The sequence below is a fragment of the Netta rufina genome, assembly GCF_964035555.1.
Source record: "Netta rufina genome assembly, chromosome: 3".
NCBI classification, from domain to species: Eukaryota; Metazoa; Chordata; class Aves; order Anseriformes; family Anatidae; genus Netta; species Netta rufina.
The window spans coordinates 24,852,791-24,996,969 of record NC_140125.1 but is presented as its reverse complement, the minus strand read 5'-3'; the positions used below and the strand labels follow the sequence as shown (position 1 = coordinate 24,996,969).

Genomic DNA, 144,179 nt, shown 5'->3' with positions numbered 1-144,179 from the left:
AACAGGGCATCACACTACTCAAAACAGGAACTAATGAAGCATGGCTAGCACAATTCCCACAAAAATATTCTCAGGCTTACAGATCAGAACGCACTCAATCAATAATACTGTACTCGAATATAAATAGAAGCTGATAATGCCACTCTAAAAACCAAAAAAGCAAACAAACAAAAGCAAAAACAAAACCACAGAACATAAAATCCAGAGTACATATCTTTATGTTACTTAGCCATCCTGCTATGTGTGGAACGTGGCCAAGAGATTAAAGCAAATGCCATTTTAGAAGTAGATCTTTGTTCCGTTTGCACATACAATGATGCTTTTAATTAAAAATAATGTGTTCAGAGGAAGAATCTGGGAATTTTTCAGTAGTCGCTCTCAGAAGGGGAAAAAAGTATTTTCAGCCTTAATTACAAAGCAGACCAAAACTCTTCAGAGAGAAAGATGCTCTATTTTCCAAGTCACTTTTCTTTAGGGACTTAAGCAGTAATTAGAGCTCTGTTTGCCACATTTGGAACTTGCACATTAAAGAAGACTGCCCTTATTCTGGGATCACGTGTTGTGTGAACAAAGTATTCTTGCAGGCTCAGCAAAGCAATGCACACTACCACAAAGGTTCCTCTGCTTGTCTGGAATTTGAATACAGCAACTATAATGTGAGAAATGAGCACAGGAATACACACAATAATCAATTCATTTTGCCTACAGCAATAAGCTATACTTCATCTTCCATCATGCTTTGCTACTTCTCCACCTACAAATTACCTGACAAACTGTCACTGAAGAAACAAGATTTTCTGGGAGTATTACCATTCAAAAGTTATTATCCCAAACCTTCTCATTCATGTGTTGTAATTAATTAGAACAAATTTGGCCATGCATATGCTATTAAGAAGTCTGAACTTATTTCACAGTGCTTACCATAATAAAGCAGTGTGGTTCTATGTCTAAAAATATTGAATATGTCTGAAAGTTTTGCTGAAATCCTGCACATACAGGCTGAAAACATGGTTTTACCATATATAATGACTACATGAAAGAAGTACCAAGGGTATCAAGAAGATTAAAAAAAAAGTTTTTAAAACACCTGATAATCCAAAACCTATCTTAGACAATTCATAGAGACAAACAGCTACAAAAGTTACTACCAACTGTGCTCTATTTTGAACGAGTTATTTCAACATCACGACTGCCTACATTTACCAACAAAACAAAACAAAAGAACACCAAACTAATAGAATCTAGGAGAAGTAATGAACAAGCAGAGTTTATGTAAGTGTGTACCTACAACTTTTTATATATGAATTCAGATGGGAAAAGATGTCGAATGAACAGTCATAAGCCTGACAGCGTGCCAGATCCTTCTCCACAAAGACTTCAGTTCTGACAATGACCTAATCCTTGTCTTTGGACAACTTCAACTGTGGATTGATTTTCTCTAAGCTGCCTAATTGCTTTTGGTGCCGCTCTTCCATTGATTTTCAAACCGCATGAGCAATTTGTGCACTCAAGTCTCAGTCTTAGCTTACTTCAGAAAGGAGCACTATCCATTTCAGATGAGAAGCGTGACATCTCAGAAGAACAATGTCAATCAAAACATTAACCTTACATTTCTGGACGTACATGTACATTTCAGACAGTGGCTTTTAGGATCAATCCTATCTTACAGGTTCATCTACAGCAACCAGGTAAATTTTCTTATTTTAGCTATAGCCATACTATGAAAGTAAGGGGAAACTGCCTACTTCAACAGGATTGTAAAAGCGGAAAGTTAAGCAACGCACTTGATTAGGAATGGTTTTATCTGCAGGGCAAAGTCAAAACTCCAAGTGAATTGTGACAAGACGAGCCAAACCTCAGGACTGTGAGCTTGTCACTTGCTTTTCCTGCAGATCGCTCAGCGGGGCAACGAAACGCAGCTGTTGGGTTTTGCAGGTTGTCTTCTCATCCCTCGGGCGCCTCTTCAGCAGCAGAACTACGTGCCTGGGACTCGGTCAGAGAGGTTTCAAGCTGGGACATAAAAAAGAAAAAAAAGAGTTCAGTTTATGGGGGGCCTTAAATGGGACAAACAGGGCTGGCGGCACAGAGCTGCTTGGGATGGTGGCTCCCACTCTGATGGAGAAGCGCAGGAGGGACTTCCCCTTCCCGGATCCAGCCCCGAGACCTGCCCCCAGCCCGCTGCCGTTCTTCACCCTCCACTAATGACCGCGGCCGGTCCCACCGGCAGGCAGAAGGGCACCCGCCGGTGTTTAGGGGGGGCAGCCCGCTGCCCAGCGCGACCCAGCCCCGGGGCAGGGCACCCGAACATCGCCTCAGGCTCCCGGCCGGGCTCGGGGCGCCGCGGGAGGCCGCTCCCTCAGCCCCAGCCGCTCCCTCAGCGCCTCTCCTCAGCCCGGGGCCGCTGCCCGCACCCCCCCGGCCCCGTTACCTGCCGCGGCCGGAGCCGGCACCGGGCTCGCCCTGAGGCTCCCCCCGGAGCGAGGCGGCCGGGGCCGGGAGCTGGAGCCGTGCCGCGGGGGCGGGCAGCGCCGGGGCCCTCCCCGGCCGCAGCGGGGCTGGAGGAGGAACAGCCCTGTGACCCCTGGCGGGGCTGCCTCGCTCCCTCACGGCTTTCAGCCTCTTCTGCCCAACCATCCCGGTCTGCTCGGAGTAGTCCCTTGTCCCAGAGAGCATTTAGTGGCGCTTTTCTGCTCTTTCGCCATGAACAGCGATAGTAATCGCTGTTAAAGCGGGTTACTTTTGGAATTTAAAGCAGTCTGTGGCTGGTCTCTTCTGAATGTTAAGGCTTGTCTTGATCGTTTTCTTCATGTACACCAAGCACGCTGGCCTCGAGTTCTGCCCTTTCCAGGGCATCTATCCTCACCAACAGCTCCATGCTACTTCCCTTGAGATGCCAAGCGCAAATTCCTTAACTATTAGTTTTTCTGCACTTGAACGGTATTAAGCACACCGTGCTTCTGGATCATGATCAGGACTCTCAGACCCTGTGGCCATAGCAGTAGTAAACAGCAACGAGCAAATAAGTTCCCTCAGTCACACAGAGGGCAGAGGAAGGTTACACCAGGTCAGCTCTTCACATGCTTTCCTCTTAACTGGAACTGTTTGGGCCGTTTTCTGTGAAATCTGTACAACTTCCACAGACTATCAAAGGAAAATGGAGATGCATATATCACTAAAACCAAACTCCCCGGTCCAGCATTCCTTAAAATTATTTTTGCTTTAGACTCTAGAGCTGAGGCAGAGGAGCATTATAACCACCTTTAAAGAGCTGCTGTTTGTTAACAGCAAACAAAAATTAGGGGAAGGGTATGGCCATGGTAGAAGCTTACAGGACCAGTAGTGGGAGTGAAACTGCAAAGAGCTTTGACTAAGGATGATATAAACACAGAGAAACTGGAAACTGTGCATGTGGTTATAGAACAGCTTTTATCTTACAACATACAGAACTATGTTTTAAAAGACATTAATGAGAATTTACTACAGATAATTGCTAATATCTAAACACCATGAGTTGCAGACTGGGAGACAGTCATCTGCCAAATGAAATAATGTAAAGTAGTATGCAATTTACATTACAGGAAAGTAGATTAATTGCTATAATCTAGGTAGATATGCCAGAACAGGGTTTGAGCTGAAGAAATTTCTCATTTGCTAGAGCCTAAGTGCTCTATTTAATACCCAGAAAAATATTTTCTTTTACTGAATAAGGAGCTTGGTCATGCAGTTTATTATTAATGTCTGACACCTACACATGTAGTCTTCACAAGTGTGACGATGCAGAATCTCCCTCTACTGAGAGAGAAAAAATCTGCTATGAAATCCACAAGCAGAAGGAAGTAAAGATGCAAACGTGTAACATTCCTCTTACAAAGAGAAGTCACCATGGTCAACTACAAAGAGAAAATCAGATGAATATGTCTTAAAGATCTAAAGAGAAAGAAGTTTAAAATAAATGGAAAAGAAGAAAGGAATGAAGAGTCAGAAAATAAGGAAGCTTAATACAGAAGTCAAAAGAATGAAGAAGGAAAACACGTTTCTCTGATTATGAAATCAAAATGGCCCACTTTCACCATCACTGAAATCATATCCAGTAGGTGTTGCAGTGTTTGCAAGTGTTTCTATGAGTGGACATCTGAATATCTTCTGCAAGCACCTTAAGAATTTACTGGTTTGGAGCTATTGCATGTTGGCCAGTTGCTATTGCAGTCATATACGCCTTTCAACATGCTGATCCCTCTTAACACCGCCCACCATTACAAGAATTACAGCAGTTTTATAGAACTGTGAAATACTCCTAACTGTGTGTTCAGTTCTGGTTACTCTGTTTGAGAGGCCACCAGGGAGCTGTAGCCTTTAGAGAGAGAAAATCATCTACAATCTTTGGTTCTACACTGTTGAGTACCATCCAGATGAACAAGAAGAATACTGAAATAAATTCAGGCATAGCCAGTTTTTTAGGTAAATATTGCACAGCATGTACATCATAGAGCATTTAATGGGACAGGCATAAGGTTTTTACAAACAAATTAAGGAAATCACAAAATGCAAGTTATTTAGGCTCTCTAAGCCGTCCTAACTGGTGGCTTTTCACTCCCTTTGTTCTCAGCCCTTCAAGGAGCTCCCACATCCTGTCTTTTACCACCTCAAGCACTCATCTAACCTTCTGTGAAGCCATCTCAGCACACAAATCAGGGACAATGCCAAACCCAGCAGGTCTCCAGACCATTAAATATTCTGAAGCATTGGTAAACTGAAATGGTTCAGCTAAGGCTGTGAGGCACACTAGAGCCAGTGTGATGGAGGTGCCAGGAATCAGCAGCCAGCAGTTATTATGACCTAGCCAGGTATGGAATCCCCATCTTTGCACATTTATTAGGTGAGCATGGAATATTGCTGCAGTGGTTAGGAAGCTATTTGAAAAATAGCTCTCTGAAACACGTTGAAAGCATGGTTGGTTATTAGCATATTTAAAAACAGTCATGTTAAGTGGTCCTGCATGACCACCACACAGATTTTTCCATGGGTGTAAGCCCTGGTGAATCTTTCTTATTTCTTTGGCTACTGCCCTCAACTACCCGGTAGCAGTGCCATAGAAAATTTGTTACAAAACAAAGCAAACTTCCAACAATCAGACACTAACTGAAAGGTCAGCTTCTCCCTTGACTCCAAATTTAAAAGGTATCTTTTATGGCAATTTAAAGACATTGACTTTCACATTCACCAGTCTGAAGCATTAGTTCAGCTGCTGACTCCCTAAAGGAACAGATGTCCTTGGGAGTTAACAGCTTTAAGACATGCTCAGAATTTGCCAGTGTTCATTTGTCAGTGCCCTGAGACAAGCCTTTAATCTTTTAGCCACACAATAACTATATTGTAGATGGCGATATACATGTATATATATGCATCAGCAACCTGCTTAAAATATATCTATAGTCCTTTTATGAAGATATCACTTCTAGACAAAAAATGAACCCAATGTGCTAATACAACTTCAAAGGAAACAAAACAAATAAAAAACCTCTCCCTGACCTCTCAGTATGATTAACGGTTTAAGTTCTAACAGAACGACTAAATCTCCACAAAAAGGGAACAGACGAATGTGAGCACACAATCAAAATTTGCTACAAAAACAAATAAAAATATCTGTAACAGTGGTCTTGATTTAAATAGAAAACACTATTTCATAAAAGCCATCATTACAGTAGTAGAGAAACAGTGTACTCTTTGTTTTATAATATCAAAGTGTCCAAAAACTAGGAACTGTCTTCATGTGGGGTACTAGTGGGTTGAGCATAAGGCTTTTGCTAGAAGCCTGGCCATTTTTTCAAATATGAGCACTCAGGCATGCCACTAATTACCAAAGATGTTTTGAAGAATGACCAAAAATAATTATATTCTCAGTTATGGGACTCCAAGAACAGACACCAGTAACTAATTTAGGCACATCATAAGAAATAAACACGTATATTCACCAGTTCAACCATGATCATCATAGCGCCTGCACTAACATGAAGGCAACTAACTCTGCTGTCACATTGTGACCGTGTTTTTATTGGGTCAGTCCTCAAGACTTTAGTTTTACATGGTCCAGTTTAAGCCCACATTCTCCTGACAGCCTTTAGTGTTACAACACACTTGCAGGGGCTAATGAGAAACTATGTTTTGTATTCTGCTGAGTAACTATTCTGCTCCTAAAACACCATAGTATCGTTCTCACCTCAAAAACACCTCTACAGACTAAAAAGCCCATCTGACTTCCATGCATGGTAATTCAAAAGAGATAATTCAGCCCCATATAAAGCTAGGGAGCTTTATCTGGAAGTCAGTGTGAGGAGTCTACTAACTGTAAAAGTAGCAACAGATGAAAGGTATGTTTTTACGTCATCTCCAGCAACAAAGACAATTCAACTCTTGCCTGTATTTAAATACCAGTCTTTGAGCTTTCAAGGCCTGTGTAAAAGATATAACATCTTTATAAACAAACAGTTGCAGTACCTTGAGTCATGCAGCGTCTACCTTTAAAGCAGTATCAAGTTTTCAGAATAGACACCTCCATGTCTTGGGAATCAAATCACTATTAATGTAAGCAAAGTGTAGATGTGGTTCTTCACAGATTAGACATTTCTTAAAAAAAAAAAAAAAAAAAAGGAAAGAAAAAAAGTTGTTAGTGGTACCATTCTTAAAGGATCTTTACAAGAAGGCTCCTTAGATATGCTTGGCCAAAACAACTTTGTTTCAGTCATTTAAAGGTACCCTAGCACAGGGCATTGTACAAAGAATAATGCTGTCTTCAACTATGATCCCACTCCCTAAGGTCCCCCACTAATGCTCAGAGTCTCTTGAAGAAGTAGGACTGTTGCAGAATCTGGTCTCTAGATGAGAATAATGTACATAGAAAATAAAAGCCACGCGTCAGCTATTTGCTATATATTCTTTGTTCTACTTTAGATATCAAGCATCATTTAAAAGATGGCTATTTCTGTGTTATATCGTTCCCTAAGAAAGGAAAAGGAAAAAAGCACAGATACATTGGAGGACAACACTGTGATATCATCCTCACTTAATAGGAGTGAAGTGAGATTTGTTCTGCCTATAGCAAGAGGGCTAACGTGCTTTCCAGATTATGTATTCCCTTATAAAATCAAACTATTGTAATAAGTAATCATCAAAGTCTTTCTGAGCATGTCAGGCAGAAACCAAGGTTCCTTCACATTTATTACAGCAAAACAGTAATATATACAGTAATATTCAGTAATACTACCCACTTTTTTTACACTGCAGGAAGGAACTTAGAGAGGTAAAATATAATTATTTTGACAAGTTATAGCATTCTTACAAGCACTTGTTTGACTTCAATTCCATTTCCCATTTTCACAGGCTCAAGCACAAAAGCACCTAATTTTCCAGAATAAATCTGATGCTCTTCAAAGTGCTAGCTCAGGACTTTGGTGAAAAGCAAAGCATAAGCATCTCTAAACCCAAACTTTTGTGACCAATTGTCACAACAGATAATTTAAGGATCTTTCCATAATCCAGGATATGCTTATAGAACAAGCTATATATTCAGAAGCTGAGAATTAACCCCCCTAAAGGAAAATATCCATATTGTTTATCAAACTGTGCTCGCACAATGAAACAGTTGCTGAAGATGACTAAAATGCAGCAACAGAACAATAGAGGAAGAGAAACCAACTTTTTTTTTTTTTTTTTTAAATCATTCCACTTCTGCTGCAAAGGTTACATATTACTGCACAAGTTACCTATCCACTCCCATAATTGGTGTAAACTGCCCGCTGGGAAACAGAAGCATTTGGTGGTAATGCTGGGCTGCCAAATTCAGTGCTTCAAACGCAGACAGAATCACTCACTCTTTGGGGGCAGCAGCAGACATTAACCTGATTTTTCATCACACATCAATGGACACCTTCAAGTAGTTGGCAATGCGATGGGCTAACCCATTGATAAAGTTTTATTATGAAACAGTGACTACAGTACAATGCACACATGCATACCGTACTCTCAGCAAGAGCAAAAGCGAGAAAAAAAAAGCTTTGAGTTCACAGCATTTCTGGTATCCTACACAGTACCAAAGTAGATGAAAAGTCCAGGATAAAGTCAAGAAGCATCTGTCTTTCTTTTTCTAAAGGACCTACAAAAAGCTTTTTTGTTTTTAAGCAATAGCTTTATCAATATTCTTGTTCATTATAATTGCATATTACCATCTGCATTTTTTCTGCACATATTTGGAGAACAAGCTGAGTAACCCACATCCTTAAGAAAGTAGCATTAATATTTCCTTATGGTTTTACAGAAATAATTTCTAAATTTAGAAAACTAGACATTTCCTTGCATTTTTTCCTTAAAAACTGCTACTGTAATCCCCCCATAACTAGTCAACAGTGGTCCCCTCTAAAACCTGTTTAAGCCTCTCAGCCCCTTGGTGCATGAAGTCTGCCTGCAGTTCTCTCTTTCTGTTTCATCCTACAAGCACAAGCAAACACCACTCAAGCCTTTCTGTACCTCAGCTTACAGCAGACTTCTACATGATAAACCAACTTGTAAGAGATGGCCAAATATTACTGATGTAACTGCAGCCTTTATACCTGTCAACAGCTTAAAGCGTGACTTCCGTATAGCAACCATACATACTGTAGAACAGTGCTTTAGGTTATTAAATTACAACTGTTTAAATACTTAACATTTAATTGCAATATTTAATTGCATATATTAAGACAATAATTTGGAATACCAATTAAAATCCTCAGCATCACTGTTTAATTATGAACAAAGCTTAGCATTCTCTCCGGATTTATCTGTATTTCAAAAAACAATCCAAAAGAAAAAACATTATACATAGTCATGCCTACATATTAGAATTTGGAGTAACCACCAGCAATTCAGCACTCAATTTTTCAACAGTATGCAGCACTGTATGATCAGCTGAATGGGTGGTGTTCTCATGCAATATTCAGGCCTCAGTTTTGGTTTGAGTCCTTGGAAAATACAGGAATTCCACCGCTTCTGTGTAGCTCAATTATTTTCATGTAAGTGAGAACAGGTAGTTATTTAAGAGGGCTGTTTTATTATATTTAAATGCCAGCACAGACAAGTCTTTGTACAGCTCTGTTTTGATTTCATTGCTTAATAGCATAATTACATTAAAAAAACATCTGGTTTTAGGTATGCAAAGCCTAGTCAAAGCAAGTATCAATTTCAGCTACTGGGTTGTCAAGCAAAAAGCCTTTGCAAAAGACAGCTAAAGTTTCCATCACCCTACCAGAGGCAACAATGGGAAACAAGTCTAAGCCACATGAGCACTCATCTATTTTTGTCAGTAGTATTTAAGTATTTATTAAGCTGTTTTTCATCCCTTTTTTCAGTTGGCTGACATCCATCTGCCACACGTAACACTTGAAAATGCAGTTAGCAAGCTGCTAAAATGACGACTCTGGAGAGTGTTTGGTTGCATTTTCCTATTAACATAATAGGCAACAGTTTCTAGAATTTGTCTTGCTGATATACTTTGCCTAAGGCAAGGATGCAAAAGGTTCCCCCTGCTAGTATAAAATAGTTCAAGTACTGGAAAAAAAGCTTCTGATATTTAATATCAGTATTTGCATAACAAGAAAAACTATCTGCTTGAATATTGCTAGGTAACTGTAAAAATCTATGTGTTACTTTAAGGTTTTAAATAGAGAAGTTTAATTATTCAGCCAATAACAGTTCTACAGACTGCATCACTGATAATGTTACACGACATATGACCAAGATCAATACAAAGATCTAAGATCTGCTAGTGACCGTGTTAGTATACATTGGCAATTTTAACATTTCAATTCAGAAAACACCCATTCTTCTACCCTCCCCCCCAAATATATCATTTACGTAAAGATTTATTAGATCCAGTCATCATGCTACAGTATTCGGTTAATAAACCTCACTGTAAGAATACACCAGCATAACATTTGAACACAATGAAATCTATATGAAATTTTATCATAACTTTGCAGAAATACATGTGTGGGCCATCAAAATCAGGCAATTTTGTACAGTACATTTGTAAAGATCTGTCTTCTTAACATACTTAGTGTGTTAGAATAGTTTCTTGTTCAATTCCCAAAAATAAATATAAGCTTTCGATTGAAAGCATTTATTCTCATAGTTTTCCAAAGTGGAGTCTGGGGAAGAAAATACTTCAGACTTGTCAGCTTGTCCACTTCAGTACATAGAAGCATCTCCTGTCCCACTATTCATTCAATTCAGAGAGATTTTCTTCCAGTGAAATATGACTGGAGCATTCATTTTCTTTTCAGCAATTCAGTCTGTTTCCATGGCAGCACTGCGGGATTCCTTAGACACCATGAGTCGCATTAGCTGGCTGTGGAATTTCTCGATCTTCTTTACGTCTTGTGCTTGGTCTGTTCTATACAGCAGACACTGTAAGAGAAAGTTGCTTAATATTAGATTTCACTTGCACCACTTTTATCCTGCTCATAGTTGCAACAAATTTGTGCCTGAACACAGAAGGTGTTCAGGTAAGTATTTACATGCTCATTTATGGCATTTGGTTACCACAAGGCAGCACCACTACATGCCTACCCTCTTTTAAATTTTAAACACAGATGCATACACACTACATTTTCTCAGAGGTTCTTGCTTTCCATTTTAAAAGTAGTGAAGCTCATCATTTTGAGAGAGTGTCTTCTCTCTCAAAAAAGGTGCTACAACTTGCACTTTAAAACTGTCTTTAAGGACACCCTTGTTTAGGCTTAAAATCTACTATGCTTAAATAACAAAATTAACTATTCTGAAAGTGAATACACACCTCCAGTGACATACATGTAAAATCAGTTCAGTATTTACTACTGAAGAGGATCCCCTACCCCAAGCAAAATCTGTTTGAGATAGTTCTAAATAGTGCAAATATCTGATAAAGAGAAATTACTTCACATGACAAGCCTGTAAATGCAAAAGGAACAAGAGTAGTATCAGTGACTGATCAAAAAAGGCCGCTTAGGGGTTTTTTTGCATGATGATAATTTCTTATGCTTGTACACCATAAGCATGACTGTTCAGGCCTATTTAATAATAAAACCAATGGTCCATCCTTCAGTGCTCTCAACACAGCACCTTTTGCCAGCAATAAACCATTTTAATTCAGAGCCAAAGAACAGAAAAAAAAAAAAGTTTAATTTTTTCCTTAGTTCTGCAGTTAGCTGCAAAGAAACCCTCTCCCTTTATATAAAACAAAGGAACAATTCAAACAGTGTAACAGCCTCTCACAACAGGCAGCACATAAGAAGGTCTGTAACTGAGAACAGCTGAAGTTCACAAGTCAACTATCTCCAATCTTCCACTATGGAAGATTTCAACCGACCTGCCCTTCACTCCCCTGTTATCAGTGCGCCATTTTCGTCACCTCACCCACTGTCAGCCCTATTATCCCATCAAGAAGCGTCGTTACTGAAGTTTTGCATCTTTCCCAGATGTCTGAAATACCAATGCCAGACTTTTTCCCAGAAAGGAGAAATCTGATCTTTCCAAATCTGAACCCAACAGAAGGGCATACTACTTGCTGATGGTTACTCCGACTGCAGAACAAGTTGGCTTTAACATCACCAGCACCAGGAACATGTTGCTAGTGTGCACACACAAATCCATTTCTACCTGCTGTCTACCATCTCATATCCTAACTTCAAATATTTCTAAGCACTGTTTAGAACAAGAGCAATGCAGCTGCTCCATTGCCTTCTACAGCAACCACTGAAAGCATGCTGCAAAATTCTGTGTTACATATGCTGGAAAAATTCTGCGTATAGTAGCACAAGCTCTGCTGAATGCTTAACAAATGGTTCTGGCACCATAGCATTATTTCAGAAGATGGGATTTCTGAAGTGCAAGCGAATCTTGCAGTTTAGTCTGATGCCAGTCCAGCATCTCCTACTCACAAAGAAACAGACAGCCCTACAGTTTCAAGTTATTACCACTCTGAGCAAGTTGAAAGGACCAAAATCTTACTAGCAAACAGCTGTTTGAAGATGATCCTTATGCACTTCAGTGGAAGCTACCAGCATAGTTCCATGAAGAACTTTCAAATGGAGAGAGGGTCTAAGATTTTTGTAATGCTTGTTTCCTTGTTTTCATAGAATCCTAACAAGACCTCTAAAAAACAATGAAATGTTCAAACTTCCACCGGATTATGCAGAGTTGAACACAGGTCAGCATGTCACAGACAGAAACTAAGAAAGTCTGAACAAAGTTAGTGTGTTTTTTTTTTTTAATTATTATTTTATTTTAGAAAACCCTCAGGTGCTCAAGACAATGGTTCATAAGCTGACTGACAGCAAAGTGCCAGTCCTCGAGAGGTACAGTACGCCTTCTAAAGGGGACTGTGTTCTTTACTTACAGCTACGTCATCCGTTACTTTGATACAGAGGTTCCCATCACAGTGTCGGTATTTGAGAACAACCCGCACCTGAAATGACAAACATTTAAAAAGTTAACACCTATAGCTATTAACATTTATTAATTCACATCTATTACCATCACAACATACCTGAGGGAAGACTGCCCCAATTCAGACTGCCTGTTATTGAAGTTACATACTGCTTCACGGTTTTACTACCTCTTGGTGGTCCTCAGCTCTGCTGTCCACAAACCTTACAGCCAGGGTGGTTCAGAAGTTGCATCACCACATTTCCTTGCCTAACGTATTAAATCGGTATTCCAGTAATGTCAGTGAGCTTTATGTGGGGCATGTTAAAAACCTCTGCAAGTACAGCAATGGCAGTTGCAGGGGCCTCAGGAACAGGTATTGGCATGACTCCTGCCATTTCCTTACAAGACACCCACTCGCCACGTATCACACTTAGAAAAAGTGAAAGAAAAGTTGTGTTTATAGACAAGAATCACTTAAGACAATAGTTCTATGTGAAAACTTGGAAAGGATAAATTGAGTGGGGTACACTCACCATTAGGTACTGCAGAAGCAAAGTAGTAAAATATTGTGTAAATGCTGTATTTCCAGTCACTACAGTTAATAGCAACATTAAAGCCTATAGGCAAGCTTGAAGCATTATAACACTTTTAAAAGTGGAAAAGGGAAGATACAAGTATAACATTTTTAGAGTAATGAAAACCAGAGCACTGAAAAGAGTTCTTTGAAATTAAACTGCTTTCAAGACTCAACAAGGCTACATGTGAAGAAGTCAGAAAGCAAACACTCAGCTTGTCACTAAAAATAATTCTTACTGTAGTAACCTGCCCTGAGATTCAGTCTACCCATAGCCCTTCTGGACTCTCAAATTACACAAGTTCTCCAAACCACTGTGATAAACGTCAACACTCAGCATTTGACTGAGCATTAAATGCTTCCTACTTAATGCAGGATTGGCCAAGGAGATTTCTTATCTACTGTTTCTAGTGTCAGCTAGCATCAGCACAGTATCTAGAAGGAAAGCAATTTGTGCTTTTGAGAACATTCAGAATTAGGACAACTGATGCTATAAAGAGATTTTTGTCATACAGTGACCTGCTGTATCATCAGCCACCTTGACTACAAAATACGTTTTGAGATTCCTGCTCTGCAATGGATCTCTTCGCAAGTTCATCCTTCTTGCTTAAGAAATGGTCTTCTTCTAGCCACAACAGCTGTGTAACTACATTTCTCAACTGAGCAAGCCTGGAAGCATGACAGGGGCTGTTACAAACAGACATGGATTAATTATGTTGCTCCCACAAAAGGCAAGACCAAGCTTAATTGGCCCCAAAAGAACACAGACACATCTCCCACAGGTCTTCCTCTTCTTTCAGTTTCTTGAAAAGTGCACTTGTATGTGAAAGCTTCTCAAGCTAGCTCCCCTGCACGTTAGGAGTCCTCATATTGTGACTCTAGGGCCTACACAATCTTTTTCGTAAGGGGGAAAGCAACTCCTGGCTGCACTGACATCCTTTGCAAACTCTTCACTTAATTATACTGCAGAGCATAAGCAGGTACAACACACAATTTATTACCAGGGTGGTGACTGCACATGAAGGGGCATTTATGCTAGCTAAGGGCAGACACACTACTTCTGGAGGTTCCTCCGTGCACCCTATTTTTGGTGAACGAAACCAAGTCTGTTTTGCTGATGTCTTCTCAGGTTTATGACTCCTACTTTACCCTTTGCACTAGTTTTTGGCCAAAACGTTTGTAAGACTGAAGTCTGCTCAAAATGCACACCTGAGAAAAGCTACCAAAACCCGAGGGCGGTCACAGAGCAAGAAGTTAACCCCTAGAGCAACTGCTCTTTAGGAAACACCCCCCTGAAGCAACACCGCAGGTAATAATACAACACATGACCTAACAAACGCTTCCTTTTACTTTTCAGCGAGACAAATTCACAGGGACGCGGCTTCACAGCCGAAGGACACCACAGCGAGAGCTCCAGAGCCACCGGGCCGCCCCCGTCGCCAGCCGGGGCCTCACCCGAGACCCACCAACACCCCCCCCCCGGGGCCCTCCTGGGTCTGGGTCTCGGCGTGGGGCGTCCCCCGCTCACCTTCATGGGGTCGGCGAGGTAGAGCTTCTCGGCGGCGCGGGTGAACTCCTCCCAGGCCTGGTAGTGCGGCATGGCGCGGCGCGGCGCGGCGCCCTGCTCCCTCCCGTGCCACAGCCGGCGGCAAGATGGCGCCCGCGGCGGGCGGCGCGGCGGCGCAAGAGGCCGCCTCCCATTGGCCGGCGGCGAGCGGGCAACCAATCAGGAAACGCGTGACTCAGCGATGGCAGCCCCGCCAGAGCGGCGCGAGGCTGCCACAGCGACCCCTGCAGGCGCGGCGGGGCGGGGAGAGAGGGGGAGAGGGGGAGAGGGGGAGAGGCCGCCCGCGAGCTGCCCGCGGGGTTGCGGGTTCGAATCCCGCCCCTCCCCGGGCACCGTGAGGGTGGCTCCGCAGGAACCAGGCGGCTGAACCCGATCCAAGTCCTCCCGCTGGAAGGCCCTTTGTGGCTCCAGGCTGAACAAAAGCGTGCTGGGGAAAAAAAAAAAAAAAATCAACACGGGTGGCTCCGGGCCGCCGGGCTTCCAAAGGGCTCCGCCGGCGGCTGTGAGGGCGGCCGGGTCCGGCCCCAGGCTGGGAACCGCGGCGTTATGCGGGGGAATCCCGCTTTTCATGCATTTCGCGTGTGAATAAAGCATTTACACAACGCTGACTCAACGTAATCTCAGAAAAGAGAGGCAAATAAATCCAGGGTTTCTCCTGTGGCAATTCCCAGTCCCATTTCGTTAGGTGCCAGCTGGCTTCCCACAGAGCCAGCGCGCTGCTGCCCGCCACAAACCTGAAGTAAGGGCCAACACAAAACATCGCAGCCCGCTGTTACCTGTTACCAGAAGCTCCAGATAATCACCCACCATTTCATGTTACTGTTACCGAACTGAGGAAACTGTGGCCAAACAAGCTGGAAAGTTTAGGGCAGATCTGCTGGTGAGAGGACAAATTGCCCAGACCATCCCAGTCTCTGCTAGCGACATGGGGAAATCCCAGCTGCGGTTATTTCAAGGCACAATAGATGTAGGGGAGAATGAGGAAACGTGGCACAGAAATAAAAGGGTGGATGGGAGGTAAGGGGAGAAAAACTAGAATGAATTTCCCTGAGTCAGGAAAGCAGAAAATAATTGTTACTGTGGAGATCAACCTTGGAAAAGTCTTTTGTCTGCGGTGATCTGACAGCCAAACTTTAATAAATTGCAACTTGTGGGTGTTATGTGGTCTAAGCAATTCTGCTTAAAGGGGTTTGCACCAATGTGTGAAGACTGAGCAGTGGAAAGGCTCAAGGCTTTTCTTTCCAGAACTGCTCGCAGAGTTTTGATGCAACACGGAGAACCCAGCTTCAGAAACTTTGGAGTTGTCTTTCAGATAATCAACAGCTCTAATCAGAGGTGATGTATCAATAGAGTCTAAAGCAATTAAGCCAAACACAGAAGCTAACCCAGAGGGAGTATTTCTCTACCATCTTACATTTTGCTCAGCCATTTGTAACTGCACAGTAGGAATTGCTTTTGGTGGTGTTTTACAGACGCACAGAGTTGTAAATATGTGCAAATGAAAAATGTGGAGAGTGCACAACTTGTAACACACCTAGTTCATAGAACCATTGCTCACCAAATTTGGATCCAGGTTTTCAAGTGGGATGCGGATATTTTCTTCCTGAAGGACGAGTCCCAGTTTTGGGCTGTGTAGTCAGCAGCACCTTGGGGTTGATTTTCAGAGGATTTTCATTTTGACTCAAATGGTCAGGATCCTTTATGTGTCCTGTGATGCAAGAACTGGCTTAAGAGTTTGCCAATGCCCAGTTAATAGCCCCAGAATTCATGCAATATAACAGAGCTAATGTAATTAGCAATTTAAGCTAATGTAAGAGAGCAAGATTAGGGGGAAAAAAAAAATGCATTTTTCTTTTTCCTTAACCCAGATGACTTTTAAGATCCATTTTAGGATGTAACTTCTCAAACTATTACATGTACAAAACTCTGAGGGTGACAAGCTGAAGCAGCCAGGGCAAGGAACAGAGAGGGATCTCTTATTTGACCTTATCTCTGAAGAAAATGTGGAGTGTCAATATGACAGTTGTAAACAGTCCTATGTACAGTTCCACATAGTCTGTTCTTGGCTGCAGACCTCAAGGATTTCCTATTCCCTTCCACCACCACCACCACCACCTGTGGATCCACAGTTGTGCTGCCCCAGCTGCTTGTAACTCTGAGCTGGGGATCAAACCAGTGACCTGATTTGGATTAAAAGTAGCCCTGTTTTAGTTACACTTTTAAAAATTGAGATCAGTTTATTTTTCCAGTTTATGGCATGGCCATAAGGACTGTTGTGCTGACACAGCTGTTGAAAACACACCTTTTTTGGTGGCAAGACAGGATTTAGGAATTCCTACTGTTTTTGCTGGCTTGCCACCAAAAATGGCGGGTTGTACGTGAAACCCACAGCTTCCCTGAAAGCAAGGCTGCCTACTGAAATCTTGACAATTTAAAAGAGAGGCTATTTCTGAAAGCCAGTGAATGTCTGATACTTAGAGCTAATGTGCTGCTTCACTATATTGTTCTCATCTTGCTTGGAGAAGAGAACATTTTCTTGACATGTTTGAAAAATAAGTTAGACCATTGAGTTATTCATCTGTACACTGTATTTTATGTGTGCTCAAAACTGTATTTTTCAAGTAGGTTTCAGTGAAACTAGTAATAGTAAAAATCTTTAAATAAGCTCTTTATTTAGCGAAATAAAATGCTTGTTTTTCACTGTGTAAAGTGTTTGGTATTTAGCCAATAAAAAATTAGTAGTTAGAAAGAATTCTGCTAAAACATACATACTTATCTTGCTTGCTTTTCTAGGGCTCCTTCAGTCTTCCATGAAAGAAGTCATTCCTGCAGTCTTACAGCTATTTTATCACTAGTAAGTGAAATTTGGAGTGCTACAAAACCTTTTCTCATTCTCACCAGGTATATCCTTGCTATATTCCCTAGACCACCTTAGATAATGTGTTTTTAGCTTGGATTTAAGGCCATAAAAAGCTATGAAGCAATCCTATAAGTACTCGTGTGATGAAGATTTTTCATGTGTTTTTTTCCTCAGGCCTTTCCCCTTCATCTAACCTGTGTGTACATGATTAATGATCTCTCTTTGATCAAGCTTCTACATGCATTGCCACTGCAAGTCCTGCTCTGTATAGTTATGTTCAGGCATCTGGATTCCACATCATAATTTCTTTAGGTTTTTATCTACTGTCTTCCTTTGCGCAAATGACAAACTGAAAGAAAACAGTGGAAAAAGGCTTTGTATGATGTCTTAAAATATTATCTACTGAGATCTCAAGTTTTTGCAACTCCTGCAAAGTTCATGGAAACTGCAGCTGCTCAGCATCGCTCAGGGTTAGATATTTAATTTCTTGTTCTTTACATTAATGCTTGTGTTCAATCTAAATCAGGCGTCATATTCCTATTTGCAAGTGTTTTTTTCTGTCCTGGATAAGGAATTCAGATAAGAGTATTAAATTCATTAAAATAGTTATATGTCACCATGACACACTGCTGGCAGGTAAAATAGGCTGGTCTTTCTAGCTAAAAGTAGCTTTTTATAAAAATCTCTGCATTATCATGTTAAATTATGGATGTGATGGGAAACAGTAGGACATACTCTGTTCTCAGTTATTTTTTTATATCGGTAACAGTTTAATAAAGAAGAAAATTTTGTGCTGAGATGATAATCCTCTTCTTGGACCAGGAGCAACATAAAGTCAATGCAGTTATGCAGGTCTAAAAGAGTGTTAATGAGGAGTCAGTTATAAGGCAATTATTACTGCCAGGAATGCTTAATGCTTTAAGAAGGAGATAGAGGCTCTTCTTTCAAAATAGCTTCAACCCATCCCTCAGTGAAGTTAAGGGGAAAGCATGAGCACGGTGATTATACATTCCATTCTTGTGTGTCTATGTTCTAAAACAGCTTGGGATTTGTACTGCTGCAAACTTTAGTTATGTGGGGTTATTTTATGAAAGGGTTATTTTATTTATTTGCATAAGGATGCAGATAGATCTTGAGGACAGGAAGCTGAGCAGTCGTTGACATCTCACTAGGTTCTGAACCTCAGTACCCCTGAGACACAAGTCTGCAGTCAGAAGTAGTTCACGCTCCTGGATGGGTTACAACATGCCAAACCGAGCCACGGTTTCTTCACTCCACAGCTCTTGAAGGAACACAAAACATACTGCTGCTTTCTATGGGTTTTACATGTTAAACAACTTGGTTAATGGTTTTGCCAGACTGAACCAGGTATGATTAATTACATCAGTGCTAATTTCCTGCTTCTTTTGCACTCTTATCAAGTGATTCAGACTCATCCTGTCCTAAATGAGTAATTAAATATTAGTGTAGCTGAGCTAAAGCTGTTAAAGTGTAGTTCGTGATGCTTAAGGCTGTATGTGGACAGCAGGATTCTGGGGCTCTGTCCAGTTCATGAATCTATGTGCCCGTCCCAGCCAAGTCACAACTTCAAGTCAGGGTGAAACCTAAGTGTCTGTTAATCTCCTTCCTTTTCCCCTTGCTCATATGAAAGGAAACACTCCAAAAACATCCCTGGGTTGTGGGTAACCTGAAGCCTTGGGCACACCGTCATCCACACTTGCCATACCTTCCCCAAGGCATCACTGTTTTCTAGCTTGCTTTAACCACTTGAAAAAAGATACCTGTGATTTAATATGTTCTAATCTTACTGTATCACAGGGTGTTTATGTATGCACATGTCAATAGGCATTGCACTAGCCAGAGGGCTGTCCCTGCACATGGCCATGTTGCCAGCCTGGCCTTAATAGCAACTGCTGTTTCATTTTTGGATACTGTTCTGGCACCATTCTTGCCAAGCTCTTTGCTTTTGGTGGCTAGAAATATGTGTCCCTTTCTGTTAACTGGCCGGTTTACTGCCTTCAGCCTTCAGCATGTATTCAAATTATGTGTTGTCATGCAGGAGATGTATGTTGGAAAGCTGACTCTGTGTTGTCATGAGAGCAAAATAGCAGTCCTTTTCCTTCAGGGAGAAGAGGAGCACATCTCTTAGCCAGCTCCTGAACCAGTATTTCAATCACTTTGGAAGCAAACAGACACTTAGCATTAACTACTCATAAATTTCCAATCATCACTACATGAAGTTTCTGTGCATGCTTAGCACTGGGTTAGATCACCAATTGGCACGAACTGGAGGTGCATTGATTTCTTGCATTAATCTTTAAATAGGAAAGCTCTGTACTTGATAGGCATGAATTGGGGCTGGTTTACCTGTGATGTTCCTGCTGTCACGGCTGACATAATTGAATAGCACAAACCACGGGGATGGACAAAGTATATTAGAAGCTTATAGTGGTACCTTCCAAAGTCCTCTGGACCAGCGTAACTGCATCTGTGGCAAAAGGGCTGTTGGTACTTTTAATTCTTTGATTTCTAACACTAAGCTACGTGTCTCAGCCCATCAGATGGAAATGATCTCTTTCTTCCTAGTCTGCTGCAATGCTACAGCTTGGACATTCCAGGCAGGCCTTCCTGCTGAAAAGGGAGCAATACTCTTCCCACTTCCCCAGTCCTGTTCTGAGGGCAGCAACATGCAGCTGGTGGGCAACAGTAACATCCTCTGCTGTTTGTAAGGTACACTCAAGCCTATCCGTAATGTTTTGCATCCTCATTCAAGTGGACTCGTGATTTAGCTGTGTCAGTAAAAGAGATTGGTAGGCCCAGCCACTTTGCGTTGCCTTTCCCTAGGAATTAATGCCCTTTCATGATCTGTTTGCAGAGATGTTTTTTGAGTGCCCCTTAACCCACTTCAATCAATCTGGGTTAGCAAAACCCTCCTGCTTAATCCATATAAGCTATGCCTGGCTCAGGTTGACCAAAAGTAGGTTAGGGGGTGCCCACATGAGCCACTCCGCAGTCAGATCTGAAGAGGTGGTAATTTCCACAAAAAGAAGTAGGACGGGCGGAGCAGGGGAAGTGGATCTGAATCAGCAATTCCTTCCCTCCCCTCAGCTGCAGGCAGAAAGAGGATGCCAGCTGGGGCCCCGAGCTCCACACGTGGCACTGCTGGGCAGCTCAGCTGACAGCACAACTTCTGAAGCCGCAGTAGTGCAGCTGCTTTCCCATACACCCATTCTCATCATCACAGCATTGAGAAAAGCTTAGTGTGGACCAGCTGTTGCCTAGAGTGCACAGCATACCAAGGCCTTTGCAGACTCCTCACATACTTCCACTGGGATGTTTGTGCACGGTCAAGAGTTGACGCAGGTAGAATTCAAAAGCAGGTTTGAAAAGTAAGTGTCAAAATGCTTGGCGTTGGCATTGCTAATTCCTGAAACAACTGCAGGCACACACATTGGTCCTCTGGTGCCTTGTCTATGGCAGTTTTCTATAAAATATATCTGATACGGAGCTTGTGTGGCTGTTGGGCTTGCAAACCCACATAGAGCATACATAAAAGCTGGGATATGTGCTGGGAAGTGCTTCCTTACTTCCCGCATGTGGTGTTGCTGTTATGATCCCTGTCAAGGAGATAGCAAGTATTTGCCTGGCTGTTTGGTTGGCCTTAGCCTGCAGAGAAATTTTACCCTCAAAACTGTAAGTTTAGCATTTTCATAAGATTTGGAATATGTTAAAAATATCAAAGGAGATCTAGGTAGTGTGTAGGAGTGGGGACAGGGAGAATAACTCGTATAAATGACATGCGACTTTATACTGAAGGGGTGTGACTTTATACTGAAGGGCTAGTTGCTAACGAGATTTGAGATGTCCTAACAACTGCATTCTTGCTGAAGTTGTTTTTTTGCTCTACATTAGCAACTTTTACTGTTCTCTTCATCATCATCATTATTATTATTATTATTATTATTATTATTATTATTATTATTATTATTATTACATGAATGAAATAAGTCAAATGTTCAAATGATCTTGCTGCTTTAGAAACAAATGACAAAGTTCCTGTTTCTTTCAAGAGGACCAGAAAAACCTATGCAAAGGGTTGTGAATGTATGAGGGAAATATTTACCACTGTCTCTGGTTTAGGACATGGAGGAGAGGATGAGGGGCCTTTGGGAAATTCGCAGTCTGATGTTGACAGTCCTTCCTTGTCTCCCTGCCTGTTACCTACTTCTGGGTAGGAAAGAAAGGGGCTGGGAATGTTAGCTGCTTGTTTTCTGAGAAATCTGTACTCTACAAGGCCACAGCCAATCTGTTTCCCCTTTATGCAGCAGGAAGAGATGAGGCAAAGCAGTGTGTGTGCTCATACATATTTCAAATCCTTTATTTTTTTCTTAGGGTTATTTTCACTTTTCTTTTAAAATAGGGCAAATCTTGGTTCCCTAAAGCTAACTCCTCTTCTATATAGTTTACTCTTGTTGATTTAAAGAACAGGAATCCTGAGGAAGATTTGTCAGTGTAGCGTTTGCTATGCAAAATTTACATGCAGCTGCTTTGAACTGAATTCCTGGCAGAAGTGAAAGGATTTTGAGGTTTCCAAATCTTAGCTGACTGCTGTTTTGTGCAGACGGAAACCCATCCGATACGTCCTTCTCTAAAGATCCTTCCTAGCCAGTAAGTGCTGTACAATCCTTCTCCAACCTGACTGAGACACATTATTGGTGTATGGAGGGGATGGGTCTGGACCAAGAAGTTAATTAGCTGTGCCTGGGAATGCCAGCTACTAAAGTAACTGGTTATTTTTTGAAGGGGGAGGAAAACTCTTATCTTCAGAGTTGAAAGCAGCAAAAACATGCAAATGTGTGCAAATATTTGTGCTTATTTCTCTTCTGCTGGTCAGCACTCTTCCTCACATGTGGGGCAGCACTTTTCCTCAACATGTGGGGCAAATTTTCCAGCAGTTCTGCTTTGTAAGTTGTATCTAGTCCTACCGAATGAGGAGCATTTGAAGGCTACTTGCAAATCAGGTGTTGGTAACGTCTCACTAGTTTCACAGTAGCTGAGAAGCCGTTGACACTGATAGTTTTTTTTGGTAATGAAACCATGATCTAATCCAGGACCAGCGGTAAACAAGTGGTTTGCTGTTTAGACATGTAGGGTAACTAATGCAATTAAGGTAATGCAGTCCTCTTACAGGTGAAGACTTTCCTGCGTTGACACAGCAGCCTCCTCACTCTTTGGCAGCAATGCCAACTTCAGTGTGGAAACTCTTCTCCTTAGGAGCAGGATCAATTCAATGCCCCATAAATCTTATTATGTATTCCGTTCGTTCCTCAGAGAAGTATCATGAGGGTTAATTATTTCTCTGCTCTGACTCAGACAGTGATTTCGTGCCAGAGGATTCTGGCAGTAAGTATAATCCTAGTGATACCCTCAGTGAGGAAACCATTGTTAACGATGTTGATGAGGAAGCGCTAATGGAAGCTGAACCAGAGCCTGATATAGAAATTGAGAGACCTAAGGCAAACAAAGGAAAGAGGTTGGAAACCTTGCTGTTTGCTGCCTTCTGCAGTAGATCTTAGGAAAAATAACTCTTTGTCTTCTTTCCCCTTCCCCCAAGCCCAAACACAGACTGCAGAATGCCTCTCCTGAGGCTGAGCTGTGCTGGAGGGAGGGAGGAGATATGCTGCTTAAGTGCTGGTGCTGAGCATCATTCCCTCGGGAAGCCATGCAGTGAGGAGCAGTTTTCAAATACAGCAAGTGTCTCTTCAGCAAAGCTGGGCTGCCAGATGGGGGCTGAGGCCCCTGTTCTGCCCATGTTCCACCAAGGCATCGCTCCAGAGCCAGTTGGCATGGAGAATTATAAGCACGTTGGCCATGTTACTCTGTTTAGGACCAGTGCTCTGGTGCATGAATAAAATATATTTTCAGCTCTGTTCTTCTCTTACCAGTATTTTACAAACTCATGATGAGAGACCAGTGACATCTACCTGCTGTACAACTGTTCTGTGAGGTGCAGAAAGGCTCCCTGTGCAAGTACACAGAGGTAAGCACAGCCTAGTCTGTAAAAAAATTATTTCCCATGTCCCAAAGAGATTATTTTCCTCTCCTACTCCCATGTGGTTTCTAAGGCCCAGTTTAAACGCATACAATGACATAAGATACATAACTATTTTCCATACATGGCACTGGTTGTTCAGCAGGAAGCATTCATTGCTTTAAGACAGTACTGAAAGGGATTCTGTTCTGCACTCCAAAAGAGAAGCAGACAGGATTATCTTGTGTCACATCCTTCTTCTATTAGTCAAATGGTGAGATCAGACATCTGAGTTGTTTCAGCCTATGACCTTACCCCATGCTTCCTGACAGATCTCACAGCTTTTCTTTTGTCTCTAGTATATATGCAGGATCCTCCAGTCCCTGTAACACACTGCATTCTTTCCTGATCTTTTTTCCTAGTATCTTGGACCTCTGGGAGATCACAACCTTGCCTTGATTTCTGTGTGGCTGCACTGCCTTAGTTTGGATCCCTCCACTAAAGGTGCTTAAAGGTATTCATGGCATTCTCCAATGTTTCTTGCTGCTATTCGACTATACAGTGTTCTTTTAACTTGCATTCTTCCTGTATGACTCCAGAAGCAGAACAGCAGTCCCTAATGTGACACTGACACTATGGCCCTTTATAGCAACCAGCGGTTTATGCATTTGTCATTCAACTCACAATCAGCTTTGCTATCTCTGTCATCTTACCGTTGCTCTCTCATTCTCTAACATGCTTAATTTTCTTTAGGCTCAGCAGCTGCTCCCAGAATTTTCACTGAAAACAGTTTTCAGATTCTCCCTCACGTTCTCTAGCAAGGAATGTCAGTTGCTCTTTTTTTTTTTTTTTTTTTTTTTGGTCTCCTGTTTCATGGTCTAATATAGTTTTCTTCCTAATTTCCTTTCTAATTGCTTCTGCATTTTCCTTTAACAGTCTGTGATCTACAGCAGCATGCGTTATGCCCCATGAAATCTGGACACTGTGACTTTATTATTTCAAGCATCCTTGTAAGCCATACCCAGCAGTTGTAGCCTTTCTTTTTGTGATTGCATTCAGAAACATTCTCTTGTGTTAGCTGACTGACATGTATCCCCAGCAGTTCTCAGCCTTCTCTGTTTTTTATCATTATCCTGAGGCCCAACACTTGCATTTTGTAGTGTTGTGAGGCTTTCTTAGACAGCTCTGTCATGGTGACATCTCATCTGTTTTTCTGTATTACCATAAGACCTTTCTTGACGCAGATATCTTGTTCAACTTCCCTGATGTCCCACAGCACTACACAGCTTTTTTCTACAACCTCAGCAACTTTTGTGGTTCTCTGATATCCCCTGACTGTTATCTGTCTCTCTTTGATCTTCCCAGCTGAATCACAACACCCTCTTACCATCTCTCACCGTATCACCTGTGATCTTCACAGGCACTTCTGTCTCATTAATGGCTATTTCCACAGTTTTCAAAAGATTGACTCAAAACATTTTCACTAATCTAAGAAAGTAAACAATCATGCAGCCAAAAAGGACTTCATTAGTAGCTGTTCAAGCATTCACTTTGTTTCTCGGACAACATTTTTTTAAGAAAATACATATCTGTCTCAGTGAATTTTGAGAATAGGACATCGTCACAGCATTCGCAGAAGTGTATATCAGCAGTCTGAGCCTCTTCAATAAGTGACTGAGCAAGGTGTCAAAGGTTTTATATCATGATTAGCTTGCCCAGGGTGTAAAGACCCTGCAGAGATGAAGACTGGCAACACTGTTGAAAATTTGATCTGTAATAACAGTGCCTTTTCTTCTCTTTAATAAGGTGGATATCACTGTTCAATGCAAATCAACCTAGTAATGTTTGTAAAGTACTTGAAATATTTGGGTGACTGGTACTATAGAAATTTAGACTGTTGCTATTCTTATACGTATATGTTCTTAGACATCTTCACCCATAAAAACTAATAAGACTATCTTGAGTTTGCTATAGTTTGGCAATTTTTACTTGCCTGCTAGTTGGCCTCAAAACCTGTTTGAGGTTCAAAGTTTTAAAACAGAAAAAAGAAACATTCTGAACTTTATGAAGCCATGGAATTGGCTTCATTCTGATATCTTTCCTTTTGAAAATAGATGAGCAAGAAATAATGTTAATTACATTTCTTATTAGATATTCAAGTAGCAGCATCATCATCACCAGACTCATCTCTGTTGGTATTGTGTAAGCTAACTGCATCCATTCTACATGGATATCATTACAGAGTGAATATTCCTTCATAAAAATTCCAACTCTTGGCCATGTTTCTATATTTCAAATCTCTCCCAGTGCTTTGATTCCAGTAGGAATCCTAAAATAAGTTTAAGTAAGTTTGTACCTGTAGCTTGTCATGTGCAAACATGCACGCTTGTTCCTGGTTTCTACTAATAAGGATTATAAAAAATGATACAGTGGTGCGTTAGTTTTATTTAGTTCCTGAGTCAACCATGCTTTTAGTTATTCCCAACGTTAGACAGCATGTTTAACTGTGTAAGGGCTGCATTACTTTATTTCCTTTACTGCTTAAATTCTAAGGCAGTCAACAGTACTTCAAATATGGATTTATTACTACTTACATAACCACTGAACTGCAGGGAAGGGAGGATGAAAATGTTACTGAGTGCTGGGGTCAATTTCTTTTCACATGAAAGCACTGTTTAGCAGAAGAGGAAGAAACTGAACCTGGTGCCAGCTATTTTTGCACTAGCCAAGTCCTGTAATCAGAACTGCATGGGGACTGTGCTAACTTAACTCTGCAGTAGGGTAAGGTTAGCTTAAGCTTGCATATATACATGTATGCTTCCACAGGCCCCTGGTCCATCCTTTCCTTTCCATTCCATTTCCCCTCCTCAGCCTCTTCTGGGGCAAGTGCAGAAGCCATCTCAGCCACGTGGACATCATCAGGTGAGGTCTGTGATGGTCACTGTGTGACTGTTTTGCTGAACCTAATTCAGTGACGGATCCAAATTAAATCATGGCATAGCTGGATATAAATCAGATTTTTATTTATCTATCTATTTATTTAAAAACTGAACTGGATCTGGCATCTTTTCAAACATGGAAGTTTTCAGAGGAAGAGAAAAACAATATATATTGAATATAGTTGATATTACTTTTGCATCAGGTAGATGTTTGGGTTTTATTTTCATTTCTTCCCAGTAGGAATTTCCCTGGAGTGAAGGATTCCCCTGTGAGTGCTGGGAGGACTTGACTGGCTTCTTTCCAGATACAGGCTGTCATTTTAACGTGGAGGCTGGAAAATAACCACGGAATAACTTAGGTTCAAACGGTCCTCCAGAGGTAATTTGGTTCAAATTCTGTTCCATCCAGCACTAATTAGATCAGACGGCTCTCTGATAATGCTTCTCAGGTAGATGGCCCGTGGAGAAAATAAAGCCTTCATTTGAATTAGAAAAACATTTCTTAAACTTCTCATAATCATAAGCCTCTCCTGAATCATTTGTTTCCTCAAGAATTTCCTGAGCACAGCACTTCTTCCCAGACTAGGGAACAACTAACCACCTCTAACTGATAGCAACAGCTCAAATTCTTCTGAGGGGAGGGAGTTAGAACTGATTATAATTTACTTGCTTGAAGTGCGAATATCCATTTCTCCGCCTTGGAAGAACTGCACTGCAGTGAGCAGCTAGATAAGCTTGCATAAGTACTTGCAGCCAGTTCTCACGACCATGTCCTGGAGGAAATGAACATCACCTAGTAAGCAGAATATTTGGTTTTCCCTATCTTGCTTTGATACTACATTTCTTCTTTCTGTGATTTACCTAAGTTTGTGGTTCATACTTCTTAATTGAGATATTTTTTTTCTCTCTCTTAAATGTGACTCTTTTTGGATCTTCTTTCATTGGAAAGTATACTCTGAGCTGTCTTTGATCTAGCACTGGGTAGTTGTCAGAAGCAGAGAACTGCTCTTTAAAGCAGCTTGAACATAGGCATTGCAAAATTAAGGCTTATATTCATCTTGTTCTGTAGTTTGCCACATGGCTGATGTAATGGCATTACCTCTAGCAATGCTCATTCTGCCTTTAGCCTCTGTACTGATACTGCTAACAATAAGTGAGAAATCTGTTTTTGTCAGCATCGTGTGACAACCAGCTCAAGTGATACGAGCCGCTGAACATATCTATGCTAGGCTCAGAATAATAATTTAAAGCAGGAAGTCTCCACATTCAAATAGCAGGAACATGTTAATCTGGACTAAATTTTTGTCCTTCAGCTTCAACTTTGTATGACATCTGTCCACTCTAAATAGCATTCAAATGAAAAAGAAGGGAAGATGTCCCTCATAACTGTACTTTCAGTCACCCTTTGAAAGGTGTTGGTTCACCCATAATGTGCAGCCTCTCTGAAATACGCATATCGTCTGTTCTCAGCATCCGCAGTGTTATGGAGCAGTTGGGAAAAGAAAGTGAAGAATAACTTCTCCAAATGCAGCTAGAGGGGAGGGAGAAGTATTAGAGAGACCTGGATATAATTACCTGAGCTGGAGCTCAGCCAGGAAAGTGCTGATCTAAAGAACAGGGAAGTCCTGACTCTGCACGAGGGATCCAGACAAATCTAAAAAAAAATAAAAATGCAATAACAGAAGTGGGATTTGAGCATCTGGGAAAATGTTTGAGAGAGTGAATGAATACGAACTAAGGCCTCTAGGGAGTGTGGTAGGAAACAAAAGGAGCGAGATCAAGAACAGAGGAATATAATGGTAACATACATGGCATTGGCTGTCTTATAATCAGTCAGTCCTACCTGGTAAAACTATCAGCATCCTGTACGTGATCTAAGAGAACTAAAGTCTTGGAGTTCGTTTAACCCTCTAGCCAAGCCGAACTACATGAACACAGATGAAAGTAAGGCAAGTTATCTCTGTTGTTCTCTTAAATAGCAATGAATAAGAACTGAGTCAGACATGATAAATATGGTAAGTTTTTAACACAGCACCAGGTTAATTAGCCATCATTAAAGGAAAGCTTGTGCAGGAAGAAGGATTTCTCTCTGCTGGGCTGTTCCCCGACTAAGGAGACCCGGTCTCAGACTGAAAGGACTTTACCCTTAATTCCACAGCCCTTGAAGGGTATTTATAGGGGAAGTGGTTCAGAGGACAAATGTTAAAGAAAAACAGGGGGAAGAAAAGGAGGGGGATGGATGAACTTGAGGAAATCCAAGCAGGGTAGCATAAGGGATTTGAAGCTATGCATACTTCTCACTGGCAGTTTTATTTTGTTTTATTTTGTTTGCTTGATTTTGTTTGTTTGTTTTTGTTTTGTTTATTTTTTACTTTCTCTGATTTATTTTTTTTTACTCAGCTCATTTGTTTTATGCCAAGAGGCTTATTTGTCTTTTCTGGCTTATTTGTCGTGCATCTGGATTTAAACATCCTGATAAATCAGTTCCTCCGAAGACTGCAATCTAAAAATTAAAGTTGGGATGGATTTTGACCTAATTTAAACAGTTATACATCTGATGAAGTAAAGCTTAGCAATTGTCTTCTACTGAACATAGTATTTTTGAGAATTGGTAGTTCTTTCATTATTTTTATCTGTTTGAATGTATTTTTTAACTTAATATTTTTTGCTTCTTTAGTATCACGTGTGCTTACTGTGCTTTAGAAGACAAATGTAAACCAGGGTCACTGTGCAAGTTCAGACTCCATTCAGACCACAATGCTGCATTTCTCAGCACCTTGCAGTATTTGGCATTTCATTATTATTATTATTATTATTATTTTTAATTTATTTAATTATTGAACACAGAATGAGAACAGATTCATCTTGGTCACTATTCTAATATGACTGGCTTGGAATCTAAAAAATACATTTTGAAGACAGCTTTGCTTCTGATCTTAGGAAGAACACTGATGGGAATTAGTTAGGCACTGCTACTTGAAAAAAAAAGAGATAGATAATTAGAATCCAAGTTTTAATCATGCTGCCTTTGAAAGCAAAACAAAATCGGTAACAATCTGAAATCAAGTCCCTTGCTACTTTTCGCTTTAGTAAGAGGATGCTCAATTCTCACAAATGCCAAGAGCGTTTCTCAGAACTGAGAGAAGAGCTCCACTGAATGTTACTGCAGCAGCTACAGAAGTTGCTGCACTGGGCTGCCCGCTCTGCTGCTCTGCTGGAGGTGACCACCATCCAAGCAATGCTGGCAGAAAAGACCTCAATTATACCTCAGTTTCTTTACGAAAAGCCAGCTTGTCTACTTAAATTCACCTCAGTGGGATTTCACCTGTGTGTCACTAGCTGCAGTGCTGCCTGGCATGGTTTGGATTGTGAGCTGATACCAGCTAACGCAGTGCAGTATCTTCTGTGGAATGGCTTACTGATTTCAGATGAGCTCCTAGTGACAATCAGAACTGCTTTGCAACTAATTGGGTGCGGTGGTTTCATACTGATGGCTAGCTAAGCTCCACCACACTGTTCTCTCACCCCCCTCCTCAAAAGAACGGGGGAAGAAAATAGGAGGAAAAAAGGCTCATAGGTTGATGCAAGGCATAGTTTATCATAGAATCATGTCATAGAGTGACTTGGATTGAAGGGGACCTTAAAGATCACCTTGTTCCAATCCCCTGCCACGTGCAGGGATGCCACCCACTAGATCAGGTTGCCCAGGGCCCCAACAACCTGACCTTGAACACTTCCAGGGATGGGACATTAAATTTAATTAAAGGGAAAAAACAACAATAGCAAACAAAGAACAACACCCCCCCTGCCAAACAACAACAACAACCAAAAAATAATAATAAATAAATAAATAAATAAATAAATAAATAAAACAAGCAAAGACTGTGGAAGCAATGGCAGGAAATTATTCTTCCTATCAGCGAGTGATGTTCAGCTGCATTTTGGGGAGCATGGTCCCAATACACAGAGCGGTTGCTTGGGAGGACAGGCAGTATAATGAGAGACCCCTTCTTCTTCTTCCTCAGCTTTCATCATTTAATGTGATGCCATATGGCACAGAATATCCCTTTGGTGAGTTTAGGTCAGCGGCCCTGGCAATGTCCCTTCTCTGCACACCTCTTGCCCACCCCCAGCCTTCTGGCTTTAGGGAGGGTGTTGGAGAGACAGACTTGATGCTGTGCCAACACTGCTCAGCAATAGACAAAACATTGGTGGGATATCAATGCTGTCCTAGCGACAAGTGCAGAGCACAGCACTGTGTGGGTGATGTGGGGAAAGTTAACTCCATCCCAGCCAGACCCAGCACGCAGCACAGTAAGAGCAGGAGGGACAGAGGCTGAGCAACCAGTGGACACTCGCTTATAAAATCACTACTGAAATGGCAACGGATTACTCAAGCGGGATGAATAATGGGAGAAAACGAGTTGTGCTTTTATGGTCAGATGTACAAGGCCCAAGTGCCACATAGGTGGTGCTTAGGTCTTTTCTTATCTCTGAAGATATGTGAATTGTACTTGGCCTCAACTCAATCTACCACCTGCCACTAGAGCAAGAAGCTATCATCAGCTTTACACATCTGGAGTTCAACACTGAGCTCCAGGCATGACAGCTCTACCTAACTGATGTTGCTTCTTGTCCTTTACTACAGCTGGAGGCCCAGTGCTTAGACATCTATTTTCGCAATATGTTATTCACCTTCCCTCTGACTACAAGCAAAATACATTTGCCCAGCAAACTGCTTGCAATTGCTCTGGGATATGCTGAGCTCCTGCCTTTCTGGTGTGCTGTTGAAAATCAAATTATATAGGTTTAGCAACATAACTATAATTAGGGTCAATGGAAAACTGCGGGTAGGGTAATACTGTGGATTCTGCAATTTTTGCCATGTTGCTCCATAACAGGGCAAAACCCATTAATTTTATTGCTCCACAGTGCATTAACACTGTCAATAAAACATCCCCTGCTTCCTGCAGTGGAACTGGCCTTTCAGTGAGCACATTGCCAAGGCTGGCCTCAATTTACAGTAATCCGCAAGTGGGGCCCAACTGTGCTCCTCCTGAAGTCAGTGGCAAAGCTCCTATTCGCTTCAGCAGTAGCTGTCTGGGCAGGCCTAGGCAGAGAAAATTGGGATGGATAAGGGAGATGATAGAGCAGAGCTGACAAGAAAAGAAGACAGGTTATCGTGTTTCATTATAATCTCTGCAGTTATCACTTGATCTCATACTGATATTACCAGGAGGTTTATTCACAGATTAAAATTATGTTGTAACTAAAATTTAATCTGTGCTTATTTTCTTTTTCTCCATCACACAAAGAAAATCTGTCCTCTAGGCTACTGCTACTTCTGGGCTCTTGAGTTCCTCCTCTTCCTCCTTCAATTTTCCTCATGTGCCCATGCACATCTTTCATCCATTTCCACTTCTTGCTTCTTGGAGTTCTTCATTCTCTACCCCTCTACTGTTCCAACTCCCAAAATAATTAGATGTCAACCGGCTAATTGCTGACTGTATTGTACCATTGCTGGCCCTTTCAGGCAGGAGAATACAACTCTTGTGATCATTCTTTCAGGATGTCAGCAAACTTGGGTAGATGTCGTAAGACTGATGTCATAGTTGGAAGGCTGCCCAGAATCAGGTTAAAATTAAAAAAAAATCAAGTTTGAGCTCTTGTGACTGTAGAGGTAGTCTGAATACGTAATACAGGTTCAAATAATTACAAAGATAATGCAAGATCCAGGCTTCATTCCTTGTGACACAAGAGGGAAATAAAAATGGAAATGGAAAAGGAAAAAAAAAAAAGTGAGCTAATTGTGGGAAAGAAGTACAGAAACTGAGGTTGAAAGGAAAACAGGGATAGAGAAGGGGGAGAAATATAGAATGCTCCCTTTCCTATGGAAAAAGGCTAAAGGTGAACTTAAACTAAATAAAAGAAATAAAATCCTAAGTAGTGAAGAAAAAACAAAGAAGGATGACTAGTATGATAAGCCGGGGATTGTGGCTGAATTTAATTCTGGCACTGCAGAGAAAAGTTCCAGCTATTGAATTACAGTCTAGATTCTTTAGATTGCAGAGTTGTAAGTGAATAGATTGGCTCTCTTATGTGCTTACACAACACCCACTGACTTAGGGACTATGACCACATGAATGCTTACCAATGCTAAGAATAAAAGGTTGAAGTAATTCCTATGCACCAGATGAGTTGGAGGAACCTCTGCATGAGGTGGCAGAAATAAAGACTGTATTAAAATGCAAGAGGTCAAAACAGATGAGCAATGGCTGCAAGGTCAACATCAAATCTGTTATTAATAATAGTTGTATATTATATATATATTAGGATATCATAGCTTTTTAAGGAAATTAAATTGATATCCTTTCACGTGTTACCAACATGTGTTTGTTTCATTAGATGGGTTGGAGTTCCAGATCCACAGACTGGAGCAGAGGTCCATGGAGGAGGCTGCAGCCCATGGAGAGCCCCCGCAGGAGCAGGCCCCGGGCCGGAGCTGCAGCCTGTGGACAGGAGCCCACGCAGGAGCAGGGGGTCTGGGGGAAGCTGCCGCCCACCCGTGGGGGACCCGTGCTGGAGCAGTTTGATCCTGGGGGATGGATGGACCCCGTGGGACGGAGCCGTGTGGGAGCAGTGCTTGAAAAGCAGCAGCCCACATAGGATCAGTTCGGGAAGGACGGCATCCCATGGGAGGGACCCCATGTGGAGCAGGAGCAGAGGGACCATGAAGGAGCAGCAGAGATGAAGCATCAGGGACTGACTGCAGCCCCCATTCCCCGTTCCTCTGCACACCATGGGAGGCAGAAGAGGGTGGACGGGGAGGAAAGTGGTTTTAGTTTGCTTTTAGTTTCTCACTGCTTTAGTCTGCTAGTGATAGGCAAATTAATTTCCCTATGCTGAGTCTGTTTTGCCCTTGACAATAATTGTTGAGTGACCTCCCCGTCCTTATCTCAACCTGTGAGCCCTTCTTTTTCTTTTCATCTTATTTTCTCCCCCTTTTCCTTTGAGGACAGGGAGTGAGAGACCAGCTGTGATGGGGTTTGGCTTCCCAGCAGGATAAAACCAGCACAGTGTTGGTTCTAGTTTCCCTTACTCCCTGGTACCTTGCCACAGGGATGCCCCCCATTTTTTCCTACACAGCTCTTCATCACATAACACAAGTTTAATCTGAGCATGTCCATTCTTGACTGAACAAATGCAAAACAATTTTCAGAAGTTTCAGAAGGCTTGTTCTACGAACAGCAAAAGGTAACTCCTTGATATCAGCATTCATGATACCGTCTTCATTTTTTTAGCATACAGATATTCTAGGATTTCATAATAATAATAATAAAAAAGGCTGTAAACTTTTTTAAGACAAAATAAAAAGGTATGCTTTTCTCCTGACTGGGTTACTTTGGCTAGAGTTTTCCAAAAGTATTGAGGTGAGATAAATACCCTGAATGGTAAATTTCAGCCATCACAGTTGATACTTGCCAGCGTTCTAAGTAGCTGAAAGCAGCGACTTAAATGGAAAGCATAAAAACCTCAGCTACAGGAAGCCTCATGTTCACTATCCATAATATCACAACATACTTTATAAAAAAACTGCATTTACTTTATAAATCCCAGACGAAGACTTCAGTTCACCTTAAACATGTTTACTTTCTCAGCCTTCTTGTGAGGGTGAAATTACCATCAGGCATGCAGAGGCAGTGGCACGGAGGATTTGGAGAATGCATTCAGAGTCCCCCAGGAGAAATGAGGAGTACCAGGCCCTGCATTATCTTCAATGCAAGTCTTATGCTTAATACCATAATTCTCTCTTTGTGGTGCCAACTGATTTAATGAATTAGCAGTAACTGAAGTATAGTGTGTGCCTTACGGTTGTGCCAGGGAATGCAGTCATCCACCAGTGAGGTTGTCTTGTGATATACATTGCCCATACACACACAGTTCTTTTCCCAAACACTTTCATAATCCAGGATTCTGTTTACTGTTTTATCAGCTATGCTAACAATTAATTCACATACAACAGAGCCCAACCTATTTAAAGATCCTTAAACTTGCAGGATCATGGCTTAAAAGATTAAGTTAAAATTTAACTCATACCAGTTTTTGCTGAATTCACATCACCAACTTATTTATCATTTAACACGTGACTGTGACTGTCTTTGATTTACATATAAACAGAAGACTTTTTTTTTTTTTCCTAGCTATCCTGATGTCCCAAGGCTATGCATGTATACATAGACTGTATGTAAAGGAAAGGAGCTCTGTTTTCCAAGTGCAGAAAGGAAATGATTCTGACTTGAAGCATACGTCATCAGCATTGGCATCCCTTGCCCTTTGTTTCCAAACATGGTAAAGAGCAATAAAGCTGTTTGTGGGTTATAACATGACATCACACAAGAAGACACAGTTCTAATCTTTTTTATGCATATATGTATATAACAATCTCAGTGTGGGCATCCAAAGAATTAGGGGTTATGAAATACCAGGCAACAGCAATGTATAAAAGGTAAATGACACATAGCAAAGGAATCTCCTTTCAAATCACATAGCACATGAAACCGTTCTGGTCTGTGACAAGTACACCACTAGATTTTTTCCATGTTTATCCAAAGTAGCTTAGTAAGCATATCATGCATTCCATTCACTGAGTCTGTGTACAAAAATACAGAGTATGATGACCCCAAGCAATGTCTGTAGTGCCAGTAAGCTTGTCAAAAAGGGGGACTGGCTGTAAACTGTTTATTTTAATTAATTTTTATAACAGAAGTGATAGAAATAGCTCCTATTCAAGTACAGCTATACAACTGTTATTTCAGTGCAGTTATGCCTGTGCAACTTTGTTATAAAAAGAGGTAAGAGCTATGCACATCACGTGTTCTGTGAGCTAACGAGACTTCAGGAAAGGTTGTCAAGAATGGCACAAGGCAGATCTATTATTTTCAATTTAGAACCAATGCATTTATCTTTTCTGTTTGCTAAAAAGGGCAGTTTCAATTTTCTTTTTTCTTTTTCTTTTTCTTTTTTTTTTTTTTCTGGTGACTGAAGGAAAAAAAAAAAAAAAAAAGTAATGCAAGATTCAGGCTTCCTTCTGTCCCATATGTCTTAAGTGTACAAAGCTTTTTTTAGAGAATAGCTTTCTTTCAGGGCAAACTAGTTCTTACTAAAAATAATTCTTATGAGATCAGATAAAATGAGAGGCATGTTGCTGGCAGATACGGGTCCCTTATTTACAAAGAAATAAGGCTAACTCAGCCTAATCCAGGCCTATGATACAAGGAGGGAGCTGAAGAACCTTCCCTGTTGCCCAGGACCTTGGTTGAGAGCCCGAGAGCTATTTTGGTTGCTTTTGTCTACCAGCATTGGAGATGTAAAACAGAAAGAAAAGGGCCAGTACAAACACCTCCCCCAGCCTGCCCTAGCCTGTGGGATTGGCCGCAGAGACAAGCACAGCCACATCCTAGAGATTTCCAAAAGGCACAGGGATGATCTGCATACCCAGTCTGGATTCCTGAGCCTTTTGCAGATTGCTGTGAATTCACTTTAACATGGTATGTCTCTGTACTTCCCTAATGTGATCTACAACAACAAAACACAATATAATCCCTTAGATTAGTTAAACCTACCTGGATGTGCATCTGTTTCATTTTAAAAATTCAGTTGCCACTACAGCAGAGCTGGAAATACAGTAAAGACTGTCTATCTTCATGGAGGTCATTTTCCCTCCAGTAGGTCTTGGGGTTGCATACTGCATGAAAGCCAAATTGAGATGGCTTTCTAATGTTTGTGTCCTCTAGACTTTGGACTTCAAGGTTCTGTCTCCCCTTCCTTCACAGAAATGTCTTCTCTCAAGTCTTTAATATTGAACAGTGCCAGATTCCCTCTAATTTCTGGCCTTGTGTAATATTTTCAATATTTTTAGCCTGTTATTGTGTAGACCTCAAGCCCCTGAGACAAGGCTTGTATCATATATATAACAAAATGCTCAGTAATTATTTATGATTTTTTGTGGGATGGGATTGCAGCATTTATATACATTATTTAATAACAGATATGGACCACAGTTGTTAAGCAAACAGAAAGATCCATCTTGTCAGGAGGACTGAAGGTGATGTCTCAGCTTGCACGTGTTGTCAGATAACTACATCTGCACACAAACATACTGCACATGTACGTTCAAATGAAGTTAAAGCATACTAGTCACCATTTATTTGATTAAATATTTGTTCATGCAAAGCATTCTGGATTGCTTATCCATGTAATTACTGGAATAGCATCAAACTACCTTACTTGTTATTGTGTGGTCTGTTTTTGCATGTAGTATTATTTGCTCTTCATAAAAGAGCGAAACAGAAAGGTTTGAAAATGGTTAGGATCTTTTCCCCCAAATAACGTCTTTCCTTATAAAGAATTCATTGACTTACTGCATTAGAAAACTATCACATGATCAGGTTAATTTTATTTTTGAACTGGAAGATGAATCCCAGAATCCAGTTGTTCATTTGTAATTCAGCACTAAGCTTAAGAAACAAGAGCAGAAAATGCATAGTTGTAAATCATGCTAGCAGCCACAGAACAATATAATGCTGAGCAGCCATTTTAGGTCTTTGGTTTCTTTATACCCTTTCCACATAATGAAGCCTGCTAAATGAATCCTTATGGGAATCATTCATGAACTTTGTGTTTTCTACATGAAATTCCATGTACAAGAGATTAATTTTGCAAAATAAATGGTCTGTATTCTATAAGAATTAGTTCAATGTACTTTTTTATTGTTTGCTAGATGTAACAATAGCATTATCCTCTTAAGAAAATGTAAACTCATTCTCCCTGGGGTGGGGGGAAAGAAAGAGAAAGAGAGAAATATATTTCAGTGTGATTATTTCAGTCAGAAGGAATAAAGGTGGCAAACACAATTCCTGGTGTATCATATTCAGAAGGATTCTGAGGTCATTTATAGCTGGATATGTGGAACATATCCTACCTTCTTCTCTATTACAGAAATTGCTGAAAGAAACAAACTGTTGCTGTTTCATTTCAGTCTTCAAAGTGAAGCTCTAGCAGTAGATTGAGTGGATACTCTGCCTAATAAATGTGTGTAATTCTAGCACACTTCTTTTCTAATGCTCTGTTGATGAAATTACCACTTCCTTTCTTCCCAAAATTTGCTTGTGGATAGATATATTATTTTTCTCAGTGAGAAATAATCCAGGTGTCCAATCAACCCAAAGGTTGTGCATTCATTATTCCTATTTAAGTCAATTAGAACAGAGCAGATGCCTCTTCTATTTGATGACTTGCTTCCAGAGAAAGATTAGAGAATTAATTAAAATATACAATCTAATTGAACTGAAATCACAAGATTTTGTTTCTAGGAAACAACTTACAAGTATAAATGAGTCTAGAGTTGTGCATTTATGTCTAAGTATAGAATGTATCATTTCAACCCGCTACACCAAACTTTGAATCTGATGTTCGTTTTCAGACTGCTAGTCTAATTTAGTTTCAGAATGGAGAGTACAGCTTAAGATTCCAAGCACCCAGAGACCTGGATGGGGGCGTAGAAGGGTGACATGTGATTTTTGTTTCAGTTAATTTTAGATTTATTTCTGTTTGTGAGATCAGTTGTCTATTTCTAAAAGTGTTTTCATTTTGGCAGACTCCTCAACTGAAAGACTTATTTCGAGATATTTCCTGTTGAGTAACTGATGGTGCTGCTGCTGAGAGGTAAGGGAAGACATACAATGCTGAAGGGAACGTATGGTATTGTCGTAGTAATGACAGGCATGAAACAGGAGTGCCAAGATCATAGAATCATAGAATGGTTTGGGTTGGAAGGGACCCTTCAGGATCATCTAGTTCCAACACCCCTGCCATGGGCAGGGACACCTGCCACTAGATCAGGTTGCTCAAAGCCCCATCCAACCTGGTCTTGAACACCTCCAGGGATTGGGCATCCACAGGGCAACCTGTGCCAGTGCCTCACTACACTCATAGTGAAGTATTTCTTCCTTATATCTGATCGAAATCTACCCTCTTTTAGTTTAATGCCATTAACCCCTGTCCTATCACTATACTCCCTCAGAGTATAGAGTCCTTTTCCAGCTTTCTTGTAGGCCCCCTTTAGGTACTGCAAGGCTGTACCTAAAGGCTCTCCCTGGAGCCTTCTCTTCTCTAAATTGAGCATCCTTTCATGTCCTTTTTTATGTTGAAGGCCCCAGAGCTGAATGCCATACTCCAGATGCATCTCATGAGAGCACAGTGGATGGGAGAATCACCTCCCTCAGCCTCTGTCCACACTTCTTTTGATGCAGCCCAGGATATGGTTGGCTTTCTGGGCTGCAAGTGCACATTGCCAGCTCATGCTGAATTTTTCACCAAGCAACACCCCAAGTCCTTCCACTCAGGGCTGCTCTCAATTCATTCTTTGCCCAGCCTGTATTTGTGCTTGGGATTGCCCTGGCCCAGAAATAAGACCTTGCACTTCTTCTTGTTGAACTTTGTAAGATTTGCACAGGCCCGCTCTCAAGCTTGTCAAGGTCTCTCTCTGGATGACATATCTTCCCTCTAGTGTGTTGACTGTACTATACAGCTTGGTGTCATTGGCAAACTTGCTGAGGGTGCACTCATTCTCACTGTCCGTGTTGCCAACAAAGATGTTAAACAGTGTTGGTCCCTGTACCAAGCCCTGTGGACCCCACTCATCACTGGTCTCCACTACGACATCGAACCATTGACCACAAGTCTTTGACTGCAACCACCCAGCCAATTCCTTATACATTGAGTGGCCCACCCATCAAAACCACGTCTCTCCAATTTAGAGATAAGGACGTTGAGCAAGACAGCGTCAAATGCTTTGCACAAGTGCAGGTAGATGATGTCAGTTGCTCTTCCCTTAGCCACCAATGCTGTAACCCTGCCATAGAAGGCCACCAAATATATCAGGCATGGTCTGCCCTTAGTGAAGCCCTGTTGGCTGTCACCAGTCACCTCTTTACTTTCCATGTGCCTTAGCACAGTTTCTAGGAGTATCTGCTTCATGAGCTTGCTGGGTGCAGAAGCGAGAGTGAATGGCCTGTAGTTCCCTAGGTCTTCCTTTTAAAATTAAAAAAAAAAGTGGGGGGGGTGGGATTATGTTTCCCTTCTTCGGAGGTCTGTGTCCTCCATTCCAACACTCCAGTCATGGGAGCCATCTCAACACATCTCGGTAATGCCAGTGAGGTCATGGCCCTGGAGGTGTGTGTACGTCTCTAACTCCTCTTGTTTATTGCCCATGTTACGTGTGTTACCATAGAGGCATTTTAGTTGGGCCCCCAGTGAAGCTGCCTTACTGCCTGCAGTGGCTGGAACTCCTTTGTTCTGCTCTTCAGGTGCTCTCCTGCTGACCTGTGGCCCTCCTCCAGGACTGGGCATCTATTGCTGATACTGGCTTCAAAGTGGGAGGAGTGGGATGCATTGAAGTTCCCCTGGAATCTTTACTGTAAAGCTGTGTCCACCAGCGTGGCAAGCCTATGACCAAAGATGCTCTTCCCCTTCCCTTGCAGATGGACGCCATAAGCCTCCAGCAGACCAGGTTTCTCAATTCGAGTCTCATTGTCTAAGTAATTGAACTCCTGGCTGTGGCACCAGTCTTGTACCCATTTGTTGATTTGCCAGATTCAAACGGCTGTTTCAAACCCCCTTCCTTTGACTGGGAGGACTGTTGAAAAAACTACTTGCACTCCTGAGTCCCTTACTGCTGCTCCTGGAACTGTGTAATCCTTCTTGATACTCCTCAGGCTGCTCCTGGTTGTATCAGCGGTGCCCATGTGAAACAACAGCAGGAGCAGATCTTTCCTCCCATCTCAGAGCAGCCTATCAAGCAGTGCTGGGAGAGAACACAGCATACAGTATTATCAGATCTATCTCTCCAGCTTATTGTGTGAGCTCTGTTGCCATGTATTCTGAATGAGGATTGTAATTTGTATTTATGTGATCATAGGTTCTAATCCTTCCCCTTTTATACATACAAAATTCCCAGTCAAACTTTGCAAATGATCTATGTTTGGTTAGCACAGGGTTTCTTCATCGTTTATTTCCACTGTGCTAAAGACACCAGCAGGATTTTGTATGATACTCCCATTTGGACAAAGCTGTGGCAAAGTGAGATGGTGGCAAAAGTTCTCTCCTTTAAGGTGAATATTCAGAAATCTTGGCATTTTGACAAATTCTGTTGTAGCATCTGGAAGACTACTCCTCCCAACCAAGCATTCTTTTGTCTTCCTTTACTAATAATCACTGCTGTGCAATTACTCTAGTTTCTGCTCCCATCTAAAACTCCTGGCCAATTTCACAGCTGTAATGATAAATTTAATATTAAATAATTTTTTGTTTGTCTGTTTTGTTTGTTTGTTTGTTTGTTTGTTTTTGCATAGTAACTGAATAAGAGACAATGAGATGCAACATTGGACAGTTAAGATGAAACTTCTTTTTATTGTGTTGTGGATGTTCTGCTTTTAAGTCCTTTGAATACATTTACACCAGCCTTTTCCTGGTGCTTACAGGTTCTTCATGTAGTTGCTGCAAAGAATGTGGTAGCTGGATAGAAATCATCAGACAAGTGAGCTCAGAATCTCAGGAGAGTATGCCCACAGAACTTGGAAGGTAAAAACGAGGTTATGGAAAGTTCTTAGCTTTTGAGGTAAACCTCTTGCAAAGTACTTAACGAATGCACGTAGTAGGATATAGGAACAGAAACATGCTTGTGGCTACTTGAGAGCTGTCAGAAACCAGTAAGATGTGTGAAAAATGAAATTTGAGAGAAAAATGTTTGTGAAGTTCAGCAGTTTTGTGAATTGCAGTTAACTTCACAAAATTCTTAGAGGACGGATAAAAACTCCAGGGCAGTCTCTTGTGTGCTTATTTAATGTAATTAATTAATGCATTTTCAAACCACTTTTTTTTTTTTTTTTTTTCCCTGTGCAGAGGGATTTTAATTATAGCATAAGGATCATATGTAATTGATGTAAGAGATGTTCACATAAGTGGAAATCTGAGCTGCTATGTTTGAAACTAAAGGAAAGAAGAAGTGCCCTACTGGAAGATGGGAGCTTATGTGGGTCAATTTAATCTGAGTAGTGTGTGCTAAAGGTCTGGCTCATTCAGAAAACTCAGATACTGCCTATAACATGTAAAAAAGCCTCATGTTGTCATGGGTGAGACCATAAGGTAGAGATAATGAGGTTAATTTCCTTGTTTTTATGAGGTCAGATATCCATTAAGAAAATAACTTGAAAACACTACAAATCAAAGCTTTACAGAGTAAATCACTCAAATGCTCAAGCAAAAGTCCTATGTCTGAGACCTTCCTGCAGTATGTACCCACTTGGTCTTCCAGAAAAAAAACAAAACACTTCAGACTTTCCTCAGGGATCCAGATGCAAGTGGAGGGAAGAACACCTCTTACTTAGTTAACATATGAATGGAACCAGTAATACGTTTTCTAGGTTGAAATATCATAGTCCTCTGTAAAAGTTACTGGCAAGGGTTCCAAAGCATCACTTTTAGTCTCATTTCATGTAGGTTTCAAGGCATCACCTCTAACTTTAATGTGGTATGATCTGATTCATGTATAAAATCCTTGTATAATTCCTTGGGCTAGTAGGTCTTTGCTTTAGCTAGTTCCTGTTCCTTCCCAAGCACAGACTGCAGCAGCTTCCAGCCTGCTCTAAGTTACCACAAGCCACAAGGATCATTTTAGAGCAGCAATCAGACTAAACAATGTTTTTTGTCAAATGAAGCTTGTAACGTGTTTCTTTTTAAACTTCTTCTGAGCTTCCATGGTGAAGTTAAGAGAAGGAGGGATGATGTATAGCAACTATAATGGAATAACTAGCTGGCGAGTACTGTGTTCAGTTTTGGGCCCCTCGCTACAAGAAGGACATGGAGATGCTTGAGCGGGTTCAGAGAAGGGCGACGAAGCTGGTGAGGGGCCTGGAGAACAAGTCCTACGAGGAGCGGCTGAGGGAGCTGGGCTTGTTCAGCCTGGAGAAGAGGAGGCTCAGGGGTGACCTTATTGCTCTCTATGGGTACCTCAAGGGAGGCTGTAGCGAGGTGGGGGTTGGCCTGTTCTCCCACGTGCCTGGTGACAGGACGAGGGGGAATGGGCTTAAGTTGAGCCAGGGGAGTTTTAGGTTAGATGTTAGGAAGAACTTCTTCACTGAAAGGGTTGTGAGGCACTGGAACAGGCTGCCCAGGGAAGTGGTGGAGTCACCATCCCTGGAAGTCTTCAAAAGACGTTTAGATGTAGAGCTTAGGGAAATGGTTTAGTGGGGACTGTTAGCGTTAGGTCAGAGGTTGGGCTCGATGACCTTGAGGTCTCTTCCAACCTAGAAAATTCTGTGATTCTGTGATTCTTTTTATTTTTATTTTTATTTTTATTTTTTTTTTTTTAATTTTAAAAGCTAAATTAAAACAATAAATGCAAAGCTCACCTCTACAAAGACAGACTGACTTTGGTATTATATTTCTTCTAGAATCAAGTTTTGGATAATGGTCTCTGAAACAGTATCATGTTATTTCTTGAAAAGAATACAGCCCATGTGTATGTAGACCTATATCTTGTTCTTTTCATGGCAAAAAGACAGATTAATTCCTACTGGATTTTGTAATTTTTAACATCATAGTCTCATCACCTTTTTCTAAAGTAACCTAAAGTAACATTTCTTTTCCTGATCATGTTCTCAGTCATTACTTCAAGGATCATGCAAGGATTTCCCTTGCTGCTGGGCCCTTGCAAATCTTGCATTGCTTCTCATTCAGTTCTGCACCTCTTCTGAAAAGGCTTCTCACTTTTTTTTTTTTTAAATACCATACCTATCAGATGCTAATGGTTATGGTTGCTACTGACTTAGAGTGGTTCTAAAACATGAACAGGTAAGAGATGGAAGGCTTTTTATTTCTTTGCAGATAAGCCAATATCCTAGTCGTAAAGTTGTTTTAATAATAATAATTTCAAACATTACAAAGCTGGCACTTCCCCTCCACCCACTGGTGTAGTCACAGCAGAATGAATGGTTCATTGTTATAAGAATCATTTCACTGCACAAGGCAACCTCTATTTGCAATTAGAGGGTTAGAAATGTTCAGCCAATCATGACAATTAAATAAAATGATTGTCTGAGCATCCCTTAGAGCTTTGTTATAAATCAGCCTTTCTTCACACAGTTGGTGCTACCTGCATTCTATTATATACCCACAGAGTCTTTTAGAGTAACAACAACCCTAGTAGAAATAGTCAAGTGAAATGTGATTTCTGTTTGCATATTCAGAGCAAGGAGCAGCTGGCTGCACCTTGAGTAGAGATTGGGTTTATGCAACGAGGACTTGGAACACGGGAGGGAGCTTAGAACAAAGCCACAAAATAACAGCGGAGGCTTTCAAGAAACTGAGTTATAAGAACTTTGACAAATCTTATTTAGTGACATGGAGTAGTTGATGTTTTAGGAATAGCTGATGTCTGAAGGATACCAAGATAAAATTTACAACTATTAAGAAAATAATATGGGGAAGGCTGAATTTATCTAAGCATAACAGAGATAAATAAGGAAAGTTTTACAAGGAAGAACTTCCTGACAGTGAAATGTATTACAGATAGCATGAGGTTGGTTTTTAACCAAAACTCTGGAAATAATCTAGTGGGGGAGGTCCCTTTACTGGTAGTTTTCTACCTCAATTTATTTACTTTGATGTTCTCCAGAAGAAGAGTGATGTTTTCCTACCAGGCAGTTAGGAACCCCAGCATTCAGCAAGTGTTTGAAAAAGGCCATATTCCTATGAAAAACATTATTATTTTTTTGAATGTGGACTCTCTACTCTCTACTTTCTAGTGAATGTTATGCTCAGAAAGTGGTGAATTGACCACACTGACTACATTCCTGACTGTACCATGCCAGTCAGTGGCAAACAATCAGTATGAGTGGTTTAGAAAAAAACACTGTGAAATAGGAAAGAGGATAAGATTGTTCTGTTCTCTCTAAGGCTGGAATGAGAAGGAAAACCTCCATCATTGTCTATGTGATTGTATTTCTGAAACATGGAAGCTAAACTAACAGAGGAAGTGCAGAATTAAATACTCAACAGAGACCGTGATTCCTGTTGATACTGATGCACAGTCCTTCGAAGTGTGACTTAGGACCAGTTGCAAGGAATTCCTTCTCACTGATTTCAGAGAGCATATCTTAGTTTTGAAATTGCTGCTTACTAGCTATAGTAATAATAATGGCATGTGTTAGTGTTATAATCTCTTAAGAGCTCATTTCTTCACATCTTTTTATAGAAACATTAATTCATTTGGCAAACATTTTTGCGATGTTCTTTCTAAAATACTGAAGAAGAATATTTTTGCAACTGCTGCTTTGTATATTTTGGGTCTCATGCATGATTTATCACTTACTAAATTTGAAATCCAAATTATGGAGTTGGCTATGGCCATTGCCAGAAAGCAAAATCTGCAGTGCTGGAAAGGAGTTAAAGAGGTTATCATCATCTTACTAAGTTTCTACCTTTCTTGGAACAATATTTGTTCCAGCTTTGCAGTCAACAAATGCTAACTCACAATAGCAAAAGTTGTCATTCGTCTATAATCAGGACATTATATTTGTTTCAAGTTATTCCAACTTCGCAGTCAGTGGAAATCAACAAGCTATAGTAAAAACGTTGTCATTCATCTATAACTGGGACAGTAATTTTATCGTAAGTTATTCCAACTTTGCAGTGAATGGAAACTAACCAGCAATAGTAAGTGTGTTGTCAGTCATCTAAAATAGAAGGGAGGAGAAAGGAGAAAGATGGTTAGAAGACAGAACACATTTGTAACAGAGTCAGAGCAAAATAATTCCAGTGTTGTGATGCATTTTGCAATTGAGCTTTTTTTTGCTTGCTTGTTTGTTTGTTGAAGATAAATTGCAAAGTATTTAACATCGGCAAAATTTGGTCCCGGCTTCCAACTGAAAGTCTGCACCACCTCCTTTGGCTTCTGCCCAACTAAACTTTGACAAAAGGAAGAAGTACAGTGCAGTAAACAATGCCCTGGTAAAGTCAAATCGCTGCTGGTGTTGGGGCCAAGAAGCAAGATAAGCAGCTGTTTGCAGGGCTCAGGGCTGTTTCAGCCATAATGCAGCAGATAACTAATTCAAGGCAACTGAGCCAAGTATTAAAGCTAGCTCGGATACGAAGGGCTGCAGTGTAGGCATCCCTTTAAGAGTAATAGCTCTTTTAAGAAAGAAGTCTTTTTTTTTTTCTTTTTTTTTTTCCAAATGCTACAAGTGCATTGTAGGCACTTAACAATTATTAATAATAGCTAATTAATAATGGCTCAGATCCATGGCTGTAGTTAAGGAACGTAAAGCATAACTCATACAGAGTTGTAAGATGACTCAAAACCATCTTAACCAAATCCTGGGCCAGCTTTGTGCCTGGACTTTACTCCAGCATAAGATACAGCAGCAGAGTACAATTTGTTCTGAGACATTAGCAAGGGAGAGCAAAGAATGTAATGAATAAATTTTATTGGTAATGCATAACAAGAATGCAGACTGGTGGCAAATAAGACCGTTAGGGGATAAGAGCATAAAATTAGATGGAGGAAGATGAGATTGGTCTATCGCAGTGGTCCTAAATCAAAATGTCACCTCAGAAACTACAAAAGTCAGCAGTGGAGTGGAGGTGAGTGAAAGATAAGGGTCAAAACAACACTCACAATTTATCTGAATGTCAGAATGTCAGAAAAGCATTTCTATGCATTGATTTACATTTGATTGTACTTATACAAAAAGAGACTTCAGCCCTCACCGAATTGCCTACAGCACAATACAAATTCTTTTCATAATAATTCGGGGGGGGGTAGCAATCCGGTTTTATTCAAGGAATTTTCGCTTAAGTATTTCAGTCTACTGGGAACAGACTGAAAGAAACATACCATACTCCAGCCTCACATCTACAGAGGTTTATGGTTAGATTTTATGATGCTATTTGACACTACGAGGAACACTTTTAGGAACCTTGGTGGAAAGACACTGTGGAAAGCTTCGGCTGTTATTTTTTTTCCTCTTCAGTCATGCTTGATGGAAGATCTATAAATTGTTTACTTGTATAACGAGGAGCAGGGTCTGCTGGCAGTAAGACTGAGATTCACATTCAGGACTCAGAAGACTATGTTTGATAGTAAAGGATTTACTTCTTTTTCTGGTGATGTTACTTTGCCTTTTTTTTTTTTTTCTTTTTTACAATGAAACAAAAATAGTGTTCCATTATGAAAAGACGTTGCTGACTACTGCTGTAGTTATCTGCTGACTCATCCCAGTAATTATAATTGTTTGTTTTAGCATTCTTAACGAGTTTTTGAGATAGTTTATCCTTCTTCCCCTAGAAGATGGTTGAGAAATACTGCATAATTTCATAAATAAAGCTAAAGAGTCTTTGGTTAAAACACCCTGAATGGTGCACTACGCAACACTTCAGCAGTCAGCTGACTCATGGCAACCTGAAATCGAAAATTACTTGGGAGTGAGGTAAAGAAAGGATGAAAAGAATTACAGTACATTTTAACTATCTTTATAATAGTCTGATCCTCGTCTTGTTCAAATCCATGGAGTTGGTATAGACGTCATCTCTGTGTCTGGTTGAGAGCAAAATATATATTTATAAATTAGATTAACATAATCAGTGATGAAAATAATATATTAAATTACATAACTGACTTCTGTTTTGATAAACTCAGATGTTAGCAGGAGTGTACTGCCAGAGCCATTTTCTTTTGGCCCACCATTTATTTTTGGAAATCCTGCCACTATCACCAAAGAGAAGGTATTAGCTTTCTCTCTGAAAGTGCTTTGTTGTTGCAATTCTCTCACCTCTATTATACCGTAAATTGCATTTTCTTTCTGTATTAGCTGTACAGAGAATAATTCCAATAGAAATAAAAAATCTTTTCCTACATATTAAAAAAAACCCTCTAGACACCTTAACTAAAAAAGAACAATAACGTTCAAAAAACAACAAAACAAACAACGCTCTCCCCCAAAGTAACCCACTCCCCCCCACTGCACAAACCTCTCTGATGCACATCTTACACTATGCTGTTTGCAGAGCATTAAAGAAGACCAAAGTGATCTTGTGTGAATGCTGCTGTCCTAGGACACTAACTATAACGAGACATGTGAAGATCTCAGCTGTTTTTTTGTCTTAAATACAAACAGACTTTCCAGAGAAACAAAGACTGTAAAATGGAAGATTGTTTCAGGGAAAATGGGGGAAACCTCGCTGTGAGAGGATGGATTACTATGCTTTTTGAAGCTTTTGGATTCCCCCAATGACTCCAGAACATTAGTCACACATTCTCCTCATGACCTTGTATTGAGGGTGATCCATGGTGATGATATGAGACCAGACTCAGCTGGGTTTGCTCAGGAGTAGCCTGCCAAACCTCTTGCATCTGGCTGATGCTAAACAGAAACACATTCTCTTCTGGTTTATGCCTTGGTGATCCTTTTCTCTAGCATTCAGAAAGCCTCCACTGGTTTGTTTGGAGCAGAGACGCACCATACCACTCAACCCAAGCTGTCTCATCCATCGGAAACATCTGAATTCCAGTCCTCGGTTTCAGCTGAGCAATGGGAAATGCAAAAGGGATCATTGCAAAGTGGCTTTTGGGTACTCTGAGCTGCTTGGATCCTATGGAAGGAAGGTATGAACACAACTTCAACACAAATTAGAAGAGACATTGTATGCCCCTGCCTCTTAAGTTGTCAGCAGCCCAAGGTTAGCAGCGTGCCCATCAGCTACCAAGGCTTCTGCCACATTCTTTTTGTGGAGAAAGGAGCGAGGTGGGGGGTGATTTGGAGGGCATTAACACCCATGCTATGCTGCGAAAGATTCTGAGAAGGATGATGGTAGAATTGCACAAAGCGACTTGGACACATCTAATGATTGCAGCTTGGGAACACATGGGCCAGTTACAAGAAATTGCAGATTTCTCAATACGTAATTCAGAATCATAAATATATACATGGCCCCAACTCATTTTTCTGCTAGACTGCTTTAATTTCTTGACACTAACATTGCTAAATGGACCTGGAAATAAAAACACACTCAACATTTATAATTGATTTCTGCCCTAATTCATTTTGGCTCCCCTGCTTCTCATAGAACTAAGATGAGTTCCTAAAGATTTAATATTTTGTTACAGATTAATTCAGTGGGATTTAGACTAAGCTAGTGTCCAGCATGACTTTGCACTTGGTGACATCTGTGATACCAGCATGCAAAATGGTTCTTCTGGCATTTTTACAAATTGTGTTGTACCACACAGTATGCCTGGAGAAATCAAGCTATAACCATGTCTGGTTTGGCTAACACCTGGAAATATAATAATGATTTTATTATTATTATTATTCTTTTAAGGAGTAACAGTTTCTGGCTCTTTTCATTCCCTCTCAGGCAGACTTGTTGCTCAGGCATACTTTCAGTGTTTTTATATACATGTCACAGTCAAAATTCCTTTAGATTTGACTAGTATGACCAAACAGTCACATCAGAACTGTCCCATCAGCATCCTGATTTTTTTTCTAGTGTTGAACAAATGGGATCTTAGAACAGAATCCTTTCCCACACATCTTCACATTCCTTCTTCTGGTGTATGTCCTAGTCCCAGTTAAATATCTATCTTGGATATATCTATAAGATGCATGGATGTATATTAGGTATAGACCTTCACAATTATATTCGGCTGCCTCCAAGATATGTTTCACTGCCAGAATGGCTTACTTGTTAAAGCTTTTATTTGGAGGACATTCTGGGGATACAGTAACCCCAGACCTTGGAAAACACCCGATTGATTCTTGAAGGTTCTTAAGGTCCACGGTCAGTCACGAACGTCCTGAATATTTAATGGAAGCAATTAAGATAAGTGTATTAAGATAAGTGTCAGATTCAGTCAAATCCCTTATTTCAGACCGTGTGAACATTGTTGTCAATGGTACCCACTTAATTTTTAAGAGCATGATGCTGCTTTTCTGATTACTCATCTGCATTTTGTGATTCACCTCTACAGATGCGTTTTCATTGACATCATCCCTATGCCAGTAAAAACATGCAAACCTTTCTTATTAAACCGGTATTCCTTCGCTTCCATTTCAGAGCCTATCACTCTGATTTCTGAGCTGGTATTTCCTAACAGCTGCTCTTTTAATTTTTTTTTTTCAGCCTGACGGGCTTTAGGGTGCATTTATTGTGCTCCTCGGGCGGGCCTGGCACCGGGGCAGTGTGCTGACCCTCAGGGGTGCGTGGGGGGCCAGGCAGGTGAGATTTGTGGTAAATGTGTGGATGAAATGGCACCTGGATCAGAAATATGTCAAGGTGTGTGCGTATATATATGTGTGTGTGTGTATATATGTGTGTGTGTGTGTGTATGTGTGTGTGTGTGTGTATATGTGTGTGTGTATATGTGTGTGTGTATATATATCTGTGTGTGTACATGTGTTTATACAACTCTACACCTTTTCACAGCTAAAAATCTAAGGATTCATGAAGTAAACCATCGAGCCACACACGATTATTTCGCTTTTAATCGCTTTTAATGACGGAGGGGCCGCGGCTGCCGAGGACAAAGGGCTGCCTCCGCCGGCGCCGCCGCACCTGAGGCCCAGCCTCCTTCCCCCCCCGCCTCTGCCCGTACCCTGCCGGGGGGCGTGGGCTGTGCCGCCCCGCCCTCCCCGCCGCTCCCCCGGCCCCGGCCGTGCCGCCGGCCTCCCCCGCTCTCCCCTCGCCCTCCCCCTGCCTCTGTTGGCTCTTCCCCGCCCCTTTCCCCCACCTCTCCGGCCCGTCCCGCCCCCGGCGCCCCGCGGTGCTGTGGCCCGGCCCGGTGGCGGCGGAGGGAGGAGGGAGGGAGGCGGGCGGGCGCTGAGGCAGCCGCGGCTCTCGCTGTCCCTTGAGGCGCCGGCCCCTGAGGAGCAGCGCAGCGCGGAGCTGAGCGAGGGAGCGGCAGCGGCTCCGCCACGCCGGGCAGCGCCATGAGGTGAGGCGGTGGCGGCGGTGGCGGCGGTGGCGGAGGTGTCGGGGGGCCCCCGGCTCTAACGGTCCGCGGCAGCCTGAGGCGGGGGGCTCGGGGAGGAGGAGGAGGAGGAGGACGAAGAGGAGGAGGCGGCGGCGGGGGCCGGGCCGGGGGGAGCCCCGCGGTGGGGGGAGGGCTCCATTGTTAGCGCCGCGTGGGGGAAGGGCGGCCACAACGGCACCAACGGCCACAACGGCACCAACGGCCCCGGCCCCCGCGGCGGAGTTGCGGGGAGAGGGAGCGGGCCCGGGGCGGCCCCTCCTGGGCAGGGCAGAGCGGGCTGTGCCGGCGGCTCTCAGCCTTTCCCTTTCTTCCTTTCTTCCCTTCCCCGTTCCCCACACCCCCCCCGGCACCGGCGGGTGTTGCATTGCAGCAGCGGCGGCCGGGCGATCGATCGGCGGGGGCGGGGGGCTGGGGGCTGCCCGCTCCTCTGAGGGGCTCGGGGCGGCCGCCGCCAGCCCCAGCCCCTGCCTCAGCCCCAAGCCCTGCCCTGCCCGGCCCCGCGGGCTCGCTGCGGGCTCATTCATTTGGGGCCGGGCTCCTGCCGCCGCTCCTCGCCCCTTGGCTTTGCCTCCCAGGCTCCGCGCTCCGCCTAGGCCTGGCCCCGCTGCGCGCTGGGCGAGGAGGAGCCGGGCGCTGCCCCCGGGGGTGCAGCGCTGGGAGCGGGCCCTCCTTTGTGCTCCCTGCGGGGCACAGCGGAATCCCAGGGACCTTTTCCAACTTCTTGTGGCCCCCCCCCCCCCCCCCTCCACCGTGTGTCCACACCTTCCGTGCAAAGCCTTGAGGCTGGAAGCGTGGCGAGGTCCCCCTCCCGTTTCAGACCAAACTTTATTCCTGTATTTCCCTCTGGTCTTCTTTGTTAACACCAAGCATTTGTATACTCCATTATTTCAACCCTCATTTTGTGTTAGCATACTTTATTTTCCCTTTCCCATATGACTCTGGAAATGATGCCCTGCAAGTTCAAAGTTACAATGTACAAAACCTTACAGCTCCTTCTAACGCAGCAGTTTTGTTTCGATAATCTTTAACATACTGAGTTGACGCTAACCTCACAAAGGTTGATGCAAACATCTTGAGAAGCCCCGTATAAATTTGGTTTCTATACTGGAAAAAAAAAAAAAATATACTTGGAATGTGTGGTTGATGCTGAGTGAAGTAAGCCCTACCAGCAAGTCTGTGCTCTCGCTGATGTAACTGCGTGTGTCCTAGGGCTCATGCCAGTTCAGAGGCAGCACAATGTTCCTCTTAACCAGCACAACAGGAAAGTGCCTGTGTTGAACCTACCCTTAGGTTGCTTATTTAGGTGATTTGATTCGTTGGCTTCAAGCAGTTAGTAAATGTCGGCAAATGATCTGGTTGTGTGCCTGAAACTTCCTACCTGCTCCGGAGTACGCAACGTGAGGCTGGTAAGAGGGAAGCTCCACTGCGAGGTGAATGGGCTCGCTGAGTGGCCATGGGGTGTTTTAAAGAAAGCTGACTCCAGAGGCTCGATTCCAAACCTTTTGGAAAAAAAAAAAAAGAAAAAAAAAAAAAAAAAAAAGAAGCAAGCTGTACCAATTAAACTACACAAGTTACGAAAACGATGTGGTTAAAGCAGTATTTTCCTCTCTACAGAGGCACCATTAAATTGACTCGGTTTTGTTTAATTGGTCCAGCTCCAGTACAATGGCAAGCTTTCACTGCACGCTCTCCCTTTGGACTTGTTTAGACTAGGATTGACGCTATATTTCTGAAACATGTTTAAACCAATATCTGCACACCCTATTATGTTTGAGCAATGAATTTTAACGTGTATTTGCTGGTTAAGGCAAGTCCTGATGGGGGAGGAGTGAGGAGGTGGATAGGATAAGTGACCAGTGCTTCCTATATAGCTCTTCTACGTGCAGGTATTACTAAAAATATGCTTTTGACATGAATGATGTTGATGGTTTCCTGCAATGCATAAACCGCATTCTGCTATTGCTGTTCCATAGGTACGTATGCAGTTGGTGCTCCAAGTTATATGAAAAGAAATAAATATCAGAAGTCATTCTGAGATGAGGTGGGTGCTCCCCCACCCCCTTCAAGAAAAAAACCCTCAGTTTCTGTAATGCCCTTTGGTGCCTACATGTGTGAGAACCCAATCTTTGGCCATGTCAAACCTGACATGATCATGATAATTTCATGTTAAGGCCTCACCTCTTGTCTAGGCTGCTTAGAGGATCAGTTGCTAAAAAGCAAACTAGTTGTCCTTATGGTAGGTAAAATGAAACATCATCGTAGACAGCATCTTTATATTGTGAAATAAGAACTCAGTAAGATGCTAACATCACAGCACAAGTTGAACACAAGAATTAATTCTTGCAGTAGTCTGTTTTGTATTTGAATCAAATTTAAATGCTCTTTGGGCAGCATCTGTTAGGGTTGCAGGTGGCCGATAACGTTTATTAGACTTAATATTAAGCATCCCAATTAAAAGGTCTAGCCCAAGAATGAAGTGACTCAGTTCAGGACACAACTTGAACAGCCACCCCCCAGCTTTAGATAAACAGTTGGTTTTGATGAACTCCCATTTCTCTTACTGTATTGTGGCTGGCTGACAAAGGACTGCTCTTAATGTAGTTTCCTGAACGGACTTATAATAGGAACCCAGAAATAGGTGTATTCGGTGAGATTTCCATTTGCTAGCCAAATGGAATGTGGTGGTGGGAAAAAGTAGTCAAAGTATAAATAGCAGCACAATTTTGTGCCCTTGTGCTAGGAATAGCGTAGCTTCCCATTGTATTTATACAAGAAGCTCATGTGTAAACAGAATGATAGCGAAGGCTATGTTGAAATCTGTGTTATAGAAGCTGAAAAACATAACTACTGGTGCAGTTGGGACTCTGCAGTGAAGGCTAACTGATTGATCTTAAGTTTTTATTTTTTGGTATCTAGCTTATTTTGTATGCTTACTCTAAAAATAAATGAGCTTCCTGAGATGCTGACTTTTTAAATCAAACTGTGTACTGCTTTCTCTCGGGGTTTCTGCATCCATTTCTTTGTGTGGGAAAGAATTGTTTTTCATTAGTGTGCTAGTGAGAAAGCACACTGCTTAATCTTGTTTTGTTACCCAAGTGTCAGGGTTTCAGGAACTGGGAAAGAAACAGTATTATTTTAGATCTTTTTTTTTTTTTTTTTTTTTAATTCTTAAATTCCATTGTTTGTAGAGCTCACGAAATCACAGAATGGTTGAGGTTGGGAGGGACCGCTGGAGATGATCTGCTCCAGCCCCCTGCCAAGCAGGGTCACCTAGAGCACACTGTGCAGGATGGCATCCAGGCAGGTTTTGAATGTCTCCAGAGAAGGAGACTCCACAGCCTCGCCAGGCAACCTGTGCCAGTGCACTGTCACTCTTAACAGTAAATAAATATTTCCTCATATTCAACTGGGAATTCCTGTGCTTCAGTTTGTGCCTGTTGCCTCTTACCTTCTCACTGGGCACCAATATTCATTTCTTAACTCATATTTGTAGCTCACATTTGTGTTTGATAGGCTTCTATGCGTATTGTATGTGTGAAGGTTTATTGTGTATTTAGATAGGGCAAACAGCTAAATTGCTGCAGATGTTTTTCGTTTTAGGAAATCATGTCATACCCTCACTCGTTTTTTCAAAATAAAAAGTTAAATCTGTGGTCTCATTAAAATTTCTACTCACATTCAGTAGTTTTTCTGCTCAGGTATGTTGCTCTAGAATATATTTGGTTACTTAAGTCTGTATCTTGTGCTGGGGTTAGTAAGCCTTCATTATACTCTAAATTTTGTGCTAATATGTTTGATATTATACTCCCTGTTGTTTTTGTTTTTTTTTAAGGTCTTTAATACAGGAGTGAAAGCCCTTGCAGAAGTAACAAAAACACATCCTTCATTAGGACTAGGAATTCTTGAAGGATCCCATGTATGTTTTGTAGTTTTCCTAGACAAGTAGGTATACAAGACCATTATGTTAGTAGTGACAGTAGTATATAGTTCAGTCTACTGCAATAACTGCAGCTACTCAAGGTAAAATATGAGAGCAGAAGCAGCCATTAATTTCAGTGGCAATGTTAAGTTACTGTGTGCATCCAAATGTAGGGCAATGCTTTGGAATTTTGCCTTTATACATTTTATTAATACATCTAATACATGCATAAATAGTATATTTGAACTAGAAAGCTTAATTCAGTTGAGAGGTATTTGACAAAATATTGGAAGTGTAAGCAGGCCAATAATGTGGACCGGGTCTTCATAATGGGAACCAATACACTTCCTAAAAATTGCTCATGTCTCAAGAGCAACATTGGAGGTGTAGGCAGTTTTTTTCAGGTGGGTACAGGAATTCAGGTTACTTTTCGTCTTCTTAAGTAAACTAACAGATGGACTGAGTCATCTGTCTGATAGAAGTGCAGACTTTAGCTCGTGTTTTATCTGTGACAATTGAAAGTAATTTCTGGACTGCTTGTTTCTGCCCACCTGATAGGGAATCTGACAACTGTTTTGCCCTCAAGGTATCTGGATAGAGATTAGTGATTTTTTTTGATAGTAAAAGTGTAAGTCTTTAAAAGATTACTGTGTGAATGGAGGATGCATGAATCACTTTTTTTTTTTTTTTTTTTTTTTTCAAAAGCTATTTATGACCACCTTACCAATTATGTTGTCAGCCTCTAAAAATTAGAAATAGTCTGGGAGTGTATAAATCAGGAATGCTCTCTGGAATGCTGTATACACATGTTTTCTTGACTGATCCAGGGCTTCATATCGTTTGTTACTGGAGGTCAGAAAACAAGACCAAGTTGGTTGGCTTCCTACTTCAGGCTGCTATTTAACGAAAGCCTTTTTTCTACGCTTGTGTGAAGAGGTTATTCTTTCAGCACCTGTTTCAGTGGATGCCTTCCCCAACACACGCCCTGAGTGACGTATCTGCAGTGCCTCGGGCATATGATTGGAAATACTTAGTAATGAGGACTGCTGCTTGCCGTGCCAGCGCAATTCATGCAGAACTATTGTAGAAGTGGGTTATTGAACTGCTGGATAGAGTCATTTGCTTTCATTACTAGAGAGCAAATGTATTTTGTGAAACAGATATTATTCTCTTCTTTACTGTGACCTTTCATCTGGAATTGCTCTTGACAGTTCATGCCTGCTTCCACTCATCAGTGTAGGAATACATATGCCAGCTCTCCAAACATCTAGACAGGTTTGGGCTTTAGTGCTGAGAGAAAGCAAAAGAGACCATTTTTTCCCGTTTGATTGGGAAAAAAAGAAAAAGTGATTTTTTAGCAGTAGCTAAAAGTAAACATAAGTCATACAAACCTTCTTGAACAGATTCAGTTTTCTTAAGTAATTTTTGATGATCGCTTCACCACCCCACCCTTCCTTTTCCCTGCCAGTCTTTGTGAATTGTATAAAACTGCGCTGTGTTCTTGGGACGTTGGCATCTCCCTTGAGACTAATAAGGGAGCAAAGCCACTTTTCTATCTGACGACACTTAAACCTGCCGTATGGAAAGCCAGTGCTGTGGCCCTAGTGGCTTTAATTTACCCGGTGTTATCACAAATCTGGAAAGTAACTAGTTCTGTGTATAGCTCTTTTTGTTGGACTACATATGTAATCTTTTTTCCCTTTTAGAGATGTCTGCAACACCTAGTTTTAAATTAAAAAATTTCTAACTTTAAGAAGAAAAAATTATATCCAAGTAGCTGAGCTTGTTTTTCCTTGCCATGGTTTAAAATACTGTATGCTGAGACAGGCTTTAGATGAAAATGTGCAATTTTATTTCAGCTACTGCTGTTTAATTGCTCTAATGATTGATAAGCCTCCACCTGCCCAATGTCACTGATTGCACATCTTGCTTTACTGTAGCTATTTCACAATTAATGCTTTAGAAGTTCCTGAAAAAAATGGGGAAATCATTCCTGACACCTTTTGGCAGTGTTACGCACCCGGTGCTCCTTATGTCGTAATTCTGTGGACACGTACAGGCAGCTTATGGGACTGCTCCTCGTGAGAAAATGTGGAGTTTTGGGGTTTGCTGCCCAAATGCTAGTACCAGCCTGGTGAAGAAAAGTTCACTGTGCCATTAGATGAATTGGTAGTTTGCTTGTCTTCTCAGTTGAACTGAGAAGTAGTAAGAACATGGCTTGAGTAATCTTTAGGTGGGGTTAATTTAGACAAAAGAGAAAGTACACACAATAAAACTTCAATGATAAATATTCAGGGAAAATAAAAAATCTGCTCATAGTTTTGCATATTGAAAATTCTCTCGGCAAAGCTTGCTTATATGGAGGAAAAACTGTTGTGTTTTTTTTTCTTTTCTAAAGTTTAGTCCCAAACTAGTATGTTTCTCTGAATTTGTGGGGTGGTAATGTGTTTTTTTATGTTACTGTTTTTCTAAATGTGTTTTTTTTTAAAAAAAAAAAAAAAAAAAGCTGATACCCCCTGAGGTATGGGGGGAAAAAGTGGAAACTGATTGCACTCTGGAGCGTGATACAGAAATGTTGTTTTGTTGGACTGGTGTGCTGCCAGAATAACCCTGAACTCCTAGTTTGCAGCACAAATAAGATTTGAAGGATGTTGTTTCAAACATTCTCTCATTCTTCTTTTATTCACAAATTTGAAACTTGGTTTCAGTTTCCTGAATTAGATCCTAAAGTAATCGATACCTATTGCAGATTCCATAAAGAAGGTGAATTTTGGGTGTTGTATGTTTGAAGTAAATGGGCTATCTAATTAAAAAAAAAAAAAAATTAAAACTTTGAATTTAGCAGAATAATAAAGGAATAAGTAATAATTGGTGTAGGTAAAGCCTCTGTTATACTTGCAGTTTTATAGCAGCTGGAGGAGTATTTTCTTTCTCAAGTCAATTTGTGTTGTTCTTAAAGCAGAATCCTAAAATACGATTTAATGCTTTTTTTTAGGCTACTGACTACTGTCATCCTCCACTTCCTTGGAGATGACACTGATAACAGATTTCTAACTGAAACACTTTGATGGTGTTGTAGTTAAGGGAATGTTTTGCTGTGGTCTCCTCACAGTTGAAGAAGTACTGGTGAATGCTTTATGTTTCAGTTGGGTAAGGCAGTATGCCTTTGGATATGCCAGTAGCAGATATGGTTGTAGATTTTGTGGAGGTTTCCATTTAAGTTGCATTGTTCTTACTGTACGGATTGAAAATTTATATTTTCAATCCGTACAGTAAGTGATTGAGGTTCTGTTGTATTTCATGCATTTCCAAGAAAACTTCCAATACTGCTGTATTAGTGGTATTTTTACTGGCATTGGAGGGAAGAGGTGGCTGGTATTTTTAGGTTACATTCAACTTTCTGTTTGGCTCTTTGCAAATCAAACTTCAGCATATGCTCTGTGTAAATTTGTGCCTTGAACCTAGTAGTGTTGCTTCTTCAAGTTGCTAGCTCTTGAAATAGCTCTTTGGGGCGGGGGGGGGGATTGTTTTTCAGGCACCAAGCTTCCAACTCTAGGCTAGCAAGGATTTGTCTCTTCTAGTTACTGTGGCTGTTCATGTCAGTGATTCATTACAATAAAAAATAAATGCTGCTGCCTCTTGATGACTTGTTTTCTTGCTGTATTGTTTTATTCTATTAAAATCTTTTCCCTTTTTTGCTCTCTTTCAAAAGCTTAGTGTCTTTTATAAACAGTGCATAGTGATGTGTACATTTTATTTCCTCTCCTGTGTTAAACTCCTGCTGATATTTCAGGAAAGCGTACCAGCCTTTTGGCAAACCTCAGTCCATTGAACAATGCTGACTCTTCTATGAAAGTACTTAGCGTAAGGTAACAGCTTGTTGAATTTGGACTTGAAATTGAACACAGTGAAGCTTTACTATAAAACTCGTACTGGTTTGGAATGCAATCACAAAGCATATTTTTAGAAAACTAATTGGCTGCTGTAGATTAAGTTAAATGAATTTTACAACTTCAGACTAAAAATGGTTATCTGTGGCCTAAAATAAAAGGTGTGGCCATACTTTGCAGTGAAACTTAATCCAAATAAACCTGTTTATGACAGAGATGATAAAGTAGTGAACGATGGTACTGTAATGAAAACGATCACTGCTGAACCTCATGCACATGATCTTTGCGTGTAAGTCTAATCAGTAAACATACTACTTCAGAGCATGTGTAGGTTGGCTGTAGTTGTGTACTCTAGCAAAAAATACTGCTTTTTTTAAAGGAAATTAAGTTCAGAGGTATTTTTTTCCCTAGTTCAGAATATTCCTGCTTTGATTAAAAAAGCTTGAAATGTGATCAGAATGCAAGAAGCTGCTATTACATTTTAATTTAGCAGTACATGCTGGTTTATTTAGCCAAATCACTCTGATGTAAGTGGAACATCAGGATGGCACAGGAAGCAGATGATACTTTGTGCCTCCATTCTCTGTGTGCGTGTATGAAATATGCTTTTAACACTGACCTGCCTTGCACGTCAGGAACAAACCATTTGGTCTGAAATGGAGAATAAATGAAGAAGTATATTAAATTTTGCAACTTAAAGATTTTATAGTATAATCTCAAGGATTGTGGTAGTGCTGTTGCTTGTTCTGGTTTCCATAACATTGTGTGATGAATCCAGTAGTCCTTAGTGACCAGCTTAGTTAATTGCACCACATATGAATTGCTTCTAAAATGGTTGCTGCTTGACTTTTCATCCGACTTCACAACGATATTATGAGGTGAGGAAACCTGTACTGCTGTGTTCTGGGGCTTCATTTTGTATTTTTCTGATGTCTTACATTATTCTTCCAACCTGTAAGAAGATGAGTCAATCTTGTACTTCTTGGTTTGCTATACTCTAAAGGCAGCTTTTAAACTGATAGATACTATTGTACATTTCTTATTTGCTGTATATTTCTTATTCAGTGATAGAAAGGTCCTGTGTCCCTGCCACTATTCCCAACAATAGGTAAGTGCACAAATGGATGGCAATAAGATAAACACAAAGGTGGTTTTGTAGGTTATGAGCACTGTTGCTGTAGCTGCGTTGCTCTGAGAATATAAACAAGACAAAGGTTTTATAAGGAGAGGCAGTATCTCTTACTGGATCAGCAACTGTATTGATGGGGAATGGGACACATGCAAGTTTTCAGGCGTTCGAGTGCTCATTTCTTGAGAAAATTACTCAATTCTTTGGAGACACCATGTGGAGGTTTTGTACTGTGTGGATTGTGATAGGCACGCTGCACATACAGGTAGATATTATGCTTTTTCATTTTTTTTATGGATAGCTCGTAATTTTGATTTCTTAGCCAAAAAAGTGAAGAATTAGATGCTTCAAAGCAAGTAAGCAGATGTAGGATCCTATTTAAATTGTCACTTGGTTTTGTACTGCTATGGATCCGTGATGCTTGCATAGAGGAAGTGGAGATGGCACTGCAGAGAAAGATGTCAAAGTGAAAAGGGTGAAAATCCTTTTCAGATGTTACTGTTGCGTGTGAGAGTGTATTTCCTTTGAATTATCTGACTACTGGAAATGAGCAGAGGAGATGTTCATCATGGTTTGTTTGAGGAGCCCATCTGCATTATTTTTACAGAGAGGTGGTCTTGGTCACTAGAATAAATACATAGGCAAATCTCTAGGGTGCGTGGAAGGGGTTGCATCTCAGGCATGACTAATACTTAATAGTAGGATTTTATCTTTGCCCTGTTGAGGTCCCTAGTTAGTCATCGCACGGTAGAGGCGTGTGTATCTAAGCCTTCTCTGGGTGCTGTAAATATCTTACCTTCAGTGCACGTGCATCCCTGTTCTGAGGGACGGTGGATGCAAAACAAGCAACCTCTTCTCCCTCCCTGCTTCCTGTCCCAGTGCTAAAGAAAACTCCCTGTTGCTGATGTGTACTGTTAGCCTCCGCGTGCTGCCTGGGTGTGAACCTGTGCATCCTGTGTTTGGTGGGCAGCCTCCCTCTGTGGGCAGGTAGCAGATTTCCAGCTGGACCCTGCTGCAGCTCCACAGTTTGGAATACAGAAGGAGGCAAGTGACAGTAATGAAGGGGAAATCCTGAGCTATTATGAATTGGGAAATATATGTAACTTTGTTAAGGGCATGATTTCCATTACTTAGGCCTTATACAGTAAGGCTTTGCTTTCCTTAACTTTTGCTTCAAGTAAATTATACTTTGTAAATGATGTTAGGATGAAGACTGAACTGTCCATGTAACTTTCAGGAATCCTTTCAGGTTCGATGATTTATTTATATGCTTCCAGGCATAGTATTCATCACCCATTTATTTGAAGTCTTGCATTTTTCTTTGGGAGCTGAACGAGCTCCTGATGTAGAAGTATGTCTCTAGTTGGGGTGGGTCTGGGGGGGCTGAAACTACCCCCAAAGATCAATCACGAGAGATTTCTTTTGTAACTCTTGGCAAAATACCACTGTCTGTCTTGGGAATGGCTTTGAAAAAGAAGAAAGCAAAATACCAGAGGAGATTGATAGTCCGTATTTTCATATGCTTTGCAATGTATCAATTTCCAAGCCAGTTGAGTGATCCCAATTTCCCCACTTATGGGGGAAGGGGAAGAGATTTTATGCAATTCATATTGGCTTATCAAAAGCTTTCCCTCCAAACAAGAGGAACAGTTTAAATGTCCACACATAGTTTTGCTTCAAAACTCATTACAGATCTTAAATTCAATGTATTCTGAGTTAAAACTTTTCCTCTTTAAAACAAAACCAATCCATGCAGCAAATAAAAAATCCCCAAACAAAATGAAGCAGAACTACTTTGAAACAAAGCCACGGGCTTTTCTTCTAGAATTTGAGAGCTTTTGTTTTGTGTTTAGTGGGACAAAAGTCTGGCATAAAACGATGAAAGCATTCCTCTCTTAAGAACAGAGATTCGGAGCATCTAAAGAAATTCTTCTTGGATGTTACTGTAGAAATGAAGCATTGCTGGCCACGTTCAGTGTAGCTGTGAACTTTGTCTCACCATGTCTTCCAACCACTTAAATACACAGAATTTTTTGAATGTAAAAAGTTAGGTGGTGTGCCTCGGATCCTCGTTTGTTCCGGGGACGTTCTGGTTCTCAGGATGGCTGGGGTTAACGGGAGCTTGGCAAGTGGAAAAAAAAAAAAAAAAAGTTGCATATTGTTTTTCTGCAGTGGGTTCCTGTTGCTATGCGACAAGCAGAATGTCACTTAGTCCAGCGTGTATTCAATCTGTATTCCCCGCACACAGCTCTGCACGTTCGGTTTATGCTCTACCAGGAGGCCACGTTGCTGACTTCCTGCAGGACTGTAGGACGAAGTATGTATCGCAGGTTGTGTTCTGGGGCTTGCTGTGACCGCGCACACGTCGGCACGCTTGCACGGCCTTTCTTTGTTGCTGCATGCATGGGACACCTGTGCGGCACAGGCAGACAAAAAGGGCCGACGGTTGTGTTCCTGGGGGTGGGATGATATTGCCAAGCAACATGCTAAGGCTTCAAAAGGGAGGCATTTCTTCTATGGAAAAACCTCAGGCTATGAATTTTGAAAACATTTGAAACATGATGCAGAGAAAGTTAACGCAGGTGGTATGCTGTATGAATCTTCAAATCAAAAAATCCAGTTAATTTTTAATGTTTAGAATCAACTTTGATATTTGAATATGTTGACATCTCCCTTCCCTGTCTGAAACCAAGGCTCTCCCCCCAAAAAAAACAACCAGTGGCAGCATCCAAACTCTTCAGCCTCCCCCCATTCACTGTAGATGGATGGATTCCGGAATGCTAAAGATGCGTTTGGGGGAAATTAGGTTCTGTGCCTCTCAAACCGGTAATGGACAAACGACAGTGTTGGCAAGGCATTATTTCATAATCACATTAGACTTTCATAGTGGAAAAGAAGTCAGAAATAATATTTGAAGGCTAGGAGGATGTTAATTTGATCTTTGCTTCAAAAAAATGTCATGCTGCATGAATGGCAAATACAGAATTTGAAAGCTGCAGATACTTCTTCCTGTGCTTGTAAGAATAAAATTGCACTGTCTTACCTGATACGACATTTATCCTATACACTAACAGGTCTTATTTTTAAGCGCTTCTCTGAATTTTGTTCTGGATTTTGAAATTTTTGATTTTATGAAATCTAAACTGAAATTAAGTTAGACACTAAAATAAGCAGGTCAAACAGCGTTACTTTTTCTGCTCTTAAAATTGAGATACGCCACTACCTAACATCTCTTTCAGTTGTCAGTCTGAAGCAGGCTCGTAAGCATGTCTTTTTTAATGTTAAGCTTACTTATGTGTGGCTTCTTGATAAAGTAAAAGTGGAAAAGTCAAAATGAAGTTAAGAAACATCAGAAATACCATGAAGAAAAAACAGAAATACCTTGTAGTACTGTTCTCTTCCTTGTTTTACCAAGGATATGCCTCTGATGCATGAAGTATCACTAAAGGAAAGGCAGTATTTAATAATACCATTTTCTTCCATAAGTTTGCTGCTTAATTCAGGGCAAAGCGTTCAAGCATTGCGTGTTCCCAGGTACAAGCAGTAAGTACAATCTCTCAGTGTACGCAACAGAGTCTGATGCAGTGTAAAACACTCATGGCATTCTGTGTTGGGTGAGATCAATATGGAGCTCTGTTACAGAGAAATGATGTCATGATGTGGGTAGGAGATACTTCATTTTTTTTTTTTTTAATCTTCTTATTTGGAAAAGTGAATCCATGCTGTTGTTTCAGAATTATTGTCACAAATTCGAGTACTGCCTGTAGCTTTTAACATTGTAGTGGCTTGTTTTAATGGTATCCTTTGGCACAAGAAATGGTAGGAACTTAAAAAAAAACTGCCTTCTCGAGGATGCTCCGTGTGTGGGGAGGAAGTAGGTCAGTTGTGAAGCTGCTTTATCTGTAACTTGAATGAAACTATCTTATTTTTAACGTGCAGAAGGTCTAGTGTATGCATGGGAAACTTGGAGATTTGAGATGCAAGTTGTAAGTAGTGCTGAGGTAGGTTATTTAAGTACGTCTGAAAGGAGCTCCAAGTAGAAAATGGGTCTTCTAAAACCACTTTGGTTTTATGATAAACAGCACTTACAAGTTAAAAGCTTTAAAATACAAATCCATTTATTTTTGTTTTCAGTTGTCTAACGTACTCCTCTACTGTTACTTAATTAGATCCTAATTCCAACTGTAATGTTGCTAGAAGACTGACTGAGTTTGTGTTGTAATGTAGCCTACCCTTTTCCTTTTTTTTCAAAGTCTGGTAATGGCTGTGATTTTGCTGAGAGCACCCAAGCTTAAAGAAAAATCAAAAGTACAAAGTTGGGGCAGACACATTTGCCCCCCTCCCCTCTCAACAAACACCCCTCCCCAAGCAAACTAACAAAAAAAACTAGGAACAAACACTGTTCAAAATCTTTTGTTCCCTCCAAATGTATTTGTGGTCTGTCATGTTAACCTACCAGCTCTTGTTCATTAATACCGGTATGCAAATGCCAAATTATGTAAACACTTTGCTGAAGTACTTGAACTCACCCCCAGTAGGGGCTGGATTCTGATTTGCAGGAAGAATTAGGTGGTTGTTTCAAGGCTGCTTTTTTTTTTTTTTTTTTCCTTGGTTGTCTTTCTATGTTGCAGAGGTTGGAAAGCCTGTAATGAAAGGGAAACACTTGACGAGAGGATCATTTCATGGTCTCGTGGTTTTCTGTAAGAACTGACTACTTTTGCTATATTAAGGAGTTTCTGTCCTTTGGTATTAGTTGAGTTGTTCAGAGTTGTCAAGATGCTTAATAACTATTTCCTGACTTGTTATCCTATTGACTAACTTTAGACTGTCAGCCTGAACTTAAAAATGTTAATTTTTTTCAGTGTATTCCTTAATCCTTCATACATACATACTTATATACATACATAAAGCATCATACAGCCATTTGAAGGCAAAGGGCCCTAGGTCATCTTGGATTAAATGATTGAGATCAGATTTGGTGCACCAGTTATTGTGCTTCAGCTCTCCATTGGAGAAAACAATTTCCTATCTGTTCATCCCTTAATTTCTAATCCTTACTCACTTTTTTTTTTTAAATGTGTGTGTTCAAGCTTGAGCTTCTCAAATGCAATATTTAGTGAGATTGTGCATAACCTTCAGGTAGATTTTACATTTGGTATTCAGAACAAGGTTTGACTAATGTGTAAAAAGTCACTGAACATTGAAATGATGAAGAAAAATAGTATCTGGTCATCCACTCAGTAGTCCATTTATTGAAGACAGGAAGTCTGTTTAAAGAGGTGGCAAAGGTGAGAGGAGTAAGTATACAACTAAGATTACATGACTTTCTAATTGTGAGTTACTCTTTCCTCTTACTTACAAGCAACCAAAATTTCGGGTAGTTTTTTTTTTTAACTTGGAAAATTACTTTTTAAACTACAGAACAGTAATTTCTCAAGTTCTTTAACAACAGGGGTGGTAAACCAAATACAGTGTGCTGTAATATTTGAAGTGTGCACAGGCTGCCAAGAGACTTGGAACAGCTAGATTCACAACTGTGTGTGCTACCTTAATTCAGCATAATTCTTACAAGTTCCTGTTCTGTTTGTAGACCGTGCGCTTGAAGGAAGCTGAAAACTACGATTGCAGTTGCATGCTTACCAGACAAGAGTACTGAAACCAAGGAATCTACATTCTGCTCATGCTGTGCATTATCAGGCCCTGTGGTGGTTTGATGATGCTTTGCATTTCTGTCTTGATCTCTCCTTTACTGTGTAGCTGGAAGACAGGTGATGTTCATCTGTCTTATGTAGTGGGACACTTAGAAGCTTAGAGATGCAACTGCTCTTTAATTATGGGATAGGTAGCTTTGTATGTGTTTTGGCTATATGGCAGGTGCAGACCTGGTTATTAAGGGAGGGAAGTGTGGTACCCTCCGTGCAGGAACGGCTTTTCAAAATAACTTCATGCTCTCTGATTATATCTTGGGAGACTGGGGAAAAATGATACCAGGGAACAGGCTGGGCAGACAGAATGTGCCAGAAAAATCTATTTAGTCTATAGACTGTTTGGGCACCTTAGTAAAAAACATCTCTGATCTGAGATAGCATCACCTTTTTCAGGAAGCTTACTGTTCTGAATTCTTCAGTGTTTTATCTCCAATTTTTTTGCCAAGTCTCTGCTCAGCTTGGAATAGAATTTGTTCAGCATAAACTGCACAACCGTAGTCTTCTGAAGACTGAGGTATTATGGTCAGGGCTTTCTCACAGGGGAATAAATCAGACACGAAGTATACAAAGAAGTCATTTGTTGATGTAAAGTTGAAGCTTGCAGTTCCTTGTACAGTTGAAAATGTGAGTTTTGTAAGAAGCAATGTGGAGCTATACCTGTGAGTATCACTGATGGCATTGCAGAGAAGAGACATAATGAGTGAGAATAGTGCTAGATTCCCTGGTGCTGTCTGAGGCATCAAATTGAGGAAGAATGCTGCCTTGGGGTCCAAGTAATGTGTAGTTTTTTATGTGGCAAGATGTTGGGTCAGGTTACAGCCTACTGATAATAACCTGAATGAGAGGGAGGTGAGGTTGGTTTTGCAAAAATAACTCCCTTTTTACTTCACCTCTTTGCTTACTGAAGTTACATAGCTACAGTATATTTCAGATTGCTTTCCCTTAGTCACACTTCCCATGTGTTGCATGCTTCTGATTAAAGTCCCTTCAGTTTGATCCAGGCTGTTACCTGCTGCAGTGGATTGTGCCTAAGTAGTGGACTGAATCTAACATGTTCTGACTTTCAGGAGAAACTTCAGGTTTTTATTAGAAGATGGGTATTGTTTTAGCTCTCTACAATGTTTAAAAACCTTGAAGGAAAGTATAGTGCATTGGAGAATGTTTTTGACTTGCCGTCTGTATGTTCTTCTCATAGACTATAAGCTAATTGTTTTTAGAGCAGAATATTTTACTTGAAAATAAATCCGACTGAAGCTCTTTTGTTTTGCATTGTGAGAGCTAATTTAGCGGAGATATAATTAGCAGTAGTCATGGCTTTTGTGTCTAGCAGAAATGCTACCTGAAAAGATAGGTGCAGTTTGCCTTCTTTGTACATGGCTTATTTGCATTTGATAGCAGACGAAGCGTTGGAAATATCACTAGCCAGTGTTACTCATTTTCTGGGTAGCTAGTTGGTAGACGTAGTAGATAAACCCTGAGACTAGTAATCATGGATTACTTATTATTAAAACTTGATGAATTTTCATTAAAAATTGCTGACTGCAAAATTACTTAAAATTGTAGAAACCTTTTAGTTTTAGTGCTTTTCTTCTCTGTTGCGACAGGATACTGTGAGTAGTTGCATTTTTTTGCAGAGTTCCTTTAATCTGCTGATAACTGCTAGGCATCTTTAGATTTATGTGAGTAACTCCATGCTGAAGTTTCTCCCTATCAGATGTTAGACTTGAAACACTTAATAGAAAACATGGAAGAACAGATCAAAAAGTGAATGGGAGTTGGGTGGATGTCCAGTCTTTTCACCAAGTTCTAGGGGAATGCATGTACGGAAAAAAATTCATTTAACATATGGAATAAAATCCAGAGGTGTGAAGTAAATTTTTTTTTTTTTTTTTTTTTTTAGTGGTAGGATTGTTTTCCATTCAAAAACGATCCTTGCTTTTTCACTCTTGTGTATCTATCTTACCTAGTAGGGCCAGCAAAGAGACAAATTAAAATGTGAAATAGATGCTTCGTTTTTAAATCTCTATCAGTGAGTTCTTAACAAAACAAATGCTTTCTTTTCACTTGGCAGTTGACATCTGTGTTAGCTCAACCTGCAGAGCTCGCTTTCTAGATGATTGTTCAGGAATTACAAATATCTGTAGGTGGGGTGATCTGGAGAACGTATCCCAGGCAATCTCTATAACTTGGGTTTGTAGCCCAGAGGTCATGGGGGTGCTAACAAAAAAATTAATGAGATAAAGAGAAATTGATTGTTATATTTTATTTTTTAAGCACCTGTCACTGCAAATAGCTGTTTATAGCATTTTCTGTGTTTTAGTTCAATAGCTGAGCTCAGTTTAGGGTTTTGGAATTTAATTATGTTTGGTCAGAATAAATGTTGTGTATGAAGCTCATTATCTGATGTGTGCTTTGTCTAAATTTCAGAAATGCTGACGAATGATGTTTAGCACTTGCTAAAGCTGTAGTTCAATGCAAGCTTTGTGGAAATTAGAAGTAGAATCTTTTTTTTTTTTGTCTAAAGCTACATATCTGGTTCTCTGCTGTAATTGTCTTAAATCTTGAAGTTAATTGAACATTATTATTGAACAATTGAATGTTATTTCTTGGAATGCCAATTAAAGCTATACAAGAATGATGTTTTATTCTTGTAAAGAAGCTTAATATTTCTTTGTGATTACAATTAACTGGACACATGCCAGCTGAACTGTCAATCCTAAGATTCATTGGCATTTTAAAATTCCTTGATATGTCTTGTCTGCAAAATAGGTTCTTGTCTAAAATGTGAGCTTTTGTTTTCTAATTTTGAAGTGCCTTGATCTACAGTTTAGGTAAGACTTTGTCAAATTGAACCACTTGAGAAGCTCTTTTCTTGAATTCATTTTCAGAGGTTATAATTGAAAATGCCATTTTAAAAAGAGGCTTCAGGAAGCCCCTAGATGAGCATTCCCACAGTTTGGGGGAGACTTGAGTGACACAGGCTGTGTGCTCCATGTGACTGGTGAAAAATGCTAGGATTACTTGCAGCTCTGTTTGAGATGTGGAATGCACTGCATCTATTGTTAGCTCTCCAACTGGAGCAGGATTGTTTTTCTCTTCTGACATCATCTAGCAGCACTGCTGCATGCAATTTTTTGAGCAGTTAAAGGTAATAGCACTGGGAAACTCTTTCAGCAGCCCTGGGGAAACTGAGATGTGGGAGACCATAACATGCCTGTTTTTTGGTTTAAAATTCTTAAGAATATGGCAGGCTGTATATCTCTAAAAGCCTATAAAGTTCACTGTGTTTAGCTTCCCTTTTTGGGGTGGTGTCTCTTGGAAGTCTAAGCACTCTTTTTGGGCAACTCCACACTACTGAGATTATGCACTGTGTGTGTTTGCACCATAGTAGTGAGGACGATTGTTGCCATGTAGCCTGTAAATAAATACAGCAGTCACAAAACCACATAATAATGTTTCTTTGTTGTTTGTAGCAAAAAATATAATATTTTCTTCCTCACTCTACAATTTAAAGACTGAACTCAGAATTTTGTTGTGAAATGTACAGATCTTTGTCTAAAATCTGATCTTAGTCTGCATTGAACGTCAAGGTGTCATCTTTTTGGAATTTCATATATCTGATAACATGCTATTAGAGGGGCATGGAGCTATGGTTTTCTGATACTGTCTTCCATCATCTATCAGCTGTGGGTGCTGAGGGAGCTGGTGGATGTAATTGATGGGCTGGTTTCCATCGTCTGTTAGTGGTCATGGTCATCCAGAGAGGTCCTGGCTGACCAGAGACTTGCTGATGTGATGCCCATCTGTAAGAAGGGCCATAAGGAGGACCTGGGGAACTACAGGGCTGTCAGCCTCACCTCGGTGCCAGGAAAGGTGATGGAACAGCTCATCTTGAGTGCAATCATGCAGCATATGAGGGACCACCAGGGGATCAGGCCCAGCCAGCATGGCTTCATGAAAGGCAAGTCCTGCCTGACAAACCTCATCTCCTTCTATGACCGGGTGACCCGCCTGGTGGGTGAGGGAGAGGCTGCTGACATAGTCTGCCCAGACTGCAGCAAGGCCTTTGGCACGGTCTCCCCCAGTGTTCTCCTGGAGAAGCTGGCAGCCCATGGCATGGGCAGGCACACACTGTGCTGGGTTAAAAACTGGCTGCATGGCCGGGCCCAGAGAGTGGTGGTGAACGGAGTGACATCCAGCTGGTGACCGGTCACCTGTGGGGTTCCCCAGGGGTCGGTGTTGGGGCCCATCCTCTTTAATGTCTTCATTGATGACTTGGGTGAGGGAATTGAGTGCACCCCCAGTAAGATTGCGATGACACCAAGCTGGGGGGAAGCATCGATGTGCCGGAGAGTAGGGAGGCCCTGCAGAGGGACCTGGACAGGATGGGTCGATGGGCAGAGGCCAGTGGGATGAGGTTCAACATGGCCAAGTGCTGGGTCCTGCACTTTGGCCACAACAACCCCACATGGCCCTACAGGCTTGGGGCAGAGTGGCTGGAAAGCTGTGCAGAGGAAAGGATCTGGGGGTGCTGGTTGATGCTCGCCTGAACATGAGCCGGCAGTGTGCTCAGGTGGCCAAGAAGGCCAACGGCATCCTGGCTGTATCAGGAATGGTGCAGCCAGCAGGAGCAGGGAGGTGATTGTCCCCCTGTACTCAGCTCTGGTGAGGCTGCACCTTGAGTGCTGTGTTCAGCTTTGGGCCCCTCACTACAAGAAGGACATCGAGGCCCTGGAGCGTGTCCAGAGCAGGGCTACGAAGCTGGTGAAGGGCCTGGAGCACAAGGCCTGTGAGGAGCGGCTGAGGGAACTGGGGGTGTTTGGTCTGGAGAAGAGGAGGCTCGGGGGAGACCTCATTGCTCTCTGCAACTGCCTGAAAGGAAGCTGTGGGGAGCTGGGGGTTGGCTTCTTCTTGCAGATAACCAATGATAGGACTAGAGGGAATGGCCTCAGGTTTAGGGTGGAAATGAGGAGACATTTCTTCACAGAAAGAGCAGTCGGGCATTGGAAGAGGTGCCCAGGGAGGTGGTGGTGTCACCGTCCCTGAGGGTATTCAAGGAAAAGTTGGATGTGGTGCTTAGGGACATGGTTTAGTGGGTGTTGTTAGTGGTAGGGATATGGTAGGACCAGCTGATCTTGGAGGTCCTTTTTCAAATGTAATGATTCTAGGATGCCTGATAATTAGAGAACATTGCTTCTGGGGACTTGGTTTAGGTTGATTGGGTTGTTATGAAATATTAGATAAGAATGTATCAGAGGTAGTGGAGCGGTTGATTACTTTTAAAAATCATGTAACTAGGTTTGAAAGATCCTTAATCTCATATTAATTTTAGATATTAAAAAAAAAAGAAAGCTTGTTAACGTTTCCCCAGTGTTGATCTCTAGGCAGTGTGGCTGTTTATTTAAAGTGGGGCTTCCTTCTGACTATTTTAAAGAATAGAAGGCTCTTAATGGCTATGTTTCCTGTCTTAGATACAACTCCCTTGATAACAAAACAATGAAACAGGATGTATAATTCAGACAGTGTAAATGTCAGTGCTCTGGGATTCTCTGCCTGTGGGAAGAACTTGGTGGTGTGTGAGGTAGAGCTGTCAGTAACACAGCGCTATCACAAACCAGGAGTAGCCTGAGGCTGACCAGTAGCTCCATACTCTGTCCTGGAAACCAGGACCAGGGAAAGCTGTTGGGAAGGCTCCAGCCCTTAGTGATCACGTGGCATCTTGCTCTCCCAGCAGCCTAGAAGAAATTGTTTCATTTGAGATTTTGAGGAACGTGCCTGTTGATTCCTCTTACTATTCTTTTTAAAGAACTTGTTATCCATGAATTCTTGTAATCCTTTTTTAGCCTTCTGATACTATCTGCCTCCGTAACTTCCTGTAGCGACAAATTCCAGAAATTCCCTGTCTTGGAAAGTAACGCTTTTAGCCATTAGGGTGATAGGAATTGTTATTAAGTCAAGTCGAAAGGTCACAGTTGGCAGCTAACTTCAATTTTTCTTCTCGTGAATTCTTACACTGTTAAGCAGTCTGGTTTATGGTATGTAGTACAATATAGTGAATATACGTCTTTGCTAGTGAAACAAAAAGAGAGCTATCGTGTTGCTTGTCATATACTGCGAGGCCAAAAGACTGTTAACTTTGCTTGGTGTAGACTAAGTGGATATGCAGTTTAAGTAGTTGAGACTATCCAAATAGCACCTTCCAATTTATTCCTTTTAGCAAATAAAGGTCTGCAGTAGTAAGGAAAGATCTTTCTAAACATTTTGACAGTTTTTGACAGGTTACTGTAGTGATCGCTCCACCAGTTTGCAATGTTTTTGTGAAACCATTTCTATAAAAGTATTCTCTACGTATGTAGGAGAGAGGCAGCATGTATTACATAATTTTTATGGCTAGAGGGAAGAGCTCAAATGTTCAAATTTTTCCAGCTCCTGTGCATGATTTATACTATGCAAGAGCAGAGCTTCCTTGTAGCTATTTCTTTGTGTCACTGTGCTGCTGCAGTACCTCATTACGTTTGTTACTCATGTAACAGGTCAATATAGTTTTTCTTTTTTCTTCCCTTTTTAAAGCTGTAACTAGGTAGATACGTTTGGAAAAAAAGAAACAGAAAACCGAAGTGGAAGTTCTGTGATGTAGAGGAATATAAATTTGCAAATTTACTAAGCCAGAAATGGTAGTACTAAGTCTTCTCTAAATTCAGATTCCTTCTAGGTCAGGAAAAAAAGTAGATTATGATGTAGTAGTATCAATTAACTCTCCTATATTTCTTTCTTGCATCTCCTTATTATTAGAGTTGTAAAACTGGAGGAAAAAATGGTGACCTCAGAAGATAGTTACAGTGACAGCACTATGTACAGTGTGATTTTGATTGAAAATCTCAAGTAAAACAATTACTCTGTGCAAGTGCTTAGTGCCCAGAGGAGGAAAAAAGTATTGTTTATAATGTCATGGTCAAAATCTAGTGAAATGCCTGAAGTTACTCCTCCTGCTAGTTGTATAGTGACTATTACATTTTTTTTGTTGTTGTTGTTGCAATATTTTTGGGTTGCCATAGTTTGTATGGAATCTTAAGGAATTTTAATATTAACTTCTGGATATTTTAAGCCTTAATTAGGCATTAATGAAGGTTTTGGACTTTACTCCTTTCCTGTGTTCTTTTGCCATAAAAAGAAGTAGTAATTCAGTGACGGACAGTGGCAATTTTGTTTCTGGGCTGTGGGTATTAGAGAGGTTAAGTCTGATGTTGAAGTACCAACAAGAAATTTAGGAGTAACCTTGCCTATTTCGTTCTGGAGAATCTTAAATATTCTTTAGAAGTTTGTGTCTCATGTACATGCAAGGTGTATTTGCTTACAGCAAAGATCTAATTTTTGTCTTACAATTGGTAGCTGTGAAGAGTAAATGTAACTGTCTGTAACAAAATGTAGTTGTGTACTAGTTCATTCAAAATTCAATTAGGTTTCCATGTCAGGACCAAAAGCTGTCTTTATTTACATTTATAAAGCTCCCACTGAAAGAAGCGGAGGTTACATAATTTAAATTTAGGTCGAACACTGTTCTTTTGAATGTTTCAGAGCACTGAATGATGCAGAAAAGGCCTTTCTTTTCTTATATGTTAAAATAAAGAAGTGGTAGCACATCATGAGAATATATACTGAACACCAGGAGTTATTATAAACAAAAAGTTCTAAAATATGTTATACTTTATATTATGCAATATTTACAATATTTTATAATTACTTTATACTCTGTATTGTAAAATATTGTGTGTATATTATATCACATAATATTGTATATTCAATATTAAAATATTTTATACTTTAATATAAAATATTAAAATATTGTAAGCTTGATGTTTTTAATTTAACTTCTTACATGCTTCTTTTTGTACTGGGGAATCAAATTCCTTGTCTGAAAATGTATTCAATATTTTAGAAAGAAATGGGCTATAAATATTTGTTTTGATGATTGTTTTCATAGATATATATAATACTATAACCTATATTAAAATACAAAAATATTGCAATAAATTGCAGCACCTACTGAAATTGTAGTGACATTGAATTGGAAGTGAAATTCTGTTTATAGCAGCTTGATATTATAATTGAATCATTTGGTTTGTGTTCTGTGACTGGAGTTCCCAACATTAAATGTTTGTGAAGGGTGGACGTGGTTCTGACTGTCAATGCCCCACAAATCTTGCAGGGAACACCATTTCTTAGTTGTTGCACTTGTATGTTGGTGTAGAGAAAAACTGAACGTGAAGTTTTAAAAGCCAAGAAGGGGAAGCATTTTTTCAATAAAAATCAAGCTGGTGGGATTAAATGTGAGTTTAGAGACTTCAAGTAAACTAAATCTATACTACGCTTACTAGACTAAATCTATACTACTAATGGTTACATATTATTTTCATGCTATAGATTTCTTTTTGGAAAAAGTGATGAAACATTGAAATTTGGCTTTGTAAGAGTTCTTAGCTGTTAGCAGACTTGTTATCAGCCAGAGAATGGGTCTGGAGGGAGCTTTCTGTCTCTGCCACACCCATGTTTCTGAACCTGACTGCTGGAAAAACTTTCAGAGGATTCCTTGTCAACTCACTATTGAAAAGACACCTGTTAAAACTGTAAAAAGCACAGGGGAACAATAGAAGTCAGCACTGTGGCTTCTAAACATTAGGAAACCTCAGTGGCATTAGGGACTGAGTGCAGCTCTTTTTTTAAGGTATAGGAGGAGTTTATGGAAAGTTATTCTAAACAGCCTCAAAATCAACACCTCTGGGCTTTGTAATGTAGTTTTGTTCTGCCACACTTGTATAATTTTTAACATTAGAGACTACTTTAGCATAACAAGCAGTGTTATGACACCAGAAGGTGTTTGAAGTACTTCTAAAAGTTTTGGAGGAAGACAATTTTCTTTCTTATTCAAATAAAATAACCATAGCTGCAGTAATATATATTTTTTTTTTTTATGCAAACTTGGGCAATTTATTTACAGGTTCAAATTAAAAGTTGGTATACTGAAACCGAGGACATACTGTTGTATTTCACTTTGTTGTTTGAGTCAAATGGCTTGCACAGGGCAGTAACTTGAGCAGGTACTCTGCAGACAAACAGACCTTGTGTATCTTACCAATTTTTTAAAAATTAAATTTGTTGAAATTGTAACCTCTCCACATGTGCTGTAGTCAAAACTTCTAAAATAAATAAATAAATAAATAAATAAAGTAAATTTTCATTGCATATCCTGATGACTGCAAATGTTGCTGACACATGCAAATTCTGTTTGTCTAAGCTTAGACAGTCTTCCTAAAAAATCGTCTGTATTGCAGAAGGGGAGAATGGGTAGTACCAGCCACATTCTGAGGCAAGGAGCTTCCATACACACTTTCCTACACAATTTTCTTCTGTTTTCTTGCAGACAGATTCAGACTGATCTATTACAAAAAGTAGAAGAAAAGGTTTTGTATTTCCTTTTTGTCCTTTACATACATACCTAGCATGAAATTTCATTCATGGTGGCTGGAGCCCTAGAGAGCAAAAACCAGTCTTGAGAAGCAACACCAAATACCACAAACCCAAAATCATAGAACTTTTTTTTTTTTTTTTTTTTAAAGTTCAACCTTCAGCAGTCAGTTGTTTGAATTTAGTTACTAGTGCTGTCACAAGATGTTTAACATCTCTACAAATACTACATACCTGAAGAGAGCTGATGTCTGGTTTCTTGGGGACAATGGTGAGTTTAATTTGCTTCAGCATTTGTGTTACTGATAACTAGAAATATAAATTCGATGTGAACTGCAGTAGCTGAGAAACTCATGCATGGATGCTTCAGCTGCTCTGCAGAGACAGTGTAACCTCTGGTAAGGTGAACAGGTCCTAAATTGCCAGAGTAGCGATTGCCAGGCACCTACAGATGTTGATTCTGGCTAAGGTCCTTCCTCCTGTATAACAACTCAGAAACAACAGCGTGTTGTGAGGATTTTAGTAGTCAAGTTGGCAGCGCGCTGCATGTGAATAAAAGCTCTGCATGCTCAGGAGTTTTGTATCCATTTATACTCCAGAGCTTTAAAAAAAAAAAGCAGATAAAGGTCCAGACTATTTGAGGCAAAAACATGATCTTTCTTATCAGCTGGATCAAACATCATTTGGGTAACTACAGAAGAATGAGTTCCCTGATGGCCTTTATAATCTGAAACAACTGAAACTTAAATAGAATAATACCAAAACCAAATTTGATCAGTTTTATTATATTGAAAATCATTGAGAATTGCAATTAATTATCCGTTCCTAGACCATTCAGGGATTGGTTGTTTCATTTTAAGAAAAAATCTTTCTGAAAGCTTGTGGGTAAATGATACCCACTATGATAAATGATGATGGTGATAAATGTAATGATAAATTAAAATAATTAAATTTAATAATTAAATAATGATAATGGAAACATCTTGATGTTGATTATTCTTCCTCGCTCTTCTCCTTTCTCAAACTTTCCTCATTTGTTGTATATAAATGCCTCCTAGGAAGATAAAGGAAGGATTTCTGTAGAGCTTATCTCTATATGTATTACACCGTGTCATATTTGAAACTTGGAATGTGCATAGTTATTTCTGATAACTTGCCTGAAATCTTTAGGACTAATGTGTTGGTTTTGACCTTGAAAACACATACTTCAGTGTCTTTAGCATATGGGAAACACTCAGTTGGGAGAATTATGTTGCAAATCATGCCCTCTCTCTTTTATTTATTTATTCTGCTTTGCCAGTAGCCTTGAAAGTCTTCAGTGTACTTTGTGGCAGACATGTGTCTAAGAAGGCAGGATATTCTACTTAACCATAAAGAGCTCATTCTATAATTTGTTATCCTGGGACTTAGAATTAATTAGGTGCCAGCTCAGAATTTACCAGGAACATTTCTAGACATGATTGCATTTGTAGGACTGTTTATCCCAGGCAGATATGCCAAATATCAAATCAGTTGGGTAAGTGCGAGAGAAAACAGTGAGAACACTTCTAAGGTTATAAAGCTGTCTGGTGTTGGTGAGATATTCTGAGTTGTGTGTTTCTTGTGAACGCTTTTTCCCCATTTTCTAGGCAGTGTGAGTGTGAGTGCTTAGGTTCTTGCTCTGCTCGTTTCTTCCGCCTAAGATGTTAAAGGAAGTTGGGATATTCTGGTCATTAAGGCTTTTAATGCCCAGATTGAAGGCTGTGATGGAGAACATGATCAGAGTCGCAGATGGCATAGCACACTGCTTTGGGCCCCCAGCTGGTGCTGTAATTGCGTATTAGTTCGACTGTAACTTCAGGTCCTAATACAGTTGTGCATGCTCTGAGTGTTTCTCAGACGTGGGACTGGAGCTGTGGTCTAGGAACACCTGAGCCAAATCCACAAAATTCGTTTGAAAAATTAAATTCATTTGGCTGGTCGATTCTTGCTCCATACACCATCCTAAATGGCAACCTGCTGATCTGAAAATGAGATGACAGCTGTATAAATGTGCTATATAGATGTTATCTATGCGTGTTATAACCAAAATCACTATCTGTCTATCTAAATAAATGATACAAGGTGCTGACTCGTGTCACTGACCGAGGTAATGTTGCATACAGAAGGGCTCTGTCCACTCCTGGAGAGTTTCCAAAAAGGGGTGCGTGCAACTCTTGGCCGAGGGTACGCTCTGCTGGTTGCACCGCTCAAGGGCTGAGCTGCTTATGCACAGAGACACTCTGAACTACAGAGTGAAGGAGCAAGTGTCAAGTTTATCTTGACAAGCCTAACCTTTTCAGGAACTTGTGTGAGATTTCATTTTTCTAAGTATTTCATTGCATGGTTTACTTTACTTTCTTACCCCCTGTTGCTTTCTTATGTGTGCTGCTGCCTTCGCAAGTGATTTCCTACTTTTTGTCTGCAGGTAATTCCACAGTCTAAAGGGTACTTCTCTGAACTAAGCTCTCCAGAAAGCTAATTGAGGTTAATTTTTCCGTTTAGATTTCATCTACCTCCGTTTTATTATTTATTTACATGTTTTTATTTTAGATGCCAAAAACATAGTGCTTGTTTTTCTTTCCTCATTGTTAGTTGGGTAACGATGAAAGATAGCCCCTATCTCTTCTATGGGATCTCATGTATCTTCCTATCAGGACAGACTTATTTGTGTATATGCTTGTATGGGCCTGCGTCATCTGAGCCAGGTTATTACAGACAGTTCCCATATGACAACCAGCAGTTAAAACTTGTTTATATGCTCTTTTGTGACAGGCTGTTTATTGATAGGCTTGTCACAGAAAAGGGGGTATAATGGCAAATCTTAAATTCACAGTTACCTGCAGAATATAGGTTTTTACAAACATTCCTTTCATATTTTGGGGTAGATTTGCCACTTATTAATTAATAACTTCTTGGTCAGATACTGGTGATGATACTATTTGAATCGTTTTGACGAGGCCAGTATGAATGCTGGTTGGTATGTAAAGGAGTTGAATTTCTGTTCTATGCATCTCTGTTTTTAAGTACTATTTTTGTGTATGTGTTTTTAATTTTGTCTGAAGGCATTCCCTCTTGGTTTATACTGCTACATAAAATAACTGTCTTGTATTTTCACCAGCCTGCTGCTGCATAAACCGAATGTCTTTATCTGAAGCACCATTTTTTGTGGTGTTCAAGGTTCTGCTTCACCTCTGTGAAGGCTCCTCTGTTTCTCACCTGCTGGCTTAAAGGACATACTGATGCTCACGGTGGGTCCCCCTATATGCTGTGTTTTGTAAGGACTTGTGAACGTTCGGTCTATGCTCCGATTTCCAATTGCTACAAATGCTCGCTTTCCACCAAAGCAGCTTACTAATTTTTTTCTGATCCCTGTTAACCAGGAAGAAGTAGGATTCCACGTTGCTACTCGTTATTGCACTAGTTTCATTTTGATATATTCTTTAAAATGACTGCTGAAGTTGGGAAGTTTTTGGGGGGTGTTACGGTGGAGAACACAAGGGTAAGCTGTGCCGTCTCCAGGAGCAGCATTCCTCATCAATAGTCAGGCCTGATTCCACTTCAGCTAAAGTAATACTTAAATATTTGCTTTTAGAGAGAATTCTTGCTGTTGTAGCTTGTCAGGATGTGTGTGTCCCTACTTGCTTTAAGAGATACTAGTTGTTAACACTGACTGATGCCTCTGCTAGCAGGAGGAGCTGTGTTGCCATATCTAGATTTAAATAGACACAGCATCATGCTGTGATGCTGACTACTGTAAGGAAAGCAGCTACTGACATTCAGACTACTGTTTTTAATGAGGCCTGGAACTGATTAGTCTGTCTAGATCACTGGCAGCCTTTGATCAACTAAATAAAAGCTGAAGCAACTAGTTTCTAAACCAAACCAGAAGTTTGACTGGGTTATGCAGAGGATTCTGCTGACAGCATGGCTAGCTGGTTAGCTGGGGCTTCTGTTCTCCTGCTGCCTGAAACAGCCCTTCTGAAGGTTTCCAGCTTGTGATTCACTTCTGGTAATCAGAACCTTGAGTTCCCCCAGCTTTTTTTTTTTTTTCTTGTTACAAATCTGTCAAAATTCTGATTTTTGTAAAAGTGATGAAGCACGTCTGCAGACCCTTGTGTGTGAGTGTGAGAAGGGGAAGAACTGCCTGAGTAGCACGTGCTGCTCCTAGCCTGGCTTTGTGTTATCCTAACCAGCGCGGTGGCAGATGGATTCAGAAGTGTACGGGCTGATAAATATGGTTAGTCATATGATTAATGTGCACTTACTGGCATGTAGTGTCTGAGAAACCCTGTTGGAAGTCTTGAAAGACTTTATCTCAACAGTCTTGCTTGATTATTTTTTTTTTTAGATTTTTTGCTAAATCAAATGACTCATTTCATACAGGCAGTGAATGCTTTTTCTGTATAGGAACAGGGAGAATGAACAGTTTTCCTTTTTGCAATAAGACTGAAACTTTATAAAGACAAAACCAGAAAAAAAATGTTTGTGTGGAAGTTAAAAGAATATAATTTCCTTAAGTCTTTAACAAATTTGTTAGTGTTTTATGGAGTATTGCTGTTTCATTTCATGCATACAGGTGTGTAAACTCCGTTCCGTTGACTTTGTTTCATGTTACATTAACCAGATCTTACTGCTAAACTTCACCCTGTGATTTTGGAGAAGTGCATTTGGACAATTGTTTATGCGTAAATGGAGAATGGATTATAATGTGTGAGGGACCAGCGGAATGAGCTGTGGTTGTAGTGTATACCCACATATGGCATAAAACATAGGAAAAGAAAAATCTCTTATTTCTGTGTCTGCCTGGTTTTGTTTGCTTGCTTTAAGCTAGCAGTGGATGACATGTTGCAGGATGTGAATGTGTAGCTATTCTGAAAGCGCAATGTTGTGTGATTGTGTGAAGGCCCTTGTCTTGCACATTGCTTACCTAAAAGAGGCCTTTTGTAGGGTGGGTAACAACTGCAGATAACCAAATGAAACAGCTCTCTGTAGCTGCTGTTACCAAGCTGTGTGCACATCAGTGTAGTAGTGTATGTAGCCTGAGTTTAAAAAAAGCCAACAAAAAATGACTCCCCCTGCCCTTTGTTGGCAGTCCGAACTTGCCAATGTCAGCAGTAAATACAGCCTGTCTTTGGGAACACCCCAGGTGGAGAGTAGGATTCCCAAAGCTTTTACAGGAGGTGAGATGAAGGACGCACCCTGCGTGGTTTAAAGATTAAACTTCTGAAAGTACGAGTTAGAAAGGTGTCGTGATGCTAGAGAAACACAGCCCAGTAGTAAAGGCTATAAATAGCAGAACTTTGTCCTGTGCCATGGGGTTTAAGGTATCTTAGCACTTAAATGACTATTGCAGAGAACAACAAAATGATGATTAAAAAATAATCCAAGACGGCCTGGAAAAGATGGCTTCTAAATTGAGGATATAGCTGCAGAGGAAAGGTAATACAGTGGCTAAACTGGTTTAGGATTAAGAAAGATGCATTAAATTTCTTGATCCATAGCAGCTACCCTGTATAATGATGAAGGTCTGTGGGATGCCAGCTGGATTGTGCTGCTTTTATACTTTAAAATGTTTTCCAATAGTTACTGCAGTATTAGATGAACTAGTGAAAATCTGTCTACAGATAAAGCTTTTTGGCACTTCCAGTTAATACAAACCTAAACAAGGGGTGTACTGATAAGGAGCCTTGATTTTCTAGCACAATCATTCTTCAGCTCACCTTTGCATTACAGTTACTCGACCAAATACTTTATTAGCACACATAATCAATGAATACGTAATTATGTTTTTAAATATTCATTTTCCAGTTGGAGTTGATGAATGATTTCTTTCCTTTTGCAGTTGGAAAGCAGTCATTAGTATAGGTCTCCAGCTGTTTGTGCTTCTGCTGTATTTTTAATACTAAAACCTCGGAATAAAAGCCTTAATTGGCTACAGCTGCTCTTCTGCTTGGGCTGCTTGTATTGGTGTTCTTTGCACTGAATTTGTACTTCAAATTTAATGAGAGGCGTTTGCTTATATAATAATTCACTGAAGAAACAGAAGTAAAAAAAAAAAAAAAAAAAAGAAAGAAAAAGATTAGCAGAAAAAAACCCTACAAAGTAGTATTAACCTGTGCACTACTTTTGGTTTACACACTGTGCTTTCAATGTGAGCTTAGGTATAGTCAGTTATACTCCCTAAATATGAGAAGATAGAATAACTGGCATCTAATTGTAACTGTGGTACTTAGGGAGGGAGAAGTGTCTAAACAGCCCTTCCAATTTTGACAGTAACATAATAAACACACTCTTATTGGGTCTGGTTTTAGGTCTTACTATAGTGTTCTGAAAATTAAAGTTTCCTTTTTTTTCTCCAGTAAAGGAAGCTGGAAAAAAAAAAAAAAACAACCTTTTTTTCTGTGCCCTAAAAGGAAAAAAAAATACTTTTGTCAGAACTTTAAGGGACTTCCTGAGCTGTGTTGATAGTACTATTGTGTATAAAAATGTGTACACAATGGAATTTGTTATATATTTTATTATGCATATAATAGAACATTAAAAAAACAACTCTGGTCTTTTTTTGAGTAATGTTGTTTCCAGGTTTAGCTTGTTCTCGAGTCCGGTCTTGTGCCCAAATACCCACGGAAATTTACATGCAGAGATTTGGGTTTGTTGAATAATTTTTCATGCCTGTTCGTACAGATGTACTGTGTGCACAGATTGGTGTGTGAAGGTTTTGAATTGCAAGGACTCTTAGGAAGTAGTGTCCTTTTGCCATTATAACCAGCAAATGCGATGCAGTTTGCTTTTAAAACCTGAGGATAGAGGTAGTAATGGAACAGAAGGTCTTCAAATGAACATGAGTATGTCCTTGTATTGCTGTAGTTCTTACTGTTTAACAGATTAAAACGTGAGGTTGATGTTATTGCGAAAATGAGTTAACTTTCCAGTCTTAATTCAGGTTTTGTCTCAACCTGAATGTTTGTAAAGCAGAAAGAACTGAGGAGACAACTGAATACTTGTGAAGCAGGAACAAGAAACCAATGCAAACAGCTTCTTGTTGCTTAACTTGGTAACTATTTTTCTGGTATGAAGGTAGATCTAAGATAATATTTAAGAAGCTAACGCACAAACCTCCTAAAATGGGGGAAACGTTACAGTCTTAAAAAAAATTACACTATGCTGCTTTCTCTGGAAAAGCCGTGGATATTAGCAACACCTTTGGGACCAGTTTTATAAATTGTTGATCAATTTTAACTAATGTGAGTGTGTATCATGTTTTAGTAACTCAGATACATGTGTTTTCTGCTACAGAGTAAGAGTGTTCTTCTTTTCCCTGTAGGGTAACCACTTTTTATAGAGTTTTGGTAATAGACCATCTATTTGAGAGACACAAGATGTGTTGAAAAATAGCCTGTCTTACAGAGATGACAATTCAAGTGTCAGTTTATACTAGCTGCTCTGCACGGATTAAAACCAAAAGGCAACCTTCAAACAAGTGCTGAGAGCACGCTTCTGCATTGATGGACGTGTGGTTCTGCTGCTTCACCTTCATTGTGGTAGGCACGTGATTGAGCAGGTCAAGCTCCTACTTAATGGTTCGTGGTGTGTCTCAATCATCCCTATTTTTAGGACAAAACATTACATGTATCGAATGCACAAATGTTAACGTTAATTATTTACTAGATTGAATTAGTTACTGCCATTGTCTGTTGGTGTTCAAAGCTGAAAGTGGGTCATGGAGACTCAAAATACTTTCACAGTGGATTCTGGCATTGATTTTCATATTTTTGCTTATGCTGTACCTTCTCTAGTAGTTGGAGAAGAGCAGAACACTTCATTTTGCCTGTAGCTTCATAAAAATAGAAGTAACCTCTCTGTGCTGTTAGTTACAATAGCACCGGTATTTCAGGAGAGACTGAATTCCTCCAGCAGCTCCTGAAAAAGGGTTTTCTCTTTAAATCAAGCATGACTGCCAGAAAACAGTGGCTGTGTTTTTAGATCAAAACACCCTTGCCACCTTGTCTTCAAAATGATTCATTGTTGAAGGCAAACTTTCAGACCTGAGGAAACACTGAAATTTTTGCTGTTTGGCAAAAATAACGCTGTATGAAGGGTATTCAGAGGTAAAATGATCACAGGTCTGAATGATTAAGTTAATGATTAGGTTAAGTTGCATTTAAGAGTGTACAAAAGTGTACTTAGATCTAAGGGACTGGGTTTCAGAAAGGCAAACTTTAGTACCTTGATTGAAGTATATTAGGAAAACTTGCTGGAAGATGTGAGGAATCGGGAGGGAGGGTAGTTGGGGCAGGGCTTTCTTCAAGTTAGGATCTTAAACCTTGACTGACTTGAAACCTCACTTGAAGGGCTTCTGGAATTGCTAACTTTTGCTTAACTAACTGCTTCAAGAAGGATATTACTAATAACTAGGCTATAGGAGTGAAAAAAAAATCGCTTGTTTAAAAAGTGATGTTTAGAGACTAAATGGTGTGGGGAAGAAACAGGATTTAACATAATGCTGGATTAAACTTGAAAAAGATTCCAAAAGTGTGTGTGTGTGGCAGGGGAAGAAGGGACTGGTATGGATGTTACAACAGTTTGCTGTGCTGCTGTGATGAAATGCCGGGTTAGGAAAGTTCCTCGTATTAAGTCTTTCAGATAGGGAAAATCATCACCTCTTACACGTCCTTCAGCATACACTTGTCACTTTCTGAAGAAGAGTATGATGAAGTGGGGTAGACAGAGCAAGAGACGAAGCTTTTAGGATTTCAGTTATTTCAGGGAATGGAAGGTATTTCACAATTGACTCCAGAAAATGGATGTGTTACTTTATCTTTGATGCTTTGTTACTGCTGTGAAAAACAGAAAAACCCATTGTGCTAGATAGGGCATACTTTCAGAGAACATTAGCATTATTAACATGATGGATACTTCCCTGGTTTTGCAGTTGTATATACATCTCTTCAGTTTTTAATTCTTCCCTGGATTTCTTGTAAATAAATCCAGTGCCCTATGAGCTGCTGTGTGAAAATGCAGACAACTTCTCAGTGCTTACACTTTTGTTCTAGCAGGCCATGAATCAGGTGGGTGAAAAAATGCTGTGTTTTGAAATGGGGTTTTTCTTATCCATTGTTTCCAAACTGGGGAGAAGCATCTCTCTGGTGAGCGTATTTTCTGTGTAAATGACGTGCGGGTTTCCTTGTGACCTCTCTTCAAGGTCTGCTGCAACTGCGTGGTTTGATTTGGGGCCAGCTTGGAATAAATAGCAGCAGAGAGTGCAGTGCATCCGCTGCTCGTTGGTAGCAGGGATGGCGTGTGATGAGAGATGGGCAATTTCTGGAAGCAGCAGCACTGGTGAGGAAGTGGAGTTAGCCATGGGCTGGGGCTGCAGAGAGATGGCTTCACCCAGAGGTGTGAGAACAGCACCTGTCGGAAAACAGGGAGTTGGAGGAGTTGGTCACCTTAACCAAGGACTGTGGAGTGAGAGGTATTGCTGGGGCAAGAAAGCGTAATTGAGAGGAGGAAGGGAAGAAGGAGAGAGGAGGTGAAAGAATGGAGCAGTTGCAGCAGGTAGCGCAGTAGAAGCGAAAAGGGAAAGCTTTGTGTGAGGGCAAAAGGAAGAGGAAGTGGTTGTGAAGAGCTTTGGCATGCGGAAAAGTTGGACTGATCTAACCAGTTATTCCTTGGAACAAACAGTTGAAGAGTATTGTGATCAGCAGTGTCAGGTATTTGTCCAATTTCTTTTTTGAGAAAGAATTTCCTTTCACTTGTGGTTCTAGCAGCTTCCTTTGTTAACCATCTTGGTGTATAACTGCAGTCCTTACTGATTTCTTTTAGTACTTGACTAAACATCTTAAATTCCTAAAATCTTTTCCTCTGCCTTCCTCCGTTCTCTGGACATCCAGAAACATTATTCATTTGCTTCTTAAAAAACACACTTCACTTTTCCTGCCTTACTCTATTGAGAGTACCAGTTGGATTCCCTTCTGTGTGTTGCTGGGTGCTCCTTTACAAAACAGAAGCATTGGGGAGGAGGAGAGGAAGCACGCTGGGATTGTGTGAATATTGCCTATAAGAGGTTTGGAGTAATCCTTCCACTTCATTCTTGAATAGCAGTGTTTCAGTTCAAATAACGTGCCCAAATTTTTCTGTCTCACTTCGTTATACCTTGAACAGTTCATGGGGTGTGTATTTAATAGTAGAAAGAATTATGGAAAGTTCAGGGAGATCTATAAATTGTTGAAGACTGAAAACTTGGTTCTTTTGATGTAAAAAGGAAAAGTACTGAGAGATTTCCTTCATCTGGATCTTACCAAATCCTTCAGTTCAATGTTTTTTTCTGTTGTATCCAACTATGGAAGGACCGAGTGAGAACACTAGTGTTTTGTTTCCCTTTCGTGTAGAGACTCAATGAGCCACTTTGCTAATCATAACAGCATTTTATGAAGCTATTTTAGACTATTTTAAATACTTACACATTTGTTTTGTAGTACAGGTCAGTGCTATAAATAATTCATGGTTTATTTAAACCTCTCTGTTTCAGACATTAAGCATTAGAACTGCCGGAGCTCTATAAATGAACGTCTTTGTGTCCTACACAAGGAGAGGCTGGTTGAAACCGCAAGTGTGAAATGCGTGATGTTAATCTGTGGGAAGAGCTTCCAGTAAAATGAGGCGCCAAAACAGTAATTGTTATAAATAAGGAACTTCTGATGACACATCTGCAAATCAGTGGGACCTCCTCAAAGAGTGTTGTTTGTTTGTTTTCTTTTCTTTTCTAGAGCTGTGGTGTGATTTAGTCAACATGGGAGTTCTGGGAGTTCACCTGCAGCAGTCCCCTGCTCACACCAGGCCGTTGTCAAAGTTAGGTTGGGTTGCTCAGGGCCTTGTCCAGCTGAATTTTGAAGTCTTTGAGGATGGAGATTCCCCAGCTAGCTTCTCTGGCAGCCTGTTCTAGTTTTTCATAGCTCTACTGGTGCAACTGCTTGTTTCGTGGTTGAAAGCTCTTCTTTTGCAACCTTTGACCATAAGTCTCATCCTTCTCTTGTGCACTTCTGAGAAGAGTCTAACTGTTCTCTATAATGACCTGTTGAGTGGTTGAGATTGGCAATGAAGTGCCTGCCTTTTAGCTTAAGACTAAACAAACACAGCTGTCTCAGCTTCTCATACATACTTTTCTCTAGCCCCTTAATGTTTTTCTGTTTGGCATACTCCAATTTGTCAGTCTTCCATGTACCTGGGAGCTCCAACCTGGACACTGTTCCAGATACAGTATCACAAGTGCTGAATGGAGGGAGATAATCATTTCCTACCAGCTGGTCATTACATAGTCACAGGTGCAGTTTTTTCTCTATTTCTTTGAATTTGTTGAGGCTTCTGTCAACTGGTTTCTTCAGCCTGCTGAAACTCCTCTGAATCACAGCTCTACTGGTCAGCATATCGATCTCTTTGGTTTGGGACCAGCCATCCACGGGCTTGCTGAGATTGCATTCCATCCTGCTTTCCTGGTCATTAACGAAGACATTAAACAGTATTAGTTACTGACCCTGAGACGTTCATTGGCAGTAGCTTACCAGTTGAACTCCTCACTGTAAGCCTCCCCCCCACTTTGTAGCCCGAACAGGACTACAGGTCTGTGGAACGCTGTGCCCAAAGCCTTGCTAAAGTCAAATTAAAAGACATCACTCCCTTTGGCAGAGCAAATCATCTTGCCACATATCCTCTATTGAAAAGGAGCCCCTGACTTAAATTTCCTCTACCACAGGCAGTAAGTACTCAGTTCCTCCAGACTGCAATGAAGCAGGTGCATCTGGGAAGTCTGTGAAGGAAACCTGTTGGTAGAGACTGAGGCAAATACATGTAGTCTCTTCTGTGTCCTTTGCAGCCAGCTAGCCTGTCTTGTTTCTGTCGTGGATCCACATTTTCTTTGATTGGTTTGTATTGATGTCAACGCAGTGAGCACTGGGTGCAAAGAGCACTTGTTTTTAACTAAATAGGCTTTATTTTGTATTTTTTAGGTGACAGTAAGTTTTAGAAAGGCATTTCATACAACAATCTTGCTTGTAATGAGCTGTGAATTGTGTATTTGTATATTAGCACCGGGGCTGTAATGTCTCAAAGATCAGCCACGTTCACTTTACACAGTTCTGTACATAAGAGGCATCAATAATATTAACTAGGTTATGTAAAAATGCTACTATCACACTATTTTGAGAGAAGATGAGCGTTCTTTATCTGGAAGTAAAATGAGTTACGTGATCTACAGCAATGGGAAGGCAATGACGGATTCTATTGCAGTGTTCAAGGACTCGGATTGCCCTGGGAGTCTGGGCTTTGAAAGCTGTGATTTGTACCATGTGGTGAAAGCTTAAGAAACAATGTGTGGTCATTTTTTGTTAAAACACATATAGAAAATTAGGAAATGTATGTTAAATGTCATAAAATTGTCAACAACAGTCTATCTAGCTGCTAAAGATGGTGGTGTTTTTTCATGCCCACTGAAGACCTTACATAATGTGACTAGGCTCAGATTCATAGAATTATAGCAAAGAAAACAATGAATGATCAAATATAGATTATTTATAGGAAGGAAGTATCTGGTTAGCTTTTGTCACTGGTCTTAAGCTAATGGATTTGAACCTACCAAGCTATGATTCTTCCTAAAAAAAACTGCTCTCCAAGCAATATTAGCCAGCCTGTGACACTAACCTTTGGGTTGCAATGCCACTATTGAAAATGCATTGCGGAAACTTAATCTATTTAAATTACTGCGTAGATTCTGCATAACCTTCTACTGTAAGTAAAGTCATAAATGCCTTTCAGAAAAATGTTTGAAGAATGAATGGAAAAATTGATTTGAGTGCAATAGTTTCAGGAAAAATATCTGGATAAATTAATTACCAAGAATGCCATATTGAAGAGAACAACCTGTGTAGGAGGATAAAAGAAAAAAATAATATGGATGAGTGCATGGAAGAAGCGTAACCTGAATTATCCTCTGTCATATTTCTAAGGAGACTAAACATAAGGTTATATTTCAACAGGGTAATAAGAATGTCTAGAAAAATTATTCTTCCACCCTCTCCTCACTTACAAATCCATTGTAATTAAATAGCCAGACCATGTGTTCCCTGCAATTGCGAAGAGCATCTCTGTAGTCTTCCCATGTTGCCTGACCTTGCTTCCAGTGTCCGTATTCTTTCTTTTTCCACCTAAACTCCAGATTCCTGCTTAGCCATGCCAGCCTTCTTCCTCATCTCCTTGACTTCCAACAGTTTGGAATTATCCTTTTAATGTGCTTCCTGGCTGCAAACTTCTGCTTCAAAGATGATGGTATTTCTTTTACTAAAACTTAGCTTTCTGATGCTATTCTCCCTCTGCTCCTGTGCTTTGGATCTGAAACTTTAGTTACTTCTAAACTTTGCTCAACCTGTATTGGATATGGTATTAATTTTTGTGATGTGTATTTGCTTCATGTCTTAATGTCACCTTCAGTTTGAGATGAAAATTGGAACGTTGACTCCACAGATGGTTTATGTAGTTAAGCTTGGGATGGAGATTATAATTACTTATGTGTTTATATACATTAATATAATATTATATACTGTTAAAAATGGTTAATCATATATAGCTAGTTCCATGCTACCCAAAATACCCCAAATCCATGTTTGTGATTCTGCTATTATTAATTCCTGTCATTGCTTTGCTTTTATTAAGGTTCATCTTCGTAACGTGGCTGTTTCTTGCTTTGACTGTCATCATATTGTCTGTTAAGTATCCTTTATTCCCTTTGAGTTTGAATGGGTTAAGAATTAACACATACAACAATTTTTTTCCTGGAATCCACCTCTCTCTTTAAGATAAACCACATAAAACCCTAGTTAATACATAAATCAAAACTTTACTGTGTTCTTCTTCCTATTGAAACTCATCCATGTCACTTCTGTGGCTTTTTTTTTCCACTTCTTGCCCTGCTTGTGTCTGAAACAAGTTCTTTATTCCAGTTTCTCAGATGCCTATTTCAGGCTGTTTTAATGTGTGCTTTCTCTCAATATTGCTCATTAAAAAATAATAATTTGTACAGAAATTTTCAGAAGATTCATATTTCTAATTTATTATGAATTTTGAGCATCTGACTCAGGCATGGGTTTTCAAACTTTGATAACAGTTTTTAATGAAAAAAATGCTGAATTTTATGTTAACTAGCATGAAAAAACCTACAGGTAGAACAAAATTGCCAACTCGAAACGACTGCATGTCCCCTGCATAGTGTACTTTTGTGTTAAATGTGGTAGCGTACAACAATATTAAAAAAAAAAAAAAAAAAAAAAAGAAAAAACATGGGTTTTAAATTGGTAATGTCATGATGAAAAATACTGACTTTCATTTGAGATTAAGCTGTTCAAAATAATACTTTTTTTCTACCTGAGCGTCCTGGCATGATTTCCTCAGTATTTTTGATGGTCACCTGCTGCCAGGGAATGGTTTGCTGCTAAAATTGTGAAACTGGAAGAACAGATTTATTGGAAGAGAAATTTATTCGTAAATTACTTGCTGTAAGAACAGCCTGCTCTTAAATTAACGTGAAGTGATTTTACGCGTGAGTTGAAAAGCAGTTTTCTTTGTGGAAGGTGTTTATTGAGCAAAGGACGTTTAGTTTCAACCAGCTGTATACCAACTAAAATTCTGGAACGTGGTGTTGCAGGATACCGTGCCAAAAGCAAGGCTTCACTTCTTTGCAGGCTTTTAATCCCAATGGTTAGATTCCGCTTCCCTTGCTCCTCGGCAGTAGTGTTTTTTAATTCTAGTTGGGACTTTCCCATGCGGATTTCCCTGTAGTTTCTCGTGTTGCAGCTAATTTGTGTTCTGAGTAATTCATGAGAAGAAGTGGGAGAGATGAATGATTATCCCTATCAGAGAATAAAAAATGGGGGAGAGGAATGAATCTGTTATCAATCAAAAGTTTTTCTAGTCAAAGGCAAGTACTAATTCATGGGAGTTGTTAATGAAGCAATGTGGAGCTACTCCCTCTGCTTTTACCTCCCAGTTGAATGATAACTCTTGCAGGAGTTTGACCTGCTATGAGAAATCAACAACCACTCAGGCTGTAGTGTCAGGAGAAGAATCTGCATGGAAATCGGTCATTAGGTACATACGCTGGTCTCAGATTGCTCTCGCTCTAAAGCCTTGAGTAGCAAGTTCAATACTGTACTGTCTGAGGTCCTGGAGCGGACAAGCCACATCATTTGAAGCTGGATGCAAGCAACAACAGGACTTGGTTCCTTTTGCGGTGCCAAGCACACAGTGCTTCGTGCAACATCTTCAGCCAGGTTTCTGCAGTGCAATACAAAAAAAAAAAAAAAAAAAAAGGAAAAATAAGAACCCGTCTAACTTACCAGTTGGAAGGTATCTTATTTGAGGGCATTGCAAACTTTTTTTTAAAAAAAAAAAAAAAAAAAACAACTTTTAAGGTGCTAGCAAATAACTATTGAGTTAAGCTGAATGAGCCATTTAGAACACATACCAGTTTGGTTGATGGAAAGGAGGGTGCAGTGCCAAGTACGTTTTTTTTTAATAGTGAAGTGGAAAACATACATTTTCATTGTATTATGCCAGTAGGGGTTCAGGAACAAGTGGAGAAAATCATCTTACAAAACACCACCAAGACATAAAACTTGATATTTGGACCAGTGTTCTGTTGCTGTATAAAAATGTGTATTTACAGGTAGCAGTATTAGAAGTGTGTGGAGTTTTTCTACCTTTTGTGCCACAGTTTGAAAATCCTAAGTAGGCACTTGATGAGTCAGCATCTTTCCATTCCTTTCTGCCCTACGAAGACTGCACAGTATAAGAAGGTTGTGTTTCTATGAATTGAGAACATATGAGCCAAAAAAAAAAATAAACACTGAATCACCAGAAGTAGTAAGTAGCGGGATATGATTTTCAAAAAATAAACGAAACTCAACCCTAGTTGTTACATCACTAAGACACTAAAGACTGAAAACCTGAGCAATCTCAGCTTTCCCTTGCTTTGGTTCATACGTTTATTTGAATCACCTTTCCCGTGGCTGCAATTCTGCAGTTTTCCATATGCGTTTGAGCATTGACATCACTTTATCATTTTCTCTACCTCAGTAGAGGGGGAGGAAAAACAAGCGTTGCCTTTTGGGGCAGGTGGGGAAGGCTTAGGTCAGCAGACTTGCTTGGTGTCACTGTGCAGTGAGTTTAAGGATTTGGGATGTGAAAGAAGGACTGCGTTCCATCTGGGCGAAAGAATCGTGTCAGTTAGGGTTCAGTTTGCTGTGTTTTCTGAGCTTTCCATATGATCTCATCACTGGAGGTGGAAAGTATATTCTCCCATAAGAATAATTTTATACTTACGATTCCTTACTACTATGTTGTGTGTTTTTTTTCTGTGAGCTTTTTGAGTGCCAGACCTCCCTTTACTTGCCCCCACACCCAACAAAAGCCAAACACCCTGTCTTTAGCTTTATATAGTATTGCTGTAGGTGGACTTATCCAGAATAATGGTTGGGTTTAACCATCAGTCTTACAGTTTTGTCTATGGAAGAACTGTTCCTAACATATATTTATCTAGCTATTTGTCAAGCTGTAGATTTTAGGAAGAGATTTATGCTTCGCCTTGCTGAGGTTTGGTAAGCACTGTTTGGCGTGAATCCTCCCTTGTCTAGATATAATTTCATACGCTTAGTTTAGTAAATTTACTTGGGAAGAGATAATCGTTTGATTTTACTTAGTTAAGATTTAGATTGTCACTTTGGTTCCCCAGCCCGCTTCTCCAGTAAGTTGGCAGTCAGCTCTTGAGCAGCTGTGTGTCTTGGCAGCAGCATGTAGAGCTGGAGAGAATTGTCTTCCCTTATTCTCCTGCGTACCCCAGTGAACATTTCTGTTGGGGAGGTATAGGCTAGGCCAAGTATAACTGTTACTGCAGTACAACACATAAGAAAACGAAAAAAAATTGTAGAGGCAAGCAAACAAAGGATGTCTTTAAAGGCCTAATGACACGGCGAAGAGATGAAGACCTTTTCCTTTTGTTCTGGAATGTGACCATAGAGAATTTGTTTGTTTCCCTAATCTGTCCATAAAAATAAGTCTTGTAATCACACCAAAATGGTTTTGATGCAGTGAAGGCACATGGGCATTTAAAAAAAAGTATTGTGGAATTCATGTATAAATCCTGAGGTGAGTGAAGACCTGTCATGTGTTGGAAATACAACAGAGAAGCGTAATAAGCTCGGAGTGCAAGAAATATAGCAGGCAGTCTTGTGATTAATTTTGGCTCCTGCACCTTTGAACTGAAGTTTATGTATAGTAGAGGAACACAAAGGGTGTAGGGTCAAGTTTTAGTAACAGCCCTTATGTTAAATTTGGCATTTTCCTAGGAGAGGGTGGATCAGGGACAGCAAACTAAACCTTGTTTTTTTTTAGACTTGTCAGGGATGTAGTAATGAGCTACTTGTATAGGTATTGATTTGGTGTAGTCCCTTCAGTTTAGTGCAGTATGGATCTTATTTTTAAAATGTGAGTTATTTTGGGGGACTTAAATACTTAGTTTATGATGTCTAGTTGCTGCAATGTAATGTGCCGTGCTCAAATGCTGAATTGTCACATAAGCGCTGAAGAGAAGACCTAAGGATTCTTATTTGCTAAAGCTCACGTATTCATGCACTACTTGAAAAGTAAAAAGTAATCGTTTTAGAGTGTAGAACTTTTGCTAAGGGAAAGAAGGGAAAGAAATTGAGTTAATCTCCCCTGCATCTAGTAATGTACAGTTATTGAACCTTGGGAAAAAAGCTAGCACACCGTGGTGGTTTAATTTGTTTCTGATGGTGGTAGTTTCATTTTTCTGTCTTAATTACTGCAGGCTGGTAAACAGAGTGATGGGTGGGGGAACTGCTAGCTGGAGGGGAGTTTCTTATCTGCAGTTTGATACCTGGATATGAAAATTATAGATCAGGAACATTAAAGGATTAGCTTTAGGATTTGCGTGAAATGATGGCAGGGTGCTTATTTTGTAATAATAGAATAGGTCAACTGGAAATCGTTCATATTTGCCATTTTTTTAAAGGATGTGAATCATCTTGCATCTTTATATGGGTAAGAATAACCCACTACTATTAACAAAATTCTTTCAAATGGAGCATGAAATATTTGTGATTGAGACTTTTGTGTGATATTTCCAGTTATAAGGCATAGCCTGGGAAGCGGAACTAAGAATAGTTTGAACAGTTGTTAAAGAAAAGCTAGAAATGGTACTCAAGGTCATCTTATTCGTGCTCATGGATTGTGCTACTTGCATACCAAATAGCTGTAAAAACGAGTAGTATTAAATAAAATTACGTAAAAATAGAGCTTTTGTGAAAACTTGGACTTGTGGAAGGACTGTGACAGCAGAGAAAACGAAGGCTAAATTTGATGGTCTGTGCTACTAATCAAGTCTGCTCATTTACCATTACTTAATCATTCTTTGGTTCTACCTTGATTATTATTGAAACATATTGGCTTATACTCGGTGTCTCCATTTTTTAATAGAATCTAAATGAAGTTTTGTCTGCCACGTGACTGTGAATCTGAGGTGCGTTTGTTTTTGTTTTTGTTTTGATGAACACTGTAAACATAATGGCTCCGCTTACAAATCGGTACCTAGGTCCTGTCATGTCACCTGGGGTTTATCATGCCTGCGTTGAATCGAGATTCAAATGTAGCGAAGCTATGTTTTGGGTTCAGAAATTGTCTCAAGTTTTCTGTAATATTGCTGCTATGTGTTTTAGCAAACCACAATTATTTGTTTTGTGCTTTGTGAACAATGCGGAGTCTTTCTGGATTTGAACATTGGTAAGATAGTGATGTGCCAGAATCCTCTAAATAGAGAAATCCAGTATGTTCTTGAACTGTCCTTGACAATATGTCCAATTGTCCAATGTTCTTGAACTGCACATTTCTATAACTGCGAGCAGATTTCCTCATTTCTTCTTGAATCTTTTGCTACCATAAGAAGCACAATCTCTCTTCGCTTTTCTCCCCTAGACTTGAAAACCATTTAAGCATTTTTCTAGTTGTCGTTGTTGACTGCCATGGCAAATGTGGTAGAAACTGATGTAATGTCAGTGACTGGTGCTTTGTCAAAAACATTATTATTGAAAGCTTACAAAACAGCTGGACGCACTGCAGTATTTTCTTGTTCCAGGAAATGGAAAATGAGATACTGGGAAACGCAGCATTTTTTCTTTAAAAGATAGGTGAGGGGAATTTGTATTTCCCCACCTTCATGTTTTATGAACACACATTTCATTACTGTCCCTCTGTAAGTTATGAAAAATGCATGTCTCTTCAGCCATTTCCATTCTCCGAATGGCAGGCCACATTCCTTGCAAGCCAGACAGCTCGTGTGTTGTGGATAATACTGGGTCTGCAGGAATGCAATGTTCAGAGAACTTGACTTACTGATAAGAAACCATTCTCTTCTATTTTTATTTCTTCTCTGCGCTGGACATTTGCTGTAAAGACAATTTGTGTAGTTCCACCCTCTCCCCTCCTAATTGTGTGCTTATGGTATATTCAGCTTTCTTGTGTTTTTATTATGATGATGCTCATGATATGCTCCCTTCCAACTTTAGACTGCACCTCATCTTCCAGATGACTGTCCACAGCTAACCCTCTTTATGGCAGCAATAAACTCTCCTGATGATAAAATTGCAGCTTTAGGTCTTCAAGAGAACTATTCCTGAGGGAGGAAATAAAACATCTAGATGTTGACTGCTGCAAAATGTCAAAACCAAAAATTACTTCATTTGTGAGCAGATGAACTTTAGTGTGCTGAACTTCATCCTAGTGTGTGTGTGTATATTTTTTGAAATACATGCATACATTTTTGAGTCCTTACGCGTTAACAGGAACTAGGGCCTTCCAAGCCTCCTCTTGTAGAAGTAATCGCCCCTGGAAAACTAATTGTATGGAGCTAGTACAACTACACCTTCTTTGTTCTTCAGTCTCTGTGGACAACTTTGTATATGGTTTCAGCATTTATTTAAAATTCATGGTTGGTGGTGAGGAGAAAGGAAAACATGTATGGAGAAAACTGCTACGAAAAGGTGCAAAAAAGTAAATCGCTTCTTGATCTTTCATTAGTTGTTATGCTTTCTTTGTCATGGCCACAGGTTTTCAGAATGAATGCCTGTAAGCAGAATGTCAAAGTGCTAGCATTTGAATTTATGAAAGAGGACTGTGCGAGAAGCATTACTTTCCTTTTTCAAGTAAAAAGGATTTAACCAAAAAGATAATTTGTCTTAGGTAACTTTTATGTTCTAATTTAAATTACTTGTATTTTTAACAGTGAACAGAGTATCTGCCAAGCACGAGCTGCTGTAATGGTCTATGATGATGCCAATAAGAAATGGGTACCAGCTGGAGGATCAACTGGATTCAGCAGAGTTCATATATATCATCACACAGGCAACAACACATTCAGAGTAGTGGGCAGGAAGATTCAGGATCATCAGGTAAGTGAATCTCTGAAAACTTTGAATAGAAATCGTAAGCTATTTTTGTAATTCTTCTTGACACTAAGAAATAGGTTTTCAGTAATGGGAATTGTAAATAGTAAACTTTTATTTTTAACTCAAGTAATGAAAACTGTATTGCTATTTTTTCCTTCCTCAGTGAAGTGCCTCATACCTTCAAAGCAACATTCCTTGAACGCCCTTTGCCATTCCTTCCTACATGCAGACACAGAGGGTAGGGAGGAAGACTAGTATGCACGTCATCTGGTTCTCCTTTAGCCAAAATGTTAATCTAAGAACTGATGTTCTTCCCTCTTTTATGCAGTTAGCTGCAGTCTACTTTGGTACCAACAGTTCTTTTTTTTTTTTTTTTTTCTAGCTGTTTCTGTATTACAGAAAGTTGGATACCTGGTTTTTCATTTCCCCTGATCAGTTAATTAAAAAACCCTTTAGATATTTGGTAATGCTGATCAACTACCACTTTGAGAAGTAGAGAACAGAGTAGTAATGATTACATCTTAATTCCCTTGATGAAGAATTTAGTAGATCTTGATTAAATTGCAGACTAGTACTGTGTTGTGAAATATGAACAGCCTTGTGATAGTTGAGGTGGAGTTATATCTATTATCTTTTTGTTTGAGTAAAATTTCTCTCACCTTCTTTTCTTGATCTTTTATCAAGAAAACCTGTGACATAGAATGATAATCTCACATGTGATCTGTCACTAAGCACATATTCCAAGGAATAAGTAGCATCTGTGCATTTATCTGAGGACAAATATATATATTTTGCCATTTACCAGTAGATAAAGCTGAGAGGATATGATTATCCAAGTGCAATGCGATGTTCTTAGTGGTTGGCTTGGAGCAAATGGTTGTGCTGCTGGCTAGAATTCACCAGCTTTTATGTGAGCCATAACAATCTTGCAAGATGATACCTTATGATGCATAGAAAAAATCCATGTAAACTGTTACTGAAAGCACTGCAAGTGAAGGGGTTCAGCAGCCAGAGTAGGAAGGTGATAACTTGGTTAGAAAAATTCTCACAAGTACTCTGAAGTTGATGGAAAACCAAGGTGATTTCTAAAATCCAAATGCATGTAAAGAAACTGTTGATGTTCTACATTGCTGTTAGGAAATACTACATCATTTGAAATGTAAATTATCAACTTCAGTAGTTTAAGCAGAAATACCTTACCGAACATTAGCCCACATGGTTAAGGAATAAAAACTAAATGAAGCTGAAACTTGGGATGAAACAGCACTTTAAACTGCTTTAATTTTTCATTATTATAGGTGGTAATAAATTGTGCCATTCCGAAAGGACTGAAGTACAATCAGGCTACACAGACCTTTCACCAATGGCGTGATGCAAGGCAAGTCTACGGTCTGAATTTTGGCAGCAAAGAAGATGCCAATGTCTTTGCAAGTGCCATGATGCATGCCTTAGAAGTATTGAATTCACAGGAAGCTGGTAAGTCTCTTAACTCCACTTTTGGAAGATTGAGAAAATAGAGATGAAAAAAATGAAATGTTTATGCATAAAAGACAGTAAGTCTTAGTAAGTCTAATCATGATTCAGCCTCCAGCCATTTTAATGATTTGGCTGTTTTGTCTGCATAATTGTTGCTGCTTAACAGTGATTCTCAACCTGATTGCCACCCACATAAATGGAATTCTTAAAAACTGAATTGATTTTCATGGTATTTATTACATGTAGAAACTTGCTGACTTTTGTTAAATAAGCACCTGACCAGGAAATTTATAACTCTTAATCACAGTACTTTTCAGTCTTCAGGTGGTGTCTATAATATATTCTAGTTAGACGTTACAGGAGAAGGATCAGTATAGCACTGGGACACACAGAGGGAGTTCTCATTTTATGAGACTTCTAGACTTTTGTGTTCATGTAACCAAAGAGTTCTTTTGTCCTCATTAATCTTTAAAGGTTGTCCATGTAACAAGAGAGAGTATTTCTGTGCCAGGTTTCTTTCTCTTGTGTAGAAGAAAAGTTGTGGATAACCTTAGCAGGGCTGTCTCAACTACAGCAAAAAAAAAAAGGTGACTTTATTAAGTTCCTTTTCATTCTTATAGCTTTTTCAACACTTGCCTTTAGAAACTAAGCTAGCTAGACCAAGCAGTGCTGTTATGCAGTAAATGAGGCCAAAAAATAAAGGATACTTAGAAGTGTAAGGCAGATAAAAATAAAATAGATAAAATAATGCAGTTGTGTATCACATTCTCCTGCCTACTAGTTGGATGTTTGCTCCTCTAAATCCTCCAGTTCTTCTTTCCCTAAGGGCTATTTGATTGTAAATATTTAATGCACTCCAACTGTTCATTATCTTGCAAACTAACATGATTGGTTGTAACCTTTTAAGTTGTCCAAATTGTGAAGAGAATCTTTTTCTCCTTCCTGTGATTTTTGACTTGGTAGTAGTAGGTGTAGGTGGAAATGTGTTAACTGCATCAGAAACTGGTGGTTGATGCTGTCAGTATTGGAGGAAATAACTGTTGTTATATAACTTTTGTGAGCCAAGAAAGAATGTGACTGGTTTATACTGTCTATTACTGACCTGTTTCACAGGCGTATCGGTGCTCTAGCTTCCATCAAGATGAAATAAAAAGCAAAGCTTAACATAACATTTCCTGAAAACGCTTATTCAGATGTCTGAAGATGATTAGCTATGCACTGGTGCTTGTAAAAACATTCAGAAGCACGCATATATAAGCTTTTTGTAAACCCATTATCATTTTCTAACAATGTTGAAAGAGAAGTCTTTATAATTTATCATCAGTTGAGGGGTTTGTTAGTGTATGGTCTGCGTGCTAAATATTTTAACTCTTATCAATGTAAGAAGTAAAAAGAGATGATTGAGCAACCTGCTCTAGTGGAAGGTGTTCATGCCCATGGTGTGGAGGGTTGGAATTAGTGGATCTTCTAAGGTCCCTACCAATCCAAACGTGTCTATGATCCTATCTGTCTGAACATGACCACTAATATAAGGAAAATATGATACTGAATGGCTTGCAGTTCAGAAACAAACTAATTGAACTCCTTGCTCTAAGTTAATGCATTTCTTATATCTGCAGTTGGATGTTACCGCACTCTCTCTTTTGAAATTATATAGTCTCCCTCTCCTGAATATATTTGAAAAATGTCAATGGTCTTTACTGGCATTCTTTGAAATTTTATTGAGGGTTTCCCTCCCTCTAGTGGATCTGCAAAAGCAAAGAAGTGGTGCATGTAGCACAGAGTACAGTGACAGCCTTTTTGTCATTCTAATGAGTTTAGAATGCAGAGTGAAAGTGTTTGAAGTTAGAGTAGAATAAAGCCATAACTGCAACTGGCAATTTTCTTATTAAAAAACAACATGGTACATATGTCTCAAAGGACTATAAAGTGATGGCTGCCTTGTCAGTGGAATTGCTTGAAATATGCTGCACGTCTAGTCTTTTCTCTCCCTGATCTACAGTACCTGAACATGTGATCATTGTATTTTCTTTTAAGTTTGAACTCCAGTTATTTAAATAAATACAAAAGTCAGTGGGTTTCCACTCAGTTCTGCTTTGAGTGGTTGTATTAACTAGCAGCTATGCAACCAGACCCTATTCCTCTGGCTAGTTGAGCAGACTGTAGGCTACCTGCACACCAGAAAAGAAAGACAATATGCAGGAGTGTGTATTAGCCTGGAATATTAAGGTAGGCTACTATAGCTACAAACCCATACCACATACCTTTTAGGAAATGTACTCAAAATCACAGAATCATCTAGGTTGGAAGAGACCTCCAAGATCACTGAGTCCAACCTCTGACCTAACACTGACCAGTGCTCCACTAAACCATATCACTCAGCTCTACATCTAAACATCTTTTAAAAGACCTCCAGGGATGGTGACTCCACCACTTCCCTGGGCAGCCCTTTACCAAAAGGGTTGTTAGACATTGGAACGAAGTTCTTCCTAACATCCAACCTAAGCCTCCCCTGGTGCAACTTTAGGCCATTCCCCCTCGTCTTGTCACCAGGCACGTGGGAGAACAGACCAACCCCCACCTCGCTACAGCCTTCTTTAAGGTACCCGTAGAGAGCAATAAGGTCGCCCCTGAGCCTCCTTTTCTCCAGGCTGAACAAGCCCAGCTCCTTCAGCCGCTCCTCGTAGGACTTGTTCTCCAGGCCCCTCACCAGCTTCTTTGCCCTTCTCTGGACTCACTCAAGCACCTCGATGTCCTTCTTGTAGCGAGGGGCCCAAAACTGAACACAGTACTCGAGGTGCGGCCTCACCAGAGCTGAGTACAGTGGGACGATCACTTCCCTGCTCCTGCTGGCTGCACCATTCCTGACACAACCAGGATGCCGTTGGCCTTCTTGGCCACCTGGGCACACTGCTGGCTCATGTTCAGGTGGGCATCAACCAGCACCCCCAGATCCTTTCCACTGCACAGCTTTCCAGCCACTCAGCTCCCAGCCTGTAGCTCTGCTTGGGGTTGTTGCGCCCCAGGTGCAGGACCCGGCACTTGGCTTTGTTGAACTTCATGCAGTTGGCCTCAGCCCATCGGTGCAGCCTATCCAGATCCTCCTGCAGAGCCGTCCTACCCTCGAGCAGATCGACACACGCACCTAACTTGGTGTCATCTGCAAACTTACTGAGGGTGCACTCGATGCCCTCGTCCAGATCATCGATGAAGATATTAAAGAGGACCGGCCCCAGCACCGAGCCCTGGGGGACGCCACTAGTGACTGGCCTCCAACTGGACTTGACTCCATTTACCACGACTCTTTGGGCCCGGCTATCCAGCCAGTTTTTAACCCAATGAAGCTTACGCCAGTCCAAGCCATGAGCAGCCAGTTTCTTGAGGAGATTGCTGTGGGAAACATAACAAAACAAAAAAAATGAACCAAACTTTCTTCAGTTGATACTCGGGAGAATTTTGAAAGACTTTGTTTCATTAAATAATTGTCTGAGGCAATTACTGCAAATTTACTGCACCTTAATCAAATCACAAATGTGTCAGCAGTTCAAGAGATCATTTAAAGAGGTTTTCTGGCTTTAAGGTTGCATGCTGTTTGTTTGGGTACTCAGTGAATGGTCTTAAATGTCTTGAATAAAGATGACTGGTTTCTGTATAGGTTTTGCATCGCATTACAAAAAAATTCATATCTGCATTAAATAGAGCTCAGTGTTGTTATCAAAGTGACTCTGGAATGAGAGAAGAGCCACAATGAAAGGAAATGACATGAGTGAGAAAATTCTCCAATGTCTGAGAAAATTGATTATTCCTTTGAAGGAATAAGGGCAAATAAGTAAATTATGCTTTGGGAGATGGGAAGATGTATCACAGAATCATAGAGCAGCTTTCATTGGAAGGGACCTAAAAGATTACCTAGTTCCAACCCCCTGCCATGGGCAGGGACACCTCTCACCACACCAGGCTGCCCAAAGCCCCATCCAGCCTGGTCTTGAGCACCTCCAGGCATGGGGCATCCACAACTTCTCTGGGCAACCGGTGCCAGTGCCTCACCACCCTCTGAGTGAAGAATTTCATCTTGACATCTCATCTACATCTCCCTTCTTTTAGTGTAAAACCATTTCCCTATATGCTATCGCAATCTGCCAGTGTAAAAAAGTTGCTCTGTCTTTTCTATAAAAACCCTTTAAGTATTGAAAGGATGCATTGAGGAGCCTTCTCTTCTTCAGGTTGAACACCATCAGCTCTCACCATTTCTTCATAGGAGGGGTGCTCCAGCACTCCGATCATCCTTGTGATCCTCCTGTGGACCTGCTATAACAGCTCCACATCCTTCTTGTGCTGCCCACTCCTCTGGTGATGCAGCCCAGGACACAGTTGGCCTTCTGGGCGGCAAGCACTCACTGCTGGCTCACATCAAGCTTTTCATCCACCAGAACCCCCAAGTCCTTCTCTGCAGGTCTCATCCCAATGAGTTCTTCTCCCAGTCTGTACTCATCTCTGGAATTGCCCTGAGCCAGATGAAGCACTTTGCACCTGGACTTGTTGAACCTCGTTAGGTTCATGGGGGCCCAATTCTCAAGCTTGTCCAGGTCCTCTTGAATGGCATCCCTTCCTTCTGTTGTATCAGCTGTACCACACAGGTTGGTGTCACGTGCAAACTTGCTAAGGGTGCACTCAATCCTATTGTCTTTGTCGTTTCTAAAGATACTAAACAGCACCGGTCCCAAGATGGACGCCCTGAGGGATACTGCTTGTCACTGGCCTCCACCTGGACATAGAGCCAATGACCTCAACTCTCTGAGTATGGCTGTCCAGCCAATTTTTTTTTATCCACCCTCCAAACTCTTAACAATTTTAGAGATAAAGATGTAATATAGGACCCTGTCAAAGGCCTTATAGAAGTCAGTCAGTCTTCCCTTGTCGATTGATGCAGTCGCTCCATCACAGAAGGCCATCAGATTGGTCAGACAGGATTTGCCCTTGGTGAAGCCATGCTGGCTGTCTCAGATCACCTCCTGGTCCTGCATGTGCCTTGACATTGCTTCCTGGAGGATCTGTTTGGTGATCTTGCCAGGCACAGAGGGGAGACTCACCAGTCTGTAGTTCCCTGGGTCCTCCTTTCTACCATTTTTAAAAATGTGAGTGATATTTCCCTTTCTCCAGTTGCTGAAGGAGTGTGATGAGTGACTTCTCCAGTTACTTATCATATTGAGATTTGATGCAAAAAGTACCTTCCAGTTCAGTGGGAAGAGGTATTATTTTGTGGGGCATCAGTCTTCAGCCCCAAAAAGACCTTGTTAAGAAAAAAAGAAAACAAGTATGAGATTGATACGTGTAATTTACATTTGAGGTGGTACTTTGGGTTGTTTGTTTGCAGAAGAAGAAGGGATGCTTGAAAGATGTAACTGTCAACAAGGCTATTTTGATTCTTTCTAATGTAACTCAATGTATCTTACATTCGTTATGTTTTTTTTTTGTTTTGTTTTGTTTTTTTGTATGAATATTTAACAGTTAATTTCATCTTTGTTACAACTTTACATGATTTTAGGGCATTCTAGATAGAAGGACCAGGATAGGAATGTTTTCAGTGAAACTGTTCTAATATTGCCTTAGGAGACGCTTTAATTCATAGGAGGAAGAGAAAGAAATATAGTTCCCCACCCCAATCTCTGTATTTTGCTGGTCTAACAGTAAAAACAAAATTGAGGTTACTTTTCTTTAAAATCTTTAGTAACCATAGAAGTTTAGTTGTTCAATTATTAATGACCAAACTTTTATGGAGAAAAGATGCATGCTTTATCCACAGCTTCGAAAATACACTGATCTGTGATCCTTTCTCTTACAATGAAGATCGTTCATTAAATCACCCCTTATAGGGGAAGGTAGTTACTTATAGAGTGAATAATTTAGTATCTTTGGAAAATGCAAACCGGGATGAAAACTGCAGTTGCCTAATTGGAGTATGTGTAGAGACTATAGAAGGCTGAAATGAGAAATTTATGGGGAGGAATAAGGAAGAGGGGGAGAAGAGCTCAAAATATTTCCCACACTGTTGTTTCACATCATGCTACAGCTTGTTTCAAGAGAAAAAGGATTTTGTAGTGAAGTAATTATGCTGTACCTGTACTCTGGCAGCCTCCTGGAACAGGCTGTCAGCACTGCTTGTCAGAGCAGCTGTAGTGTGATGTGCTATTATTACCTGGGTTGTCAGAAGCAGGAGAAGAGATCTATTTTTGATAGTAATTTTTTCTTTTTATTTTAAGTATGGCATTGATTAAATATTTTTTTTGTAGTTACTAGCTTCTATAATTCTGATTTATTGGCCAAAATACTGATCTAAAATAAGTTTTAACTGTTTATTGGACAAAATACTTCCTTTTTTTTTTTTTTTCCCCAAGTTTTCAGGGTTATGCTCACCTTTAAGCATTGCCGTCGTGGTATCTTTGGTGATTTTTGTCATTCTCAAGGATTAGTGTTGAATCAAGTGAAAGTGTTACAGTATGGGTGGGCAACCAAAAAGAACTTCATTAAAATTTGAGTTGGTCTTGACTGCAGGGCAGCCATAGATAGAAGTATAGTAGTTTTATGAATAATGTTTTGTTTAATAAACATCAGGGAGTGTCAAGAAGGGTTCATGTTCTTGTCTTAAATATTACGAGTAGAAGTTGCAGCTATATTACATCTGACATCTTTTGTAATCAGGGCGTTGTCATACATTCATGAACATAACTGTAGATTATAAAGGCTCAATTTTTTGGTATTAATAAAAAATTGTCAGTTATCACCGATAACATTGTTACTTAAAGAAACTTTTACAGAACTGGGGAAACAAGTAATGAATATCTTACTGATGGTGCTGATAAATTTAACCTTTGATACCTTAAAATAATTTTGTTAAGTTTGTAGGAGTGACCTTAGCACTCTGTTCTAGAAGCTTTGTCTCTGTCTCCCCCTACATAAAAGAGGGAAGCAGAGAGGGAAGCCACAAGCTTGCTGAGGGCCACCAAGCAAGCTTGTTCCCAAGCCAAGTGTAACACCCAACAGCCTTGTTTCCAAGGCTCTGTTGGCATTGATAAGAGGCTCTGCTCCCTTCAATAGAAAGCTTATCTGTACTCAAATTCAAATATGCTTTATTGAATGTTTTTGTTATCCTTGGCCCCTTCTTACTACCTTGTGCAGCTAAAAGTACCTGTGAAGTGAAATGAAAAACATTAATTTCTATACAGGAAAAGCAACATAATCACCATTAGCTAAAATAAATCAAAATGAGTCAATTAAATCAACTGAAAGCACTTATAAAATGGGAGTCACATATGAAGAGGCAGATATTTGAAGGAATGGGAAGTCTTAATTGGAAAGTAATTAGCTTGAATAGAAGTACTAGAGCAGTTTTGTTGCTTGTTAATGCCCTAGTGTTTGACCATTGTAGCCTTGCTTATAATCCATAATACAAATCCAGGTCTAGATGAGAGGTCTAGATGCCACTTTACCTTTGCTAAACACTAGTTAACAACTTTCCCTAAATTCTGTTCTGTAATGCTCTACAATAGGACAGGCTCTGAATAGGAGGAGAAGGAAGTAGAGTGAAGTGAAAGAGGTCATTTCCCCATGATCACTTTTCCTATTACTTCCATGTATCACTCTCTGAAAAAGTCTGCTTTCCATTCACTTAGAAAAATCTTCAAGCATTTATTAAAATACATCACTTGGTTTATTTAAAAACAAAACAAACAAACAAAAAACATTCTTATATTCCACAACAGAAATACATCTTTTAACTCTGCCTTTGAACTTTTGCCTGGGGTGTGCTCTTTGCTTAGTAGGTGTGCTCAAATTGTCCTTTATCGTCTTTTGAAAAGGTTTTCACTGTTACGCGATACTTATCTTTATAGCATATGTCTATACAAATTAACTTGCTGTCTGCTTTCGTGTCATTCGTACTTTGCTTTGACTATCAGACTATACGACTGGTATGTTGCTTAGCTTTGGCACTGATACACTGAGAAATGAACTGGTAGAAATTCTTAATTACTGGGTTGTTTATATAATTGTTTCTCTAAGGCAAAAATGAGATCTTAAACTAAAATTCTCGTGTCATCCAGTTGACTAAGTTTTTATGAAGATACTAGATTAAAAAAAAAAAGATTGTACTCTTAGACTGTCTTTAAATGAACAGTACAGTAATTGCAGGTGTGTGCATGTTGGCTTGGCCTATCCTTATATTGCCACCTCCCAAGGAAGTCTGTCCAGCTAAACGAAAATACACATTATAGGTATATAACCCGCAATACATGTATTATTCCTATCTTGAACAGTAAATATCCTGTTTTTTCTTAGGGTAGGAATGCAATGTCTTCTGGTGCTTTGTCAACACTGCTAACATCAGACAAGTGATTTTAAAAGAAGCGGGGTGGAGAGTTTCAGGTGAAACTCCAAAGTAGACAATATATTCCCAAACACCAGGGAAAAAACCTGGAAAGGCACTGAGAAAAACGTGTTTCTATTGTCAATTTGCCAACTATACTTTCATAGTGTTGTGCAACGGGAATTAATAAATTCAGCTCTTGAAGGGACATAGAGGTAAGAAGTCAATTTGAGGTGAAAAGGAAGTTAAGGAACTTGGTAAACTACAACACTGCTTGTGGTTTAAAAAGGGGATGCTCAGTTTGGCTCAAGCAGTCCCCAGCAGCTGGGTGTCATTCGTTGAGCTATGCCAGCATAGCTGTCTCCATGGCTGTGGGAAGAACCAGATCAGGTCCTGATTTAGCTGGGGAAAACAATTTTTTCATGCTTTCCCCCCGGGATTTTTAATGCATTGGAGTTTCAGTCCATCTCTCACTAGATAGGTGCCCCAACTGTTGTAGAGGAAGGGTGATGCAAACGTGAGAATAAGCTGAAAAGCAGAAAACCTATAAACTGAACTACTGCTGAACAAATTAGTATATGAAATTATATCCTTTGTCAAAGTACACCACAGACTGCACCATCTGTAGTTTCTTTAGAAAAAGAAAGATGTTAGATTTTCCTTAAAACTTGAAATGAGTAGATGATTCAGCCTTTTCTACTTGGCTTGTACTGGTCTTTGAAGATAAAGAGATTCTGTTGATGGAACAGACTTTTTGTCCAGGCAGGATCTGTGAATATTTCTCTGGGCGCTTGATATCGCTGATGTATCCTGAAGCGTTCAGAAACATTAAAGAAAGCTTTTTATCACCTAGCTCCTGCTTGTTTGTTTATAGCATCTGTCCCCCTGTCTGGACAGTGCTGTTTTAGCAAGGAAGTGGTGGTCGTGACTTCTTGGAGTAAATTAATTTTATAGCGTAAAAGATACCTTTCCCCCTGGGTACATACCTTTAACTTGCCAGCGTCCATCAGCATGGTGGCTACTTCAGTAGGGGACTCAGAGGGGATTTCCTTGGTGAACATTCCTAATGGCTTGGTAGCTCACCATTTCTTTCTTGAAAGCCTTTGGTCTACTAAGGTTGCATTTTTTCCTGGTAAAAAGTATATATAAGTAATAAAACCAACTGTGTCAGCTGCTTTGCAGGTGATTGCCTTCAGCTTTCTTGCATGTATAGATTATAAAAAGCACCGGAGCTTACTGGAGTAGGTCGGCTTCCCAGGTCACGTTCTGCAAGGCAAATGGCGACTTTTTGACTGAGAGTGAAAAGCTGGAGGTTGTGAGAACAGATTTTACTATGAAATTCTGCTTGTAGAATAACAAAGCCAAATTACAACAACTGGTCTCTGCCACTTCATTTCCCTTCTGTCCCATCTCAGTCTTCCATAAGCAGTGGATGAGCAGTGAGCACAAACAGTGAGATGATTTGTTTCTGAGGGTGACAGCACAAGAAGGAATGAGGAGGGGGCACCAGCAGAAGGGCTGCAGAGTGACAGTATGAAGTCAGCCACTGCAGCATGGTGTGAATATCTAATAATACTCTGTTCGAGACTAGTTAATGCAGGAGACTAAGCAGGTGGAGGTTCCAAGTTTTTGTTTCTTCTGCGTTTCAGTACCAAATAGTTCCAATTGGTAAGTGGCTGTAGTGTTGTAGTCCTGAGCTGTAGCCTTGAGCTAACAAAACCAAAGGAGATAAGGATGAAAACAACAATAAGGAAGTGGCTGAAGGAACGTTTCAGAGTGACTCATAGTAACCTTTTGCTTATTAAGGGTCACTAGATGAAAGGGTATTAAAATTGGGGAATTGGTTGAGGTGCCCCCCCTGCTGGACATCTGTACCACACGCTCAGTAGGAGGTAAGCTGGGCAAACTAGAAAAAACAATCAGAAGTAGCAAGGGAGATTGTTTCACAAGTTGACTGTGCATAAATAATAGTACCTAAGTCAGACGTGTGTGCTTTGCAGAAGCTTGCTAAGCACCTGGTTGTACAGAATGAATTAAAAGACCTTCATGTCTGTTGCAGCTGCTTATTGGCTAGGTGTACTGGGCGTGAACCTAGGGATAACAGTATGAACAAAAGATGGTTTTTATATTTTTGGTTTTTGCTTGTTTATTTTTAATGCTTAGATTATTGTGACTTGTACTGAGAAATGACAGATCTTAGGGAAGGAAATATATTAGATGTAGCAAGCAGTAATGGTATCTAGCATCTTTACACAGCTGCCACTGGGTTGTCTAATTCCCAAAGTCTGTGAAAGGCTGCAGCATGCAAACATATGGGCTGCTTCCCTGGCTGCTTGGGAGCTGCAGTCATGGCTTAATAGGCATAAAAGCCTAACACCTGTCACAAAGAGGAGATGAGAGTGGAGGGACTTGTAACATTGGAAGTTTTAAAGTCAAGAAGTTTTCCAGGTGAGCAATATGACAGATGTTTCTATTTTATTGATAACTTTATTATTAATTATCATTGCAGTTAGGTGTTTTGCATTAAGAATAATATAAATTCACATCTGTGGATAGCTCTTGGAGATATACTCCAAGCAAAATAGTACATCCATTGCATCATTATACACTTAAACATGAGGACCTAATGATTGCTAAAAAGAAGAACTAAGAAAGACAACCTCTGTAATGCTTTCTGCTTCTGTCTTTTATAAGTCAGTTTGCATTATGTATTAACTATAGAGTAGATTGTAAACAAATTTATCATTTTCTTTATGACCACAGCGAAGGCAATACTGTGCTGTTCTAAGTACGTGAATCTTTTCGTGTAACCTTCAAAGAGGGCGCTTGCTTGCTGAATCTGATGCAGATCAACTGTTCTTGCGGTCTCAATATATCATACATGGTCTCTTTGTGTTTTGGGTGACTTTCACAAGTTCAGATGGCAAACAACTTCAATGTCTTGACATAATGAGATGGATGAGATCTCATTGCAATTTCCCTACTCTAACTAGTTTGGTGGAATCTTTGGAAGAAGTTTGTTTCATTTCGAGACCTCCTCAGAACTGGATAAATGTTGATTGTTCTTAATTCTTGATTCAGAATTCCATAATCTGAAGCGTAGTTATCATTGAAATAATTTCCTGCTTCACTGACCATTTTTACAGACAAATTCACTGTACTGTACACAATTCAAAAATTCTCTATCCTTCACTTCTGTTAATACTTTTTAATTGGTTTCATGCTGTATAGAGATTCATGAGGAATACAAACATCTTTGCCTATAAAGCACGGATCTAATATACAATTTGAAAGCCTTATAACACAGACTTGATCATCAGCAAAAAGTCACAGATGAATGTTGTCTCTCTCTTTTACATTTCTTGCATTTATCAGAATGCACAGTTTGTACATTTGCTGCATGCCTCTGTTCCTTTGGATGCAATACTTGCCTATGCAAAAACGAAGTGCTTCTATCCAAGTTGACAAGCTAAAATCTTGAGTAAATTTTGGTGTGATTTACAGAAACATACTTACTTTCCTTCTCTCAATTTCGTGATAAAGTTCTGATGTTTTTTCTCCTTGTTCTTTCTTTTTTCTTTTTAATTTCCAGTGTTCTATTTAGGTGAGTGCTTTTAATTTTTTGAGCCTTTTCTGTTCCTCCAAGAATATTTGTCCATTGTTTTAAGAAACAGACTTGGAGTGCTTTTCAAAGCTTTTGTTAAGTGCTATCACATATATATATAAATTTATTTTGCATTTCTGTGAAACTTCCATCCATGTGAAATAAAGCCATTCTGCAGATATGTCAGGTAACATTTGTTGCAGCTTTTATTTGCTGTATTACGTTGTTGAGCTTGTTTGGCTTAAGAAGCAGAAGCAGACAGATCCTACGTCATGTGATCGCTGTCCTTTATCCTTGATTTTTTGTGCTCACCCCCTCGCTTTCCCACCCCCCTCCAAAGAAGAAATCCAAATAATGAATGATCTGTCTTCACTTCTAGGTCCTACGTTGCCTCGACAGAATTCACAGCTTCCCTCTCAAGTACAGAATGGTCCATCACAAGAAGAATTGGACATCCAGAGAAGGTATGGTACTGTAAGAGAACAAATTGTTCTATTAAAGAATTCAGTAACTCGTCACTGATGATGAGAAAGTAAATGTCAAGGACTTAAAATTACTAAAAAATTACTTAAAATTGTTGCATTAGGGCAGCGTTTATATGGTTGCAATTTTCAGTAATGCAGCTTTACTGTGTAAAAACTTTGTTGCTTGGTTCCTTCTTCTTAATCTCCACCCGTCCTCAGATTGCAAGGATTGCTCTTACTGGCTTGTCATGAAAGAATTGAAATTCAAATTGGAAATGGAAGACTTCACTGCTGTCATTTTCAGCCAGACTAATTACTTTTCCAGCGACTGTTAGAACTTCAGTTTTTGAGACATGTTTATAAAGAGGAAATCAGTAAGCAAGGAAGGAACTTTTAACCTTTGAAAATAGAAAATAAGTCGTCTAGTGGAACGTCAATTTTTCTTACTGGATGTGGATCGAAATATCTAAATCAAAATACTGTGTGGGATAGCTTGTTCCCCTTTCTTCTATCTTAATTCATTACCCAAAAAAAGAAACAAACAAACAAACAAGAAACACCCCACAATCTTTATTTTCTGCTTCCGGTGTATAAACTTACAGAACCTTTTGTAGTTTAATTTTCGACTATAGCAATATTAGTTATAGCTGTGCTGCCCTCAGGGAGAAGACTGTTCCTCTGGCCAGTTGGCACTCCCCCTAATGTAGCTGTTGTCTGTTCAACTAGAGGCCACTGGGTCCTGTCCCCTGTAGCATTTTTAACATGTTCATTTTTTTCCACAGTTCATTTTAATAATTAGTATGTATCAATCATGTGGCCGAGTTCTGGGAAAAAAACTTCCTAGCTGCCATAGTCCTTTTTTCCTCCTTTTTTTTTTTTTTTTTTTTTTTTTTTTTCCAGGAGTTGGACTTGATGATCCTTATGTGTCCTTTCCAACTCAGGATATTCTATAATTTTTATTGCATTGCAATATGGGTTAGTGCAGTATGTGAAGTGTCTGGGACTAGGGTATGTGAAAAGGCAAAGTCCTCTAGGTTGGTGGTATGAGACTGGGTTGACTGAAAAATAGACCTTGGTCTGCCTTAACCATGCTGTCTGTGAAGCAATCCTGAATTATTTTACCATCAAGTTACTCCCAGGAGATTAGCTGTTCCCTTCCAGAAGGGATGCTGGGAGCAGTTTAGGTCATGTGCAGTACGGATGCAGGGAACAGGGTCCTTGAATAAATAGGAAGTCACCCAGTTTGACACTGCAAATACACATAATGGTTTTCAGTGGTAACTGAAAAAATAAATTAGCATGCTGGATCTAACTGGCAATGGCTCTGAAGATATTTCTATTTAATATTTTTAATTTTGCTTCTTTATGTAGAGGTGAGCAGAAACAGATTCCTAATTTGGAAATGATTCATATTATATATTTGATTAATTAGCTACACACGTGTAACAAAGTATTGACATTAAAATTGGTCATGCTTGTCTTCTTCCTAGAATATACGACACTCGTTTAATGTGAGCAGGGATCACTATCTGAAATTTACCTTGTTCAAAAATGAATATCAAGAAGCCCATTACAAATCTGTGTTTAATGTGTTTACTTTTAAACCTGCTGTCTTGATAAAGGTCTCTTTTTATGTCACTTTAATTTTTGACAGATTGACAGATTTTAAAATGTTGTTTTGATGAGCTTTTTCTGTTCCACAGTAATTTATTTTTTTTAAAATTCCTCTTCTGTTCCTTTAGAAAGCTGTATTAATTGAAATTTATAATGCTGAAATACTCTTACAGAAGCATTGTAGATGGATGTCTCCAGAAAGAAAAGCTGCCCAATATTAAGAGCCCCAAAAGTCTCTTGAAACTTTATGCAAGAAGGCTGTATTATTAGATACATCCTTATGGCTTCACTTCTCATTTTATCAGTGTGCTGTACTTGTTTTCATCTAATATAACGTCCTCTTTGAAGTCTGGTCCTGTTTTTGATTTTTATTTTTTATTTTCCTCAAGAAAACGGATAGGGAACTGGCATTCCAGTAGTTACTCATGCTGATAGCCGCATTGTGGAAAAAATTGTTGTGTCATCAAGTTGAAGACAAACGTACGATTTTGTTAAACCATTTCACGAATGACTCTGCAGTCTCCATGCATTACAGTAAGCATATAGTTATAATACAGTTCAGTTCTAGCTTAGAGCTTGTGCACTCTAGAACTTAAAAGACACTTAATGCATAAGCTCTAAGCTTCCAGACTATAATAGCAATAGCCTTACTACCATAACGGAGAGAGTAGTAAATAGTTGGGAATAAAGAGGTTTATGTATGCCTTACTTTTAGCAGATCTGTAGGTGACATTTCCAGTCTCGGTAAAGATGGTGTGGGCAGAATTAAGTTCTGTAGGAAGTAGGAAGACGAGGTAGTGCAGGAGAAGGGAATGAATAAATGTTATTGTGTAAAAAGGAGCATGGAATTGTGATTTCAAGAGAAATGTAGGCTTTGTGGAGTCTATTGCTTGTGAAATGTGTCTGTTGGTGTGAGGGTTTCTGTTTAAGATGTGGCTTAGTAATAGCTGTCTTAAATGCTGTGGTCTCATATCCCTCCCATTAAGTATACCCGAATTCAGCACTGTTTGACGAACTCCACTGTAAAGGAGTTTATTAAAATATGTTTTCAGTGATTCTAAGTCCACAGACAAAAATCTGCTTAGATGTCAAGTTGGTAATGGGATCCTGTGGAGGTCATCTACTCCAACCTTTTGCTTGAAGTAGGGCTAATTTCAGATTTACAGGGCTTGCAGCTTCAGGGCTTTTGCAGGCACTAATATTTCCTCACAAACATTTTGCCAAAGGAGTGCTCAGTGAAGAATGGCATATTAAAGGGATCTTCAAGTGACCTGATGCTTTTGTAACCATTGTTCAACAATCTTGTGGAAACAGTGAATAGAAGAATTATTTTGATCATTATCAACAAAAGTGTCTCTCTTTTTGTTCAACGTTTTTTCCATTTTAGAAAGCATTTAGATGCTTTATGTTTTGAATAAAAGGGCTAAAGTAGTGCTTTTACTTCATTTTGCTGCACATGAACGTTTGCATTATTTACTGTGCATTGAATAACAGTTTATAAAGCCATTAGATATTGCAGATATGCAATGTAAAACACTGAGGTTTTTATGAGACCAAGATTACAGATTGGGTGGTCGATGAAATCATTTAATTTGGTGAATTGATAAATTCATTACTTTCTTTTTAAAAACCTTAATGCAGGCTGTGTGCTTTCTCTATAAAAATAACTATGGGAGTATTTGAAGATAACTGTTAACTTCCATTAACTTGCTCTGATTTAAATACATCAATATTAAACTTTAAAACACTTCAGCTTTGATTTTGGATCCTCAAAAGTAAAGTCTTTCTATTTTCATAGGAGATATTTTTCATTATGTCAGTGTTAGGCAATGTATAGAAATTCTACTGGTTATTAGGAAGAGAGCTACTTCACTTCACATAGGTATTTGTTAATAACTTCAGAGTTACTTAGCATTTTAAAATATATTATTAGTTCATAGCATGCCTCTGTGCTAGTCATGAATATAAATTTACCTTCTCTTCCAGCCGTGGTAAATATATTGTCAGGAATATGAGTCAGAGAGTCGGTATCTAATATGATACTGAGGAATTTATTGAGTTAATATTTATAAATAACTTCAAAGTCATCACTGCTTCATAAATAAAGAGTCCAAGAACAGCAGAAAGCATAAGTGTATAGATTAGGAGTAATGAAGGTATACAAGCCACCTGTTGTCTTTCAGGGACGTAATGGACCAAAAGTTGACCGATTTCTGTCGTAAGTAATCAAAAATGTTAGAGGTTCTCAAAACTCAGTACCAGAATACTTGTATTTTCTGTCATTATTAAATACTTGCTGTTTGCTTACAGTTTTAGATTATATCATAGATTGGTGCAGTACTATTAAACAAAGAGAACTTGGTGCGTGACTACTAGAAAGTAGTATTGATATGGCTTTGTTTTTGTAACATCTTTTGGGAGGCTTATTAGCAGTGGTTAGTAGAAGTTTGGATACTGACAAGGTTAATGTTATTTTTTTTATCCTTTGTAAAATGTGTTCCTTTATTTCTTCTGATAATTTAAAAGTATTTTTGCTGAGGTTTTGCTAATCTTAATCCTTTTAAGGTGGATACAAATTTATATTTTTTGGGAAAATTAGTATTTATTTCATGTATAATACGCGAGTTTTTTAAAAACGTGTGATTTCTGATTCCTGATTTTTAAAAACACTTGGAAATACTGAAAGGAAAAAAGTGCATCATACAATTAATAGTAATGTGTTTACATTAGTACTAATGTAGTTATAAGGGAAAGAGTTTTTATGCCCATCATATTTTGTCCCTGATAGCCTGGCTTCTACTGTTTTTGGTATAACCCATGACCTTTCCCTAGTTAGTAGCCAGATGTACTACTTCCAATTCTCTTTGCTTTTAAGTCATTTCATCTATCTGACAGGTTATTTTGAGGAAGTAGTATTTCTTCAAAGGCATACAAATTGATTAGATTATGACTAAATTGTTATAAGCTGAGATAGACATGTGAATAAGATATAGTAGTTAGCTTTTGGTTTAGGTTATAAATAATCGGTAGAATACTGCTATTACAAAGTCTATGTGAAGTTTGCATTCCAGAGACATGATCTAGGTGGACTTAAAATTGTTTTTTTTTTTTTTTTTTTTTTTTTTTTTTTTTTTTTTTAAATGCATAAGCTAAGGCTTTCCAGCCATCCAAAGTTATAGTTTAGTTTTCAAGTAGAGCTTGTTGAGATGGTTTCATGGGACAGCCTGAGGCTATTTGGATCTTTCTTACCTATGCATTGCATAGCAGGAAGGGAGAGAAAAAGAGATTGAAACAAAAAGACCCATCAGCATTGTTTATCGCACCCTAAAGACTTGATTTTTCTTGTCCTCGGAGTTTCTGGAAAACAAAGTTCTGGCGTAATGACTATTTTTAGTGCCTGTCTCATTTTTTTTAATTCAGTTTCTTCCTGTTCACAGCAAAGTTTTCCTTAGTTCTGTAAAGTTCAGCTTTCAAAGATTTTACTGATTTTATGTGGAGGTAACGGGTGTAGGCTGGTTACAGTACTGAACAGCTATAGATGTTGGACAACATCGACTTGTTTTGCAGGCTGAGGAGAGATCTCTTGCATTAGGCAGTCTTTTAACTACATTGGCAAAATTACTGCCTTAATCACTGCAATTGAATATGTGTGTTGTTGTAAGGATGATTCTGACAATTACGTTAAAATGTCTCTGAAATCTTTCTGCAAAATCTTGTTCAGTTCTTTTTATAGTGCAAAACATGAAATTGAGATTAGAAAATGGTCTATGTTTTTCCATATTTTTAGTTATTGTGGTTCCCTTTCCTGAAACTTCTATTCTGATTGTACTAATGACAATCTTTAGTAGTGAGCTCTCCCAAGAGATGAAAAAAACTTTGAGAATCAAAAAGCTGTGTTTTAGCTGGCTAGAATCATGCATCTTATCTGACTGTTAAAAAACAAATAGAGAAAATATATATAAAAAAAAGAAAAAAAAAATAGGGTTGTGTATAGCTTTTCCTGATATTTTTTTGTGGGAAATTCCTTTCTTCCAGTCAACCTAGTGGCAACAAATGCTTAAAGAACAACAATAACAACAAACACCCAACTTCTTGACCCTAGGAAATTCTGTTTCATTTGCATGGTTATTTACTTGATTTCTTCCTCTCCACATCTTCCCCTGCTCTGCTTTCCTTCCCAATGACTGCTAAGGGCTGGAAACCCTGCCAGCTCCCAGCAGGGTTTCCATGTCCGCTGCACCCTATTTTTTTATTTTTTTTTATGATCATGTCTAGTTTTCCCCTGAAGTTTTTTCAACTCCCGTTTTAATGAGACTTCAGTGCGTGTAGTCAGCAAGTGTGTAGAGTATGTACATGTATAAAGTATGCACTTTGCTTCTGTAAAATTTGGATAAATACTAGCCGACTAGTTTATGTGAAAGATCTAATGTGTGTTTTTTGATGGGGATTTATGATATTGCCATTTCACTCTTCTGTTATTCACTGCTTCAAGTATAAAATACCATGCAAAGAACAAATGTAACTCCATATCCCAAACTCACAAGATTGCATCAGTGAGAGAATTATCAGCAATAGCTTTCTATTCCTACCTCTTGAAAGCTGTCTTTCCTCCTAACCAATTGAATATTGTGAAACTGGGTATATGAGTCTTTTTACTGTAAATATAATACACCTGTTATCCAGCTCCAAAAAATAAAGTGTATGGTTTAGAATTGTATGTAGGTACAAATGCCATGTTTTTGTTCTTACAGTTGCAAAGAGTGTTCATTGTTTTATCTTTTTGTCCTCTAGCAGTTATTTGATATTCTTGGTTTTAACTTTGCAGCTTAGTCTTTTCTTTTTTTTTCCATGATTGTAGACAGTTGCAAGAGCAACAAAGGCAGAAAGAGCTGGAACGAGAAAGGCTGGATCGTGAACGAATGGAACGGGAGAGACTGGAGAGAGAAAGGCTAGAAAGGGAGAGACTTGAAAGAGAGCGCCTAGAACAGGAACAACTGGAGCGAGAACGGCAAGAAAGGGAACGGCAAGAGCGCCTAGAAAGGGAGAGACAGGAAAAGGAGAGGCAGGATCGAGAAAGACTTGAACGACTTGAACGGGAAAGGCAAGAAAGAGAACGGCAAGAGCAGTTGGAAAGGGAACAATTGGAATGGGAAAGAGAGAGAAGAATTTCAAATGCTGGTAAGAATTTCAAAACCGAGTGTGTTCAAGTACCATACTCTGTATTTGGGTAATGGCATGGGAGGCGACAAACAAGGGCAGGGAGTATAGCTGTGCAAGAGCAGTCAGTATATAACTTGTGGGGTGGAATTTCTTTCTTTCTTATGGCAAGAAGTCCAAGATTACTTTCCTGTCATAATTTTCCACTAACCCTGAAATAAAACATGTAAAAATACGTTTGCTCCATTGCTTTACTTCCTGATTGCATGAAGAACTTGAATCATATTGGGCACCTCCAGCATTGGTTAATGTATGATGAGTTAAAATTTCTAAATATTTTGTTGTTGTATGCTCTATTAAACTTATTCTCATCAGATAATTTGACAAAACTAGCTTGAATATGTTTACATAGAGGGTATGTATCTAAGGTGAAGTCATAGTATGAGAAATGCCTTTCAGTATGAACTTTTGCTTCACTTATGATCGTAGTAAATTACAGTGAAAAGTGTTATATGAATTTGTAGATAAGATAATACACTGCCTTTAGAAGTGTGTCCAGTGATAATTAGAAGCTCTTTCCCTTAGATAATGTAATGGAACATTAATCAAGCACTTTGTCCTTTAGTAACAAACTCAATTTAAATAAGAAGTCATCTTGTGGTAAAAGTCAGAGTATGCTGTGTAACAAACTAGTTACTGTAGAAGAGGATTTTATTTGTAGATTTATTCCAACTACTGTGAAGTTTGTGATGGAGCTTACTCTAGTACTCTAGGGAAAAGAGATAATATTTACATGCTGCCTGCGTTAACAATTCTTCTAATAAAATTTGTACCAAATGTTAAGATCACTACACTTGCTTGCAATTTGCAACAAAACAAGAAGATAAAAGCTGATAAGACTGATTAATCAACCCTGTATCTAACCATCTCACAGATGGGATTTGAGAAAACTTGTCCTAGAACGTATTTGTAAATTCAAATGTTGGCACAAAAATGGTTGGTAAAATTAAGCAGCTGTTGATAATGTATAAAACTTTCCTAACAGTATTTTCACTTGTGCCTAATCCTCTGGTACTAACTGTAGTCTACATTTATACATTTTGTTTGAATGCTGGTTTTGTTGCTTCATTAGCTCCCTTTTTCTCTTTCTCCTTTTTTTATCCTGCCTTTGCTGCTGCTTTCCATCTTCTGTCCAGCTCCATCTTTCGACAACTCCCCGTATAGCACTCCACTTCCTGAATACTCCAGTTGCCAGCCTCCTTCAGCACCTCCTCCATCATATGCAAAAGCAGTCTCAGCACCAATGTCAGAGTCCACATCGGAGTATGCTGTAGTGACTTCTGCACCACCGACTTCCACTCCCCCTACACCGCCTCTAAGGCACTCTGCATCACGTTTTGCTACATCTTTAGGCTCAGCTTTCCACCCTGTTCTTCCCCATTATGCTACGGTTCCTCGTCCACTCAACAAAAGTTCTCGGCCCCCTTCTCCTGTGAATGCCCCAGCGACGTTGCCTCCAAATACAAAGCCTGTTGCTTGGTCTGCGCCCAGTTTCGCTCCCCTTCCCCCATCACCTCCGGTAATGATAAGCAGTCCACCAGGCAAAGCTACTGGTCCAAGACCTGTCCTCCCAGTGTCAGCTTCTAATCCAGTGACCCAAATGCCTACATCTCCCACAGCTCCTAATGGGCTTTCTGAAAATGTGACTTATCCAGCTCCTTCGCCTACCTCAGGTCCAACTCCACCTCCGCCACCTCCTCCCCCCCCACTGCCTTCCTTTCCACCTCTGTCACTCTCTGGACCTCAAGCTTCTCCTTCTCCAAACTCCCCTAATGCCTCGACTCCCTCATCCAAGCCTAGTGTTCTCCCTTCTCCCTCTGCAGCTACCCCTGCCTCTGTTGAGAACTCTCTAAACTCTGTGCTGGGAGACTCCTCTGCTTCTGAGCCAGTCTTGCAGGCAGCCTCTCAGCCGATTGAACCTACGACCCAGCAGGGTAAGGCTTTCTGTTATTGCTACTAATTCACTAATCAGTAATGCAGTCAAAAACAATTTGTATCAAAGCCCTTAACTGCTCCGAAGAATTAACAAAACGCTTCAAAAGTTGCAGTGATCTTAATACCACAACGAAATACCATCTGGAGACTGGTAAGGGAGAAGAGCCAGAGTTCTGTGGTCTGTCATAAATAAAATTCTGGTTTCTTAAGCTCTCATCTGTTGGGAACAGAGCTTGTCAAATACTGACTTGGTAAATCTTGCACTGTTCGTTTATTGGGACCATTGTATTAATAGGCAGCATCGTTAGTTTCCTAATGGCAGGTGAAGCAGGAGTATGAGTATGTGGCTTTAGACATATGACCTTAAGTGAGGAATAATTTGAACCACTTTGATACTCACAATGTAGCTTAAAATTTAGAAGGTGGTGCATAACAATTACAGCATTTCTTTCTGGACAGTGTTCATATTGAGGTGTGTGCTGTATGCGCACGCACCTAAGGTGATTGATTGGTCTTTCTGTGGTATTCTACCAGAATAGATTAAAAAGCTTCATTATTAAAAAAAGACAAAGTTAGTTTAAGCAGATGACAGTCTTAATGGACACTCTACCAATGTGATATAAACGTGTTTTAAATGGATGTAAATGTCTTTGTTAACCTGAATCCTGTTTTATAGTGACTTAATAGATTTAGGTCTTATATACATAAGACTGCAGTAGCTTAGCTAAGGGTTTGGGTAGAGGGGATCCAGGGCGATAAGTAGAATGTAGCTTCATCACACAAACCATGCAGAGTAGATCCTATTTATAGATGTGTTGCATTAAATTGTGAGCTGCTCTGTGATTGAGTAGAAATAGGGTGAGTGGTCTTGTGTTTTTTTATGGAATAAAAGCATGCATTTGGATGGTGAGTAATCACTAGAGAGTTTAAAATGCTTCTGAACTTACTCAAGGGTTAGCATGATAGGAAACCAGGGAGGCTCTCGAATGAAATTCCTGCCTTTAGAGATGGCTTAAGGTGGTTGCTGACTTCCACTAGCTTATGTCAGTTCTGTAGTCAAGCAAGGGAATGGAGTTGATATGTGGGGCTGTTCTCTTAATCGTAATTCCTGAAATTGTTCCCATAATATAAACACTTTGGCAGCTGCATTAAACATCAGGATATTATTTCTTTAAAACAAATTTTGTACTGGATATCTGTACTGTAAAAGGTTAAAGGAATCATAAATAAATGGAAGAGCTTGTCCTCGTCAGGTTGAAATGTCAGTCTTCTAACTCACTAATTACTGTCTGTGTTTAATTATTAAAGTTGATTCCTGGGATGTTTTTTAGAGGAAAGACTTTTATTCAGGCTTAGAAGTCGGTGTTGGAACTAAAACACTTCCAGGTTGCATATGCTTGGGTGGTGTGTTAAATGCTCATCGATACAATGAGTACTTCTTACTTCGCGCCATTTTGATAAGTAATTTTTTTTCTTCTGCAGTTTGATACTTGTACATTACTCTAAAAGCGTTGCTTGCTTCCCTTCTGAAGGTTCTTGGCTGCAGCACAAAACCTAACTGGAGGGTTATTGTATTTAAATGGCTCTGAAATTCTGATCTCTTACAGCGTACTATATAATACTTCTAGTGCATTTAATAAGGATGTTCTCCCCTGCTGAAACTTGGAGTGTTCTCTTGCCTACAAAAAGGATACTTCCCAGTATTAACTTATACACAGAGAAAATGAACCTGTGTTTCGAGAGAATAAGACCTTTCCTTTCAAAATCCTTAATATAGTCTCTTTTTTTCTCTTTGATACTAGGTGTTGTCCAAGGACCACCTGCACCTCCTCCCCCACCCCCGTTGCCCCCTGGCCCAGCTCAGTCTTCGGCAGCAGCCCCACCTCCTCCAGGCCCACCACCACCACCTCCACTTCCACCTTCAGGGCCTCCGCCACCACCGCCACCACCTCCTCTTCCTAGCCAAGTACCTGCTGTTCCCCTCCCACCTCCTGCTCCCCCCCTTCCTGCCTCTGGATTTTCCGTCGGATTTATGTCTGAAGAAAATCGCCCTCTAACTGGACTAGCAGCTGCACTTGCTGGAGCCAAACTTAGGAAAGTGTCACGGGTAAATGCAACTGTTATGTTTTTGTTTTTTTTTTTTTTTCTGATTTCTATTTCTAATTTCTGTGTTCCTGAACTGGCTGTAGTTTTTGTTTCAGATTAATAGCCCTGTAAAATACATCTTGGATAGGTGTAATTCATTATTTAAAAAGTTATAGGTGGTGCTGCAGTCTTTATACAACTGTTTCTTTCTACTATGTGAACTTTGCTTATTTCATTGTCAGCTATAATTGTTTGCATGTACACTGTTACTTTTGTGTATTGCAAAGGGTGAAGACTCCTCCAGTTCAAGTGGAGGAGGAGGGTCTGCTCCATCTAAAACAGACGGTGGCCGTGGAAATGGGCCACTTCCCCTGGGAGGTAGTGGCTTGATGGAAGAAATGAGTGCCCTGCTGGCCAGGAGGTAAGTAGCTGTTGCTGTGCTGTAGCTGCTCTTAGAGGTAAGATTCTCGGTGTCTGTTTTCAGCTGGCTAAGGATCAAACAAACATATGCTTGCTCATGTGGTTGCTCTGTGAAGTTGATAACGTTTTATGAATAGCCGTTTTTACTCGAGTATAATGAAGTACTTTTCTTTTCTGTAAGTCTTTGTGCAGCGGTAGGGAATATAAACTTCAAAAGGATAAGGAAACCCAAAATCACTTGGAAAAGAGGGCTTTGGCCCTGAAAGCATTCTGAAAGTACTTTAACACTAATATTTAGTTATCTAAATAACAAGCTTTATGTATCCTTAATTACAGTGAAGAGCAGTCTTTCATCTTAAAGCCACAATGATCTTGGTAACTTTTGTCTCTGCCTGTAGGAGAAGAATTGCTGAAAAGGGATCAACAGAACAAGACCAGAAAGAAGACAAGACCGTGAGTTGAGAAATCTTATCTATGTCAAGTTACTCAATACTTGAAAAAGATTCTAATGATGTCATGGAAATTATTTATACTTTGCCATACTTACATACATATCTTCTGTTTTGAGAAGGTTTTACTGTTCGTTCACTTTCTGCATAAAATCGAACAGAGCTATTAAATCTCTGTTTAAAAAAAAATAGAATTAAATATTTGAATGGTTGAGATTCATGTACTAAGTTCACAAGAGTCAAAGGTGTGTTTTTTCTCTCTGCCCCTCACCCCTGCCTTTATTCTTCCTTCCTTTCTCTTCCCTGTTAATCAGGAAGAATCAGAGTCTTCAACTTCTAAGGCTTCTTCAACAAGCACACCTGGTAAGTAGCATAGGTTTGTGAACTCTGACTCTAATGCTAAAATATAATGGTGAATCTCAATAAGCTTGTTAAATTTTGGAGTCTGGCTCTTAGCCCTTGATTACAACCTGACATTTTACTGTAGAATGGTTCTGGTTCTGAGATGTTTCAGAAGGCAGCAGATAAAAACATCTACTGAAGCACTCTACCAAATGCAGTATCCTCTGGTGTTGAACCTGTGGGGCTGATTCATGGAAACAGCAGGCAGTGAATGTGAAAGCAAGCTGTCTTTGTCATTACAGGACATGAGCTGGTGCGGTAGTTTGTTTCCCTCAAGTCAGACATAGAAAACTGTCGGTCAGATGTAAACAGTTATCACTTAGCTCAGGAAGGATTCGCTTGTGTCTCTCCTAAATCAACAGGAGTGCCCGGTGCAGAAATTCTTCAAGCATTAATTCCTCTGCTGATGTATGACTGTGGTGGAGTTAGGAGCTGTGCAGTATGCACTTCTGCTGCAGTCAGTAAGGAAAGCTTTTGTATCACCAGTTCTGTAGTTGGTCAGCATGTATTATCAGCATGCATGTGTATTCATACTGTAAATACTTGTATTACAAAATCTGGCTGACACTTGAGACTGTTTTTTTCTTGTACTTGAGTAGTACCTTCCTGCATGTTAGCTTCCTAGGCCCCCTCTCACCTTGTGCATAGCAGGGACAATGTGCAGTTTGTCATCCCAAGAGATGCTGCTTCTCTTCCTGAAGCAGAGGGGAAAAAGGAAAATGGCTGGGTACTGAGCACACCAGTGTTCAGTATGTTTTAGCTTTCTCTGACTGCTTTCCCATATGTGTTTCTTCACTAAATGATTCAGCCACTTGAAGTTTTGCAGGCCTTACTGTTGAAAGACATTGCTGTAGGGTGATCAAGTTCTGGGTAAACACTAGCTGTGGGATAAAAAGAGACAGGGAGCTAGGTGTGTCTTAATGGAAATAATGGAAAACCTGTTACCATTGAGATACAGCAGGTCATTTAAAGAAATAGGATTGCAAGGCAATAAATCTTATCATTTTCCACCCTTTTTTTTCTTCAGAGTTTGCTTTGTCCTGTTAACATGGAGATGATGTGAGCGTTGGGTAAATGTCTGCTTTTTGGGATGCTTCTCTTATTAATATAGGACAAAAAGAGGGAAATCAAGAACAGTGGAAGGAAGTAAAGTAGTTTCTTTGGTGGCTGTGATGAGACGCTTCTTAGAACTTAAATGTCAAATGCACCTGGAGATGAGTCTTTCCTTAGAAGAGAGATTCCACCTCATTTCTTGATGATGTAAAATGTTTTGATAATGCTGTGCATCATCATTGGAGCATGTCATTAAAATGTTTAAGAGGAATATTCGGTATATTAAGTAGAGGCCAGGTCAAAAAATCAACAAATTATTGCAATAATGTACTAGGGTGCAAGTATAATAAGCAGGTGGTTTTCAAATGCGCTATTTTAGGGGCCTAGAAAAAACTTAGGCTATGAAGAGGGAGGTGGTGTTACTAGACAAGGATGAAATGCAAAAACTTTTGGTGAGATTCTCAGGAGTAAGGATCCTAAATATGTAGGGAGAAATACATCTTACCTTTTAGAACAACAGATATATTGTTACTATCCTATATTTAAATTTGAGGACTTTGCCATCTGTCTGTCCCCATTCCTTCGCATCAAAGTATTTGTCATGCTAAAGAAGTATTCTGTTCTCAGGAGAGGAGCCTTTGGAGAAAGGGTTGAACTATGCAGTTGGGGATTGGTGAGGGGATGAGAACCAATTCTCTGAAGTGATGCTATTCCAAGAATGGAAAAGCCTAGCTACATGGCTGCCAAAAGGTAGAGATCTAGTTAGGAGTAATATGTGGAAGGAAGGAAAAGTGTTTTCCTTGCTTGTTTGACTTGAGAAGGACAGGTGGAAACATCAGGGCTTTTAAGCGAGGAGTTGAATTATTACAATTATTATTAAAATACTGAATCTGATGTATAATAATACCAAAATGAAGGTGAATCCTTTCTTAGCCCTTTCAAATGAAGATGAATCCTTTCTTAGCCCTGTATGACACAGTCTGAGTGGTGTTCTTTTTTGAATTCAATGTTGTTGAATGAGAAATGAAGATTTGTGAGCTGTGGTGTTTCTTAGAGGCCCTATGTAGCATTGCTTTCTATAGATAGACATATATATAGATATATATTGCTTTCTATAGATGGACGTCTGGTAGTTGTATCTGAATTATGCTGAGCAATCTGAGTAGTGGATCTGTCGTGTTCTTCTAGTGTTGTTTTGAGCAGGCTGCTAAAATATCAAACAATTAGTCTTTGTTCAGTTACAGGATATCAGTGCTTATTAGTCTAGTTGTGTAATTATATATAATTGCCATTAATATGATTGAAATTGTTATGCAGGGACTTGCTAGCATTTACGTCTTACTTTGATGTTAAGTTTACCTTTGCTATGTACTGTGAACTACCAGTGTTCCAGATTCTTTGTCAGGAGGAGTATGAGGTTGAAAGGGGAGACATTTCTTCTGTCTTAAGCTTGGGTCTCCTTGAGTTTATTTCAGCTCTGTTAAGAAGCTATGTTCTTTCTCTCCTCTTGTGCTTACAGGGAGAGCGATGGCACGATTGTGTAGACCTGCTAGTCCTTCTCTGCAGATTGTGTATTCCTTTTAGAGGAAGAAACACAGTTACATAAAGCTAAATAAAATGTAACTTAAAACATCTTAGGTAATGTAAAAAAAGCAAGCTCAAAAATATAGAATAGAAAACAGACATGTGAAACTTGAATAATTTTGCTGTTTCAGCTATATAGTGATTGTAGTGGTTGAACAAGCTGCAGCCATGGCAAAAAAATTCTCAGATAATTTTGCAAATACAGCTAAAATAATTCCAAGGCTGGACAAATTGTGAAGCCTCATATAGCAAATTAATAAAGCTTGAGACATTACTAGCATCGGCAATGTGTAATTAACTGGGTCACAGACGACTGTGCTAGTAGACTTCTGCAGTTCAGATATTCTTCTAATTTTGCTGAATGCTGGAGAGCTTCCTGATTAGTATGAGATTCAGAAGAACATTTATGCCTTTCAGCTTGCCCAGTGTAGCAGAATTGAACAGTACAAAATAATGGGAACAAAACAGCAATTAAAAACAAAACCAACCCTCAACCAAACCAGAAATAAAGACTTAAAAGATCACTGATACATTTAAAAACTGAAATAACAATAGCAAGCAAGTAATAACAGCTCACAGTATAGAAATAATGTTTTAATTTGTGCAGATTGTAAGGAATGAAAACCTGACCAATACAGAATGAAACCTTTGTGGTGATAGTTATGTCATGAGGAAGGGCTAGGTAAGAGCACTAAAGGAAATGGTCTCATTCACCATACAATAACACACAATAGTCCTTAGCTGAAATGTTCATTTGTTTTTTGTTTTATTTCTGTCTTCTGTTGACAAAAATTGCTGTAATAATCTCAAGATAGTGAGTGGGTCAAAGTTGCTTGGAGAGGAGTATAAACAGAACTAAAAAGAGGCACTGTAATTGAAAATGAAGCATGAGATTATATAAAGATAGGTGGTGTTTTTGTTTTTGTGTTTTTTTTTTGTTTGTTTGTTTTGGGTTTTTTTACATCTTGAATACAAATTACTGTGTCTATGGACTAGGCCCAGAAGTTTTCTTCTGCAACATATAATAAAGTGCTTGACCTGCAGTGTATACGCTGCCTAGGAAATAGCAAAGGTACCCAGTAAAACTTTGTCCTGTATCATGCTGTGGTAAGTAAACTACTACTTTTCTGGACCCAGGTGCAAAATGTACCTTTAGTTTTGAGTTTGTTGTTATGAAAGAGGTAAATATGCATTGCAACTTTACAAGCATCCCAAAAAGGGACACAACTTTGGTGGAAAATAAATATCTTGTTGTAAGGTATACTAGTTGTGTGAAGTTTTTTCATTCCTGCTGTTGCTTCATTGAAATTAACACAATTATTTTTGTGTAATTTGTTAACAGGCTAGGAAAACTCCTTTAGTTTAAAAACATACTCCCCCAGTGTCTGAAGCTGACTGTTTAGTTATGGTTCCAGAATTCCATGTTTCACAACTAAAGCAATAAAATATGTAAAGCAAGGTAGACTTTTTCCCACTTGGTTTAAGACATGCACTAGATGACCCTGCTTGGCAGGGAGGTTGGACCCAGGTGATCTCCAGAGGTCCCTTCTAACCTCAACGGTTCCGTGATTCTGTGAAGAATCAAATGGCATTTGCAATGTCTAGATTTAAAGTGAAGCTCAAAGATGCTATTACAACACAAATGATTGCATGGCTAAAAATAATTTGAATATAAGAGGAGGTAGCTGAATATTAAAGAACTAATGCAATGTAGATTAAAAAAGGAAAATGACTGACTTAAATTGCTAGGTACTTAAGCTTCTTCACATAATTATACAACAAATGAAAGACAATAGTTTTTATTTTTTCTGTGTTTCACAGAACTAACAAGAAAGCCTTGGGAAAGAACAAACACAGTGAATGGAAGCAAGTCGCCTGTTATATCCAGGTACTCCATTTTGTACCAGTAGCTATCTTTTTCTATAAGTTTGCTGTTGTTGCTCATGCTGCTAAAGATATTTGACTAAAATAGCAAAAATAATACAAAGCAAAATTTTGGGGTTTAAAAGTCCTGCTATGAAACTGCTTTTGGCAATTTTAATTAAGAATAAAGTGTTGCTTTTGAAGAATAGTGAAAAGTGAAATTTTCAAGGTAAAAGTAAAGCAAAAAGATTACTTAATAATTGTTGGTATATAACTTCAATAATTGTGGTATATATTTGCTTACAGAAAGGGTTAATTCTTTCTATTTCCTTACATTTTTAAGTCTGAAATTTTCCTGCAGGGGAGACCAAGTTCAGTGCTATCATTCATATATTCAGTCATAAATCTACTGAACAGTTTTCTTCTTTCTATTTCTGTGCTAATTATAGAAAGTATATCTTGATATTTAAACATCTTGGTGAGATTTGATTCAGTGACAGTTTTCAGTAGTTGCTTCATAAGAATCCAAAGAAACATCCTAACGAATTGAGTATTATGCAGCCTTCACTACACTTACTGGTCGTTGGTAACTTGTCAACTGGAATTCCAGTTGGTACTGGGCATTATGGTAGGCATTTCAGTAATAGAATTAAGTAGGCTTGTGGTTCATTTTAGTTTTCCTGTGTGTTCTGGATACAGAGGTTAAAAGGTTCTGACCTGTGATAATCTGAAAAAATTACCTGAATTTCTCAAAAGACAACGGAAGAATGTGTTATACCTGAGAATATTCTGTTTGAAATTACTTCAATTCTCATTAAGATTCTGGCATGTTGGAAACAGCTATACAAGATTTGTTGATTTGTGAAGAAAATAATCCTCTAAGTGGCATTACTTGTTGTTGAGGTTGCCATTGAGGTCTCATCAGTTCTAAAATTGTGTACTAAACACTATCAGACTATCAGTATCCATGTCTTCCAGAAATTACTGAGTCCAGTAACTTAAAATCTCTCCAGCCTTGATTCTGATTGCTTGTATTGTGGGTCTCTTTTCATTTGTTCATTTGTTTTTGTTTTGTTTGGTTTTGCTTTGTCAAAAAAAAAAGGTAACATTGGTGGTGATGTCCTCCCTGTTCTACTGCCAGTGTAACAAAATACTGCTTCACAAACTTTGCCTTGATTTCTTCTTCCTACACTTACCTGATAGATCTTACATGCTTTAACAGAGGTCTCTAGCTTTCAAGCAGATTAAGGTATAAATACATGATATTGAGGGGGAACTCAATAATCACAGAAATAATTTTGTAAGGAATCCTGAAGAGATTTAGAGCATTTTATATTTCATTATTTGAGGTATTTGCTGACCTGACCATTTGGGCATAGATTCTCCTATTCTCAGCATATTTAAAAATGTAGAAAGAATTACAAATGTTTTGAGACTTCTCTTGAGATGTATTAAGAAAATCTCTCCATCGGGCTTTTTCCTTTATCATGTTGAAGATGTTGATAGACTGATAATTCAGACTAATTAGAGCCTCAGTGAGTGTATGCTCTATAAGCACTTAAATAAGGAATTCTTTGTTTAATCAAATATCAATATTCAATTCCAGTGTTGTCATAACCTCCTGGAAGGTTCCATAGCATATATTGTAAAAACTGCAGATAAAGTTTTCCAAGAAAGAAAAGGTATTAATAGAAGGCTCTCTTAAATATCCTTGCATTTTTTCTAAATTCTCTGAAGTTGACAACTCTATCTCTATGAGCAGATTGTTAAGGTTCTTTGAGTGAGTTAGTCAAAGGGTGCTGCTACTTGAAACACTAATACCATGTTTGCCGGCAAGGGGGGATATCTTTCACCTATTAAGCCTAGAAAACCTGCTCCTGACCTATACAGAGTGAACATGGTCATTTATGAGGATTAAATAAAGCGTGCTTACAAAAATGGCAAGTAAGCAATATTTTCTCTTGAGAGCTTCCAAGTAATTAGACAAAGGATTTGTTATTCAGAATGAATGTTATAAATCAATACTATCCTATTAAAAATAAACCCTTTTTTCTAGTGCAGATTTTTAAGTATTGAACTACATGTTTTTCATATTTCCTGATATGTTCAAAATAGAACTCCTGGAACACAATCAGTGAGGCTCCATTGTATTTAAGATTTTAAAACTGAACATAATTAAGGTCTTTTATAGCTTGTTAAGGTAGTGTTTCTCCCCTACTCATAGACGGGAATCTCCATGGAAAAACCTGCTTGTTTCTGAAAACAGGCTCTATGATTCATTAAACAGGTATTATCCTGTTAGGATTTGAGACTTTTTAATGATTAAAATCTTTCTTTCTTACTTTTTAAAAATTTATTTATTTATTTTACCAATCCAAGGGTGGACTTTTTCTACATAGGTTGGTAATCACCACATGCATGATCAGGTTCCTCTTTGTATTTCATTTGTCCAGCTAAGCCCATTTTTGGAACGTTTTTGGATGGTTCTGAAGGCAAATTGAAGTGGTTTAAGAACCAGTTTTGAATTAGAAATAAATACTAGATTTCTGTTAGTCACCACCTGTGAAGGTCCAAATTCTTGTTGGATATGCCATGATTGAACATTCTGTAACATCCTGAGAAATTTTTCAGAAATGTAAGCTTAGATATACAGGAATAGCAGGTAATTTTCCAAGTGAATTTTCATATCTTGCTGCCACAGATTAAGTACAGATAAATAGATTTTGCCTGACACAAGCATATGAAAAAATAAAGAAATGAAAAAAATAAAGGAATCATTAAACATAAATTAATGTTTCAATTGGGAGAGTATTCACAAATTTTAAAATAACTATTTTAAACTGTAGTTCCTGTAGTGGTACAAAAATTTTGCAAAAAATACATTTAAAGCCTTTGGGTTTTAAGAGCTCTCTGCAGCTGAACTTCGTAGAGCTTTGGATTTTTTTTTGAACACTTTGAATTATTGAATCAAATTTCACCTTCGTTTTTCATCAAGCACTCACTGTGGTGAATACTTCATCTTTTGTATAAGAAGTTCCCCTTTGAGATACTTATCTTGGGTGGTGTATTCTGCATGGTGGCATGAATAAAATCTTTATCTTGCATGTTTGTTTTAAGGTGCTTTAGGGATTACAAAGGTTGCCTCACTGTCCTGCTAGGCAATGCTATGAAAAACCACACGGGAGTGCTCTGTAGCCATTTTAGGACTAATGGTTGGGATGTTTCGTTTGCTAATTTTCAGTAGCTAATGTCTGTCTTAATGGCAACTGCATTCACCATGAATCTTTTCTCTGAGCAAACTGGAGAAGGAGAAGGATAATTTGGGTAGAGAGGAAGCTAGATTTGACTGAGATAATTAACTTATCTAGTTTACAAGTTAAAGTCTTTCATATTTGGATGAATGAAGAATTTCTTGCAGGACTTCTTAAAAAAAAAAAAAAAATTGAATACATTCCTACAACTGAGTGGTCAAGTTTTTAAGAAGACTATCCTGTTATACATCTAGACAGGTATTTCACTATAGGAATATATGAAATAAAATTGGCAAAGCTACCTTTTTATTGTAAAGATTTTGAGCAAAGCAAGCAGCAGTCGGTTTGTGGAGATATGTTCTTTAAAGCATAAGTAATTTTATTAAAATACTCAAATATGTTCTTGTTTGAATTCTTTTAATAAAACATTCAGTAGATCCCTGCTATCTCTCGTCAGGAATAGCTTTGGGGAGGAAACTGATTCTTTTTTTTTTTTTTTTTTTTTATTTCAGTCTAGTTGGGTAAATGCTATAATGCCCTAGTATATGGGAACAAAGAGACAGTTAATGATCAGAAACAATATAAGGAGAATCTGAAAAACTCACACTGTTCTGCTTGGAGTCAGTCTGTGTTTGCGCTTTCAGGTATTAACTGCAAAAGTAGCATTCTAAACGTCAGGTATGTGAAGCAGCAGCACTTGCCAAAGTTCCCGTCTTGATTTTTATTTTGAGCAAGGAATTATTTCCTAAGGAACTTAGCACTGTCAGTATCTAAAGATTTTTGTAAAAGATCCCAAACTGTGGTTTATCTTCATAGCATTAGCACACACTGGTGATCTTCTTACAGCTACAAGGTGAATTCTGTTTTCCAGGTGCTTCTACAATAAAGTTACTTAATATTCCTTATTCTATCTTAATCCATGGATTGTGTATTTCATTTCAGTGTGTTTCAAGTCCAGTAATGTTAGCAGTGTCTATTTTGGAACTTGTTTAATAATATTCTGATCCCATGTGAAGAATAGAGCTGGTGGTATAACAATGTTCCTGCACCTACTTTGATGCAAAGTCCATCAGCGAAGGGACAGTTAAACACTGCTTTTGCTGACTCTGTTTTGCATGACTAATTGTGGGCAGTTTTTTTCCTACATGGGTGCAACAGGACTTCACATAAGTAACTTGTCAGTGCACAGAATTAGTCGCAAAGCTTTAAAAACAAGTCTTAAGTTTTCTACTACTTGCACCAGAGTTATTGCCTTCCAAAAAAAAAAAAAAAAAAAGAAAAAAAAGGATGTATAAATTTAAAATGCTGTCACCAGATTACTTGGTAGCTATGAATTTGTATTAGAATGATGCCAGTGTGATAAATGTTACTGTATATAGGTTGCGTGGAAAAAACTCTTGTCACGTGCTGTGTCTTTGTTTTTCACACTGAGAACCAGTAAGAGGTGAAAATATGGAGAGTACAAGCCGGAGGAAGTTTCTGTAGTATCAAAATGACAATTAAGTGTGCATCTCCTTTTCTGTTCAGAGTTGCACTTGGAGTGTTTTTCTTCTGTTAGCAAATAATAGCCTGTCAAATTTTAAGTCATCAAGACCATCAGGAATGAGGCTCATTCTGCTATTATTGAAAAACCAGAGTGTAATCAAACTATTTCTTCATGGATAAACTACTATCTTTTAAGGGAAGATGAGTGAGACCTGAAAGTACTGCTTTTGTTTAAAAAATAAGTATATTATTGGGGTTCTTTTTTTTTTTTCTGAGTGAGAGCACAGCTTGTTTGTGCTAGATAAATAATTTTCCATTTATCTGGGCATTTTTAAAGCAATGGATACATTGCTTTGTGTCCCTCGTACTGAAATGAGATACTGTGCATGGGAAAGAAAGTAAGAAGCATAACTACCTTTCCTGCTGGTTTATTTTTTTCCTGTGCCTGGTCACCTTCCAGCTTAACAAAAAAAAGGTTGTATCTTCAAGTAACAAATCTTGAAAAATGCAGTGTTTAATTAATTCCTCCTATGTAAGAATTTGTAAGTGAGAAACTGAATGTAAGCCAGGCTTTTTGTTCAGTGATACCACGTATATGGGCAGTGAAATAGAACCCAGTTTATTATACCTTCACCCTACCCTTAAATTCTACATCCGATGATAATTCTAACAGTAGGGAAACATCTTGAAATTAACTGTCAGCAATTTTTTACAAGCATTTTTTCTGTATCCTTTTATAGAGTCACAGAGATTGTTAGGATGTAAAAAGCAATTAAGAACAGCAGAACATTCCTTCCTCTTTGTCTGATGCCAGCCAGCCATTCGTGTTTTAGAGAACCATTCTCTGTTTCTGCTGTTAGCATCTAGCTTCTGTCTCTGCTTATAGCTGTGCATATGGAAGGCCCTTTGGAAGTGTAGTTAAGTACGTGAGTCTGAAAGTTGCACATTGTATAAACAGGGGATCAGAAAAAGGGAGATGACATGGTTGAGAATCCTCTTATTTTGGAACACGTTTTAAGAATGCAGGATAATCTCTGTAGGCAAGTTTCAATGTCTTAGGAGAGTAACCAAACATTAGAACCAACACATCAGAACTTCCTCAAACATTATATGATAAAACTTGCTGCCATTACAGTGTCTTTGAGTATTTGTTTTCAGTAGCTTTACAATGCATGGAATAACATAGGAAGGGGCCTCTGGAAGCTATCTATTTCCGATGCATTCTCAAAGCAAGAATTAGATCAGGTTATTCAGTCTTGCCATGCTGAATTCTCAGTCTTCAAGGGTGATGCCACACACCACATGTTTTTAGGTTGCAGTATCAACATGCACTCATTAAGAGGGAGTGCTTCTTTCAGAGAGCCTTTCCTGAGATACGTAGTTTTAAAGGGGAAAATGAAAAGTGTTTGACATTCAAAGGAGATCAGTTTTTCATTAACACCATAAAAACATCGGAAACCACTGACAATGAAATATGTCTGCAAGTTGAATTGTTCTTGTTTTGAACTAATAACTTATTCCTATGGTGATTAATATTTTCAGTGCGTGGAAAATGTTCTTGGTTGTTGGTTTCCATTCTGTGTGGTATTTTGGGTCTATTTTTTTTTGTTTTTCTTTTAATATTAAAAATAATTGTTTTGATAGATGAATATTAGCAAGTTTGATGGAGATGTATTATGTATGTTGTAATAATGAGTGACCAGTAACTTACTGATTTGTTTTTGTACTGCAGACCAAAATCTACACCAACGGGGCAACCCAGTGCCAATGGAGTACAGTCAGAAGGTCTAGATTATGACAGATTGAAGCAGGTACATATATCATGCTTTGTATAGAAAACTTGGGTATTAGGATCTGGAGCTCTCAAATACCAGTTTTGAACTGTTCTATTAACTAGTTCCAAACTTCAGTAATTATTTAATTATTAGTAGTTACTTTTTCCCAAACTTACTTCAGTATTCTTAGGAGCTATAACTGTATGATGCCTGCTTACACAGCCCCATTACTTTCTCCCAGATGCTTGTTCCTGCTTTTGCATTACACGGAATACACAAGATGGTGTTGATAATACAGATAGAACTGGTAAAATTAGTTTGCTTGGAAAACCTTTCTTTCCCCTCTCCTCCCTCACAAAACAAAGACTGCTCTACCTACCGAAGTATAACCTTTTTTAAATATCAGAGTTGAGCACTTGTGGTCATGAGCTTGGTGATGAAATAGCATCCAGTGGTATCGCATTTTCTGTCTGTCTATATACTGGCTATCCGTAGAAATGAGCCTTGTGTGAAGGAAGGCTCCTGTTAGATTAGCAAAACATGTTACAGGATGCTTTGGAAAACTTTTCTAACACTTAACCTGTACGTGACAATTATTTGCCAAGCATACCATAATCTGAGCAACAAAAACCTCAGCGACAGATGTGTCACTTGTGTCAAGGCAGGAGACATCACTTAACAGTATTTCTAATATTTAGACTAAGACCTCCCATGCTAGATGGAAGGCAGTTCCTCATAGGAACCCTCACAGGAGCAAGTGGATTTAATTTACTTTTGTTCCTCCAGCTCCTAAGAAGTCTGCCTTTGAGGCCATATGATCATCTTTGCTGACTGTAGGTGATGTCTTTTCAAGCAAGATTCTCTTTAGAGAGTGGCAGATATCTGGGATGTAGGGATGATGTTGATCTGAGAACATTTCTATGAGGTGCTCCATGTTCTCCACTGAAGACAATAAGATAATACTACTGTATATTTTTTCTCTGTCATGCTTCATAATGCCTCTGCTAATACGTGGGTTGTTCAGGGAACGTACGTTCTTTCTGGCTCAAAAAAAAAAACAAAAAACACCCCACCATTTCTGATGTTAACACAGATAGATTCCCTGTGGGTTATTTTGAGTCTTGTATGAGGAAATGTAGTTTTCTATTTTCTAGGAACTGTTCCAACCAGACGGTTAAAAAAAAAAAAAAAAGGTCTGCACTCTGTGCAAATATGATTTTTTTTTTGCTGTTGTTCTGGAAAGAGACATCTTTCACTTCGTAATCCTTTTTAGCTAAATAAAAGTCTGGGGTTGTAGTGTCTGTTCTGGAGATAAAACAGGTACTCCTCAAATTTTATGGAGGATTTTCAGCACTCATGCTACAACTTGCAGATAGCAGTCTGGATGATTTTATGATGTTGTCAGTGGTTCTTTTGAGTTTGTGTAGATCCTATAATCTCATAAAGTTCAGATGTACCAAATTTCCAGCAGTCTGAGTCTAGATGGCTAGGTTGTTTAGGGTGGATTGTTTTGTCTTCGGACAAAATGGGCAGTTACTATGAAGTATTTGACACATTGCAAGTCCTTTCTTGTGCTTCATAGCAGCTTGTTGGCATATCCATTCTCTAGCGGGAGGAATGCAGCTCTTACCACCTTCTCCAGGAGCTTAAATTGCATGAGGGTACCCCTTAAGCTTTGATGCTGTTACTTGAAGACAGGGTTCGTGCATATATGGTGTGTGTATGTGTTTGAGGAACATCGAAAAAATGTCTAGTATTGCACATTAGTATTCTAATTGTGTTGAAAAGCTGAAAAAGAGCTGAATATTAAAATTGAAATCTTTTGGATGTGTTTAGTGATGATTACTGTTTTGCCTGGGATGAGACTGTACTTTTCAGAAACAGACAGTACTTCCCACTCTGGTTTCAAAAGCATTTTCTTAAAATAATTATCCCAAATCAGATATACAGAAGGCTGCAGAAAAAATTGGTAGCATTTAACTCAGTCATTTTGATTAGGTTAAATTCCAGTTCGTGACTGGGGCTAACTTGATAACTTGATCCCATATTTTTTCCCTTTGAATGTTTTCTTGGCCTTTTTTTTTTTTTTAATTAGATTTCTTTGCATTGCATATGAGCTTTCATCTATGATAAAGCTCCCTTATTTTAAAGGGATGATCCTATTATTATTTAGCAATTATATTAGTGCAATATTCTAACTTAAGTATTTCCCTTCTTTAATAAGTACTACTGAAATCAATTTATAAGACGTACTTTTTAAATGTTTCAGATTTGGGGGATTAATTTCTTATGATAAAGTGTGGAATATAAATTTCAGAATTGTTAAAGGTCGATTGAAGGCTATAATAATTTTGGATTTCTCTCAGTAGAAAGCTAGATGTTCCAAAACTAATCTATTATTCTGACACCACAGGATATTTTAGATGAAATGAGAAAGGAGTTAACGAAATTAAAGGAGGAACTCATTGATGGTAAGTATCAATTTATTTTGTTATTGTTGAGTCTCAGAGCAAGTAATTTTTAAGCTGCACCAAAATGTAAGCTTGGTATGTTTTTATTCTGAGAATCAAATATTGGAAAATATAGACTTGCTGATAGTCTGTTGGCATTCTTTCATTTGTGCCTATGGGGACAAGGGTTCACAGGTCGAGATGAGGACAGTCTAAAGGGAAGAAGAAAAACAGGCAAAGGCTGCATGGAAGCAAAGAAAAAAAAAATATTCCCTGCTTCCTGTTAGCAAACAATATTCGGCCACGTCTTGGGAAGCAGGGCCTTGACAGACATTGTGGTTGTTAGGAGGACAGGTTTTTATAACAAGAGTTCCCCTTCTTCCCCTTCCTCAGCTTTTATTGCTGAGCGTGAATTGATATGGCTTGGAATATCTTTTGGTCAGTTTAGGTCAGCTGCCCTGGCGATGTCTTTTCCCCACCTCTTGCCCACTCGCAGCCTTTTACTTTGTGGTGATTTGGAGGCAGCCTTGATGCTGTGCCAGCACTGCTCAGCAGTAGACAAACCATTGGTGGGATATCAATGGTGTTCCAGCTACAAGTGCAGAGCACAGCACTGTGTGGGCTGATGTGGGGAAAGTTAACTCCATCCCAGCCAGACCCAGTACAGTGCCAGACCTGCTCTTACTGGTATATTGTATGTCTTATTTCCTCTCCTCTGTTTTTTTTTTTTTTTTTTTTTTTTTAAGTGATTTGACACCAAGTGTCATTTTTTGAATATGTGCTCTGAGACATTTTTTATATCGTGGTTGTAAACGGGCTATTTTTATAATTAAAATAATCCAGGGCTGCTGGGATGCATATTTCAAAACTGATAATATTCACTATGGCTATGTTTCCAACTTCCAGTCTTCTAATGTTTGTCTTTAATGTAAGATTCAAGTAAAAATAATTTTCACAGTTTTCATTTTTATTTTAACAGAAGATATTTTATTAAGTAGTCTTCCGTAGTTATGGGAAATTATTTAGGAATAATCATCTTTAAGATCGATGAATCAAGAAGTAAATAAAACTGTGTGGGTGTTAATGTTTTGTTTCATTTTTACTGCTTTGTGGATTGTACCAAAATGAAGTATGGTCATATTGAAACTGGTACCACAACTGGTAAAATAGTAAATGTCATTAACAGATGTGGTAGAAAGAGCTGACTGGTTTTGCACTACAATGCAGTGCTTTTCCCTATACTTAAATCAGTAACTGTTTCATAAAATACTTTTTCTTCATTAATATTTTGGCTATGCTGTGTACCACAGCCTTTTGGATAATACGATGCAAACAGTGTATGGCCCAGAGGCTATTGCTAAACTGAAATAAATAAGCCCACACACATGCTCCTTGATATCTCAGTGGTAGACTTGCTGGAGGTGTAGAACTGAAAAATAAAAAGTTAATGAAAACCTAATAGGAGTGAAAAGCGTTCTGCCTAGCTGAGACTGACACTTGCCTTTAACCATATGAGAGGCATATTACATATAGACTATTCCTTTTCTGAGACGTTTTAGTAGGATGAACTTTCTTTAAGAGGTTAGTTGTGAATTCTGGCTTTCTTCCTTGACTTGAAATGTTTGATTTGTTAATTTCTCTCTCTTTCTCTCCAGCTATCAGGCAGGAACTGAGCAAGTCGAATACTGCATAGAAAGACTAGTACTAAGCCGATGTGACTCTTTAACTTGACATAAAACTGACTACGTTTTGTGAGCTGTTAGAAGAAAATGGAGACAGACACTTGGAAGGAGGGAGAAACAACATATTCTGAAAAGCTTCAGGCACATCACTCTGGTGATACGCTATTTTCCTCCTAGTTTGCAGCTTTTTTCTGACCTTTACAGCAAGGTGGAAAAGAGTCTTAAAGTTACTGTAATGATTGTGCAGAATTTCCTACGCCTATCAGACAAGATCACAGTGCTTTGAAGTATACTCATGACAAGATAAAATTGCACATGTTTCAGAATTTGTTGTTACACAAAACAAACAAACAGGGAAAAGCTTGGGAAGGCTTTTCAGAGAGGTTTTCTTTATTAATGAAGGATTTAGCAAGTTATACTGTTGTACTTCAAATGAATCTCAGGTTTGTCTTCCTATCATATCTGATATTTCCATGAATAATTTAAAAGATCAGATGTGTATAAGTTCAGTTCACAAAATAATGGAATGATTAGAAATATGTGCTTTTTAAGGGCAGTATTTGTAAGTGAATGACCTAGACAGGGATCACATGTTGGGTTTTTGGAATTTTATGATAGGAAGCCTCTCTAGTTAGCCTTCATGCAATTTTATAGGAAAAAAAAAAAAAAGCAAATACAGTCCAGAGTTTAAAGATGTAGATGCCTTCCTACATTGTTACAATGCTTTACCAAATCTAAGACTTCTACATAATGCGAATCAGCAGTCAAATGTAAATCATTAGTATGTTGTAGATTTACAGTAGATTTTTGGGCTTTTTTTAGATTTATGCATGTGGACATTTTTGTAATGTAACACAACACAGCTTTTTAATTAAAAGAAAAATTGCATGTCACAGATATTAAGTAGCCTTTTTATTTTTAAGGCTTAATTTATGCCCAGAAAAATGTGGGATGAGGGAGGGGGAAGGCGACACATTTTTATTACTTTCTACACTTTTTCTTCATCTTACATGCATGTGTAATAATGAGGAAAATGTGACTTTTATCAGTAACCATGTTAATGGAACCAGGTACTTAATCCTTTTTTATATCTTTTTTTCTTTTTTTTTTTAATTTTATATTTGAAATTCAGTAATACTTCCATAATGGTTCTGAAACTCCCATGTGAATCAAACTCATTTCTTGGCAAGAGAACAAACACTTAGACATCTGAATTGCTGAGGATGCACCTGTATAAGTGCATTGTTCTTTATCTTTTTACCATGACCTTCTGCTTCACGGTTTTCTGAGACTAGTTTTTTGATTGCTTAATGAAACAAGACAACAATTAGTTGCATTAGAATAATGGAGCATGAGGTCACAGTAAATGTCCCCTTCTTCTAATTTATCTGCCACTTTCCTTGGGTGCGGGATGGGGGGGGGGGGGCACAACATAAAAACAAATGTAAAAACAGCTGCTCCAATACCCAAACTCTGGAAAACGTAAGTGGTATGTCATTGGTTTCAGTCAATAAATTGGGAATTATTTTTGGGAGAGATGACGCCCTTCTATTTCCCTAGATTTTCAGTTTTTGTTTGTAATTGTTTTAATGTGGTACAGTTCAGTGGCATATAAATTCTGTGAATGGGATCTGTAGTGCTTTTGGAAAAACAATACAGATCAAAATCTTCCCATTTTTTTTGCACTAACAATTTCTCTGAGCCGTACCAGTGCCATGTTTGCTTTGTGTTCTGTGCTGTTCCAAAAGAAAAGTTTACTTTCAACTTTTGGAGAGGTTACTGTACATGCAGCTCCATCCTTAGGACAAATGCTTTCAATAACATACTGTCTTAAGTGCTGAACACCAAAGTAAAGCAGCACTTAGTGCTTTCAAAAGGCTTAAAATGGAATTTTTTCTCCAAACATTTTCTGTTTCTATACCTTCAAAGTCTGAGAGAAGATGAAAGTGGAAATATTGACCAACTGAATTAATGAATCATTAAAAAAAAAGATTTTCCTGCATGCGTTTATTGAAGGCATTAAAAAAAAAGAAATCCATAGTGAGCTTGTAAAGTACTGTTTTACTCAAAATAAGAGGAGGCATTTTCATCTTTGTTAATGTAACTTTATTTTACATGGAGGTTTTCAGCATTAAGGAAGTTTTATCCTTGTCAGAAATCATGTTTGATTTGTTTATAGGAGAGTTCAGGAGTAGCATAGTGGAATAGTGTGAATGGGTATAAGTGGTCCAAAACTAAATGATGAACTACTAGATTTTGCAAGGAACTGGCTTATGCACTAAACGTTTTGTGCCTTGGTCTAAAATTAACATGATTTCTGTTTAAAAGAAAAAGGAACAGATGTCTTCTTTTGTGCTGCTTCTACATACATAATTTCTATAATCCCAAATTGCTGAATTGGTTCTTTCCAGAAAATCTGATTGAGTTAAAGATAACTGTAAACATCTCCTGTCATACTGACAGTTGCAACATTTTCAGAGATTTCAGTATTGAAAATGAACTACAGAAGCTAAGATTATTTTGCTTACTGGTAACTAAGTTCTTTGAAAACCATATTGTGGTGGTTCTGTGCTTTTGTACAATGGATGTCTTAAACTGAGGACAGTTTAGGGGATCCTTTCTAATTCCAGGAAAGCGTTGCTTTTCTCAACACTGTGATCTGATCTGTGATAAATCTGTACTATATACAAGTGGCTAACAAGTCAACCACAAACTGAATGTAAAAATCTTAGTGCTGGTGCTGAAATCTCTTCAGACAGTCATGATGATTTCCAGTTCATTGTTTTAAAAAGTTATCGAGCATCAAGTGTCAATCAAAAACTGAAGATGATCACTAATGAATGTTGAATTTTCATGCATTTAGGTTTACCTTCCTTTTAGTTTCTCAGTTCATTCTCTGCTATTTTTACCATATTGTGTCATTTTAAATTTCTTACATGCTAACGTTTTGTTTGAGCGAATGAAATAAAATTGCAATATATACATGTTGCCACCATTTCTTTATGGAACTTCGTAGAAGAATATCATACATTTACTACTACAATTCTCGAACTTTAATGACTGTGATAATTCCTTAATCTGTGATTTCCCCACTCATTTGTTTTTCCTTTGGCAGATTTGATAGAGAACATTAAATACCTTACAAAGAATGTAACTGCACTGGCCATGTAACATTCATGAATGATATCTACTGTACATACATCAAATCCATTTTAAGTGTGTGATTTTATTTACATTCTAACAAGGCACACTTTGTTCTATGTGTCCACAGAGAACTCAGAAGGGAGGGACAGGGAGAAACTAGGGATAAAGTAGCTACAGTTAGTCCAGCTTGCTCTTCTTGCTTTTATGTTAATTACTTATTTTCAATACTAGTAATAAAAACCTACCATGGAAGATCAGTATAGCTTTCTATACACTAATAAGAGCAGTTTCAATTTGTCTTAAAGCAGAATATTTAAAGTAGCTATTTAAATGTTCTTGATTTAGGATACTAAAAGCTGTGTTGTTTTGCTGTTGCTGTTTTATTCAGAAAGCACCAGTTCTTATCCTCTTCTAATTTGCCTGGTACATCTCAATCAACATTGCTTTGAACTCTCATCTCTTGCTCTCTTGCCGTGTTTTTATGGACTTGATACTTCTCCCCAGTTGTGAAAGATGCAGTCAGGCTGTGTTCACTGTGGCAGTTTCATGCTTCAGGGTACACCTGTTGCATGGCAGTTTGTAAACTGCGGCAGCTCTTAAATAGAGGCTGTGAAAAACTGCAGGCTGAAACATCAATGTTAGCCAACCAGGCTAGCAAGATTGAGGCAAGCCACATTCCTCAACCAGCACGGTAAGGATATGCACCAGCACCATACTCAGTTACTTCTGACTGTAGCCTAAATGGCCAGGTATCTGTCTACAGAAGCAGGCCCAAATCCAGAGCTGCTATTCAAGTCGTACTTCACTCTACATGGGAAGATACCTTTCCTCTCTGCTGCCAGCGATCCTTGTGACTTGCTGCCTGGCTCTGGGAGAGCCTGGGTCTGTCTCCTGTTTTCTGGAAGCCTGTACGTAAGGAGAGAGGAGACAACTTCATGGTGATGCAAACGTGTGATACTATGGCATGTACATGTAATTCCTCATTTGGAAGTCTTTTAAGCCCTTAATGAAAAGAGTATCTTGTCAGCTGAATACAAGGGTATTTTTCTAGTGTTTCTGCCAGTGAGCTTGGTTCTCTTCAGCTTTTTCTTCAGTGAAATATCTAGGGTATCTTTTCTGTAAGGTTTTATAGTGTTAAATCTTGGTTGTTCTGTCTACGGCAGTTTGGAAGCTAGTTGTTCTGCAGGCTGGCTTTAATTTTCTTTTTTTTTTTTTTTTTGTAGTCTACATACTGATTTTCGTTGCTTTATTTATTCAGCTCTTCAGCTCAGTCTTATGTCATCTTTGTTCACTGTGAGCTGAAGTCAAAATCCAATGCCAACACAATACTGGTAAAACATAAGTTCTGTGTTTTGTGTGTATATGGAACATGTTAAGTGGTTTTGGTTGCAGGAAGATGGAAGTTTGTTTTTTATATATATTAAAAAAAAAAAACTATAATACAACATTCTATATCCTTTACCTGTTTTATGCAGTCTTACCTGCCCCCAAACTGACTTTTTTTAAAGTGATAATGGGTTAATCCAGCTTTGTCAAACACTGATACTAGTGCCAAGTTTGGCATCAACTGTAATTATTTTTTTTTTTCAAGTAAAGTTATTGCTAGATAAGTCAGCTATAACTGGGATAGCATTTTGGCAACAAGTATAAAAAATTCTGATTCAAATTTCTGATCAGTATTACCAAGTCTGTCCATCAGTGTCAATGATGCCTATTGCATCTGTAAAAAAAACTTTTTAGGTCCAGGATGGAAAATAATGTTTCCCAGAAGAGCCACAGCTGCACGATGCCTATTTTTTAAAATTGTGTATCACAAAAGTAGAAAAGTTGTCTGTGATTGACCAAGCCAGTGATTATCGACACTTGAAATATTCTCTTCTGAAAATGGTCAAATATGCTCAGTTGCAGTGCTAAATGTTGCTTGCCAGGATATCTCAGGAGTCATATAATGCTTGCAAAATCAAGATAAGATGCTCCCTCGTTTTAGTAGGTGAACAAGACTGGACTGTTGGGGAGCAAGGAGAAAATTTCCCAAACTGACTTTGTACCCGAAACTAACAGTTCTTAGGGGACTATATTTTCCCGACCACATAGGTTCTCACCATTTGTTTTTTTGATAGAAAATGAAAAGGGAAAGAAGTCGATGATATCAACGTTCACTTAAGTCATTTATCTTAAAGGGTGACTTTGGGATATGGAAACAATGAGGATTAAATAATCCTAAATTACATGCTATCTAGGAGAGTCTTAATGAAGAGAGAGAAGTAAATTTGTTAACTGTCACAGCATATTACTACTTTTACACATTCAAAAGTGTTCCTTTAAATCATCCTAAATGAATGCCTGACAAGAGTTATGTATTTTACTGTAGGGATGGTAACCTAAGACTAATGACATTGATACATAGTGACTGGCAATATATTAAAGTTGATTTGGGTTTATAGTCTTAATTTAAAGGGGAAAAAATGTTAATGTAGCTTGGTGTAATTGTCTAAGATAGCAAATAGAGGTGTAGTGCTAAATTCTGTGAAAGCTCAGCAAAACCTTAGTCCTAGGACTAATGCCTGCATGTTACCTGGTAATCAACGCTTTCTTCCCGTGGAGTAATCATCACAGTGATTCCAAAAGTCAAGGAGCTCTGTAAAACTACCTCCATTTTATAAATGGATCCCAGTTGTACTCAGTCATTACGAAAATGCCTTATCTACCTTTTTTTCTAGAGTTTGGTGTCCTGAATTTTACTCGATGAGTATTCTTCATCTGGTGTCCCACCTTGGTAAACTGTTAAATGGCAAAGATCAGCAACTACTATGGATGAACTGCAGTGCTACTGTAGGTGTTGTAGCTGTCACCTGTAAGCTGAAAGTTTCCTATGGATGTGCTTAATTTTGCAGTCACTCCGAGTTACGGGGACCTCCTGTCTTCCCAGCCTGTTATTAGAGCTGTTACCTGTGTGACATTTTCATAGAATCCTTAGCATTGGGAAAGACCTCCCAGATCATCCCCCTACCACCACTATCACCCCCTAAACCGTGTCCCTAAGCACCACATCCAACCTTTCCTTAAATGCCCCCAGAGACTGTGATGCCACCACCTCCCTGCTCAACCTGTTCAAATGCCTGACTGCTCTTTCTGTGAAGAAATGCCTCCTCATTTCCACCCTAAACCTGAGGCCATTCCTTCCACTTTTATTGCAATATCTGTAAGAAGAGGCCGACCCCCATCTTCCCACAGCTTCCTTTCAGGCAGTTGTAGAGAGCCGTAAGGTCTCCCCCGAGCCTCCTCTTCTCCAGACCAAACACCCCCAGCTCCCCCAGCCACTCCTCACAGGCCTTGTGCTCCAGGCCCTTCACCAGCTTCGTAGCCCTGCTCTGGACACGCTCCAGGGCCTCGATGTCCTTCTTGTAGTGAGGGGCCCAAAGCTGAACACAGCACTCGAGGTGCGGCCTCACCAGAGCTGAGTACGGGGGGACGATCACCTCCCTGCTCCTGCTGGCTGCACCACCCCTGACACAGCCAGGATGCCGTTGGCCTTCTTGGCCACCTGGGCACACTGCTGGCTCATGTTCAGGCGAGCATCAATCAGCACCCCCAGATCCTTTCCTCTGCACAGCTTTCCAGCCACTCTGCCCCAAGCCTGTAGGGCCATGTGGGGTTGTTGTGGCCAAAGTGCAGGACCCAGCACTTGGCCATGTTGAACCTCATCCCACTGGCCTCTGCCCATCGACCCATCCTGTCCAGGTCCCTCTGCAGGGCCTCCCTACTCTCCGGCACATCGATGCTTCCCCCCAGCTTGGTGTCATCGCAAACTTACTGGGGGTGTAAGTTTGGACCCTCATCCAAGTCATCAATGAAGACATTAAAGAGGATGGGCCCCAACACCGACCCCTGGGGAACCCCACAGGTGACCAGTCACCAGCTGGATGTCACTCCGTTCACCGCCACTCTCTGGGCCCGGCCATGCAGCCAGTTTTTAACCCAGCACAGTGTGTGCCTGCCCATGCCATGGGCTGCCAGCTTCTCCAGGAGAACACTGGGGGAGACCGTGCCAAAGGCCTTGCTGCAGTCTGGGCAGACTATGTCAGCAGCCTCTCCCTCACCCACCAGCCGGGTCACCCAGTCATAGAAGGAGATGAGGTTTGTCAGGCAGGACTTGCCTTTCATGAAGCCATGCTGGCTGGGCCTGATCCCCTGGTGGTCCCTCATATGCTGCACGATTGCACTCAAGATGAGCTGTTCCATCACCTTTCCTGGACCGAGGTGAGGCTGACAGCCCTGTAGTTCCCCAGGTCCTCCTTACGGCCCTTCTTATAGATGGGCGTCATATAAGTAAGTCTCCAGTCATCCAGGACCTCTCCGGATGACCACGACCACTGATAGATGATAGAAAGCAGCCCATCAATAACATCCACCAGCACCCTCAGCACCCTGGGGTGGACCTCATGTGGCCCCATGGACTTGAGACAGTCCAGGTGGAGCAGCAGGTCTGTAACTTTCCACCTGAACTGTGGGGGGTTTCTTCTGCTCTCTGTCCCAGACTTCCAGGTCGGGAGGCTGAGTACCCCAAGGATAAGTGGTCTGGCTAGTAAGGACAGATGTAAAGAAGGCATTAAGAAACTCAGACTTTTTCTTATCCTCAGTAGTCATGTTCCCCCCTGCGTCCAGTAAAGGATGGAGACTCAAAGATTCAGGATTTTCACTAACCTTTTGTGACTGGAGGTCTATGCTGCAATTGGT

At 39.6% G+C, this 144,179-nt stretch overlaps 3 protein-coding genes across 11 annotated transcripts in view; 1 reads left to right on the top strand and 2 right to left on the bottom strand.

Annotated features, from left to right (window-relative positions):
- EPHX1 (epoxide hydrolase 1) overlaps nucleotides 1–2,532 on the bottom strand; it is a 21,422-nt gene extending 18,890 nt beyond the window's left edge. The window contains exons 1-2 of one of the 2 annotated variants that reach the window (XM_084283810.1): nucleotides 2,429–2,532; nucleotides 1,785–2,010 (exon numbers count right to left, since the gene is read on the bottom strand). The gene's annotated coding sequence lies outside the window, so the exon portion shown is untranslated. The remainder of the gene's footprint in view (nucleotides 1–1,784; nucleotides 2,011–2,428) is intronic. The other variant, XM_084283809.1, reaches the window with a different exon arrangement.
- Nucleotides 2,533–7,340: 4,808 nt separating this feature from the next.
- SRP9 (signal recognition particle 9) lies at nucleotides 7,341–14,673 on the bottom strand. The gene is made up of 3 exons (XM_084285418.1): nucleotides 14,541–14,673; nucleotides 12,407–12,475; nucleotides 7,341–10,437 (listed from the first exon to the last, which is right to left on the bottom strand). Exons 1-3 carry the CDS (start codon nucleotides 14,610–14,612, stop codon nucleotides 10,318–10,320), a joined length of 261 nt encoding a protein of 86 aa, XP_084141544.1. The 5' UTR covers nucleotides 14,613–14,673; the 3' UTR covers nucleotides 7,341–10,317.
- A 35,633-nt stretch (nucleotides 14,674–50,306) lies between these two features.
- ENAH (ENAH actin regulator) lies at nucleotides 50,307–137,195 on the top strand. Of its 8 annotated transcripts, none has more exons than XM_084284889.1 (15): nucleotides 50,307–50,458; nucleotides 94,965–95,130; nucleotides 96,426–96,603; nucleotides 108,949–109,033; nucleotides 115,506–115,825; nucleotides 117,688–117,798; nucleotides 119,602–119,906; nucleotides 120,172–120,305; nucleotides 120,703–120,757; nucleotides 121,068–121,116; nucleotides 125,614–125,680; nucleotides 127,880–127,942; nucleotides 132,124–132,202; nucleotides 134,580–134,637; nucleotides 136,272–137,195. In XM_084284889.1, the coding sequence occupies exons 1-15, from the start codon at nucleotides 50,454–50,456 to the stop codon at nucleotides 136,307–136,309; spliced, it is 1,713 nt and encodes a 570-aa protein (XP_084141015.1). In that variant the 5' UTR covers nucleotides 50,307–50,453; the 3' UTR covers nucleotides 136,310–137,195. The 8 variants fall into 8 exon arrangements, with proteins under 8 accessions (XP_084141015.1, XP_084141011.1, XP_084141017.1 ...); XM_084284885.1 differs by having other exon boundaries at nucleotides 117,001–117,798; XM_084284891.1 differs by lacking the exon at nucleotides 117,688–117,798.
- The last annotated feature ends 6,984 nt before the right edge of the window (nucleotides 137,196–144,179 follow it).

Coding starts and splice junctions, on each gene's coding strand:
- ENAH (XM_084284885.1), top strand. Junction 109,034..115,505: donor GAATTGGACATCCAGAGAAG/GTATGGTACTGT, acceptor CCATGATTGTAG/ACAGTTGCAAGAGCAACAAA. Junction 121,117..125,613: donor TTCTTCAACAAGCACACCTG/GTAAGTAGCATA, acceptor TGTGTTTCACAG/AACTAACAAGAAAGCCTTGG.
- SRP9 (XM_084285418.1), bottom strand. CDS start 14,612: ATGCCGCACTACCAGGCCTGGGAGGAGTTCACCCGCGCCGCCGAGAAG. Junction 12,476..14,540: donor ACCTCGCCGACCCCATGAAG/GTGAGCGGGGGA, acceptor TTGTCATTTCAG/GTGCGGGTTGTTCTCAAATA. Junction 10,438..12,406: donor AAGTAACGGATGACGTAGCT/GTAAGTAAAGAA, acceptor TTTCTCTTACAG/TGTCTGCTGTATAGAACAGA.